The sequence below is a fragment of the Embiotoca jacksoni genome, unplaced genomic scaffold (genome assembly GCF_022577435.1).
Source record: "Embiotoca jacksoni isolate LCO1_2020_lvr unplaced genomic scaffold, fEmbJac1.0.p SCAF_10, whole genome shotgun sequence".
Lineage (NCBI taxonomy): Eukaryota > Metazoa > Chordata > Actinopteri > Embiotocidae > Embiotoca > Embiotoca jacksoni.
This window is the reverse complement of record NW_027185230.1, coordinates 4,120,001-4,261,157: the sequence shown is the minus strand read 5'-3', so window position 1 is coordinate 4,261,157 and position 141,157 is coordinate 4,120,001. Positions and strand designations below refer to the sequence as shown.

The 141,157-nt window shown below is 39.9% G+C and overlaps 5 protein-coding genes across 8 annotated transcripts in view; 4 read left to right on the top strand and 1 right to left on the bottom strand.

The window, feature by feature from the left end:
• pigo (phosphatidylinositol glycan anchor biosynthesis, class O) overlaps positions 1-7,426 on the top strand; it is a 9,915-nt gene extending 2,489 nt beyond the window's left edge. The window contains exons 3-11 of one of the 2 annotated variants that reach the window (XM_069162109.1): positions 71-214; positions 418-541; positions 938-1,097; positions 2,096-2,278; positions 2,433-4,029; positions 4,127-4,330; positions 4,664-4,848; positions 5,068-5,138; positions 5,743-7,426. In XM_069162109.1, the coding sequence (XP_069018210.1) occupies positions 71-214; positions 418-541; positions 938-1,097; positions 2,096-2,278; positions 2,433-4,029; positions 4,127-4,330; positions 4,664-4,848; positions 5,068-5,138; positions 5,743-5,872 (2,798 nt within the window). In that variant the 3' untranslated portion in view covers positions 5,873-7,426. Of the gene's footprint in view, positions 1-70; positions 215-417; positions 542-937; positions 1,098-2,095; positions 2,279-2,432; positions 4,030-4,126; positions 4,331-4,663; positions 4,849-5,043; positions 5,139-5,742 lie in introns of both variants that reach the window. The other variant, XM_069162099.1, reaches the window with a different exon arrangement.
• Positions 7,427-48,721: 41,295 nt separating this feature from the next.
• On the top strand, positions 48,722-80,359 carry phf24 (PHD finger protein 24). 2 transcript variants are annotated; one of them, XM_069162078.1, is made up of 9 exons: positions 48,722-49,226; positions 60,850-61,277; positions 63,912-64,097; positions 70,203-70,281; positions 71,631-71,833; positions 72,609-72,775; positions 75,525-75,557; positions 76,906-76,983; positions 78,358-80,359. In XM_069162078.1, exons 2-9 carry the CDS (start codon positions 60,852-60,854, stop codon positions 78,452-78,454), a joined length of 1,269 nt encoding a protein of 422 aa, XP_069018179.1. In that variant the 5' UTR covers positions 48,722-49,226; positions 60,850-60,851; the 3' UTR covers positions 78,455-80,359. The 2 variants fall into 2 exon arrangements, with proteins under 2 accessions (XP_069018179.1, XP_069018188.1); XM_069162087.1 differs by lacking the exon at positions 75,525-75,557 and having other exon boundaries at positions 48,725-49,226.
• A 6,030-nt stretch (positions 80,360-86,389) lies between these two features.
• Positions 86,390-94,911, top strand: prkab1a (protein kinase, AMP-activated, beta 1 non-catalytic subunit, a). Of its 2 annotated transcripts, none has more exons than XM_069162027.1 (8): positions 86,390-86,485; positions 88,795-88,977; positions 89,084-89,253; positions 89,557-89,650; positions 90,869-90,983; positions 91,190-91,320; positions 91,555-91,623; positions 92,696-94,911. In XM_069162027.1, the coding sequence occupies exons 2-8, from the start codon at positions 88,828-88,830 to the stop codon at positions 92,771-92,773; spliced, it is 807 nt and encodes a 268-aa protein (XP_069018128.1). In that variant the 5' UTR covers positions 86,390-86,485; positions 88,795-88,827; the 3' UTR covers positions 92,774-94,911. The 2 variants fall into 2 exon arrangements, with proteins under 2 accessions (XP_069018128.1, XP_069018133.1); XM_069162032.1 differs by lacking the exon at positions 86,390-86,485 and adding an exon at positions 86,732-86,827.
• Positions 94,912-95,012: 101 nt separating this feature from the next.
• LOC138205795 (phospholipase A2, minor isoenzyme-like) lies at positions 95,013-98,409 on the top strand. Its single transcript, XM_069162045.1, has 4 exons — positions 95,013-97,116; positions 97,209-97,356; positions 97,474-97,607; positions 97,724-98,409. Exons 1-4 carry the CDS (start codon positions 96,924-96,926, stop codon positions 97,849-97,851), a joined length of 603 nt encoding a protein of 200 aa, XP_069018146.1. The 5' UTR covers positions 95,013-96,923; the 3' UTR covers positions 97,852-98,409.
• Positions 98,410-102,172: 3,763 nt separating this feature from the next.
• On the bottom strand, positions 102,173-103,844 carry ppp1r3c2a (protein phosphatase 1 regulatory subunit 3C2, duplicate a). The gene is made up of 3 exons (XM_069159396.1): positions 103,773-103,844; positions 103,539-103,620; positions 102,173-103,413 (listed from the first exon to the last, which is right to left on the bottom strand). The coding sequence occupies exons 2-3, from the start codon at positions 103,550-103,552 to the stop codon at positions 102,399-102,401; spliced, it is 1,029 nt and encodes a 342-aa protein (XP_069015497.1). The 5' UTR covers positions 103,553-103,620; positions 103,773-103,844; the 3' UTR covers positions 102,173-102,398.
• Between the last annotated feature and the right edge of the window lie 37,313 nt (positions 103,845-141,157).

Below are 141,157 nucleotides of genomic sequence, written 5' to 3'. Positions count from 1 at the left end.
ACAATTATACAAAATTAAAGAAATTAGAAAAACGATTTTGCTTTTGTAAAATGTGTGTGTCCTCTCGCAGGTAAACGGGTGGTGTTCATGGGCGATGACACCTGGGAGAGTCTTTTCCCAAAGAAGTTTCACCGCTCACTGCCCTTCCCGTCTTTCAACGTCAAGGATCTGCACACGGTGGATCACGGCATCCTGCAGCACCTCTACACAACTAGTATGCATTTACTTATTATGCGACAGCTTACATTTTAACATGCATTTACATGCCGGCTCCTCGCACGGCGGAGTGTTTTTTTGTTTTAATGAACTCTCGTCGGAGCCCAGTTGTGTGTCAAACACTGTCAGACAGCAGCACACAGTAGTTTAGGAATACTTTGGTCATGCTTCTATTGCGTCTCTCGCTGTTGGTTTTAACAGTGGTGGGGGACGACTGGGATGTCCTGGTGGCTCATTTCCTCGGGGTGGATCACTGCGGTCACAGGTTCGGCCCCGACCACCCGGCCATGGCTGACAAGCTCACGCAGATGGATGGAGTCATCAGGTCAGACAGGAGCGCAGCTGCTACACGCTCGTTTCACATCGTCACCCGTCGGTCAACCTGCAGCAGCTGCAGATATGTCACGTCACTGCTGCTATTGTAACATTTGGACCCAGACAGTGTCGGGAAAAGAAAGGAAATAGAACTCGCACTGGCACAAATTGTATAAAGATAACTCGAAAAGGAAATGAACGGATGCTTAAAATGTTGTCACGGTGTAATGTCACATTTTCCAACAAAAGACGGTGCTGGACAAAACAAGCAGATGAACATTGAAAAGCTGGTGCGAATGTTAAAACGTTGCTTTTACAAAAAAAAAAAAAAAAAAAAAACGTGGGTAAGATCCAGAATCACTGTATTCATTGACTCCCTCTGTCTTTATTTGCGCTTTGCCTGCAGGTCTGTGATCGACCGCCTGCAGAACGACACCCTCCTGGTCGTGATGGGAGATCACGGGATGACCGACACCGGAGATCATGGTGGAGAGAGTCAGAAAGAGACAGATGCTGCCATCTTCCTCTACAGTCCCTCCCCTATCTTTGTGGGACCCCCGTCACAGGTCGGTAGAGCGGCTACCTTTTTTAGGGACAGTTCGGACAAGACGTGATCAATGTCTGTCAGAAGTGTGAACTCCTATTTAACAGTAGGATCATGGTCACAGTATTAACAGTATAAAATGTACTCTGAAATACTGTCATAACCAAACCAAATCAAGTAGAGGTAAAAAAATAAAAATAAAAAAAAAAGTCTAGTTGGAGAAAGTAACATATTTACAATTTAGGGTTTATGTCGAGGTTTTTCAAGTTCCTAAAGGTCTTTATTGAGACTCCATTTGTAAATACGTAGTCAGATAGAAGCTATAGGAATAAGTGAAACTATGATAAATGCATTTCAGTAAGTAGGTAACTATTTTTTTTAAAAATCAATTGAAAGCAGAGTGTGAGATAATCACTGTTTTAAACTTTAAACTTTGACTCTCGGACCTTTTTTTTTTGGTAAGATATCAGAACATACTATTGGACATTAGCATATCACTTCAGTCCACACAAACTAAAAAGGAAGAACAAAATCGAAGATCCTATAACCAGGGGTGTAGCGCTATTAAAGCACCAGAGAACACCCGTGATGTTTCGGAGGTTGTGTGTCCACTGTAGGAACACATTTCTGTTCGTGCAGTTCTCTGAAACCATTAAACTGATGCTGGCACGAAGTCCCTGCCTTTTCTTTCATGGAGAAAAGTGGATCACGCTCCAGAAAAGTCAACTCCACTGCCGAGTTTCATAATTGCAATGTAATCACAGGTATTTAAAACACGGTGGGAAATCAGGAGTTATAAGAGAGCATTAGGGAACACAACGGCCTGAACACGAAAGCTGTATTTTGGCTACTTACCCAGCCCCGCCCCCTCTCAAGAAAACTTACCAGATGAACAAACACTTTTGGTTTATTCATTTGACGTGTCAATTGTTTATTACGAGGAGGAGCTTCTAAAAAAAAGTCAGAGCAGAACTTTAGATCGCAGAAACACGGAGCAGTAATGTAATATTTTGTTTACAGAGCGAACCACAAGTGGTGCCTCAGACTGACCTAGTTCCCACCCTGGCTCTGCTGCTGGGAGTTCCCATCCCGTACAGCAGCGTGGGGCAGGTTCTCCTGCCTTTATTCTCTCCACACGGCCAGACCGAAGGTGCAGTTGGAGGTCTCAGCCAGCTGGAGGCGCTGTGGATCAACGCAAAGCAGGTAGGCGGCTCAGTTAAGAACGGGTTAGCACAGTTTTGTTTTTTTTAAATGTTTCCTCACAGAAAAGATTTCATTCTTCACATATCCTGAAGCATGTTCGGTAAATGGTTCCCCCCCCCCCTCTGTGTATTCAATTTGACCTCGTTCTCTGAAGGTCAACCGTTTCCTGGAGACTTACTCTGGCATGGCCAAAGACATCCCACCAGACAGCCTCTCTCAGCTGAAGGCGGAATTTGCCCGCCTCTCCTCTGAGTACCTGAGCACCGTGAGAGAAGGTCGGTCACCCTCCCCCCGGCTGGCCTCTTCTCTGCAGGCTTACCTCACCTCTGTCAGAGCCACCTGCCGAGCCACCTGGGCCAGATTCAACCCACTTAAGATGGCAGCAGGTTTGGCCATCCTGGGGTTCGCTTGCCTGATGTGTTTCATCCTGTCGGAGCTGTCGGTGGTGCTGATCAGGGAGAACGGCGCAGGACTGAGGGCCCCGGTGGCTGCGGCGCTGACAGCGGGGGTCAGTGTGGCCGCTGCTCAGCTGCTCACGCAGGGCCACGTGGAGGCGGCTTGGTGCCTGGCGGCCGCCGCCTTCAGCTCTGAAGTCCTCTTCTTCTGGAGGGCTCGTCGATTCAACGCCCCCGCTGTGTCCAAAAACGGAACCAAGGCTCCGCAGAGTGCCAGCTGGCTGACCCCACGGCGCCTCCTCATCGCCCCTCTCCTGGTGCCGCTCCTCCGCTGCGCCTCCCTGCTCTCAGACAGCTACGTGATAGCCGAAGGCCGCGTTGTGACCTTCCTGGTGTTCTCTCTGGCCCTCTACATTCCCATCCACCTCAACTGGGATGGGCTGCTTCTGCCCCCGAGCCCCGACCCTCTGAAGTCGGCCGGGCTGCTGCCTTCCCCGGCCTTGTCCCCGTCGACCGTGAGGAAAGAAAGCAGCACCCTCCTCGCCTGCTTAGGACTCCTCGTCGGCAGCCTCTACCTCTCCCTCTCCTTCCACGGCTGTCGAGAAGAGCAGGGCTCCTGCCAGCCGTCTCCATTCCTCTCCCCTCTCTCCCGGCTGCAGGACAGCCAGCTGAAGAACCTGCACTACGTCCTCTCCGTCTTCTCTCTGGCCTTGTGGACGTATCTGCTGAGACGCTGCCTCTGCCACTACGGTAATCTCAACTCCTCCGGTGGGACCGTGTTCACGGCCCGCTGGATCCTGCCGCTGCTGTCCGTGTGCCTGGGGCTCCACTGGGCCGTCAGCGCCACTCCGGAGGACAGCTTCAGGAATCTGGCCGAGCTGATCCGCCTGGCGCAGCTGTCCCTCCCCAGGGCCGCCTTCTGCCTCCTGGGACTGGGGCTGTCCCTGATCTGGCTCGACCCGCTCACCGTGTTTGTCAAGACCAGGGCCGCGGCTTCGGCCAGAAGCTCGTCCCTCCCGCCGCCCCGCTACCGAGCGAGCACCGGCATCAGCCCCCAGGCGGAGCTGCACCACCTCATCCCGCAGATCTACCAGCGCATGCGTCGCTCCTTAGACGAAGGAGAGCTGAGCGGGGGCAGCGAGGCCGACAACAGACCCGCCGTGGAGGCCTACGGACTGGGAACGGTCTACTCTGCCCCCGTCCTGTTGTTCTGCGGCCTGCTGGGACTCGGCCTGCTGCTGCTGCACCCCGAGGGCATGGCTCTGTCTTTCCTCCTGCTGCTGCTGGAAATGGGTGCCCTGCTGCACATTCACGCCTCCTCGACAACCCTCAACGGCCTTCACGGAGCATATTCCGGTACGCCGTTCAGAATCGCACATCCTCCCCGTTTGACTTTTGTGTTTTTGTTTCAATCTGCTCAGCCCCTCCCCTCTCATTGTTTCCCCCCCACCAGGTGGGTTTAACGTGCCCTGGACTCCGGTGGTGCTGTGGTCCCTGGCCGCCACCCAGTTCTTCCACGCCACGGGTCACCTGCCAACCTTCCCCTCCATTCAGTGGGGTGCCGCCTTTGTGGGATTCCCCGACGGACATACGGGCACCATACTGCCTGCCTCACTGGTCACCCTCAACACTTTTGCCTCACACATCCTGTTTGCAGGTAGTTTTTCTCATCATAATCATCCTTTTAAAATTAGGCTGTTGCTTCTGCATAAAGGATTCAGCTGGGACAAAATGCACAGTACAATATAAGCAAAGAAATCAAATATACACCGAAGAATAGAAAAACATATTTAAACCAAGTTAAAAGGAATAAATATGGAGAAAAGCATGATATCCCAAAAGCAGACGGAAGAATTTTTACACAATTTTCAGTTTTCTACAATATGATCAACTGAAATCTAGAAAAAGAAATGGAGAATTGTGCTCGAAATGAATTGAGAACGGATTTCCTGCCGATTCCTAATCGCGTCCCCTCTGTGTCCGTCTCCAGCGGGGTGTCCACTGCTGCTGTTCTGGCCCCTGGTGTGCGAGGTACGCAGCAGCAGAGGAGGCCGGGCCTGCGGGGACGAAGGAGAGGACGCCGTGATGGAGATGAGGCTGCGAGAAAACCCTCAGCAGTTCAGCTCTGCTCTCCTACAACTGGCGACACGCTACCTCTTTATTCACGGAGCACAGGTCGGTCCGCAAATACCTCAGCGGCTCAATTATTGGTATACCGTCGTAATCTGAAAAGTCCAGTTCAGCTCGGGAACTGATGGATTAATTCCTTTCTCGGCGCCGTGTTCGGTTTCTGTTGTATATTTCTTTTCCCCGCTCTAATCCCGTGTTTGTTTGTTTGTGTGTGTGTATATCGGTGTCACGCCGCGGCAGTCAGACTCTCTGCTCCCTTCGCAGGTCTTCGCCTCGGTCTGTGCCGCTGCTATCCTCAGGAGACACCTAATGGTGTGGAAGGTTTTCGCACCCAAGTAAGTGCCTGAATGGATTTTCCAGCTCGCACAGACTCACTGACACTAAAGGCTTTTGAGGATGCGGACACTGTATAACTGGCAACCACTAAATGTCTCTGGGCTGTTCGGTGGGTGCAGCGTTGTTGTTTTTTTTGACACTTAAATAAAAACGATATAATAAAAAAAAATATGTTTATTTTATACTTTTTTTTTTAATGACCATTGTTGTGCTGATAATTCCTAGTTGAGGGAAATATTAGTCCATTTTTGATCTAAATTTGAATTCTGCTAATATAGTATGTAATATAAAGTGTCCTGCTAATATAGTGTCCTGTTCTTTTCTTTTTTTTTTGAAACGGGACACTTGGAAACATTGAATTCTTGTTGTCTTTTATAAATATATAAAAAAACATGATAATCTTGAATAGATCTTGATTAAATAAACAAAATTTGCTCGGTAATTGTTATGTAGTTGTATTACTCGGATGCTATTGGCACCAGGTTTATTGGAGATGACATTGATTATTATTATTTTTATTTTTTTTATTGCAATGAAAAAAAATGACCGCTCGTTTGGGATTGTTTGAACTCTGAGAGCATCTCCTCCGTCTTGTCCTCCCAGGTTGATGTTCGAGGCCTCAGGGTTCCTGGTGAGCAGCGCGTTCCTGCTGATCGGGGTCACGTTAGTGCTCAGAGTAGACGTGGCGGTGGGCCGCTGGTTTAAGAGACTCATTCCAGATCCATGCAGGTAGCGACGGCGCTGCTGCTGCTGCTGCTGCTTTTCCACTGAAGCCCACCAGAGCTCGCTGTGCAGCAAAGAAAACGGACACGGTGGTCACTGTAAAGAACAGACACATCGGTGACAAGGATCCACTCTGTAACTCTCGAGGGCTTAATGTTGTGCATCACTGACAAAGACAGACTTTAGGAAATCAAATCTTGGACCAATCGACCGTCGGGACTTTTTACATACCGTGTTTTTTTGATGAAACCGCCTCACGAAGACGGTGACTTCAAAGGCCGTCAAGGTCCAGAGCTGCACGTGGTCAGAGAGAGAACAGCCGTATTGAATGTTTCTTTCTCCGAAACTCGTGTTTTCTAACTTTCAAATGAAATCGTTCAGGCCAGTCTGATCCACCACTGGTTCATATTGCAGGAGTCAAAAAAAAAAAGCTTCACTCAAAACGTACAGTTTACACACTCTGCTCACCTGCCAGCTGGTTAAAAACCTCAGCATTTGAATAAATTTGGACGTTCATAATTGTGGCTGCCGGCACATTTGTGCGTAACGGTGTACCGCAGTGGCTGAAATGACAGTCTAATGTGATGGAAAGAAATGCCTGTCTGGGGAAACGACATTTAGATTTACACTTGCCACATTAATAAGCGGGTGGAGGTTCAGTGTCTTAACTGCAGAGTTCAAATCTGCGGCTTTGTGTCCACTAAAGCTGATCTGTCACCAAAATTCCGGAGCTGCTTCACCATCAATTTGCAAGCAGAACTTCTCCATTTGGTGAAATCCATCCAAGTGCATTACAGCATGTCTGTCATGTGTCTGCTGGAGGAAGTTTTATTTTTTTGTACGTTTTTTTTGTATGATTGAATGTGTTGAAATAACCAGCACGTCTGGTTACTGCCAATTCATATTACTGTTCATGTTTTTACACCGTTTCGGGTTCTTAATTAATTTGTTGTAGGGTTTTGATTCCTAACTAATGCATGTTTATGATTGAGATTGGTTTTTTTTTAAATTTAAATCACTTTTCTAATCTCAAATCAAACTTTGGTTTTTAATTAGACCTCATAAACATGTTCTTTCCCCCAGAATAGGTGCCTAGCTTTAACAAATGCCTTTTTTTTTTTTCTTTTTTTTTACATTTAATTTCTTTGGTACGATATCATTAAGTTGACTGGATCATTAAATCCTCCAGAAAACTCTGTCAGACAGTTTATTTGTGCTGGAAGTCTGAGTCAGTGTCCGGTATACGATCTGTCACTGCACTGCAGCTGTAGTCAGCAGCTCAAGCTCATTAGCTAATGCATGATATGGAAGGGATGTTGAACTCAGGTTGAATTAGCTACAATGCAGCAGCACTGAACTCCTCATGCTGCTGTAGTGACATCAGCCTGAAGCGATGGTTCGGCTTGATGACAAGGCACATTTCTTTGTTTTAAAAAATAAATTAAAAAAAGTTTAATATATAAAATAACTGGTTAATGAAAATGATTTTGCATTCTGTGAAAACTGTAATTAAAAACAACTTTTCTACTTAATGTCTTGGCCGGAGAGAAAAATCCCTCTAATTATTTATGATGCTGCATCCGTGTTTCACCTTTTAAGATTATTTACTGTTGCAGTGAAAACTATTCATATGGGACTCAAAAGGGGATGTTTAATGTTTTCTTTATTGACCCAAGGCTTTGATGGAGGAGATGGGTGCTGCTATAGGTTTTTATTGCCTGTCAGTTCAGGTGCTTCATTTATTATTCACCAGGGCTCTCTGCATTTCCAGTTCCCATAAGTGTTACAGTTCTTGAAAGTCTCACTTGGATACTTTTTTTTTTTTTTCCTAAAGTTTTCTATCATTCATCAGCTTGCTTTTATAGCTCATATAGGAAATAGATAACAATATAAGAAATAACAAGTCAATTACCTCCATTTTAGTACAGCAAATAATGTATCATTATGCCAGCTACACACGCCATTTCATGTCCTCACTAAAATATCCGAGACAGATTTCAATCATAAAAAAAAAAAGCGATTTTCAAATTGTAAAATTTTCCCGTACTTGAGTATTCCCATTTGATGTTTTTTTTTTTTAAATTCTTCCACTCTACATTTCAGAGGGAACTCTTGTACTTTCTACTCAACTATATTTATTTTCAGCTTTAGTTGCTTTTCAGATAAAGATGGGGCATAATGCATAATAGGACAAGCTTTTAAAACACAACACATTGTTAAAGATTAAACCAGTGGTTCGAAAATCAGTGTGTAGTTAAGGGGTACGTTTTAGATGTCGGAGTTGTTACTTACTCCAAAAGTAGTGATTTGTTCCATCTTCTCACATGGTTTCATTTCATCCATTCAAATATGTATACCCACTTTATCTTGAACAGGATCATGGTGGGGGGGCCGGGGGTGGGGGTGGGGGGGGGGGCCGGAGACTTGTGCCAGCTGACGGAAGCAGGGCGCACTCTGGACACGTTGGCAGTCCATCACAGGAAGACTGAGTACCATTTACACTCCCAACTAATTAACCTACCATGCATTACTGCAGGACTGCGGGAAGAAGCCAGAGAAAACAGATTTGTGGATCAGAACTTTGTTTTTTCTTCTTTTCTCCTCCCCCAGTAATCATCTGACGACCCCTCAGATTTATCTGCTGTCCCTGGATAGAAAACTGGACATAAAGTAGTTCAAACTAGCTCCACCTGCCGCAGCTACAACAGTAACATACTGCATACACACTGATGCTTTAGCAGTAATAATGTAATAATGTCACATATAATCATATATCAGTCAGATAGACCAAAATGGTACTTTTACTTTAATACGCCAACATTTTGCTGCCGATACTTCAGTACTTTTATTTAAGCAGGATTTTTCAAGCAGGACTTGTAATGGAGTATTTCTACATTGCTGTATCAGTACTATTACCCGAGTAAAGAATCTGAATAATACGTTGTCCACCACTGAGCATTGCTATAATGCAACCAGAACACATTTAGAGTGAAACCCTCGAAATTCATGATGCAATGATGTTTGTCACCGACATTTAGTTTTTCACACTCGACTGATTTGAGTGCCCCCTTATTGGATTGTCCTCACAATGTGCAGCTGAAGGGGAATTAGGCAATTTTTTTTTTAAACTGCATGAACGCCCATGGAATTATTGCTGCATCAATCAGACCTCCGGCAAAACGGCAAAACCAAAATGGCATAAAATAAATAAATAAATAAATAAATGTTGGAAATTGAAAAACACATTCTCAAAGACAGAAATCAAAACACCTTTTGAGAGGCAAGAAGTAAGCCACTGGTGTGGATCCACGCCTCTTATAATCTATCGCAGATGGTCATTTTGTGCTTTCAGGCCATGAAAAACTCACTTACTGCACCTGACAGCTTTCAGAGGTAGTTTGTTCTGTCTCTGGTGGGAAACCAGCTGGGGTTCAGTCAGGTCGGCTGCACAGAATATGGGATGGATGGATATATGAGTGGGACACTTTTCAATGAGTCTCGACTGATATAAGTCTTATTCATCATTTCTTATTTAAAAAAAAACAAAAAACTTGGTAACACTTTACCATAAGGGAACATGAATTATCTTAAATTCATGCATTGCTTCATGCATTAATATCTAATCCATCATCAGGAAGTAACATGAGTTCAGTCTTTCATTCATGATCCCATGCATGAACAACACATAAATTAAAGCATTAACTAACGTGAGCAGTACATCATCGATGATTACGATGAATTATTTATTGAATTATTAGTTTGGGCCAACTTTTGTGTCTGTCCATTGACCCGCAGGTTACTATGAATACGAATAAGACGCAAACACAATAACTCAGACATCGTAGTAATTGAAAAACATTTGTTCTCACATTCACTGTTCCAGCACATGCTGCAGTTTTACCCACATTGAATAGTAAAGATCAAATGTGTGCACCCTTCACTTTAGTGCCCACAAACATGATAAACTCAAGAGTAACCAATGCTTAGTTTGGGATGATTTTGCAGAGTTTGGTTCAGTGATCCAAAATTCTTTGCCATTGAACAAATCGATCACTAAACACTTAAAAACTGATTCCGGCTGTGACGTTGATTTATAATGAGTGTAACATCAACTACGTGCAGCGCTGGCTTGTGTGTGTTGCAGTGATGGTCGCTGGCTGCAGAGTTCTATTAAAGCCACAGTATGTCTGAACTCCAGTGTCGTGGTGGGCTGTCCTATCAGATAAAAGCACTGCAGGTTCAAATAGTCCAGCCGGACATGTCGAAAGCACCGTATTTTCTACAAACAATGCAGCACAAGTTGGTCCACTGACCATCTCCTCATGCAGCCACAGCTTCACCCAGCGCGACACAGTTGCTTTCAAAAAGGGGTCATGTACTGGCGCAGCGCTCACAAGCGTGCGAGAGGAAGAACACCTCGGCTGCATGTTGGTGCCGCATGATCTTTATGTTAAGGTGTAAATATACAGTATTTTTTTTTTTAACTGTGGTATCGTTCTGAAGTATTTTGTGGAACAAGTTTATCATCTTCTGACATCCCTCTGTTTACGTTGTTTAAACGTTGAAGAGGATTGAGGGCGTCCAACGGCTTGTCAGCATATTTAGACCTTCCCCACTTAAAGAGGACACCCTCCACACCGAGTGACACTCGATCAGTGTGAAGGTGTAGGGGCCGGATTGGAACTGGACCAGGAAGAGACACACAAGGGACCTCTGGAGGGTAAAGTGAGAGACACAGGGAGAGGTACAGGGGGAAAAAAAACCTAGACTTCAAACGGGCAGAACAAAACCATGACAATGTATTGTTCACATAAACTGTGAATTGAACTATCTAATGCATAAAGTCACAACGCTAAGGGTTCAGAAATACAAATCTAGAGAGAAACTTCAGCCCTTCCCGCCACATAAGAGACATCGATAAAGAGGCTTTTATTACAGTAGTTCTCTTTCGTATTCATTCACTTTTCCTGATTTATGCTGTTTTGTCACTTATATTAAAATTGATGTCAGTTATTCAGCAGAATAGTGTTGTTTTTTTTAATGTCTGTCAGGCGTGATTAGGTATGTAATTGCCATGATAAAGTTCAACTGTATTTATCAATATACCAAAAGCTGTCTAAGGCGTAAAAAAAACAACAACAAAAAAACACTTCAGAGCAACAGCCATTAGAATCCTGCTGGAGCTGCAGCTGCTTGGAGCTTTGGCTCTCTTAATGTTTCGGATGTGAAACACCATTATGACCGGCGAGCACACTGCCAAGCTTTCATCCACCTCTAATTGCTCATCATTATCAACTCTTTGGACAACAATACCCACATTTCAGCTCACATCAACGATTAAAGTCAGAGCAATCTGCACTATGTGGATGGAAAAGTCATCTGGCTGCCCTCTGATGTTTGAGCTCCGAGTCCAGAGAGAAGGGCCGGATCTTTCCACCGGAGATCTGACACGTAAATGTTCTGATGATAGCCTTCATCACTTTCTGCTGCTCCTTCAATGATGATGAAAAGGATACGGAGTCTTTGGACTCACTGAGGTATTGGAGGAACATTTTTAGCCATCAATGCCACTAACTAAGACTCACCATATCTGTGTAGGTTCATTTTAAGTCTATAAACTTTGCTTGTTAAAAATACCAATCACATTAACCCGGGTAAAAGTTAATAACCTGTTTCATAAATAAGGAATATAGTCTCTCGTGTTTTTTTTTCCCCCCCCAACTACAGTCAACACACACAAAATAAGAGATTACACAAGAGACTAATTCAGTTTTCTGGCAAAAAATGTACAACTGCAACCAAGTCAAAAGTCAGCTGTAAGAACATCATAAAAGCCAAAGCCATTGTTTGATATGTTTTGTTCTCTTGTCTGCTTGTGGAAGTAGAAGGTCGACACTCAGAATCGTACTTAAGAAAAATAAATAACATTTCTCCAGTAAAATCAACAGCTTCCAACACATTTCAGTAACAAAGTGTATTTTGTAGAAAAGTATCTCTGTTGTAAAAACTTACAGTTTATAGTCTACTTTTATTGTGTTTATTTGGGTTTATTACATATAAATTAAGAATTGCAGCCACTTGAGAAAGTATCGAGATTCCTTCAGTTTTTGTATACATTATTGTATTTTAATTTCAAATGGATAAAATGTTTTTGTTTTTTTTCATCAATATACACTCAATAACCTACAATGAAAGCATGAAAGCAAGTTTTTAGACATGTTTGGAAATTTACTAAAAATCTAAAACAGAAATGTATTAATTAAAAAAAAAAAAGAAAATCCTTAGTCCAGTGCTTTGTAGAAGCCACTTTGGCAGCAGTTACAGCTGTGAGTCTTCTTGGGTGAGTCCCTACAACCTTTCTACACCTGTATTTTATCCCATTTCTCCTGGCAGATCTTGACATGCTCCTTCAGATTGGTTGGGAAGTGTCTTTGAACTGCCATCTTCAGGTGTCTTGAGAGACGTTCTATGAATTATGTGTATAATATTTAGCTGGGCCTCTTAAAGACAGTCAGAGACTCATCCCCAGTTGTGGCAGAGAGGAGCATTTTCCCTGAAATACTGGTGTGAGGTGAAAACCTCAGATTTTAACACAGCTAAGTGTGCATTTTGCACAGGGTTTAGTAAAAAATAAAAATAAAAAAGGCTTCACTACATGAGACATGAATATGATAAAGTCTACTCAAGACTCATAAATGTCTTGCTCTTCAGATTTGAAAATGCAAAGAGGATAGGATTAAACACTATCTTTGATCAACAGATGTCAGATTACTGTACAAAGTCAGTTTATTCGTATAAACCAGGTTAAGAGGAGGCCATGTGGAGTGATGTTGTCTGGATGGAAACTCATCAACAGAAGGAAATGGGAGTTCGGACACAACATTGGAGCGTGAGTCACCACTGGGAGTAAATAAACTCTGGTGTTTGCCTCGCTGCCATCATCAACACAAGCAACATAAACTCAACCTTATGGAAAAGACTCAATACTGTGAACAGGATAGGATATTTAGTAATTATTAAAAAAAAAAAAAACATGTTGAGGCAGAAAGAGGATGTGTTATTTGTTAAAACTGATTCAGGCAGAGAAAGGTTGCTGACAGTGCAGATTCATGTGGTTGGAGCCAAGGTCAAATGCTGCGTTCAAATGAGGTCGTATTTACTGTGTACACGAGAAGAGTCCATATGAATGCTGTTAAGCTATTATATTGTAATTTTAGTCATTTAGCGTTTCATAAATTAAGACTCTTCACTGAAAGTTAACAGTTCCAGGCAAAGGTACAGAAGGTCAATCCCTTAGCTCAATCAAATCCAGTCCAGGGTTAAAACAATCCAGTTGGTGTTGGGCAAGCTGATTAGTAAAAGGAAGGTCCAAGGGCAAAGTAAAAGATGGTATACAAAAACTCATAAAATACTGGAGAAGAAATGTTTTAAAAAAAAAACCCTGGTCGTACTCTTGGAAGACAAGCTGGGATTCAACGAGCACACAACGCCGACGATCTGACAAAGGAGGTACGGAGCATGCAGACTTTATACACAGGAGGTCAGCGGATAATTGAACACAGCTAGAAACACATCAGGGTGGGGAAGACAATCAGACACAGGTGGGCAGATGAGAGGACAGGAAGTTAAGACAACAAAAGTCAAACAAGAAGGAAAATTGTAAAAATAAAACTGTGAGTGAACATAAATTACTTAAAGAGACAGAAGACCAGACGAAGAGGAAAAGGTAGATTGACAAAATTCAGTGTTGTAACCACGAGTGTGATCGAGAAAAATGAATAAAAAAAAAAAGAAAGAAGCAAATTAACAGTCTGAATGGAGTGATGTGTTTGGTGTTAATAACAAAACCAAAAAAAAAAAAAATGCAAAGCCATGTATGCGGTATGTGCAGGAAGCCCTGCAGAATGTCATTCTCATCATGCTGACAGCAGCAACCAACTTGTGTGTTGTTCGCTTTGGTTCATCACTTTGCATGTTTGGTTCGTGTCACTGTTGGTCTGAATGAGATATTTGTCAGACAGGCCAAATAGATCTGCATATTCAGCGACATATCCAATATATTGAAGATTTACTGACACTTTTTTAATCAAAACGCCTATAAATGATCTCTGTGACGATTGTACACGAACTGGACTAAGCTGCGACTTCGACTGTTGTAAATCTTCAGTGTTATCTGTGCTGCGTCCTCATATCTGACACTTCAACCTGACAGTTCCACAGGAACACGTTACTGCTGAAGTTACTCAGATCATGGAACATGTGGAGACAACAACATGGGTTTCATCTCAATCTATAAAAAGTTGCACCTTGTTTATTTATTTGCAGCATCCTCCTCTAACAGGCTGCTTTAGCCTTGAATGCTTTCTGAACCGTTCTCAGTTCGCATCATATACAAACCTTAAGAGCCTTGCTTCATTTGATAATGCATGTACGTCTCAACACTTTCTGGTGACCTTAAGACACTACTGTTTTGTCCAGGCTCCTCTTGAAAAAAAATATATTTCATTTCATGGAAGCAGCTCGTCAGAAAAAAAGAAAAGCAGGAAGCGACTGGGTCCAGCTGACCTTTGACCCTGCAAGAGTCAGTTTAACTGAAACTATAATTACAGTAATAGTAGCAGAGGTTTTTGTGTCACAGCAGGAGTTTGTTATGTCCTCCCAAAGCTAGAGAGACTCGTCTTGTGAAACTCAGGTCCTATTTTCAGATGGACTTCCACAAAACGAATAGGGAGTGATTTTAGCATAGCATCACAGAAATAGCTCATAGAAATGTTGTTTTTGACTTCCATATCGGCCTCATTTTTCAGACCCGGAAACTACGTCCACTTTTATTTACAGTCTATGGTTGATACAAGTGGGAGCAGTAGTATCTAAAAATAAATTACGTTGTATAATAATTTATAGTTATAGATGAAAATGAGTTATAGTTCATACAAGTAACCAAATTCAAAAACGGTCTCAGTCCTTTAAAATGCTTACCATCAGCGTTTAGTAGCCTGCTAGCAGAAGGAATAAAAGACTTAGAGTAGCAATTTTTTCTACATTATAACATCTGCCTCACAGGGAATTCACTGGACCAGAACATGGTCAGGTTGGCTGACAATACCTTTAGCTTTTTGGGTAAGCGGTTTCTCCCGGTAATTATCTTGGAGCAAAGTTTCACAATGCTGTGTCTACAATTTTAAACATCCTTACCGTGTATTAATCAATGATTAATTCCTTACTTTTTGATTCAGTAAGGTCATGGAAGTTGTCCTCATTTAACAAAGGCAGGAAGGGCATAATCTGACTCAGATGTGGAGAAGAGACAGTAGTGCAGTGTCTTCAGACAAATTCACAAGGTTATTTAAAAATCTACGTCCCAAAAGCTACTGCAAAATAATCTTCATTTCAACACAGTCATAACTGTCTTCTAAGGATCATTAGATGTGAGCATGTGAACACCCGATTGAACAGTCTATATACTGCATTCCTGTAGATAGGGACAGTTAGTGTGTGGATACCTGATAAAACTGTTTGTTTTTTTAATCACAATGTGGCAGTGCTTCCCAATTTCATAATCTAAAAACACCCTTCAACTGCTGCATCAGTTCATTTTTTTCCCTTCCAGTTGCTTTGTGACAGCAAGATGAAATAAGGAAGATAATGAGCAGATCAGGGTGAGATGTTATCAGTGTCCCTGCAGTGCACTTCTGTTTAAGGGGACCTCGACCTTGCTGCCTGCTTCCTCATTCAGTCTTTTTAAATCAAACATATCCTACACATAACACTAAAACACATGTGTATGCAGCTCCCACATAGAGTAAATACCAGGAAGCGAACACTGGACAGATTCCAGTTGAGGGTTAATGGCTTTGACTTCCACAAAATTGTAACCTGACATTCAGAATGAGTGAGTTTTTTGCCTGAAGGGATATATAGCAGTAGGACAGGACCCGGCCAATCAGCTGGATTACAGCAAGCGCACACGTAAATAAGAAATAAATACACAGAGGAGCTATAAGACATGGTGTTTACACATGACTGTGCTTAGGTTGGCTGCTGTCCTGTGGCATCTTTTATAGGTAAGCTTTTATCTCAGTGAGCTGTGTCAAAGCCAAGGAGAGCTTTCTTTACTTAAATAGTATATCATTATATCCACTATGGGAAACAATTTCTCTCTTGAATGCTTGAGAGCTCTGAGCAGACTCTCTCTGAGACACAGATCATTATGTCTCTTTAAAATGCGGCAACTTTGCAATCAATGTTCTTAAAGGCAGTTTACCTTCAACCTTTATGCCCCCCTAAAAAACAGACTTTGGGGGAGTAAATGTGTTGTAGAAACAGTGTGCCTCACTTTGAAAAGACATCATCAATGGTTGAGTTAAGTCATGTTTATCTTTATAGCTCAATATCCCACACTGTGCAGGGATTCAGCGTGCTTTTAGATATGTACCTCTAAGTCCTGGTGAATCCCAAGTATAAGAAAATCACACAATTAATTGAAAGTGTTTATTGGAAATACAGTAAAGGAATATCATTATCAAACAGATCCAAAAGTAGAGTAAATACCGGACTTCAATTTGCCAGATGTGCATAAAGAAGGCTCCAACTTAACATTGCTCCTTGTCTGCTGAATCTGTACAGAGGCATCTGTGCAACAACTTGTTCCCCGCAACAAGGGCTGGATCGGTTATTCTGTGTCAATTTTTCTGTTCATGTAAGCAAGTAAGCAAGTGACAGTCCACTGTGACATCACCCAGTAGTTTGTGAAGCCTCCAGTCTGGCATTTGGTCATCGCCATCATAGTTTTTTGAAGTCAGAATTGACCTTATTTGGACAAGCTGGGAAGAAGTGAGGGGTGGATCTAACTGGCAACTAGAGGACACTACGCCCACCTACCTACACCATAAGCTTGATTGCATTCCAGGTATGTCAATCAAACAAGACACACCCCTAAACATACCTTTGTTTGAGGCCTGATTTTAATTACTTATGGACTTATTTTCAGAAGGACCACGAAACACTGATCAGAAGGAGTGAATTCAAATATTGACATCGTTATGACTTGGACATTTTTTTTATTGACTTTGTACTTTATGAGAGAAGTTGACACTTTTTGAATGTGAGTCTGTTGGACCTAGAGTTGTTTTGGAGCCAGCCTCTAGTGGCCGTCAGTGGTATTGTACTTGAGGGCACTTCCACAACAGCTTCCCTTTTCAGGCCATAAAATGGCGTCCATTTTTATACACAGTCCATGACGAACAGCTTGTTCTCCTGCCCCTAAGTGGCCAATAAACAAAACAAAACAAATAACTTTTAAAGCGTCTTTAAATATGCTCACGTTATGCTCATGCATTGCATGATGATAGGAAGAACCCTAGGTTACAATAGGAAACCAATGCAGGAAGACTAAAGTCAGGATGATAAGGCAGTGTGAAGTTGATGTAACAGATGGCAAACACAGATGGTCAGAAAGACTTTAATACCCTGCCCTTGGATGGCTGTTTGACACCAGAGAGCTGCTTGAAAATTAACAATACGAGACAGATCCTTATTTATTCAAGCATCAAGGTGACACTGCAAATGACCAAAAGCCAAAGTGAGAGTTAATGTCAGCAGTGACATGTTCTCACTTCTCCATGCAATTAATTTCCTGGTTTTTGATAGCTTTTCTCTCTAAATGTGTAGTATATTTCTGTTTTTTTATTATCATGATTACGGTATGATCAGTGTTATCATGCATTGTGTGTAGTCTCCAGTCTTTCTCTATAAATTGACTGTCCCAGGAAAATGACATCATCTCGAACTAGAAGAAACAAAAACAAAAACAGACTTAGAATAGACAAAAGACTCAAAACTGGGTGAGCGGCTATGATTCAGTCCCAGCTTGTAGGCGTCTGAAGTGTGAAAAATAAGGATTGGCCGTGATAAGATAGCGATCTCGTCCAACATTTTTTGTGTGAATATGAAAGAGGATTTCATTGCTGCTTTTAAAAGCTGGTAACGCTTTCTGTGGTTGTCTTATGCGTGTGCCCTACTTTTTAAAGGTCACACAGCTGAGGAGATTCCATAAAGAGCTGCGGAACAGCTGCTAAATCAGCTGGTGAGATGAAATTACTTCAAGAGTGGTGCTGTGAAGAAGGGAGACCAAATAGATAGGATGCTGCTATTTCAATGACTTTGTGATTTTCTCCTGCCTCTTGAGGACAAAAAGGTGACCAGTTGAGGCTTGACTCAGGTCGGGCAACCGCAGCGTAGACTTCTTGCCTAATACACCAGTGTGCTGCACAGACAGAGTTCACTGCGCCAGGACTACTTTGGTAGTGTCAGAGAAGTCATCAAGTACACCTCAAGTAAAAGCACAAAAAATACACACACTTGACTTTACAGTCTTAAAAATGTCCTCCGCAAACAAATGATTACATTTTTTTTTAACGGTTTAAGTAATTGCCACACTATATGACTGGCTAGACGTCCATGAAGGTGTTGAGATCCGTTACTTAAGTAAACGTAGAAAAATACTCAATTTAAAGTAAAAGTCATGCATGAAAAATCTTTATTAAGTTAAAGTAAGCTAGTATTAGCAGCAAAATGTAGTGAAAGCATGAACGTGAAAGTACTGGTTTTGTCCCTCTGATTGATATTTTATTAAATTATCGTATTATTATGACATTATTAGATTATATTACTGCTGAAGCATCAGTAAGCAGGTGCCGGAGGAAGGCCTAGTTTGAACTACTTTATATCCAACAGCAGATAAATCGGAGGTGTTATCAGATGATTACTGGGAGAGAAAATAAGAAGAAAGAAAGTTGTGATCCACAAATCTGTTTTCAGTTTTTGACTTTTTTCTTTCATCTTTGATTTTCGGTGAGATATGAGTCGTGGGGCGGCATGATGGTGCAGTGGTTTAAAGCACTGTCACCTCACAGCAGGAAGGTCTGTGGGTGCCAGGCTTCCTTCCACAGTCCAAAGACATACATGCTAGGTTTACTGATGATTCTAAATTGATCGTAGGTGTGTCTATGACAGGCTCGAACCTCTCTTGACCCCCCCTTATATCCCTTGGATGTTGGATCATTTGCACATTTATTGAAGTTAAACCCTGTGAGAAGTTGAGAGGGGGAAAACAAATAGATTTAGCATCCTCTAAACAAACACAGGCTCTCCTTGGGATATATCAGAGCACTTCTACCTTAAAAAACAGAACCTAGTATTTGATGCAGGCGACCCAGAAAACTCTCAGGATTAGACAAATAGTGTTTTACCTCTCACTCTTTAAACACAAGTATTGAGCTGCTTGCTTGTTTTCTTCAGGGCATCCAGAAGAAGGCCTAAATTTGTAAAGAGTGTTGAGCTACACTCAGAGAAGAGCTGGCTGTGGTTTAAAGGAGATAACTGTCAGTGCTTCTGTGCATTAAGTCAGTCAGTGCTGATCTCTCAATCTGTTATCACAATAATCTCAAGAATCACAATAATACACTTCTGCAAAGTGTTTAGAGCTATTAGAGTTACAAAATCCTTAAACAAATGCATTTAAAAACAAATAATTTGAATCTGAAATATTTGTGGAGATGTATTTTTGCAAAATAGTAAGAAGCATATAACAGTGTTCGGTTTACCATAGTTCAAATTTAAAAGTCTGTGTGTAGTGGTTCAGTGAAACACAAAGTAACACACAATGTGACTCACAGGCAATAAAGGTAAAAGGATGGTTTATGTTGTTAAGAAAAAAAAGCTGATGTCTGCAAAGGCTGAATCAGTCAGAACGGGAAACCGAGTCCAAAAGATTGTAAATAAGAAGACAGCAACCCATGAGGGCAGAGAGGCATAAATATAAGAAGGCATACTAGGAAATGATCATTTGTTTATCCAATGACTTTACTCCTTGTCATTTGAGATTTCTCATTTTTCAGAGGGTTGTTTGGGGGGGAGGGCATGAAAAATAGAAGCACAATTGTCATTTACCCAGCACATGCATCTATACAGCGAGTGAGGAAGAGCAAGAGATTGATTTATGTTTGTTTGCGACACGTTGCCGACACGATGCCACCATGAAGCTCTGATTCGCCGACTTGCGTTATAACGTCAGTGAGATACAGCCAAAACAATAAGACAGGATGAGCTGTTGTCAACATTTTACTTTCAAAAATGGATATTAAAAAAAGCAACCAAAATCAACAAAACAAGCAACAACACAAAAACAATTTAAATATTGAGTACAGGATGACGACCAGGCGCTTCTGGCATTTTTCAGAGAAAACATAGTTTCGAGCACAGGTGTAAATAACAACATTAATTAAAAGAGCTCAGTTCCATCGAAGTGCTTCAGTTTCAGCAGCCCTGGTATTGTGCATGCTGACTCACTGTCACACTGCCACGGTTCACTGGAACACTTGAACAGAACTTATGATCATTAATGTTGTTAGGAACACCTGTGCTTTTCCCGCTGTGACAAGCCAAAATGCTGGCTGTGAAAGAAAGGCCTATGAGAGACGAGATTAGTGAGAGGCTGCAGAGAAACAGTATGACTACCTGTTTACGATGCAGTGCACTATATTTAACCTCTCCCCTTATGTTAAGTCTCGAAAGTCTGAAAATATTTTTTTGCATATAGTTTTTTTTCTTTGGTTAGTGACTCTTCTCTGTCTAGTTCCATTTTCCTCAGTCAAAACATGCCAATGAACTTGAGGAAGAAAGAGGCATGATGTCTCTTCATACCCCCCTGACTTACCATCATGAATATTTTAATGATTTTAATTAGATTGGATTTTAATTATTAATTGGCTGACAACTTAAGTTCTTTCAACAGCAGTCTTTGAAGCGAGTCCAACAGCGAGATCACAGGCACCGATATTGCGTTATATCTCATAATGACACTTGACTCTGCTTGCCCAGGATGATGTCCATGGTTGCTTGAAAGGGATTTGATTAGATTACTGAGATTGACTATGACTGATGACGCCTTTTTCAACATATGAATGTGCTACATTACAGCACTCCTCATCCAGGATACATTGTTAGTACCCTTAGTTTTACCAGAACACTGAGTGGGAAGATCAGACTGAATGTCTGCTTGACTTAAGTAGTGATGAGAAAAGGGAATGATTTTTCTTTAGGCGGATTGTAACTTTTATTTCTTGTGCAGGGAAGCATGGAGTAATCCTGGGGCCTGGTTACACTGAGGCAAGGAGCGACAGAGAGAACAATGATGAAGTAAATCAAATCTGATGTGTCGCCATAAATATTAAACCTTTTTAAGTTGCACTGCTGCCCCTAGAAGCCTTAAATTCCCATCTGATCAGACGAGCTGATTTAGCTGCTTCAAAGTGGGTTTGATGATGACCATCTGCCTAAATTAATCCAAAAAGTTTTCATTAATTTAGATCAATTTCCATAATAACATTGTTCAGTAGGTGTAACGCCGCAGAGGTTTTTGCACTCATGTCCAGGAACAAAATGTCATAATATCCTATGCAATGGATTAATTATCAATTATGCAGTACATTACGAGAGCGCCGTAATCCTTCATGTTTGAGGGAAAGTGATACACACTATTACAGGAGCCAATGCTGCCAGAAGAGACTGGACAACAAGCAACCTGCATTTTCTGCAGTGAGACGATGACCAAACACAACATGCCCTACAGATAAGATTTGTGTGATCATCTTAATGAAAAAAAGACAAAACGTGCTTATGAATCTATTCAAGATCTGTTTGTTGGAATTGGGAGATTCATTTTCATCGATCCTTTCACAACTCTTTTCTTTATAAACTGTGCTCTTCTAGAACTACTAGTGTTCCTGCTGGAGGAATGATGCTATAATAAAAGTTTGAACTTGTGTTTTATGTAATATAACTTTTTTCTTCATAGAAACTGACCAAACTAAGATCCAGCTCCCCACTGACCCCCAGGAGTTTTTTCTTTTCCAATGGCGATGTGTTGTTGCCAGGCAGCGTGTGATGTCACGCTAGTGTCTCATTTTGCCTATTTCTACCACTTAAAGCCCTCAGACTCAAATGCTGCATTCAAATGGAACTCATGAGCTCGTGGTCACAACATGGGAAGTCATATGCACCGCATGCTTGGCATTCAAGTGGTTAGTCATGAAAACACAGTTGCTGGGTAATTACAACACAAAGACTAACAATTTAGCAAGGTAACGCAGGAAATGCAAAGGCACAGAAGGAAAAGATGAGGTCATTGGGGTCAATATTTTCCTCTGACGAAGGCAATTATCTAACTTACAAAGACAAACTCTACATAACTAAAATTACAATATGTTAGCCCAACATCCAACAAAAAAAAAATGTTGAATTTGCTTCATTTGAGTGTCTGTCGCGCTGGCAAGAAGAAAAATCCTAAAGCTTGACAAAGTAAGAAAACGTGCCCTGAAAGGAAGGCAGTTTTCAACCAACACAGCAACGGCGCCTGTGAAATAAATGATCCCCAACTTCATAAACACAAACAAACACACACACACACACGCATGAAAATGAATTGCAAATGAAAGTGATTATACAGCAAAACTCTTGGGTTATTGGTGTGTTACTTCTCCCCCAGCTGCCAGGTAATCTGACAAATTAGTCTCAGCTGTTCGCTTCTCTTCTCTGGAGGGAATATTTTTTCTTCTCCGTGGCTCCTGAGATCCCAGGCTTCCTTAGAGTGTGGGCTTACACACACACAGACACACAAAGCACACTCCAGATGCCTGTCCACTGCCTGGAGCAAATACATCTGCAATCTCTCCAGTTGAACACAGCTCTTTTCTGACCAAATAAAGATAGTTATTAATTTGAATATGGGACCGAAAGAGTATTTAAGACAAGACATTTGATTTTTGAGCATCATGTTCCATAGACTCTTATATAGGTGGTGGTATATTTTCCACTTTGTGTCTGAGTTGTTTCAATCTAACAAAACAATCTTTGATGTTCGGCCAACAAAAAAATCCTCCTCACGTCACGTTTCAGAAGGTGGCACCAATATCTGTGTGTGTGGGTGCAGGCGGTGTGTGTGGATTGTATTACTTTTCTGGACTCTAAATAAAATATCAACACGATAAAGAGTTATGATCACTATAGTTTGGTAAATACAGGCCTGCTGACATTTTCTAATAAGTGACAGTTAGTGTGTGGATACCTGATAAAACTGTTTTGTTTTTTTAATCACAATGTGGCAGTGCTTCCCAATTTCATAATCTAAAAACACCCTTCAACTGCTGCATCAGTTCATTTTTTTCCCTTCCAGTTGCTTTGTGACAGCAAGATGAAATAAGGAAGATAATGAGCAGATCAGGGTGAGATGTTATCAGTGTCCCTGCAGTGCGCTTCTGTTTAAGGGGACCTCAACCTTGCTGCCTGCTTCCTCATTCAGTCTTTTTAAATCAAACATATCCTACACATAACACTAAAACACATGTGTATGCAGCTCCCACATAGAGTAAATACCAGGAAGCGAACACTGGACAGATTCCAGTTGAGGGTTAATGGCTTTGACTTCCACAAAATTGTAACCTGACATTCAGAATGAGTGAGTTTTTTGCCTGAAGGGATATATAGCAGTAGGACAGGACCCGGCCAATCAGCTGGATTAGAGCAAGCGCACACGTAAATAAGAAATAAATACACAGAGGAGCTATAAGACATGATGTGTTTGCTCATGACTGTGCTTAGGTTGGCTGCTGTCCTGTGGCATCTTTTATAGGTAAGCTGCTGACATTTTTTTAATAAGCACTGAACATAAATTGAGGCTAATAGGAAGGCCATCCAATTAAACTTTTGACTCACTGATGGCATCAGATGAAAAGCTACAGAATAATTGCAATTAAATGTATGTATTTACTAAACGTCATGGGAATCCATTCAATAGCAGTTGAGACAGTTCACTGATATCGTCACAATGATATTTACATTTAAGTGACTTTGGCTGTGTTCCAAATGGTGTACTTCCCTTAGTACACTAACATAGAGTACTCTTACATGTTAGGACTCTTACTTGTGTAGTACTTGAATTGTTATAGTTTAGTGTTGTCTCAAATCACACACAGTTGTTTTGCACTGAAATAAGTCACACTTGAATTCATCACCTGGCAATATATCTGCTGGCTTTAATTATTTTACCCAGTAATGAAAGTGTTTTTGTGTCTTCACACACAATAAACACACTGATGGGTTCTGTCCAACAGCAGTTGTGGCGGGTACTGTAAAAATAGACACTTTTTTCAGTGCTGTGCAACAGCTGCAGCTTCCTCAGATGTCTTTATTTGAAAATTCTTTACATCGGTGGTCAATTCCTTTCCACTATGGAGCCAATATGGCGACCGTTGGAACTCACTAAGGCAATAAGAAGAAAAGGATGCATTGCTCGGAAGCCTACTTGTTCCAAATTGCATCATTTTTGATTTTTCCCTTCAAATGTTGCGCTAAGAATCCCGACGGATATGGCCGAGGGGGTCAAATTTCAAGGCGCATTTTTATGACGAAGCAGTACGTCTCAATTGTATAAATACTACATGCAACAGTACATACTTTGTAAAAAAAAAAAAAAAAAAAAAAAGTATGCAATTCGGAATGCAGCTTTAATTTTTGGACCATTTTGAGCGCACCATCCGGCATGTTTCCATACTTGACTGTGAACACACTTATGCACTCAAAACATGAATTGTTAGTACGTAAGTACGACATTTGGAACACAGCAAATGTCTCTGCCTCCAGAGGATCATGCAGTAGCTGCTGAGATGTTTCAGTTTGGATCAAATTTGGACAGAGATCAACATTGCCTTAAAATGTCGGAATCACTTTAGATACAGACACAATGTCATCTGGCATTATTCATATTTATGCATGTTTGATTGCACATTTCTCAGTCAAATAGTGTTGCTCAAACATTCCAGTAATCAGCCGTATTTTCTCACTTACATCATGAAATGTGTTATGTCTCTCCTTTGCATGGCTAATCATCACATGTTTGCATATTTGCAACCTGGAGCAATAATCTCTGGACCTCTCAGCTGCACTGACAGCTGTGAGGCATATGCTACTGTGGCTGCAGCAGATGCCTGGAAACAAAATCAAAAAAATATATAAACATGTCTATTTTGTAGGTGCAATGATACAGCCAACTTTAGCATTTTAGTCAGCTATGGAAATCTTTCATCTTCCAAATACCTTGGGGCAGGAGAAAAGGAGTGGTACAATATGTGCTATTGTTGACTGAGGAGGCATGTCTCCCTAACACAGTATGGTATTTTCGGATTCATCTCCACAAACACAACAGAGAGGTGAAAAGAGAGCAGCACATGACAAAGTAGTCATTGGGGCATTAAGGGGATTGGGTATTGAGTGGAAAAGAACACATTAAGCTAATGGATGAAGCCAATGGACTGCTCTTCAACCCCCACCATCTCCAAACTCCATCTATAAGCCCTGCACACTAATGTATCATCCATCCAAGGCATGCTGGACAATTGCCGTCCTCCCTAAGAGATAATACTGTATGTGATGCTTTCTGTGGGTGCATTTTGAAAGAAAACACTCTCCTGAACAAGTCGAAGGGCTGAGAAAGGTTCAGACCAGCTGTGGACTGAAGCATTATTTAACATAGAACAAAACTATATCTCATGTCAGTATATCCTACCACAATAAAATTATCAGCAGGTGATATGAGAGAAAGTAGGCTACGTCAAAAATATATATTTTTAAAGCATCGGGCTCTTTGGCAAATCAAATTACATCAAAATATCCACAGAAACTTTTCAAATTACTTTTGCAGCATAATCCATTTCCTTTTGATGTGTTAGCTCTAGTTTGTGACTCACATATTAGGCATTACATCAGCATATCCCAGCTAAGCATATAATTTTCTGAAAAATAAATGTGAGTGTGACTCAGAAGGTTATTCAACAAAATGTGTCTGTTCCAAAACCATTTCTAGAATTCTCAAAGATTCAGCTGCACAGTAAAATAAAACAAATTATCTAAATAAAAAAATACTATTTCAAATTTATTGGAATATAATGTTGGATCTTAAACGTGTTTTTTTTTTTATTACATTAATAATAATTTAAAAAAAATGCACGTGTTAAGGAAGAAAACAACATCTGGATAGTTGGAATCCCAACAGTAGTTGTTGCTAAACAATATTCCAGATTTTCCAAATATGTTTGAGAATTTTTTTTTTTTAATGCTTTTCTGAGTAGCTCGAATGTCATGGTAATACATGAGAGGCACAAACTAAGGTGCTGGTGCTCTCCAATGGTCAAATTACCGCTTGTGTTTTAAGTGTGAGGATGTGTTAGTACTGTGGAGGTCGCTTGATACAATCATACTTGTTGGTTTGGGATTCAATGGAAATCAACCTATTGTGTCGGTTCAGTATATGTTATGTGACCCCTTGGACTATATATAAAAGTACATGTAATTTCCCAGTCTGAAAAGTAAAGTTGCCTTAAAGTGCAACACCACAGAGGGCCACTGCTTAGATTAAACTTCTCTCATGAAATACAAAATAGAAGTTAATAGTTTCATTCACTAAATTTATTCCTTCTGATAAGTGTGTTGGTGGTCTCTAGACTGAATGTACCAAACAGAATAAGAAAAATGAGATGAGTCGCTTGAGAAGTTTTGATGTGTTGAGGCTTTCCTTGTGGTACTTTTAGAATTCTGACTGTTGTCAATCCAACCTGACTCCAGCTGTTGTCCTCAGCAACGGGGCATCAGAGACACCTTTTCATGCCTACAGACAGAATCTCTCAAGAGAAACAAAACTTTCCTTTTAGGGGATAGAGGAGCCGCCCTCTCAGTAAAGACAAGGACAAAGGTGACATCATGAGACATCAGATTATTACAAAGCTGAAACGGACCGACGGGATTCTGTAAACCGAGCAGAATTATTGATATGTGGTTAGTTTTGGTGACCCATGGGGAAGGTACAGATAGATCCACCTTGATTCAAGGTGGGCTGACAGCAGGTTGTGTGACAGATCCTCCACTGAGGCAGTATCTCTAAAAAGCTGTTGATTTAACCATGAAATTGGAAGTGTGGGCTCATGGAACAACATGTTCAGCCAGATTGTGATGTGAGTTTTGTGTTGAGCTCATTTCGTGACAGCTTCTTAATTCCAGATCAATTTAGTTTTGTTTGCTTCCTGTGGATAATGTCTTTGGACAGCAGTTGCAGAGAGGATAACATCCACACTGACGCACTGAAACAGGATTTTTAATCGATGACAATGCTCATCAGCTTGTAATGATGATTGGGATACATGTGTCTCACGGTTGGACGTGAATAATTAGCGAAGCCACAGTTGAACAGAATCCCCAGAAAAGGCTGCTTCGTTGCCTGCTGTCACTGAAGTGCACTTTCCTCATCCAGCTGGCATGCTGTTTGCAGGCATGTTTGTTGGCTTTTAGAGTGATGTTCTCCTCTTAAAAAACACTGAATGACTTACACTTCGGAGTCAAAGGTTATGGGTGCAGTGGCTCTTGAGAAATTCTTGATCTAATTACCGGGCAGTAAAACACAGGTCAAGGTTAAGAAGAAAATGGGTACTTTCTCAGTCGCTTATTCCCTCCTAACTCCTTTAAGTGCTCTTCATAAGTCAAGGTATGGTATTGGCAGAGCCGGTCTTAGTTTCACGTGGCCTCGGGGGACTGTAATCAAAATAAAGTACACGCATTCGGGAACGGAGCCAACATAGCCAGGATCGGTCTGTCACATTCCTATTATTACTGCAGCTGTAGGCTGTCGACAGACAATGCAAATGGATGTGGGAGCAAGAAAAACATGGCGGACGATCTTCCGCCTCAGTCACTTATTTCCATATGGAGGGAAGATCAATAGAGTTAGTGAGATTTACCACAGTGAGACAGATCATTGGCACTGAAAGCATGGCGGTGTTTTCTTCTTCCAGTCAGCTTTGCTTCTATTTTGAAAATTACCAAAGCCATTAAAAAAAAAAAAAAAAAAAAATCATCGTGTGATGAATTACTTTGGCTACTGGGTATTGATATTTTAATCAGCAAGTTCCCCCAAGTTTTTATGTATATACAGCGCTGGAAAAAAATGAGACCACTTCAAAATGATCAGTTTCTCTGGTTTTATATTTATTGGTATGTGTTTGAGTAAAATGAAAAGTAAAATTGTTTTATTCTATAAACTACTGACAACATTTCTTCCAAATTTCAAGTACAAATATTGTCATTTAGAGTATTTATTTGCAGAAAATGACAACTGGTCAAAATAACAAAAAACATGCAGTGTTTTAAGATCTCGAGTAATGCAAAGAAAACAAGTTCATATTCATTTGAATCTTCCTAAGTTAAAACATTAGTTTTAACATTAGTTTTAACTTAGGAAGAGTTCAGAAATCAATATTTGGTGGAATAACCTTGATTTACAATCACAGCTTTTGCGCGTCTTGTCATGCTCTCCACAAGTCTTTCACATTGCTGTTGAGTGACATTCAAATGAGTTGGTGGTCATCCCGATGAGTGGAGAGTCGTTTTCATCCTCTGCCGGTCTGTAGCTTTGTTGTCCCTAATGTCTGCTGCTTGACCTTGTTCTTATGAACCGCCGCCTTTGAAATTTTAAGGATGGAAGCAACCTGACGCCCACTGTATCCCTCTGCCAGTAAAACCAGAATTGAACCCTTCTTTTCCTCACTCAAAACCTTTCTTTTTTAACTCTTTTGGCATGGTCAATAGTCACTTCTTTTTTATTCCAATTACTTTTGAGGTACTACTAGCACTGTTTCTGCCATTTCATTGGTCCTATTGCAAAAGGATAGTGATGACCACATCACTGGTTTTTATACTTTTCTTCATTAAATAAGATTTGGTTCAGGTGATCACCTAATCAGTACCTCATTAAGTAGAATCAGGTGTGCCTGTTTTGGAATTCAACTGACACTGGAATGAAATGGCTGCCATACACGTAGAGATGCTGATTTAAGAAAAATGTGGATGACCTTAATTTTTTCCAGAGCTCTATATATATATATGATTTGTATTAAGCTGCAAAACTTCTCCTATTTATGCTTATGCACATAATATATGCTTATATTGTAAATATATGTTACGTAGAATTAATAGGAAAAACATAAGCATACATATTTTTTGTATATATGTTGTTTGAATAAACGTACATACTGTAAGAGTGACGCCAGTGCCAAGTGCCATAAAGTACAACACCACAGAGGGCCGCTAGGGGCTGGCTATAAAAAGCCTCCGACTCCATAGACTCCCATTCAACTTCTCTCTTGAAACAAAGTCAATAACCAAACTAAATGAATGTGAGTGTATGACTGGAAGGCAAAGCTGTGACAGATCACTTAATTAAAACAAATAAAACATTATTACATCAAAAGTAGGCTTTTCAATTGATCCTTTGTCAAGTTTTCATTTGTCACACACACACACACACACACACACCAATAAATGTTCATCATACATTTCCTGAGCTAAGATTCCCTAAAACAAAGGTGTTACTGACTTAATGTGCATTTTGTAGAAGTGTGACTCCATCAGAGATGTCAGTGATAGAAGCACACATGGCAGTAACCTCACCCAGAGCAGGTGGTCATACCACATCAGCTGATGTTTGTTGGTAAGATCCTGTCTCTTGTTTTTACATTTATAGGATTCATCATCGGCTGCTGCTGCTGAACAGCCTATTTAAGTGGGTTTAAAATTTTATTGTTAACATTACGTGTCCCCGACTACCCCCAGAAGTTGTTTACGTGGTCAGAATAGCTTCCAGTGCATCTACACTTTTTGGTTAAATGCTTTTTTTTTTTCTTTTTCCAATCAGGGCATTGGTTAATACCAGATAAATGGAGTCACAAAGTGCACCACAACATTTCTTGGCTAATGGTTTGAGACAGACATATTCATTTGATGTGATCAGCATTGGGAGTTAGGCTATGTGGCTTGTTTTCTGAGGATTTCAAATTTGGAGACTTTGAACATGGAAATGATAACAAAACTCTGGATTTTAGGTCCATAAAAACTCTGAACAGACCTAAAATCCAGAGGTTTGTTATCATATCCATGTTCAAAGTCTCCAAATTACCTTTCAGTATGTTGATCTGACATTGAGATGACAGCAGTTTTAAATGTTAACTTTGGTGAACTCTACATTTTTGGTATTTAAAAAAAATAAAAATAAAAAAAATAATTGATTCATCTAACAAGTATTGATTGTAGTATGTCCAAATTAATGGCTTACAGAAGTTGTGGAAAAGTCCTTGGCTTTTGTGAAAATCCTAGCACGGCGAAGATGTGAGAAAGCGAGTTTGACTCCCTCTGATACAACTGCCTGTATGCTGGTTTGGACTCTCTACAGAAAAAACCTTTTGGCAACAGTGTAGTTTTCCACTGAGGACTTGTGCTCACTTCGGTGCCAGTCAGGCTGGAAGCCAGAAAGTAGGTGAACATTGTCTGAAACTGTCTGCGTCAAAATGTGGCTGTAATAATTCTTATTAGTTCAGTTGATTTGATATTTAGACAGCTTTTAACCCCAAACACACATCCAATTTTGTGACGAGACGAGAGGCAAAATAAGATCAAGCTGCTATGTGTCAAACTACTTTTGACTGGATCATCTCTAATGGAGGTGTAATTGTAATAAATAGACAGTGATAAATGACACTTAAAATTAAATATACTTTTCTGTTTGATATTGACAGCAGATTTGAGAATAATCTTATGGGGAATTTTTTTTAGGCCTAATAGGTAGCCTAAAAACTCTACTTTCTCACTGTAACAGTTTAACAATTATGTGCAAAACATGGATAAATGTGTGTATATATGTTGCATTTTTGGACAAATTCCAAAGTTTTAAAACTTTGCGCCTGAAATCAACCCAAAATCTACCCTCCTGCTGGGATCAGGATTACTTTTCTGATCCGAGGTAAGTTTTGAACAACACGGACTGAAGGTTTGACCCAGATCCAAACCAAATCTACATTCTGTGATTTAATATGATTTCAGACTCCTTTTATTTTTGCTTCCGAACAACAGATCACATCAATTTCAATTTCACGTGCAAAAATCCCACATGACGTGCATGAGAGACATGTATTTTGCCAATTGGAAATATACGGTTTTGGAACATTTTCACGGTGTAATGTGTGAAGCCCAAGCACATTCCCAAGTAAAAACCTTCCCACATATTTTCCCCATATGTTGTAACGTGATAAACATGTCCTACATGTGATCACATGTGGTAAACATGTGAAATTCGTGTTTTTTTTTCTATTTGGGCTCACTTCCCCGGGGCTCCCTCTCCTCTCTCTCCCTGTGTCTGTGATTGCCTGAGTGGAAGAAGTTGTGCGCAAGGTCACAGCGAAGCCACACAGGCTGCACCTCATCACCGTAATCAAGCCTTCAACAAATAAAGCTCTGCCACAACCACTTTATCAGATTGTCTGCATCACTACCTCCAGCCTCTGGTTTTTTGCAAGTTGTTATTTTGCTTCAGCACATTGGCTGCATGCATCCTGACCCCTCGTCTCCTCTTCCCTGCAGTTCTACCTGCTCTGTCTGCGCCCCCGGCTCCCTTCATTGTCCTTGTGTTCTTTACTATGCAGCTCAAGTCTCCAATGACTCACCAACCATCTCCCAAGTCTGCTTTGCTGGTTTTCACCTTTGTATACAGCCAAACCACTCGTTCTGAAGCCACACTTAACTTTTAAGTGTATCAGAAAGATGACTTATTTTTAAAAAAAAATATATATTTTCCATTTATCTGCAGACATGTACCACACATAATCTAAATATAAAATAATAAAAAAGGATTGGTAAAAATACTGAAGCTCTCCAACTTTTGACGCTATTGAAGAGTTTTATTCAAGTTGCTGCCTAATGTGCCTCCACAATCCGTTATACGGACAGATTATGTCGAGCCACTGGGCACAGAAGATAACAGTAAATCATAAAATGGCTTCAATATAATATCAAATGAAACTGTCAAGAAAGAGAATAGAAAAATGAACAGTTCTGTCCAGCTTGCTGAACTCAGATGGCCAAGATATGACAAAATCCAAAAGCCATAGGTGGAAGGAAAATCCAATGTGTGTCTGCTGGCAGTAAAAAGCTCCGATTGCCAAAGACATACGGTACATCATGGTAATTATTCATCAATCAAAGTCATGTGGCAGTTTATGGATCTAAGTGACAAGAATGTATCTGAGGAAAAATGTAAGGAAGCTCTGTCAACTTGTTTGGAAATCAAAACAGGTATTGTAACAGCATGTGACAGAAGATTCCTTTAATGTATTTAAAAAGTAATCACAGGTTACAGTTGTTTTTTTTCTTCAATTTTTTACCAAAGCATAAAAGAACGGTATAAAACAGTATTTTACATTTGATAAAATCGAGTGATCCAGGGCAGAATGCAGAATTACTTACAACCGGGTTCAAACTCAAGTTGTTATGAAAACTTGGCCGATGCCCCTGCCTATAAACCTCTCCCTCCCCTTAATCAAATAAGTGCTCAGATCTTCTGCATATGACTTGATATACAGTCCTATTTATAAATCCACCCTCTTAACCTTTTGACCATCGCGCATCCATTTTGGCAGCGGCCAGAGCGGCTTTGCCCAAGAAACAGGACATCTATAACGGTGCATCTGCGATAAGTGGCAGTCCATTTCCATTCACATTAGGCCTCGGCTAAAGGGAGATGTTTTTTTCTTTCTGCCTCCTCATTGTGCACAACAGCATATCTGTCTTTCATCTAACCCAGCGACTCGATCAATTATGCATACAGGCTAAGCACGCCTTTCTTACTCAAGTACATGAGAGTAGGCTGATACAGTGATGTGGAGCCAAGGTGTTTGTGTATAATGACAAGGTGTCATCCATGTGCTTTTCTGTTTTTTCTCTGTGGCCAGAACAAGAAGTCGTAAAACTGTCGCCATGACACTTCAGACTTTATTCAGTCATTTGACATTTTGGGTGTAAGCTGTAAATGTGTCCCTGAAAATTTTTTTTTTTTGTTTTTTTTTTTGTGTGACCCTGCTTCCTTAAAAGCCGCGATCACTGATGCTGAAAAGTCCGCTATAAAGGGTTTGTAAGCTGAATAAAGATTTTCCATTTGAATCAAGATGTGGAGCTGTTTTCTTATGTTGCAACCATCTGTGAAATCTGCTCAGTGACTGAGGCAAATTATTAGTTAGAGATGATTTTATTTTGAATTTAAACACGTATTTTTCCCTTGTTGGTAATTGATTTCAAAGTATGATTTTGAAGTGTCTGTACGGTAAGAGTTTATAAGAGTAATCAACTTGTATAAATATATTGTGCAAACGTGTAGTGAAAACTTCATCATCACAACCATCTTGATGATGAAGAGGTTTCCATCCAGGGAAGCAAGTCCGGAGTCCTGTGTTGGAGCAGAGTGGTGGGTTTTTAAACCACCAGTTGAGGTCATTATCGCTTACGTGTGTGCTGTCAATAGTGTAGCTGACAACATTCAATCGTCTTGAGACACGGTCAGTGGGATGAAAGAAACAAACATAATATGATTGTTGAAAGTATATTTCTCACGTGAAATACCTACCGTTTCCACTCTTGTAAACCAGCCTTTAAGGAGGTGTTGGAGGTGGTGAGAGATGAGTCCTGCCTCACCGTCGGTGTTCCAGTTCATCTGAGGTGTTGGATCAGGTCAGACTTTTGAGCAGACCAGTCATGTTCTTTCACACCAAACTTGAAAAACCCAGTCTACTATGGAAGCACACCACTGCAAAAACATTATTAGTAGTAGCATCAGGATTTTCTATAATTCGCCAAATCAGTGTTTCTGTCGATTGCAAATTTAACTTTTTTCTAGTAGCTAACCTAGTTTTTCTAGGAACATGAAACAACGACGCCTGATACGTCAAAACTAAATACCTGACAGACTGTAATAAACACGTCAGGACGTCGAATGGAGCTTCAATTAACTGGGCTGTTCAACCAGTGACTTCTCTTGTTTGTTTCACTGTAATAGAGTTGTAGCATGAGATATTTTATTTATTAACATACCCGGTGATTTGGCGAGGCAGCTGTACTGTAATTGTGGAGGATGTGCGGAAGAAAGTAATTAGATCATTGCGATGCTGTGTTTTGCCCGCAGCTGTCTGTTTTTCATCCAGTTTTCTAATTGGGTTTGTCAGATTCCCTCCTTCTTCGTCTGTAAGTCCCATTGCATTTTTTTTATTTGTGTATGATAATTCATGGAGCTTTTGAATGATGACGGTTTAATATGTAGTGGGTACAGCAATAGCTGGTACACGGTGCCTTCAGGGGCTGCATTTGACTTGAATAAATAAAATGGCATTCAACTGCTAGCTGATGATTTAGAGTGATGGAGTACCTTTCTATCTCTGTCTTTTTGTGCTTAAAAATAACAAACCATCACTTCATTTACGACCTCAGATAGAAGTTCGCCCTCTAGCACACTCAAAAAATGCGTTGACTCCCATAGATGGCTAGTCCATCCATTTCTTTTTCTTTTTTTCAACGATTGCTGCCCACATTACATCTTGTTGTGATCCTCCTATCAGGTACATCTGTAACATGGTGTTTCCATTACGGGAAGGGGTCCCATCAAATATTAAATTGTGCTAAAATGCTTTGTTGGGCTGCTGCCATGGAAATATGGACTGTCATTTGTACTCCAAACATCATCCGTGTCTGATTTTCAGGATGATTGTCTGCTCGCGAAAGAGGCAGGGAGGTGGTTCTTATTGCACGGCTAATGGCTTTTCCTTTCATTACTGCCTTCCTCAGAGTGCACAGAAATGACCCTCCATATATTAAAACTCTAAATAAACAACAGAAATAAACCTCTCAGAAACCCTCCCCAGGTTCTGTTCTTCTACTCTCTGAAATTAGGAGGCTGAATTAGACTTCGCCTGTCATCCCCGGTGGTCTCAGATGTTTCTGTCACGTCATGTCTAATTAATTAACCCTGCCAGGTCCTTTCAGAGTCCAGCAGCAAAAGCAGGTTACCTTGGTAGCCGCTGATCCCAGTACAGCTCAGTGTGTGTGTGTGCTGGTGTAAGCAGAACGCTCTCAAAACATGTCTTCTTTACTGACGTATTCACAGTCACTGCAACTTAACTACTTCAGCTAACAGACAGAAATAAACAGCAGGGTCCTTTTTTTCAACGTAGCATCACAATCTATCATTGGTTAAACATTTCTAAGCTGAATATCCTCATGTATTGGTTCACAATGGTTGTAAAATTAGATCTCCTTTGTCATTTATTATGTGAAGTGCGATCAATAAGTTTCTGCGCAAACAGACTGCCGCACAGAAATGTAAATTAAATAGAGGAAGGTAATAACTTTTTCAGTAAGTATGCCAAGTTACTTCGCTTGATCGACATCAACCTCTGAGTCACACAAGGTTTTTGTGACTAGTGGCGCATTAACTTTTGCAATCTCCCCACGGATCTGAAATTGAAGTCAAATGTTTGCGGAACAGAAAGAAGTCACAGGAAGCCAAATCCGTTGCATAGGTGAGAGCGATGATTGTGTTGTTGTGGGAGACAAACTAATGTTTTGTCTTGTTGGAGAACCGGCGCTCCACCGAATGTTTTCCCTCACACCCCTCAGAAAATCAAAGTAGAACTCGGTTTTGATCCCGAGGGACAAATTCATGGAGCACAAACCAGCGACTGTAAAAGGAAACCCAAAGGGAACGTAACCTTGAACACTTACTCATGACAGTTATTTCCCTTGCCCCATACGCATTACTGTTCTGCACTGCTTTTGTGCACAAGAGGAACAGTCTTGGAACTCTTCAATAAACCTTGGTAATGTTAGAAACCCAGAGAGATGAAACCTGGTTTTTTTCAAGGTGTTTGAAAATCTATAATCTAGTTTTCTTAACAAGATACGTGTTCATTTATGAGCATTATATGTTCTAGTCTTTGGACAAAGACAGGCTGTTTTCGCCTTTTTCAAGTCTTTATGCTAAGCTAACTGTTTTCTACCCTCATATCTGGCATATAGATGTAAGAGTGGAGTGATATCACGTTTCTCTACACATCTATCTCTGCAAGAAAGCACATAATAAGCACTTCCCTTTACAGAGCCCTGAACTAAATCCCATTTGGGAGTGACTAGAACACACTTCGAGCTAAACGTCAGTGCCCAACATCAGTGCTTCACTCACCTCACAAGTGATTTTGAGGCAGAGTTGGAGCCCATTCCTTCCACCATGGTTCCAAAATCTTGTTTATACACCACTAGCTTTGAGCTTTAAAGTACCGTAAGCCTCACACAAGCACAGGTATCTTAGTCATTGTAAATAACAGTAAGTAGGAAGTTCAACTATTGGAAAATTGTTTGAGTTACACTCTTAAAGTAAAATATTTACTGTTCTTAAGTATCAAAACGTTATTTTTTTTTTATATTAAATGTGCTCAAGTATTGAAATTGAAGTAAATGCTGTTATTACCAAGCAAGCAAGTTAGAATTTTGAGAGTTTGAGAAAAGTTTATTCTTTTAAAACAACATTGTAACCAGCTGAACTGCGGCTACAAGTGAAAATGAGGATTGATGTTACTTTGTTGTCATGACACAGTCTTGACTCACCAGTCCTGCTTGCAGTTTGTATCATAAGGCTATCAAATTTCCTCTGCTTCTATTTCGTAATAATAAAGTAACAGATCATTCTGGGAAATGTGGTGGAGTATTTCCCAAGAAATACTCAAGTAAGGCATGAAAGGCAATGATACCAAATACCATTACTTTGCTACATTACACCTCTGCTTTAAACCAAAAGAGTAGAGGTCCCCTATTGTATGGCCTTGTCCATATACAGAGATTTTGTTTGCATGTTTACTTTTGGCATGACATGAAACTGAAAGATTTCAAACCAGGCACTGTGCATCTAATCCGGTCTTAATTCTATGAATTCAGCCTCAAATGCCGTCTCTAATTTATTCATTGCTATTTATACACGAGAGTAATTGTTTCTGAAACTTGACATCCTTTGGGAAACTTTTATCTGCTTATGTCCTGATCAGCAGCAGGATGTAACAAAAATAGATAAAGCACGAATTCCTCTATCAAATCACACTACTTAGCATAATGTGCAATATAAAAACAAGACATGAAGGAATATCAGTCCTCAGATACGTTGTTCAGCCATGTGCCTTGGACAGATACATTTTTTACCAAAAAAACACAAAAGCTTGCCTTGCTTCTGAATCTGCTCGGATAATGTGTACTTTCTTCAGCATAGATTGATTATCGCTGCCAGAAAATCAAGTTAATTTCATTCCAAATGTTCAGACAAATCTAATATGGATCCATGAAATTTCCTTTCAATTTATTATTGTCTAAGGAGCTTTTTGATACAATTGGAGGATTTGACCTGGCTCTGTGGATTCTTGCTGTTTTTTATTCACAATTATTTCCTTCAGATACAGTGCATCTGGAAAGTATTCACAGCGCTTCACTTTTTCCACATTTTGTTATGTTACAGCCTTTTTCCAAAATGGATTCAATTCATTTTTTTCCTAAAAATTCTACACACAATACCCCATAATGACAACGTGAAAAATGTTTTTTTGAATTTTTTTACAAATCTATTGAAAATAATAAATCACATGTACATAAGTATTCACAGCCTTTGTCATGACACTCAACATTGAGGTCAGGTGCATCCTGTTTCCACTGATCATCCTTGAGATGTTTCTACAACTTGATTGGAGTCCACCTGTGGTAAATTCAATTGATTGGACATGATTTGGAAAGACACACACCGTCTATATAAGGTCCAACAGTTGACAGTGCATGTCAGAGCACAAACCAAGCCATGAAGTCCAAGGAATTATCTGTAGACCTCCGAGACAGGATTGTATCGAGGCACAGATCTGGGGAAGGGTACAGAAAAATGTTTGCAGTATTGAAGGTCCCAATGAGCACAGTGGCCTCCATCATCTGTAAATGGAAGAAGTTTGGAACCACCAGGACTCTTCCTAGAGTTGGCCACCAGGCCAAACTGGGCGATCGGGGGAGAAGGGCCTTAGTCAGGGAGGTGACCAAGAACCCGATGGTCACTCTGACAGAGCTCCAGCGTTGCTCTGTGAAGAGAGGAGAACCTTCCAGAAGGACAACCATCTCTGCAGCACTCCACCAATCAGGCCTGTATGGTAGAGTGGCCAGACGGAAGCCACTCCTCAGTAAAAGGCACATGACAGCCCGTCTGGAGTTTGACAAAAGGCACCTGAAGGACTGTCAGACCATGAGAAACTAAATTCTCTGGTCTGATGAAACAAAGATTGAACTCTTTGGCCTGAATGCCAAGCGTCATGTTTGGAGGAAACCAGGCACCGCTCATCACCTGACCAATACCATCTCTACAGTGAAGCATGGTGGTGGCAGCATCATGCTGTGGGGATGTTTTTCAGTGGCAGGAACTGGGAGACCAGTCAGGATGGAGGGAAAGATGAATGCAGCAATGTACAGAGACATCCTTGATGAAAACCTGCTCCAGAGAGCTCTGGACCTCAGACTGGGGCAAAGGTTCATCTTCCAACAGGACAACGACCCGAAGCACACAGCCAAGATAACAAAGGAGTGGCTTCGGGACAACTCTGTGAATGTCCTTGAGTGGCCCAGCCAGAGCCCAGACTTGAACCCAATTGAACATCTCTGGAGAGATCTGAAAATGGCTGTGCACTGACGCTCCCCATCCAACTTGATGGAGCTTGAGAGGTCCTGCAAAGAAGAATGGGAGAAACTGCCCAAGAATAGGTTTGCCAAGCTTGTAGCATCATACTCAAAAAGACTTGAGGCTGTAGTTGCTGCCAAAGGTGCTTCAACAAAGTATTGAGCAATGGCTGTGAATACTTATGTACGTGTTATATTTTCGTTCTTTATTTTTAATAGATTTGCAAACATTTGAAACTAACTTTTTTCAATTTGTCATTATGGGGTATTGAGTGTAGAATTTTGAGAGGAAAAAAAATAATGAAATCCATTTTGGAATAAGGCTGTAACATAACAAAATGTGTAAAAAGTGAAGCGCTGTGAATACTTTCCGGATGCACTGTATTTACTTCAAAGGAATGTCAACTTTAAACCCTCAGGTTACGCTCCATTTCTTTTAAGGATCGCAGCTTTGTTATTTGAAGCTGGCAGGCAACTTGCATACTGAAAAACATGTTTTTATATCATCCTTATCTCCTCTCTACCCATTCATTGTACAAGTCTGGCATCTTGTTAAAACTACATCTTGAAATGCTCACATTTTGAAAAAAAAAAAGGAGCTCTCCGTTCGCAGTGGGAGATAAATGAGGTAAATTTTGTTGCTGCGCTCACAGGAGTTACAGGCTGTCCCTATTACTCCAGCCAGGCCATAAATAGGCAGAAACCTGTGACACATTTAATTAAATTCAAAAGCTCGAACTGTCAGACGGTGTGTTTGGCCCTCCCTTCTTTTAGTCCTAATGGATCCTTGTGGTCCATAATGCCTCCGTGCCAAATCCACTGTGTCAGCTCTGGGGATTGATGCTGAATAATGGGGCATTGTCAGATCTGGTAATAAATCTGCATTGCCAGATGAGGACGTCAATTTGTCTGAGGAAAAGAACACATCTACAAATCATTAATCAACCTGGTGGATTGAGGAAATGACCGTGTACGTGCACATTTAAAATTCAATTTAGAAAAAAGATGAGATAGTCTAACACGTGATGGATAATTTTCTAAATCAAGAGGTAAACAATGCTCGGGTCTGTCAGAGCAAATCCTCTGATCTGGTTTGATGAGGAGGAGAAAGGACGGCGTTTCTGCTCAAGCCTTCATTTAATGGGAAAGCTAGAGCAGGATCACTTGGCAGGTGGCATCTGGATGAAATCACACCAATTGTGCTTGGTCACAAGGCAAAGCCACATGTCGCTGAATGAGCTCCACGATGTGACAAAAAGCAGCTGTGCTCCAGAAGTAGCACCGCTCCCAGATTAGTTGGTGTTCTTCATCTCTGCTTTGTCATCCTGCTCTGCAGTGATGGACAGGTAGATAAGAGATTAGCGTTTCGCAGCAGTCTATCGGATTTCAGCGCGAGGATGTAAATCCAATTACCACTTCATTCTATTATATCAGGCAGGGGTGTGTGCGTGAGGGATAAGCTACTTCAAAGAAGAGTAGCCTTAAAGGGGACAAACGTTCAATTTAAAGCAACAATAAGCAGTTATTTTCACATCTAAAAAACAATAACAATACTTAGATAGTTTTCTAAGTGTGTGAGCAGGTTATAGTTTCAGGAAAGCTCTGATCAAATTGTCAACAGATTTGTTTTGATTGAATAACCACACTGATTTACAATTGACTACTCCTCCAACCCTTCTGTTGTTACTGTTGCCATGGGGAACAACTATTGGGCAACTATGTCGTCATTGCTGCACCTTTTAGCCAAGTTTGTGTATCTAGTAAAGATACTGCATGTGATTTGTGTATATCTATAAGGCACATCATCTGACCACCTTCACAAATTTTTGAAGGTCATGTAATATTGTATTACTGTAGGTACTTTGATGCTGGGACATTAGAGCTTGAAGATGGCCAACATTGCCAGAGTTTGTGTTCAGTTGTGCTTTGAGGGTAGATGCTTAAGATCAATTGTAGAGTACTAGTGTACCGTATTTTAGTGACATACAACATTTCAACATAGTAAAACAAGTACTGTAACAATGTGATGCATTCTTATGTAATAAAAAGCTATCGATAATTAACTTTAACACAGGAAGACAGAGCAGCAACATAACTAATAACAGAACTGCTATAAATTAATGAAATTAAAGGGGTCAGATCAGGCTAGTTGTAGTTCAACATCATTACCGCTTTGATGTGTTACAATTTCATTCATTACAGAGTTTCAGGGCTTTTTTTTATCAGCTGAATCAACACATCTGTTGATGCAAAAAGCTATGTGACACTATTGCAAATTTGTGTTATATTTATGAACCTGTCCTGCTGTCACTCCAGTTTGAAATCGGAAAGTCCCAGCTGGAGAGTTTTAATGACGTCCTCAGTGCAGAAATATGGATGCCCAAAAGAAATTAATGTTTGTGCAGCTGTTGCCCACTTCTTGCAACAGTATTAATGTCACCAATTAATGTTAATACCATCAGGCTGGTTAGAAAAACACACACATGCACTACACTGCATTTATGTTTAACTGTAGATATAAGACATGTAGAAAAAGCCTTAGAAAATGCTTATATTGTTGAATAAGGAAAAAAAAAAAAAACATAAACTTGCAATCTGTAAGATCATTATAGCTTTTGGAATATGTATATGTACTGCATATAGTAGGAACATGTTAAATACAGTCAAATTTTTCCACCTTGAGGCATACACTCATTGGCCAATTTATTAGGTACACCTGTTCAACTGCTCTGCATGGCAGCAACTCAATGCATTTAGGCATGTAGACATGGTCAAGACAACCTGCTGAAGTTCAAACCAAGCATCCGAATGGGGAAGAAAGGTGATTGAAGTGGCTTTGAACGTGGCGTGGTTGTTGGTGCCGGACGGGCTGGTCTGAGTATTTCAGAAACTGCTGATCTACTGGGATATTCACTCACAACCATCTCTAGGGTTTACAGAGAATGGTCCGAGAAAGAGAAAATATCCAGTGAGCGGCAGTTCTCTGGGCGAAGATGCCTTGTTGATGCCAAAGGTCAGAGGAGAACGGCCAGACTGGTTCGAGATGATAGAAAGGCAACAGTAACTCAAATAACCACTCATTACAACCAAAGTATGCAGAAAACCATCTCTGAACGCACAACACGTGGAGCCTTGAAGCAGACGGGCTTCAGCAGCAGAAGACCACCGGGTGCCTCCTGTCAGCTAAGAACAGGAAACTGAGGCTACAGTTCGCCCGGGCTCACCAAGATTGGACAATAGAAGATTGGAAAAACGTTGCCTGGTCTGATGAGTCTCGATTTCTGCTACGACATTCAGATGGTCGGGTCAGAATTTGGCATAAACGCCATGAAAGCATGGATCCATCCTGCCTTGTATCGACAGTTTAGGCTGGTGGTGGTGGCGTAATAATAATAATAATAATAATAATAACAATAATAACTTTATTTATATAGCACCTTTTTAAAAACACAGTTTACAAAGTGCTCTACAGAGAAGCAAAGCATAGTCATACATAACGTCAATACCGGTAAACATTTAAGAAAACAGGAGGCAAAAAAGACCATACCATTAAGGCAATGAATACATCAAAACCAAACAAATAACCAAAATGAGCAAATGGAATAGAAAACAAACAAATAATTAAATGAATAGAATAAACAAACAAAAACAGGAACAAAAGAACTGCATAAAAGGATGACATCACTTATAAGCAATTCTATAAAAATGGTGTGGGGGATATTTTCTTGGTACATTTTGGGCCCCTTAGTACCAATTGAGCATCATTTAAACGCCACAGCCTACCTGAGTATTGTTGCTGACCCCATGTCCATCCCTGTATGACCACAGTGGACCATCTTCTGATGGATACTTGCAGCAGGACAACGCGCCATGTCACAAAGCTCAAATCATCTCAAACTGGTTTCTTGAACATGACAATGAGTTCACTGGACTCCAACGGCCTCCACAGTCACCAGATCTCAATCCAATAGAGCACCTTTGGGATGTGGCGGAACGGGAGATTCGCACCATGGATGTGCAGCCGACAAATCTGCAGCAACTGCGTGATACTATTATGTCAATATGGACCAAAGTCTCTGAGGAATGTTTCCAGCACCTTGTTGAATCTATGCCACAAAGAATTAAGGCAGTTCTGAAGACAAAAGGGGGTCCAACCCAGTACTAGCAAGGTGTACCTAATAAAGTGGCCGATGAGTGTATATTCAAAACTCCCACCCTCTCAGATATGTGAGTACCTGCACCAACGCTTGCCACTCATATTGACAAGCTGTCTACCTTGAAATGGCTTATCACGATGGTGGTGAGAGACAGAGAGAGTATTATTATTTAAGTACAAAAAGTTGCCTATTGCTGGTCTAAGATGACAGATTGAAGCTGGCGATGTGTATTTAACATTTCCACTAAAATGTCTCATGACAATATTTCCATGGAAACCAAAATCAAGTAACAGAATAATAAGATTAGCATATTTGGAGACCTGGCAGTTGGAATAGGAGAGTGTCTCTGCTTGAAAATGCTCTGTAATTTATTTGCTAAATTATATAAGAGTTAAGAGTTAGTAGTTAAGCGGAAGAAAATAGCTCCTTGCTGTTAATTTATTATAGGAAACACAGTATGTCGCAAAAGGAAGTTAAATCTATACAGACTTAATTATCTCTATAACATGTTTTGTTGCCCTCAGGGTTAATTGTGTAGTTGTGAAACATTTTATACACACTCTACATTAGAATAGAAAATTGGCTTCATTGGAGTGACTGTAAAATCAATTGCCTGGCAACAGTATTGGTATTAGCCTCAACAGGTTTTACCAGCCTACATACTTTAAAAAGAGGCTTAGAGAGGCGACAGGTGACAATGGATGAAAACATAAACTTCCTGAGCATCATCAGATTATCATAAATAGTGGGCCAAAATTTGCAACACATCCGAAAGCAACAGTTCCCATAGGCACAAGGAAAAAATAAAATGGTAATGTAATTTAAAGTGAGATCAGTAGGATGGTTTTATACAATTTTCCCATCTTCCTTTCCTTTCTTTCCAGACTGTGTTCGGATGCGGGGCTGAGTCATCTCCCACTTAATCTGATAATGCTGGAACATCAAACAAAGCTGACTTTCATCCACAGCCTTCACTCTGGCTGATCCTAAAACCCTCCAGTGATGATCTTTCTGTAAATGTTTAGACAATGTGACCCTTTTCCTAACAATTTCCCAAAAGTAAAATAACTTGACAGATTATTTTTGCATTCCCAACTGTTTGACCACTCTGTCTCTGACTTTCTGTGCTCTGCTTTGAGCTGAATAAAAATAAAAATAAAAGCACAAAGAGATGAAGACGTTTTGAACCACTGAGACATGAATAAATATCATGGTCTGATGGTGTATGATAATCAGAACAAAGGAAAAGAAGACAGGAGAGGACAGGTCCGGGCAACATACTGTGCATGCGTAACATATGATACAAGGTCTGAGGGCGTCATATGAGTCAAACAAGTATCCCACTGAAATGAAGGTTTTCCTTGAGTCTGAAAGACATTAAAGGCAGCTTGCAGAATGCAGCGAGACACCAGCATTGCTTTAGAGGAATACACCTACAGTGCAGGCAGTATACATGCTGTATGTACATAAAAACCCATAGAACAATGAATAATTTATAAGAAAACTAAATGAAACAATGACAGTTTGGAATAAAATATGAGAACAGAAAACCTGAGCATAGAGAAAGAAACCTGAGAATGATAATTGAAACATGAGACGCGTTGAATGGATGGTAAAGCTGAGGGGAAAAAGGCAATTGCATCTTGACTTGACAGCATGAACTGGGGTTGAAGTTACATGTATCTTTATTATAATTTTGTTTTTAATTCACAAGTTAGTATTCTTTCATTCCCATATTAACACTTCATACGCTTAAATAATTATAATAATAAAAAAAGAAAAAGGTCATTGGAGCACAACACACCTCTGTCTGTGGGGATGTGTCAGGTGTTTGGATCCTTCCTGGTGCATCCCCCACGACTTTAGGAGAATCAGGAAATTCTAAACAATTGGTACAGTGTTCCTGGACAGAAAAGATACGCGTGTTATGTTGCTTTGAACACTACAAACTGGTGAAATTGCTGATATGTTAGTTCCATAAGTTGCTGGATTGAAGTCTTTGTTTCGTGAAAAACTAGGCTTATGACATTTCTGCTTGGTCTCACAGGCGTATGTGAAATGACTACGACCTCTGAACACCGTTTTATGTGTCATAACGTGATTTATCAAATTAAGGGAAAACAATGCCAACGGGAAGTCAATTAGGATCCTTTGTCATGCTACCCACATGGATATGAGCCAGAGAAGTGACACAGTTCAGATGATGTCTATATAATGGGACAAATTTGCTAATTAGGAGGTTGGGTGGAGGCTAGAAAGAATAGATGGTAAAAGGGCAAAAAGTGGAGTTGTAGTTGAGAGAAACAACCGTTCGTTTTCTGCTTCCACTTGGAAGTATAAATTTTGCCCATACCACAAAGTGATCATTTAAACCCAAACTATCACATTTCCTTAAACTGAACCAAATGTTTTTTTTGTGCCTAAACCTAACCAGTAAACTGTTTTCAGTCACCAGTGCGTGGAGCTCCAATGCACAGAATGAATGGTTCAGTTAGTGACACTGCTTAGACATACCGAGAGCATCTCTGAGTGGCCTGAATATGAGCTTTTCTACAGCATTGGTTGTAACTTCTGGCAGTGATTGCTTCAACATAGTGAGCACGGTGACTTCACCGAAACAGCATCAATATAAGGTCCTATGTTTGCAATCCACCAAAATACAGTTCTGGACCGCAGATGATTTATAACATGACAGCCACCGCATAAGGTGTCATTTCTCTAATTGTTGCTCTTGCAGAGAAACCCCTTCACCGCACAAAGGAATTGAGAGGACATAAGGAGGAAGGTGCAATTACTGCTAGCTTAAATAGACCAATCAGTTGCCATCAGGTTTATTGTTCTCCTTCATGAGAGAAAGTAATTCAGCACTGAAAAGGCAGTGATTGCAGCGTTCCAAAGAAAACAACAACTCCAAATCCATGGGAATGCCATTAAGAATGCAACTGGACTGTGAACGGACTGTTAATACTGACAGACTGCTCCACCGAGACCATTACCACTATTCTGATGACTATTCTAATTATACACCCTCTGATTGGAAGAAAATGTAAATTGAAAAGAGTTTGATCAAGTAATTAGAACAAAAAAAATCCTATCCTATTTGTTGTAAAGCACAAGGGGGAAAAAAAAAGTGTGATCAGAAGATTCCTGTTCTGGGTTTTGTAACCTCATGGGTTGAAATGCACTTATTGTAAGTCGCTTTGGATAAAAGCGTCAGCTAAATGTAATGTAATGTAATGAAGGCTCAGGTTAACCCGGTGACATACCACGGCTGACCAACCGGAAGAATCCTCTTCCCTCCCACTGAGAAAAGAGGCCAAACACCTCAAAACCCCATGTGTTAGTGTGCACTTACATATTGATTAATAATGTATGGACTTCCATTTGAAGCAGCAGGCTGTAGAACAACACAGTGGGACACAATGCATACAGCTGTTCATGCATTAACCATATACGCTGCTGTGGACTGCCAGTGGAGAACCTGCCTTTCAAATCGCTGTAATGATACTTACTCAGCTTTTACTTTTGTGAACTGTCAATTCACATGTATCTATGTGTGGATTCATTTAGGATTTTGCAGTGCAAGTATTTCCACATTTCTATAGTAATAAACTGTACAGATGGATGTCTCTTTTCTATGAATTATTGTATTGAGATGTATTTCAGATTCCACTACTCTCCCTGTAAAGAAATATGAATTGTTTTGACACAAATGTTCACATGGACTACATTACATTACATTTAATTTAGCTGACGCTTTTATCCAAAGCGACTTACAATAAGTGCATTTCAACCATGAGGGTACAAAACCCAGAACAACAGGAATCAAGAAAATACAATTTCTTAAAGAAAGCCAAACTACAAAGTTCTATCAGTAAGTGCCATTTTAAGTGCTACTAAAGTTCTACTATTCAAGGTAAAGTCAGAAGAGGTGTGTTTTTAGTTTGCGGTGGAAGATGTACAGAGTTTCCGCTGTCCTGATGTCGTTGGGGAGCTCATTCCACCATTTAGGAGCCGGGACAGCAAACAGTCGTGATTTAGTAGAGTGTTTAGCTCGCAGTGAGGGAGCCACAAGCCGATTGACAGATGCAGAGTGGAGTGAACAGGCTGGGATGTAAGGTTGGACCATGTCCATTATCCAAAGCGATTTACAATAAGTGCATTTCAACCATGAGGGTACAAACCCAGAACAACAAGAATCAAGAAAATACAATTTCTTCAGGAAAGCCAAACTACAAAGTTCTATCAGTAAGTGACATTTTAACTTGCGCGGTACGCAAGTACCAATGTTTTGAAATGGATGCGGGCAGCTACTGGTAACCAGTGAAGGGAGGGGAGGAGGAGGAGGAGGAGGAGGAGGAGGAGGAGGAGGAGCGGAGTGGTGTGAGTGAATTTCGGGAGGTTAAATACCAGTCGAGCTGCTGCATTCTGGATGAGCTGCAGAGGTCGGATGGCGCTAACAGGTAGACCTGCCAGGAGGGAGTTACAATAGTCCAGTAGGACTAAAGGATGAACTGAGTAGATGTTGGGGTCAAAGTTCACTCTGACCTCACATCTGCCCCATTCTTGTGAATGCAACATCTGAGAGATGCCTTGAGGGAATTTATTCAAACTTGACGCAAATTCTTACTTGGACTCAAAGAAGACCTGATCAGTGGTCAGAGATGAAGGTCAGTGACCTCACAAAATAAGTCTCTGGCCATAACTCGAGAACTTCACACAAATGTCCCATATGATTGAAGATGTGTGTAAAGCACTGATGTAGCTTCTTTGCAGCAACATCCATATTTTAGGTATTGTCTACTGTCCAAAAAGTTTATTGCCTAAGCATGTGAGAACATAAGATTTTTTTTCAAAGTCGTATATAATGAGTCTGAACAGATATGGATGTAAACTGAAACTTCCCTGGTTGGTGGAGGTATACAACTGAGGCAATAATTGTAGTTTTAATATATAATAGCAGTATTTTAGACATACTGTATATGCAGCGTTGACTGGTTATCAGTTGATAGCTGGAAAATGAATCATCAAAAATTTTGATAAATGGTTAATTGTTCATTTATCAGGCACAAATGACAAATGTAAGGATTGTTTCATGAACAGATTTGGTAATAATGCAAATATTCATTGAAGTAGTTGCAGCCCTGTATAAAATATAATAAATATTTGGTTTGTTTGAACCACTTTTCCACTTTGCTGAATGGTTTATTTAGACAAAAAGTCACAATAAATGTTACATCACAAACAAACCAGTGTTTACTGCATCCCGCATGCTTTTATCATCTGAGTGTAAGCTTGTTCAAATTCAAAGCTGAATATGTTGTGTTGAGAATCAAATAGCCATCATTTGCATAACTATTGCAGAGCCACAGGCCAAAATTTCTCTGGTGATTTTTTTTTTTAATCCCAGAAAAGGAGGTTGATATTCAAAATACTGGACTGGATATTTACTGGTACTTAAAAGGAGGTTGCTTAGAGATAGTTGCAAAATAATAAATAAAAAAAAATAAAAAATAATAAAAAAAAAAAATATATATATATATATATATATATATTACTTCATTTGTGAAAACACTTAAGAACAGCATACATTTTTTCAAGATGAATTCGATGGCCGTCATTACCACATTTTTAAAAGTGGTTTAAAGTCAGCAAATGAAGCATTACATTACTGTATGTTTAATCTGTTGTGCAGCTCTGCATGCATCAGCTGCCTCCATATCACACAAAAGCTAAATTCTGTCTCCAGGCTTACTGTGAAACGTCCCCACCCCCCAGCCCCCGTTTATTGCCAAAACGTGACTCAAATGGGATTTAAACCTTCACGCTGCACATTTCATTCTCAAAAGAAATTGCTGAAATAATTGGCTGCTGAGGAAGCATCTTTTCCAACGTCATTGTTTTGGGAGCTGCAGGGTCCGACCAATCGAGATGCTCGGGGTCCAAGACCGGAGGATCCGACAAGTTATTAACCTGAATGATCACGACTAACTCAAAGGTTCTCTCGGGAGGAAGACGAGGGAGGGGGCGGAGGGGGCGGAGGGAGGGAAGGCGGCGAATATGATGGCCGTAAATCCGTGATTTAACTTCAGTGTCCGTCTGAGAGTCTGCACCAAGGTCTCCTCCTGCCTGAAAAAAAGAGACAGCAGGCTGCGTGTCTCCTCAGATGCTCAGGGAGTAGCTCAGGAAGGAGGGTGTGTGTGTGTGTGTGTGAGACACTGTGTGTGTGTGTGAGGAGGGTTAAAAAAAATAAAATAAAAAAGGAAAGGAAAGCAGATTTCAGCACCGGAGCTGTCCGCGGCTGTCTTAGAGGAGACTCTCTTCCTGCTAAAACGGAGAAGCTGCGTACATTCGCTCTGTGGGACTGTGAAGGCGAAGGGAAAATAAACTCGTGTGCCGTTCATCTCTCTGCGGGGCGACCGACGGTCGAGTAAAAGGCGCACATACTTCATTCGAGCCGAGTCTTGCCATGCTGGACGGCCGGGCTTGAGGCAGGAAAGGATAAAGTCACCCAAACAAGTCGCGGCGATCACCAGCCTTTTTTTTACGGTGAGTCCACGTATGAGGCGGCTTGATTGTCCTACACTGCTCTTTAAAAAAAAAAATGTACATAACAAACTGCTGGTCTAGATTCAGTTTCATGACGCAAAACACGCGGACAGTGATGGGACTCGCATAGGTTGATTTGCTGGGAAGCCTCATTACAGATGTATGGGAAGCATATTTAGGTCAGCATGGGTGTGGATGCGCGCAGCTTTTTTCTATCCAACTACCATCTCTGGTAGCTTCGGCTGCTTTTGGAGCCCTCGCATTTCATTACAAGGCCAGAAATCAGCAGAAACTGGAAAGAGGAAAAGAGGGGAGTTCTCAGACTTACAGTCATTGGGAGGATAACTGTTAAAGCACAAAGCTGCTGCCTTTTTTTATCTGTGACCTTAAATTGTATTAATGAGAGATTCTGCACCTGCCGGGCAAGGCTGAATAATTTAGAATTGATGCTCCTCTTTGCAGCAGACACTCTAGTTGTAGTATGTTCTGTCCACTGTCCCACAGGGGAGTGCAGCACCTCCATCAGTCTTTGTTTACAACCCCATTGGTGTTAGCTCATATAGGTCTGCAAACAAGACAGTTTTGGTGTTAACCTTGGAGTGAGCCCTGGCCCTCAGTCTGTGACAGATCCCTGCGCGCCTGAGCTGCTTCACTGCTCTGTGGTTATTGTCAAACTCTCTCAGAGCATTTGTCTGGCACAGGCTCTCTCAGCCTGGCAGCGCCTGAATGCCAACATGATGTCTTCCAGTCTAACGATGCATTGAGATTTAAATTCCTCCTCCATTCAGGAGCTTTTTTTTTTTTTTGGTCTGTTCACAAGCTGAATTTTAAACCTCTATATGCATTTGCTGAGGATTGAGCTTTTTTTTTTTTTTTTTTTTTTTTTTTTTTTAAGAGTGTTGTTGTGGAAGGATGGGAGAAGAGGCAATGAAATCCCAGAGGGAGAGTTGTTGGTGTTGTTTCACGCACAGCAGTGTATTTCTTCCAGAGGAATCGGATCAGTTCAGACCAGGGGAAAGCAAGGAGAAGCATCCTTTAAGCTTTTTGATTTGATTTTAGTAGCTCTGTGTGTCTGAGAGCACGTACATCTGCGTGTTTTGGATGGTTGTTAATGATTCCACTCACTGGCTATTATAGGGATCTGGGTGAACTCGTTAGTGTAATTAGTTCCAGGTCTTTGCTTCCCTGGTCTGTGGGTGAGATCTTCAGCTAAAGGCGGATTCATTCCCATGAAAAGGCATGCTTTGTGGTGCTCCCATTCAAAAACTCACTACCCCCACCCCTCTCTCTCGCTTCCCCTGAAACAAGGAATGAAAAGGAGGACTGGTTGGGATTCTAATCAGCACATACCAGTGACATCCAACAGCTTTGGAAAGGGAATCATGCAATCAGAGAAACATACACAACTACATAACATGAGACAGGAGCCACATACAGTTTAGTATCCTTGTTATGCTTTTATGACATAAAATGTGCCAATTCATTACAGAATGCCAGACAAATGTGGTATGAGTCTGTTCTGATTTTGAGTTTGAGGCGTCAGAAGACAAGAAAAAAGTAATTTTTATTTTTTTAGTAGGTACATTTTCTGGTTCAAGCTGAAGAAAATATCTAAAATAAAACAACCTGAGTAGGAAAATGGACTCCTCGGTTGAATTGCTAACAAGACGTGTCGGCACAGCAGCTGACAATTGCAAAATTGCTTCTTTTAAGGAGTCAGGGGTTAAAAAGGCAGAGAGAAATTGCCAACACAGATCATTGAACGCAATCTTGTCTCTATTAAAAAATATTTTTGACAGAGAGAACTTGCCAGATGTGATTTGGAGAGAATATCCATCTTTAGTGGAGTGTCCTTGCAAGTATTTTTATTATTTTGAAAACACAGTGAGTGAAGTTATCTTAAGAGGTGAAGTTACCGGAATCAAATTGACCTTTTACTTCAGATTTTCTCAAAGAACATGAACTATCAAACGTACCTGAAATAATATATATATATAAAATGAAACAATAGACCTTTTCATATAACCAATTCTAACTTAAAGAGCAATGTGTTCTCTGTGACAGAGTTGACTAATGTCACTCTGACATTAACATTTCTTAGCAGTGGCGGACTATTTTCCTTCGACTGATAAATGGCTGCTATAAGAGCTCCTGTGGATCTCAATAACGTCCCCTTAGTGACACTTGGACAGCAGAGGACTGAATACTAATACAGACTTTGAGGTGCCCCTGATGGTCTCTGCTTACAGGAGAAAATGGATTCCAATTCCAAATGAAGACACATTTTCTCTTCAGGCATAGTACACTCAGCTATTTCCGCCACAAAATGAGTTATTTTACAAACACAGTGACGGAAAGTGATTCGCTGCTGTGAACTGATAGACATGTCGCGTGTTTTACCCGACTTGGTATGGTAGTGTTAAATTAATGAGTGAAGTGTAGACAGACTAAGAAAAAAAAAATAGAAAAGATTACTTAGAGGAGGAGAAAAAAAGGATTTATAGAGCACTTTGGTGCCACCTTCCTCTGACATTATCAATATTTAATTAAACCAAGATGCTTTTGAGAGCTTCATCATCTGAGAAGCTCGTCATAGTCAATTGTTGACATGAATCAAGAGCGTGAATGAATATTGGATCTAAAATGTCTTACAGACTCCCGTTTAAAAGTACATAAATCTTCAAATGGAAAGATTCGCTTCTCCGTATACTCAAAAACTGACGTTTCAGTTTGGAATATGTATGAACGGTGGATGGGTCACATAAGGCATAAAAAGGAGTGTGTTGCTCATATACTTTTTCCTTTATATTCCATCGCAGTGCTGCTTGACAGAACAACATTTCCTCAGCCATGTAGTTCAGGTTCTGCCCCAAGTAGTGGCCCTGTTTTTTTAGTCCCCTTCCTTTCATCCAGATCTTATTTTATCCAGGGGCGTTTAAATCATTCAAAAGGGGTCCAGGAAGGAGGGCAGAGCAGCAGAGGCAGCTGCTTCTGCAGGGATCGAGTGATCGTCCAGCCTGAGGGAGTTTTTCCCGGTCCTCCTCAGCTTGTATTGCCCATCACATGTAATATAGAGAGCGGATGTGAGTGATTGCTGAGGTTTAGTGGAAACACCCTTTAGTGCAGTTGACACTTGAAAGGAAATTTGAAAAGCAAATTGCTACAACAAAATGAGTTAGGGAAAGAAACGTGAGCAGCCAGGGGATTAAAACAAGCCGAGGGAGTTTAGCTACATGATCTAAACAACTTTGTTTGGAGAGGTAGGCGGCCTCAGCTATAGATACTTTGTTCAAAGACGGCATTGTACATTGCTTCAACCAACAGTGTGCACTTAGCTGACATGTGAGCAATCATCACTGAACATGACGCGACCAACACAGAGCACGGCAGCTGGCTGACCTCGCTCGTGAAGCAAATGAAACGCACCTAACCTTGTGGAGCTGAAAAACTGAAAATACGAGAGAACAAAATAAAACGTCTAAGCAGCGTCCAAAAAGTAACCTCTTTCTTTGTCCAGCTGTGAACGGCACCTGCACCCCTGTCACAACCAAGCGGCAGCCAACAGTGACAGCACCCATTGCTTTGTAAGCGGTCAAAATAAGGCCTCGAGTTCGGATTTTGGCCGCCGCCATCTTGCCAGCTCGGAGCAGTTTGGAACCGGAAGTGGCCTTATTTTGATGAGTGGGAGAGGAGCGAGTGGTGGATCTGACTTGGTCTGATTGAAAACCTGACCACATTACGCCCCGCCCACTGATAGCGAAAACCTGACTGCGCCACAGGCCTGTCAATCAACCGGACACGCCCCCTAAAGCAGCAGCACAAAGAGGGGCTTTAGCTGACAACACTGAAAGTACTTGTTGAAAAAAAATCTATTGACTTTATATTTCCTGAGAGAAGTTGAATGGGATTCTATGCAGCCAGAGGCTTTTTGGAGCTAAGCTCTAGCGGCCCTTGGTGGTATTATAGTTTATGGCACTTCCGCATGGGCTCATGTTTCAGACCCGGAAGCCACGTCTACTTCTATATAAAGTCTGTGGTCACAATGGGCTAGCAAAACAAATGGCGCTGATGGGGAGATGCTGCTCATCAGAACAATGGAAATGAGAACCCAAACAGATGATGATAATTGTGACCAAATTTTATTGTTTGATGAACAAAAAAGGGTTTGCAAAAATGTCATTGTTTCAGTTGAATGTGAAAGTGAACATAATACAATTATGTCACAATTTGAAAATATACCATTATTGATATTTCTGTTCGCTTTGCTGTTTTTAATGGGGTCTAGGGCCCTTGAAACGGGCCGCAAGATGCTTAAGGCTGGCTCTGTTTGAAGGTAAAACCGTAGCTAAGAGCACAGGAAATGTGTGGACAAGGTTAATTCGTGGAAATCATTTTGTCGTCTCAGTTTTTCTTGCACGTTTTAAGAAAGTCAGATTCACCTTGTATTAAAACAGTCCAATTAATGTGGATATAAAGTGTCTTCTTCAAAAACTTGCTGTTGAGTAGCATGCTGTCAAGCATGAAAGACAAATACATCACCTCTCTCTTGTGTGTATAATGCGCACACCGGTGTTGAGCTGCACAAATGTTGCTGTCAGTCATCAGGCGGAAAGAGGGTTGATCAGTTTGACAGGCTTTGCGGTCAAAAAGCTTTCGGATATCTGACTTGCAAGGCAACCAAGTGGCAACGCGATCTAATGCACTAAGGTATCAAAGCCAGCCGCTGACCCATTTGTGTCAAAATCGACTTGTACACAGAGGGGAGAAAAAAAAAGCATAAGTCCCTTATTTAAAATTCATAAGTTAACGTGAAAATGACAAGGACTTCTTTGCGCTAAGATACATTTCCTCATCAGCACTGGCTTCACTTTAAACTCTGTCTGTAGGATGCAAATGCTGAGAGGTACATGCTTCACTCTGACATCATATCATTTGAATGTAAACCAGTGTAGAAACCCGTTATTACATTGTTGAAAACACGCATTGGGTTGTGGATTTTATAATTTAGGCCTATAATGCTGGAAAATGGACACCGTTATTTCATAGTACAGATATTAGACTTTGACTTTCAAAGGATATTAAAATGATATAAGTCATATTTACTGCTGGCATTGATTTTAGGCACTGCATGAAGACCACGAGGCTTATAAAAGCACTTAGCTTATTGTTATTGTTTCTTATTTCCCCTCCTACTGTTTATGAAGCCTATTCACTTGGCTGGCCATTAAAGAACAATTTGTTTTCTGTTGATTATCTCATTTAAAATGGCACGGCCCATTATCTGCACTGCACAATAATTGGGGATCCAGCTGTGGAAGCAGCATTTAACCAATATATCAACCAGGGTGTGGTTATTTTAAGCCTTGCCTTCGAGCATGTAAAATATTTCGAACTGTCTTTTGTCCTACGGTCGTGTGAAAAGAGGCAGCGGTGGATGGGCTGGTCTTTGCAGGCATGTCTGGCATCCAAAGGCTGTCACTGTCTAATGTCTGTGCCTTTGCTGCTCTGAGCCAGAGAGGGAAGGTCACTTCAGTGGATAATTAAGTCCCTATAATAATTACTGTGCCATCCGGTGTTGTGATCGCCAAATCTCCTCTAGATGACATGAGCTGTTTAGAAGCAGGTGTCTGGTAAGGTAGTTTTACATGAGTGTCATTGTCCCGGCCCAGTATCACACCAAAACATGTAATACATCCATCCGACCACTAGAGGATACTGTGTCAGTGTCACGTTTTGCCTCATGAAGGTTGAAGACAGTCAGGTGACGAAGTACAAAGTGTGATGAGGTGGTGGTCAGGGGTGGTTTGACAGAACAAACACAGGACGTAGCGCACGATAGGTAACCTGTGTGACGTACAAAGCACTAGTTATGTAAAATTACTTATTTGAATGTAAACCATGATCCTTTCCTGACCCTAGTCATGTGTTTTTGGTACTTAAACCTAAGGCTGCTTACTTTTGTGTGAAATTGATGACACTAATGGGTGTACTACCACTCTGTCGTGATATCAGGTTGCGTTCTGCCTTTGCTTTGTTGTTGGGTTGGCCTTTATCTGTTGAAGGCCTGTATGGTAAATACCTTCCAATCCCAACCTATACCCCAAGTTGATTTCTTTGTAATTAAGTCTATGTTCTTTTTCTTTTTAATCTTTCCTGTAAGTGGAGATAGAGACAGGGAACGAAGAGGAGAGAGAAGAGAGTATGACATGGTCCGGAGGGTGAATGTTCGACTTGTGTGTTGTCAGTGTGATCCCCAGTCACATGTGACCCCACATCAGAGAACGCATGTATGACCATTGCCTGTGAACAATTGAACCTGCTGTAGTGCTGGTACCTTCATTGAATGTTTCATGTTTTAGTATTTGAGTCAGAAAAAGGTGAAACTGTATGTATTTCACATGAAAAATCTAAGATTTAAGAAAATGACAGAAAAAAATACAGATGTTTTATTTTAATCTTCTTTGATGCCTTAAGATTAATCTTGCTCTCACTTTGGGGTGGGGGACTAACTCCAAGTTCAAGAGCCAAAGGTTTAGATTCATGAATGTCTGATATGGGGCCAGATATATTTTGAAACCATAGATAGTATAAGAGTGGATATAGCTTCTGGGTCTGAATAATAAGGCCGATGCGGAACTGCCATGAAGCGCAATACTCCCATTGGCCACTAGGAGTTGAGGCTCTGGATCCATAGACTCCCATTCAACTTCTCTCATGGAATACAAAGTCGATAAATCTTTTACACAAGTCTTTATGGTGTCATACGCTCAAATCAATATTTATTTTTTGTTTTCTGGTGGTTCATCTCAAAATAATCCCAACATTAATTAAATATTAGGACTCAAAAAGCTGTATGTTGGTGGGCGTGTCTTTGATTGACAGACCTGGGGTGCAGTCAGGCTTCCACTATAGGTGGGTGAGGTGTAGTGTGCTCAGGTTACCAATCAGATTGAGTCACATCCACCCCTCACTCCTCCCCAGTTCATCCAAATATGGTCACTTCTGGCTCCAAAATAGCAAGTTGGCGACGGCCAAACTACCGAACTCCGGGCATCAAGACATCAGTTCACAAACCAATGGGCGTTGTCACTGGTGGTTGCCGCTTGTCTAAAACATACATGGACAACAAATATGCACACAGTACTGGTTTTACAACACTACACATGACTCGTGTTATGTTCAGCTATAAAAGATATATAAATATAATTTGCTCCTGAAATAACACAAACACACAAACTTGCTCTCAAAATTTATGCTAAATACTCTCTTACACAAGTTTTTTTGTGCTCAAAGATTTTATTTTGCAATAATTTCTGTACTTGTTTAATAAACGGGTTACTGTAAATTATGCACTTATTTTAAGCGGATATTTATTATCTCTTTTAATTCCTCATCTTCCTGTTAATCCCAAAACCATTCACAGCTACCCTTACAATAAAATAATGGAACAGAACCTGTCAGACTGAGCTCATCAGTGCTCAAAGACAACCCACTGAGATGATTGTCATCCCTGCGTTTATAATAATAGTCTTTTCCTATTCTACTGGCCTGCATATGTGTATTATAATGATTGTGTATTCTCAGCATGTTTCTGGCATTTTCCAGACAGTAGGACAGAGCTGTTACTAGAAAGATAAGATCTTTTAAATTAGGTGTTTGTCTTTGAGGAAGACAATCAGTGTGTCCCAAATTTTCCGCAGTCAGTCTAAATAAAAATCTTTTTGGGTTTCTAAGCTGCAGTCAACACTGTTCCACCACTGTCTGACATGTTTTTACCCTCTTTATCCTCCTCTGGGCACCTTTTTCATGTCTATTTGGATTTTACTTCACATGCTGGGATTTTGAATTATAAATAGTTTGTTCATTTTTCCAGTGCATACATACATAAAACATTAATCTGTTGGGACTAAGCCAATAAATCCCCCCTCCCAACTGCAGGAACGCTGCGCCTCAGCTGACTTGACCTTTGACCTCCCTTTATGTGAAACGTAATCCAAAACAGATATTCAGTTGATTTAATCAATAAAGTTTCGCTTTGCTGCTGTTGTGTCTGTGTGAAAGAAAACCAAATTCTAACAAAAATTCACGGATGTTTTTTCAAATTTTGGTTCATTTTAACTGCTATGTCATGGTTTATATTTCAAATGTTAAATTCATGAAACCAGAGAGAGTGCAGCCTGTGCTGAAGTTTGCAACACAAATGAGTGTTGTATCGTCTACAGCCGGGGAAGCATGAGTCCTGCAACAGCCTGGGAACATAAGGCCCTGCAGGCTATTAGATATGTAGCCTGGGAGGGAAGAGAGAGGGAACGACTTCCATTTCACTTCACATAAATGCGATAACATTTCGCGCAAGCACTTATGCGCAGCATGGGCGGATGGCATTGCATTTCAGAGCAAAGACACATGTCCCATAAGTACCATATAATCAACTTGAATCCACGGTGCTGCCTTTTTCTTTTTCTTTTTCAACAATGCAATTCACGGTTGCGTCTCACTTAAGTGGAAATAAGGATTAAGTGAATTTAAAGTGAGTTTGGGCATTATGCAATAACTTGAAAATAGGTAGTGTAAAGTTCTTTAGAAATGCAGGAGTTTCAGTTTTTGCACAATCTAGTGCAAAGAAAAAACAATAGAATTGTACCATAGTATTCATAAAAGTCAATTTAACCATTATTAAATCCAGTAGATTTTGTACTGCAGCTATATGCCGTGAATTGACCAACTTTACCAATGCTGCAGTCTGTTTGGCTTTCATAACCAGCAAAATCTCATTGAAAACCTGGAGAGAGAGTGAAGTTAATTTTCTCTGTGGGGATCAATAAAGCAGGATCTTATCTTGAGTCATTTCATTTGACGAGCAGTCTGAGTTGAAGAGAATTCATGTCAGATATCCACAGCTGGCTGAAGCCAGTCAGAAAGTTGTAGTGATTGATGCTGTGTATCTATCCACTGCGACTATACACACTGAATGTTAAGTCTCCCTCCTGGGGTTTAAAATGTGGCCTTCTGACATTGTTATGAAGGTTAATTTACGGCCAAAGAATATGATGTGATGGTTTTTGCAGACTCACAGGTTGAAGAGCAGAAACCAATTGAAGAGCAGGACTTTTAAGTGGAAAATATCACCAGCATGAATCCCCTGAACTTATGAATATGAAATGCTGCCGAAACTATACATGTGTAGAGTTTTATGTGTGTAGATATTAAAATAGATAGTTTCTATGTCCTTTTGATGTCACTTTTTTTGACTAACAACATTTCAAAATCTGGTTCCCCCCAAAAATATAACATAAAATATTTATTTTTATATTATATCGACTAGCATGTTACACATTTTGGTCTTATGCCCCAGCTTTTGAAAAATCCAGTTTAAATATTTACTGCCTCCACATACTGTAAAATGGGAGTGAATATAGTTCCAATGAAAACTTTACACACTGAAGATTGTATGGCTTCCAATAAAATCTTGGGCAATTTAACCTTTTTGTTTCTTTTTCACTACTGTGAGCACACACAAATAAGCAGAAAAAAAGTAGACAAAACCTCAACAAATAAAACCAGAAATATTTTGTACATGCTTAGACATCGCCAGGGTGACTGGGAAAGTGTATGTTTTTGCGTACTTAATATCTTAAATTTGTAGGAAATAGTTGGATTACCAGCCAGTATAGATGAATATTATTTACAGGCTTCTGTCTGCTGTACATTGAACTGTTGGAAATATGTTCGTCTTATTTCAACCTAAATAGAAAGGCTCTTTATCTGTTCATCCAAATGTCAAGATGTTAAGGACACAAGACCTTCCAAACCATTATAAATCTTGACAATCACTGTTAAGCATTTGAATTTTTTTTTACGGTGTTGATTAGCAGTTATTTATTGCCGTTGAAATGAACGTCATCCTTGACATGATGAGCTGTGGAGAGCCACAGGTTTATTAGGGCAACGTATAGATTTCTGCATCGGCGTTCACAGTATCTCTCACTCATGTTGACATGAAGAGGAACATTTGATGATGAAGGCGGTGCATAGACATGCTGGCTCGTGTCCTCTCAAATCTCTGCCACTGTTTCAAGGTCCCAAAGGTCTTGAACAGTGTGTATGTGTATGGAATATACAGTGCATCCGGAAAGTATTCACAATGCTTCACTTTTTCCACATTTTGTTATGTTACAGCCTTATTCCAAAATGGATTAAATTCATTTTTTCCCCTCAAAATTCTACACACAATACCCCATAATGACGAAGTGAAAAAAGTTTGTTTCAAATTTGTGCAAATCTATTCAAAATATATAACAAAAATATAACACGTACACAAATATTCACAGTCTTTGCTCAATACTTTGTTGAAGCACCTTTGGCAGCAATTACAGCATCAAGTCTTTTTGAGTATGATGCTACAAGCTTGGCAAACCTATTTTTTTTTTAACCTTTTACGGATGATGGAGGCCACTGTGCTCATTGGGACCTTCAATGCTGCAGAAATGTGTCTGTACCCTTCCCCAGATCTGTGCCTCGATACAATCCTGTCTCGGAGGTCTACAGACAATTCCTTGTACTTCATGGCTTGGTTTGTGCTCTGACATGCACTGTCAACTGTGGGACCTTATATAGACGGGTGTGTGCCTTTCCAAATCATGTCCAATCAACTGAATTTACCACAGATGGACTCCAATCAAGTTGTAGAAACATCTCAAGGATGATCAGTGGAAACAGGATGCACCTGAGCTAATTTCTGACTGTCATGACAAAGGCTGTGAATACTTATGTACATGTGATTTTTTCATTTTTTATTTTTAATAGATTTGCAAAAATTTCCCAAAAACTTTGTTCACATTATCATTATGGGGTATTGTGTGTAGAATTTTGAGGAAAAAAAAAAAAATGTAATCCATTTTGAAATAAGGCTGTAACAACAAAATGTGGAAAAAGTGAAACGCTGTGAATACTTTCCGGATGCACTGTATTTATTGATATGCTGTAGGGCTGACAGTGTGTCCGCTGGTGTTAAATGTTGGGCTTGTTACAAAGTAACCTCACACTAGATCCCCTTTTACCATCCATCTATTATCTATTCCCACTTTATCCTGAATAGGGTCAAAACTGACTTTGGGCAAAGGCGATTTGATTTATTTACTGTCACTTTATCCAACCAATCCATAGTTGTAATTATAACAGAAGTTATTTTCCTTTTTCTCAGTTAAAGTCAAACAATTCTTTAAAAAGTCGGAGTGCCTCTGAACTCCGCTCGGTCCTCTCCAGCTCGTCCAAATATGGTCACTTCTGGCTCAAAATTCACAAAATGGCGACAGCTGAAATATTGAACTCAAGGCTTCTTAACGTCAGTTCACAAACTAAAGGGCGATGTTACGGTTAATTGCCGCTTGCTCTGAATAACTGTTTTTCTCTGTGCACTTAAACTGAGCTTATTTGGAAAAAGCTGATGTCATTTACCTCCTTCTTCACCAATTGCAATATTTAGATTGAATCTGATGGCAGCAGTGTGATTGTTTGCTCATGTTGTCAATCAAATCGGTCAGTTTTAGGTGAGTGTTATGATCAATTAAAAGATACAAAGCACTTGTGTAACTTCTGTTTCTTTTTCTCCATCTGCCTGTAGCCATGGGAGTGCTCATGTCAAAGAAGCAGCAGGTGGAGAAGGTGCAGAAATGCAACGCTGTCGTCTCTGCCTTCCAGTCGGGTCTGAAAGATCGTGTGGTTGCCGCCAAACAGGCGGAAGGAGAGGTGGAGGAGGCGGATGGGTCTGCCAAGGCTTCCGCCAGTCCTGACGAGAAAAACACAGAGGAGGCGGAGAAAGAGGACACGGACAACAGCGCGGGTCCGTCGACCTCCCAGCAGGCCTCAGCTCCAGCGAGAGACGAGTGTAAAGTCAACCAGGAGGCTTGGTCGAGGTTGCGGGATGGGAAAGGAGTGGAGCCGGAAGATCTTGACAAGAGCCATCAGCTCACACCACCTGCTTTTGTGCGACCCAAAAGGGAAGCCGACGACGACCAGCCTGTAGAGGTGGAGCTGGAAAAGAAGGAGCAGGTATTAAATGATGCACTTAGAGCAATAGCTGTTTACCTGCTGGATGTCATTGGGTATTCATGGCTAGGGTGTTATTCAAATCAAACATACACATAAAAAAACACTTTGATTCCCCAAACTCTGAGATTAAAGAGATGACTGCAAGACATCAAATCATCTCCATGGCAACAGCAGTATATTACCTCTTTTCCTCCCTCATTATGATCAAGCAGTTCAGCTGGCTGTAAAGGGACTCTTCAGATTTATCGAATCACACTTGTTGAAGGTGAGAAAGTATGAGTTTAAATCTGTCCTCGGCAAGTCCTTTTATTTCCACACTAGCTGCAATTTCTGGTTGAAGTGTGTGAGGGCTCTTCACAGTGAGCATCTTGTGGGCGGCCTGCTTTGGCTGGCTGGGAGAGATGACCATAGCCAGGGCGACGCTGACTAACATGGGATGGAGTTCAAGGGAGCACTGACACCATCAGGTTTTCGATTTTGCAAAGAGTAAACACTGCATCGCAACGTATTCTGCTGATGATGCTGCAGTTTAAGAAAAGGTACAGAAATTAAATCTTGCAATAATAATAGATATGTAGCTGGGAATTTTGAAAGACCAGGATAGAAAGGGGAAATTATATATATATGTTTCAAGCTAATTAATACATTGCCTTGCTAGCCAACAATGAGTAAGTGGTTTACAACCTGCCACCGTCTCTTTATTCCCCACACAACTATAAAACCCAATTCAGACCAAAGAGTTGTGACGAGATGAAACGTTGCATGGAAAAATTGCAGCACTGGAAACTGGTCCGTTTCAGCTCGACTCGAGCCAGCTGTTGGTGTCGCCTGTGAATGTTAATGCGCAGTAATTAGTGTGTTTTCTGCCTCTTAAAAAATACACCAATTCCTCTAAACTCCTCCAGTAAAAGATACATTGACAAAACGGTTGATTTCCTGTCTCAATTTCACGGCATACATTTGCATAAACTGCTGAGTTATTCCATTGACGCATCCATGAGCGGCTTCAAATTTGCAAACCTCTCACTTTATGTTCATGTCATTTCTGTTCCAAATAACTTACTATTACTATCTTCATTCATGTTTTACAATGTTTCAAATTTTATCCTCTTACGAAAAAGGCTAAAAAGATGGCAATTAAAACAAAAATAGATAGTGTTGTTACTGTGGAGATGTTACATCTCTCGTTGCTTTGGTGTAAACCAGTAGGTATCAGAATGTTGCAGACTGGTGAATTGTGAGTAGTTGCAAGTTTCAAATCATCTTGTTGTGACTCTTCAATTTGAATTGACCTTTAGATGTTTGTGTGATATGCTGATGACATTCTGTTATACTGTTGTGAGTATTTTATTCCAATGGCATTATTCCAGTCCAATGTCTTCTTCATCCCAAGGTATTGGCTTTGTTTTTGTTTAGTTTTTTTTTTTTTTTAATGAATGTTAATTAATACAACAGTTGGTATTCTGTTGAAGTACATCTCCACTTGTATGCAAGAAATATCAAAATCTAAAGGCGTCTATCTCTAAAGTTCAGTATTTTCATTCTTGACACTGCTGTTTCTGTCACTTTACACATGTACGGCCAAGTGTAAGACTGCGAGTTCCCTTCAGGAGAGACTGTCTGGAAATGTGGGATGCTCTTCCCATACTAATATAATATCGCGTCTCTGCTCTCTCGACTATGACAGTCAGGTTTTCTCCTTCCCTTCAAGTGAGGTCATTTGGGACACCTACAAAAAACTTTGCCTGTCAGCATGGTCAACTCAATTGAGTTGTACAGACATTTTCCTACCATACAGTTAAGACTAAGCACAGCCAAAGGCACTTGGTGCATTCAACACACATACTACACTGCAGCACAATAAAAACTGAAGTCAGTAGGGTCACTTTAGATGTTAGTCTTGATTGTTAGAGAAATAACTGCATTTCGACCCGCCCTGAAGGCACTGTGCACTGTGACACTGAAATACAGATATAAAAAAGTGAGGAAAGAAAGTGACAGTGTCTGTGTGTGCTTAATAGGCTAACAGTATTCTGCAGTCATTTTCCCTCGCATGACAGCTGAGTGGATTCTGGCTGCAAAGTGACTTTACAAAAAGATTTGATAAATACTAACCCTGAGCACCTTTGAGGGCACATATATAAGTGTTATATCAGAGGTAGTGATTTCTTAATCATCTATCTTAAAATACAAGTGAAGTACACAACACAAATTATCATTATAAAATATTATACCAAACCTCCCACTATCACTCCTACCACTGATGCCTCATCTCTCATCCTGACCTGCAACACAGAAGTTTAGTCAACAGGAGATTTTTTTTTAATTTATTTTTTTATTTTTTTATTTTATACACTTTATTAATCCCCGAGGGGAAATTTCTTCACTACAGCAGGGGGGCTCTCAGTGGGGAGCTGCTGCAGCAGGCTGCCACTAGCGCGGCGCCAGGTAACCTGACCTGAGGTGCATGTTTTTGGATGATGGGAGTTTTGGCAGTGCTGGTTTGGGTGTGTTTGTAATCCTCATTAAATTAAGGTGTTTAAACAATCTTGGCGACGAAGAACATTGATATATAATAAAACCATTTATGTAAATGACACACTCTCACTGACACCCTCTGCTTTCGTCCTCCAGCCACCGAGCGACGAGATGTGTGAAGTGTGCGAGGTGTGGACGGCCGACGATCTGTACCCCTGCAGGATCTGCACCCGTATGTTCCACGATGGCTGCCTCAGTGAGCTGGGCTACCTGCGTGCCGAGGCCCTGCAGGAGATGAGAGATACGGCCCACACTGTTACCGGCTGGAGCTGCTATTATTGTGTAAGTCAGCACGGCTGAGTGCCATTGTCTTGAACATGCCGTTTTCTGCAAATACAGTGTACTATTTATTATCATTGGGAGCATTTGTGGTCACTTTTAAGCAATTGCGCTAAAACATTTAGCCCTGCCAAAAGGAATCATTTTCGAATTTATCCATTTTGAAAATTATCCATATTTAAATTTTCAATATTATTCTGTCTGGTATTAGGCTTCTAAATGCTGACAGTCAGGCAATTTAAATGACTGAGAAAGTCTTTGAATTTGGTTACTTGTATGGATTATAACTGTTTTTCATATATAACTAACTTTTTTATGACTTGTTATTAGATAATGATGCTCCTATCCTTGTCAGCCTATGTATGTTGATATGTTGATATGTTGCAACATGCCTGCAAGTTTTAAAGTTTTGTGTGTGGACTGGGTAAATTGTAAATTAATTTTAAATCTGAATCTCAAATTACAAATCCCTTTTAGAATGCTAAATAGTCAGAAATCTACAAACATAAAACAAATTTTCTGCTGAAAATTACTTGTGGCTGATTTGACAAATTGACACATTTCTAAAGTCCTACTAGGGTTCTTTTTTTTTTTTTTTTACAGGAAACTAAACTTGTAATTAAATTTAATCTGATAAAACTCACCATGACACTCAAAAGGGGCATTGCATTTTTTTTGATGAATGCTAATTGGACAGTTATGGTAATAATGAGATGCGGCTGTTTAATCATCAAGGTTTTGAGCTCTAACAGATGGCACCTAACGTTCACTGCTCTGCTCTGTCGAACGGAACATTTCACAGCAAACCCTTGTCAGAATTGGAAAGTCCCAGGTGAAACTAATATTGTCAACGATGGGCTCTATTTCCTTTAAGTGTCAGTGACTGGAAGTTAGGGACACTAATTAGCAACAGCTGGGTAGATTTGCCAGTTGTCATTGAAGCTGGTGAAATCAACTAGTGTTGCCTTCGCCTTTCACTTCACTTCACTTCACTTCACTTCACTACTGTCACTTATAGAGTTTATAATGAACTCTGATGCTGATGCTGTGGCTGATGCAGTGTATAACTCACCATTCACATGCATGGGAGTTGTTTGAATATGGGCCATGTCTTCAAAGTCCTCCTTCATGGGGAGTTACGTGTTAAGCACAGGCTACAGGCACCAACATTATGTATCCCATTATGTGGGCTAACCATGTGTTTCTGCAGTAGGGCGATAAGGACAGGTATCTCTTTCACGTGGCTTTCTAGCAGGCAATTGTCATTAGCAATTATTGTACTGGACAAACGTGCGGCTACATGTTTTTTTTTGTGTTAAACTGCGTGGGGCAACATTTGAGCCGAGTTTATTGTGTTTCTAAAACAATAAAACAAAGGGCAGCTTTTCATCAGGAATTCAAGGCCAGAGCCAAAACCGATGACTCTCTGGAGATCGTCGCCCCTGTGAAATGCAATCTGTTTTAATTCCAGCGTAAACAGCTGAAGAGCGCTTTTTGCTCGAGGACCCTTCAGAGTGGAGTAGGGACTTCACCGTCTTTCGCCGGCCCGGAGAATCAAAAATCACTTGCCAAATTTGTGCAGCGGGGGGGGGTGAAGGTGTTCACACAATGTGAGAGAGGACACGGAAAGGTCTTCTCTCTTTGGCTGGCTGCCTTGGTGTGTTTGAGGAAAGAGGATGGAAGGAGAGAATTCAGTGAGGGGGAGAGAGACATGTTTGATTTAAACTGTGAATTCTGATTGCTAAAGAAACCAACTATTTTGTTAGCACGTGTCAGCCAGCTGTTACAAATCCCCCGTCTTCTTCTGTCGCATCTGACATTTAATTTCACACAGACGGAATGAGTTCCCTTGGAAATGGATTTACAGTCAGCATTCAAAGTAAGCAAGTAAGGCTCAATCCCAGCCAATCAGATGGAGGAAAAAAAAAAAAAATCCATCCACACAGGAGCTGTCTTTATAGCACTGGCCTCATTTTGATGCTTTCAGCCAGCCCCTGAGGGCCCTAAGGGCTGAGATACCATGGTCACACTCAAAGGGGTCTTTCACTGCTGGAAAGGTGGTCTTTTCATAAAACTGGCCAGTCAGCACAGTAGAAAGGTGCATACAATGTTTTAAATGGGCTCTACATGACTAGAGAAAACGGGGATAAAAGAGAGAAACGGCTTTGGTATTACATTTTGCTTGAAAGGAAGGTGATCTACAACAATCAGAATGCACTGGGTTTGTTGCCTCCCAAGGTCACTTCCAGATCGCTCTTATTGGACAGGCTTGCTCCGATGTTTCTATTGTTGCAGCACCGCCACTCTCCGTCCTCCGTATGCTGTAAATCGTCTGCACTGCATTCTTGCTTAGAAATAGTCTCAACTATCTGATGAAAATAGTTTTTCTCCATATGTACTGGAGCCTTCTTCCGTGGTGTTCCATTGGCTTTTTGTGTAAGTGAGTAGACAACAGGCTGTTTTGATATTTGATCTGAACCCCCCTCTCAATCCTCAGTTTTTGTATTTTTTTTGTGGACAGTCGGAAGTACAAACTTAAGTTCGAACAACAGCCTTTGTGTCGTGTCCTCTTGTGGATTTTTCCCGGCAACTGAGCGGAAAGTTCACAAAGGCAACATGGAGGAAAGTTCAACACTGTTCCTTTGAATATACTATGTACATAGGGATGATACAAAGCTTGTTGAAAATCAAGTTTCCCTTCAAGTCCAAATTGAGGAGTTTCTGTTGAAAAGCACATTTGATACACTAAAAAATACACTGAAATGGTCTTCTCTTTGAACTAAAGACAATAAAGTGTGATCACTGAAATAGAGAAGCATCTTCAGGTTTAAAGCTTGGATTTTTTTTCTCATTGGAACAAATTAACCATATATCTGATCTTATATACACAAGGTTATTATGATGAACAATGATCTATTTACACATCCAGAGGACATGGAGCAAAATTGGCAGTCATTTGGAGTCATGTTTGCAACTGCCTGATGAATATCAGTCCAATATTCACTCTCCTTTTTAGTTTTGATTCCAAATCATCAACTCTTGAGAAAAAAAAATCAAGGTGCAAGATGTTTGTTGGAATCTAGCATGCAGGTTTATCTGAACCTTTTCACAAAAAATATTTGCTTCTGCAAATTTGCAAAACTAGACTGACTAAAAGGCAGAGCTAATTGGGTGGAAATTCGTATATTAATAGTGTAATCTAGTAATGAAATACTGCTTTCATTCCACACAGTCCTCATTCATTGCTTACAGAAATATTGTTTCTTCCAACTTTGAACTCAGTAAGAATATTTACTTCTTTAAACTTCTTGCTCTGCTTCAGAGCATACATGTGAGGTATTTAAAGCTATTTGTTTTTTTATCAAGACATCAACAACACTGTCATTTTTCCCAACAAGACACTCTAAAATAACTATTCATTCAAGCTGCAAGCACAATAATAGAATGCATTGTTATTTTTATACCTAGTTCCCCAGTGTCCTTTTGTGTCCATATTTTTCAGAGGCTGTCAGTAGGTGTTGCATAAAGCCTTACATCAATTTCAAGGTTCCTCTGAATATTAAGTTGGATGAAAAAAATCTTATTAGGTAGTTGCAAAAATATCAAAACATCCAGAGCAGATGGGAAGTTTTATTGCTTTGCAGACAGTCTGTGATACTCGGGGTGACGCCTGAAAATATTAGATTACAGAAGTAATGTCTGGCAAAGAGCAAGCAAAGGAAGCAGCTTCCTGATGGCAGCTTGATCATTTCTTTAGTTGTTATTCCTGATTTTCAATTTACTTTTGAAATGACAGGCAGATACAGATAAATCGATACCTAATGCATTCTTGCGGGAAAGTATTGACTTAATTACAAGCCTAATAAGATGCAGCACCCAGGTAGCTTTAATAAATATAATCATGGAACTATACAGACAAAGGTAAACAAAACGAAGGCAGCCTCTCTTGGGCTTGGACAGATCTTCATTAACAGGTGTAGATGTAGGTAAATACAAATCAATACAATTATCAACACCTGCCACTTGGCTTGACAAATTATGAATTGTATTATGGGAGATGGCAGAAATCATCTTAAATTATCACCTGAGATGATCAAACAACAAACATGACGTTTAATTTCAAGCGGGCACTTGAGTACAAGCTGGAAGTGAAGGATAGGAAGTGGCCTACTAGATATGAGATGTACAAAAGACAGATGATAAATGTAGCTCTGTGATATACAATAGATTTGTAGACATCTGTGGCCCTACAGCTCTGTTTCACATCCCATATTTTATTCTGTAGCGACCATCCTTTCTTGAAACGTGTCCACGCTGAGCTTTTGAAGGAGTTTTGTGATTGTAGAAAAGCTGCAGAAAGGAGCCACTAGAGGACAAGTACGAAACAATGAGAAAGGAATCATAGAGGGGATTTCAGTGTGACACCTACAGCCTCTCTATTTCGTGATCTGTGGCCATAGCTCTCACTTAGCTTAGACATTTTATAGTAATAGTTCTTCTCTTCTAAAATTATATGTCACAATTTTAAGAGGGCACTGTGTCCTTGAGTGTTGCAGACAGGATGTGAGTTTCCTATCTTAGTTTAGTATTTCATTTCTCTGTTTTCCCGTGACTTTGGCATGGCCACCGGGCTCAGATGTTAGTCGTGAATGAATGAGAACACAAATGGATGAAAGAAGGATGGGTCATTTGAGTGAGTTTCATCACATTAGTGAGATTCCTGTACCCAGGCAGAACCATCCATGTGTAGTACCCAGACATTCCAAGAGAGGACCGTGTGGTGTTCAAAGCAGTGCAAATAAATACATAAATAATTCCTCATACAGTATACAGTCTTGAGCCATAAATGCTGCAGATGGTAGGGTGATAAGTTGCTGGCAGTTACTGTGATCTTAATGACAGGTTTTTAAAGTCCTGTTGCTCATGTTGGTGGCCATGTTAGACTCCCACTGGCAGATATAATGAGGCCATGTGTCCCTCTTTGGGGCGGGGGTCACTGTTGGAGTCAGGGGGGAAACTAAAGCATTTGATCAAATGCTCTTCTCATCTTATTTATTCTTTTTTTTTCTTCTTCATTATTGCTATTGGTCATAACAGTGTAACCACAGGCTCTGTAGAGAATGATGTGTTTGTTTCTTTTCTTGCCAAACCCAAAGGGAAACTGACACACACACATAAAACATGGTCTCAGTGCTATAACCCATACTTCAGCATATCTAATAACTATTGGCTGATATATCTGCTCTTTATCCACATCCCCTTATAACAAATTGCATTTTGCAGCAATCTGCTGAGCTTGAAGGGTCTATTTTTTTTCCCATCTGTTTTTTTGAAGAGTGGGCGGTCGTGCATTTTCATTAAGATTTCCGAATGCGGCTTTTATGAAGCCCTGACAGATTGTAAGGGTGATTAAGGACTATGTAAACAAACCAGAATTGACTTACCTCAATAATCCCAAAGACATCATTAAAGTTTCATCACATCACTTATGTGATAAATAATGTACAAATATAAATATTAAAATCAGTGTCTCCTGTGATTTTCCTTGGCCGTGGACGTGCTGATATTTACACCATGCTGGGAAGAGATGTAAATATTACACACACATCTTTACATCAGACATGTGTTTCACTTCCCTCTCTAAATCTCTACATTGCATTTGAATTTACTTATATAGAGTATATAATGGGACTCTGTGGTTTGTCTATTGTAAGGAAACAGAGGCTTACATTTGATTAAACTTTATTTATTCCCATTAAATTAGGGTGTGTTTGCACTAATTGTAGACATATGGATTGAATTGTTAAAACAAGTTTGTTTTAGCAAAAATATTTTTTCATTAAGAAAGTTTCGCCCCTAACAACACTTTGCACTTCTTTGTAAACCTTCCTCTTTTCATTTACTCTCTGGGAAACACAAGAGTTGCTGTAATGTATTCACAATCCAATACCTCGTGTGCTTGTGGCTAATTACAAGAAGCCTGTTTGGGACTAGTTTGACCAGTTAATAACCATCAAGCAGGGCCACTTGACTATAAAAGAAATATTGTGAGTATTACTTTACGAGTAGGAGTGTAATCCTCTGCCCTTATCTCACCTTTTCCTGCAGGACAATCTGAATCTGCTCCTGACAGAGGAAGAGATGTACAGCCTCATGGAGACCTACAAGCAGTGCAAGATCATCCCAGGTGTGTCACTGCTAAACGTTAGAAACAACATTTAGTTGCACGTGTTGCAGGCGTTGATGACCCTGTCCACGGCAACACTGTAGTGGTTAGGAATTTGTTGACATATTTTAAGGGACACCGACGTTACTTGGTCTGCCAATTTGGTCCAGAGTCTCCAGACCTAAATATATTAATTCAATAACTTCCCTGAGCCCTGACCTTTCTTTTACTATCACCATGAGGTCAGCAGTAATTTTCCCAATACTTTGGTGTATGACCAAAATATCTATTGATGTTTTCATGAACTTCAGCAAGTGCTAGCATGCTAATATGCTGAACTAAGATTGTTAAAAAGGTAAACATTGTAGTTGCTTGTTATGGTTTAGACTTCATTACCATTTTGTAGTCTGTATTTTAGCCTGGGTTATGGGTTTCCTGTCTTACTTTGTAGTCACTCTCCCCCTATGTCTTGTGCTGTGTTCAGATTCTCCACTTTTCTACTAAATAGTGACCTTTATAATCAACAGGTGACCGATCCGAATGGATCTTCTTCACTACACAATCCACTATAAAACAGACAAATTGACAATCCAAATGCAACATTAGTCGACTTCATTTCCTACCCTTGTGTGATTATTTGCCCTACCTTGATTAGTTTCAGTAGTTCCTCATTGTCCTCCTCTCCCTGGTGTATTTAGTCTGTGTGCTGTTCTTCCCTCTTGGTCACTTTGTTTTAGTTTCTTATTTTTGTGTGTGTATATTAATATCAAGTAAGCTCTGTACCCTGGTTGGTTCTTTGTTGCTTTCGTGTCTTACTTCTGGATTTTGCCTCTTTAGTTCTTTTTTGGATCTGCTGTACATACTCACAGAACAGCTAGCATGGCTGTCGACTTGTGGTCTTGCTTTTATATTTCATATTAAAATTACTTTAGTAAAAAAAAAAAAAAAAAAAAAAAAAAAAAATGAAGTTCTAGTCCAGTCAGTCATAGTATATAGTTATACAGATGGCTAAATGGTCAGTACTGCCTCTTTTGCTTGCCTAGTGGTTGTACATGCCATAAAAGTCAATGACATTTACTGTGCAGAACAACTACCAAGACATAAGATAAATGCTTGAACAACTGCTTGATGTCCACCCCACAGAGAAGTCAACTGCCTCACACTGTTCTTCCTTTGAGTTATTAAATTTTTTGCCCTCAACTCAGTCTACTTTCAAATTAGTTTTACTATCCTGTGGCTTGTCTGGAAGACAATCCATGGGAGGCGGTCTTGCCTTTGTTGAAAATGAGTCACCCTAGGTTAATTATATCTGGAAGACTGCTAGGTGACTAATTGGGTCTGATGTGATGAATTGTTCCTTGCTGTTGTAGAGTCATGCCTTGTGTCAGACGAGCTGCTGCAGTACCGCCACTTCGTATCCAAACAGCAATTCGATAAGGACCTGACTGATGAGCAAGAGGAGGAAGTCTTGGCTCAGTTTGCTGCGCTCGATCCTGAGAAGAAGGGCCACATCGAATGGTTGGACTTTCTCTACTTTGAGTCTCTGGCAGTGTTGAGGAAGTTGCGCACAGAGGTATAGTATTAGGTTGAGAAATGAAGCTGAATGTACTGAAAAAATACTTTTGACTAGCAGCACTCTATGATTTAGTTACAGGATCCAATGGCACCGTAAAATTCAGTTTTAAAACTCAACCATGAACTTTGCTGTTTTTTTACTACTATGAATGAAATCTCTACAGTAGTCCTGATGTGTCATATCTTATAGTCCATGTCACTTTTGAAAGATGTACGTCAAGAAGACTGTGAAGGCAATCTTTTATTCACTTTCTTACATAGTCAACTACAGTATACCCTATATAGATAAAGTACATTACATTTTCCAAAGTGAGGGAGGGTATCTTCAAGCCAAAATAAATACTATCTACTCAGCCTTTGTGGTCAAACAATACATTGTGTTGTGGTTAGTTTAATAACATTTTATAGAATGGCCTAGTCGTAAAAACGACAAACCTTTTAGCTTGCATCCACCAATTTTGTCAGTCATTTTACTGTCACATGATCACCTCAGAACTGTTTAAATATATTTCTTTATGCTGTGAGAGATTCAATTGGCAGTTTGTAAACTGTGTGACTTTAAGGTCGCATGGCGTAAATCAGTGCTTTCAGATTGTCAGACAGAGCTGACGTGATTGATTGAGGCCAAAGAAATACTCCCTAAAAATACCTTTGCCAGGCTGCTGAATTACAACAAATGAAATCATAAAAGGTGAATGGAATTTATGAGTGATTTAAAGCAGTAGGTCCTAGCCACCTCATCTCATACTAGTTATTGGATTTACTTTTCCCAGAACTCAATGGTGCGTCTGTTGACTGCCAAGGAGAGAAACAATGCAAGGTCAGTGTTCCTGGGTCTGGACCAGGATAAAGACAGTGTGATCACAGGAGCAGAGTGCCGTCAGGCTCAGCAGTCCTGGTTTCACAAGTTCAACAAAGACTCACAGTCCTGCAATGTGAGGTGAGTAAACCACACGACACTTCTATGTACAGCGAGCAGGATTTAGGGGGAGTAACGATCTCATTTGAATGCAAACTGAGACAGGCAGAGGCAAAAAAAAAAAAAAAGGTTTGGCTGCTTAGGGAAAAGAGATAGTGAGAAAGAAGCAAGATAACGAGCCATGTTCTTTTCTCATTACATATGCTTCCTCTGGTCGACATAAATTACCATGACAGTGTCCATTTTCATTGCTTTCAAGATGACACACAACTTTACTTGCCCGATATATTAAATTATTAAATCAGACTCTTTAGTCGCTTCAAGTTGAAATGTTCTGCTTACAACTTTGTTGCTGCCACAACTTACTTGCGTATTACAGCTTCACTTGTTAATAAGAGGCAAAGCGTCCGTTAAAATGTTGCAACAGGCAACTAATTTATCATCTTAGAAACATGATAACAGGACAACAGTTAGAGTTCATTAAACATCAGCTGTCAGCTCGCTGTTGTTCACTTTAAAGGTGTAATATGCAAGATTTATGTTTCATTTGGTAATACCACTTCAGGACCTTGAGAGGCAACAGTGAGTCATTGTTGCTCTCAGAGTTGCGGCATGTTGGTTGAATTTAGCGTATTACAGCCCTGCCGTTTCTTGGTCATTGTCGAACATTTAGGCTTGGCTATAGCTTGCTCATCTCCATTTTTAGAAAGATCATTTCGTGGTAAAACAACCACATCAAAACCAAATATCGATACTCTTTGCATTGCCATTATCTGCACTGAAGAGCCGTTTTGAATTGTTCAAACAGTATCAGGATGCCTGGTTTGTTTGCTGCATAACATTTCCTCAGTATGGTAGGTGACAAGCTAATTGTGCTCGGCGCATACAGTTATTCTAACTCATCAACAGCTAACTTAACACATTAATACTGTTAACGTTACACAATTAGCTTTATAAGCTTTATAGCCACCGTTAGCATCAACAGTTGTTTTCTTACCAGTCCAGAAAAACATTGGGAGCTAAGCATCCAGCTTCATTCCTGTACAATGGAAAGCATTGCCAGCATTAAGTCTTGTTTCAATAAGGGGAATAATGGTTCTTCTAATAAGGAAACTCCTAGATAATCATTGGAGATGCTGTCAACAAAGATCTTTGAATGCAGAACAGTAAAGCTTATTTAGGCTTTAAAAATGGAGGAGAAATATCAACGTTAATACAGACATTCTTTTCCCAATGCACCATTTACTGATTACATAATTTGCATATCATTATGCTTTGCTTCCAAGATAATGAAAAGGAAGGAAAGAAGACATTATTCATCATCAAACAAGTAACCAACTCAAATATTGAGATTATTCATTTTGTAAAGATTATACATTGAATAAACATGAAAGAAGAATTTAATTGCAGAAAAATATGAGTTTAACAGGCCAGTGCTTCTTCAGTGTTTGCACTGGTGTGAGCATTTATCATTTAACATGCTGTCCGGCGAGTATAGCAAATCAAAAACCACATCTATGACTAAAAGTTCCCCCAGGTTGTGCAGTGTGTCAACAAATCCATCGTTAGTCGCCTTTTGGACATCTGATAACAGCCTCCACAGTGAGTTGTTGGGCTCTTTGTTTATTTCTCTCACGCTTATGTTGACACCGGAAATATATGACCAGCCAGTGTGCACTGTAACACGACCTGGGCGTAACGATGTGGTTTCCCCAGCCTGCTGCAGAGGAGCTTTCAGCAGCAACAGATAACTGAAGAATCAAAGGCATTGTTTCTCATTGGCACTGTGACCAACGCCGAATGCAATAACTGTTCTAACAAGTGCAACCCAGGAGAATAACCTGACAACACATACAAGCTTTGTGAAGCTTTTTGTTGAAACCGGACCAAAGGAAAGACTAAGTACGAGATACCTTTCACAATATAATGCAATCTTGTGCAACATCACCACAAAGTACAGCGATGAATCAACACCTCTTTGACCAAGTCTTAACCTGAACTTCACAGCCTTCAGAAGAGCACTATTGAACCAGACTGTATTGTATAGATTGTGTTTTTTTATCATGTCCATTCCCTTTACAATCTATACATGAAAGTTAATATGATTTATGATAGAAATAGTATGAGCAACCACAGTTTGTTTTGCACAATACTTGATATGTTTTTTTTTAAAAAAGTTATCACTGCTCCTTTGACAGTTTTACACCCAGAGACAGACCTCATCAGAGTGATGCTGACAGGACAATCAGCTCTGATTGACTGTAATGGGGCTACATTTGTTTGTGAGACATTGTTTGTGTGTGTGTGTGTGTGTGTGTGTGTGTGTGTGTGTGTGTGTGTGTGTGTGTGTGTGTGTGTGTGTGTGTATTCAGAACCATTAATCATGCAAAAGCAGCACTTACACTGTGCAGAAGTACTTCATTCCAGGTGGAAGTTTATTAGTATTAGAAATGTTTTTTATTGAAGTTGCAAAAATAAAAGCATTTTTGTGCATGCTTTGAAAACTCTATCACAATCTCCTAAGTTCGAACAGCAAAAAAAAAAAAAAAAAAATATTGAGGAGAAAAGAACAATATTTCCTTCAGACATGAAAGACTGGAAACATTTAAGTACAAAACCCTTCAGATTTGTAGTGTAATAACTGCTATCCATCACTGTGTCTGTGTGTGCATGTGCTTGTTTACTGCTTAACCCTTTTGTGCTGTCAAATCTCCCATGCTCGACCATTCCATCCCTCTCACCTGTATTCAACATGTGGCATTCCCCACAGACTCATGGGATTCTGCTCTCCTATGAATTGTGGGTGAGTGTGACTCAGCACTGCACGGCTCGTCTCTTTTTTCCCCTCACTTCAACACCTCTCTAGCACTCTGCAATCCTCAAGTATTCTCCGACAACTTCGATTGAATTTGTAATTTAACCTGTAGGCTTAAAACAAAAGAAAAAAGAAATAACTTTCTTATCTCCAAAGTGAGTCTCTCTGTGAACATAAAACAGTTAGAGACACATACATCCCTGAATGGAGTTTAATGAGCTGAATGTGAGCTCTTCATATGATCCGGTCTTGTTATACTGAGGCATGGATGAGATTCAGGCTGGCCTGTAATTATAGGGATCAAAAGAAAGCCTTTTGTTCTCTTTAGGGGAGCTTCTTTTTAAAAGCCTAAATCATCAGAGGGCACTGTAGACGGGATGAGTGTGTGCAGTGTGTGTGTCAGGTCCACACACAACACTAAAACACAGCCTCAATCAGACTCATTAAAAAGCAAATAACTATCAAATGAGTCAGGAAACTCTGCTCCATTTCATTGTTGGATTGAAGACAGCACAAGCCAGAATGTTAAAGTAAAAAGGAGTTTTTCACGGCGCCATCAGGGTTTATCAGAGGAGCTTTTATCTGACTGCAAAACAACATAAAGCCATAACTCATAGATGTGGAAGAAAGTTCTTTGGGTTTCAAGTGAAACGGGAACTGATAGTGTCTTAATGCACAATGTTGTATAACCTATTTGATTTGACATTGTTTTTTTTCTACTTTGGGTACAAAACAAAACAAAAATCTAAACTAAAGTTTCAGTCTAGCTTTTTATTACTCCAACTGAGCGAACTCTTTCTGCTGAGGAAGACCGTGAACCTATTTTGCCACATTTTACTTTGTACAAACCTCAACAGAGAGTGCCAAGAGATGATTGTCACATCAATCAGTCAAACAAAAATTACAAACTGTTATGTCAGTGGGAGATTTACGGTGTTGGTAGACAAAACAAACTATTTAAAAATTGGAATTTCCTCAAATCTCTTACATTTTATGGACTAAATTAGTGACGAATAAATTAGTAAAACATCTGCAGATTAATCAGTCATGACAACAATTGTCAGCTACAGCTCTAATTTCCTTGTTTCAAGGAAATTATAAAACCTGGACTGCCAGATGTGGATCAGAAAACGCCCTTGGGTAAAACTACCCTGGTTACTGTCATGTTCCCATAAATGGAATGATATTAATAATTCATGGTGCATTTTCCCTGTTTTTGATTTACCTTGTTTTTCCTTTACTTTCAGCGCAAGGAAGTGCCTTGTCCTTCACTGTCTGTTGCACCATTTACCTCGTGCTTTTCTGTAATACTTTTATTCTTTGTTCTTTGCAACAGTATAAGTCATGTTGGCCCCATATGTGAGAGCAGTCCAGCCAGTTCAGGCAGCGACAGGAGCAAGACTGATGACAGCAGGTTTGTCCCTCTATTGTTCTATATACTTAGTGAGCGTATGTGAGTGAGGGTGGTAAAAAGTATCACAAACAAAATAATAGCCCTGCAGTATTTGGTGAAGCTTTCCTTTTAACAGTGTCTTACTTCCAACAGGCTTTACAGGCTGGTCATAAATTTTAAAACACCCTGGCTCACGATCTTAGAATAAGTCTAGACTTTTCCCAGTGGACCAGCCTACACATGGCTGTCGTGACCCTGCAGTGGTACCCACTGTGTCTTTTCCTGGGGAGCAACAGTGGGATTAATTTGGAGTGAAACAACCCAACCCAGAGGGCCGCAGCGTGGACTGTGACCTGCCTACTTCAGAATTCGATGCCACAAATGACCTCAAAACTCCCTGTCTAGCTGTCAGCACATGATGAGGGAGAATCCTCTTTGGCACATGATGACTTCTGAGACTTCTCTTTGTACAAAATTACATGATTTTGCAATAATTGCAGTTAATGCACCAGTACTTCAGGCAGCGACTCCAGGGAAGCACCATTACAAAGAGAGCTACACAAGAGAGTCGCACTAAGATGAATACTAATTACCAGAACATACAGGTTTTATAACTACATTTTCAAAGCATCATGGGGCACATTACAGTGGAATAGAGGCCTGAGTTTTACTGTAATGATATTACGGCACTGTATTGTAAAATGGTGTATGCTGTGTAAAATTATACCTGCACACATACTTATTTGATATGGTTATCATAAGAAGATGCTAAAGGATCAAAACCAGCAATGTTTTGCAACATACATACTGTGTTGAATGGCCCATTTCTTTATGGACATACCATAAATATTCAACAATGAGTCACACACATTTCCTTCTATTTAACAAGAAAAAAAAGCTGAGTAATTTCTTAAAACAGCGTTTAGAAAGTACTGCTCAAACAAGAGTAAATAGCACATTTGTTGGGGACTATTTTTAGTGGCGGATTAATACGTATTTAATATGTTACAGTATTTACAGCACGATGGTGAAGTATATAGGATTGAGTGTAATTAAAGTACCTATTTTCATTGTAATTAAAGAGCAGGTTACCTATTGCAACAGTATGGCTTGCAATGTGTGTTTCTTCATAGTTTCTAAGCAACAGTCAAGCTCTATGGTGCACAAACATTTGGTATATTATTTGGTTTTAGCTACAGAGACTGTATTTGTTAGTAGATCCATTTCATTGCTGGTTATTTCATGGGATATGTATTAAATAAGAAAAATATAGCAGCTACAAACTGTTTTAATTGTTTACTTATTTTTTTTAAATTTTATTTTATTGTTATAAGCGTATCATTATCTGTAATCCCAATTTTAGTAATAAATCAAAATCCTTTCTTTGTCCAACAGGCCGGTGACCTGGGCAGACTTTTTAAAGGAGAGTGCCATCTACATTTTGGCTGCACGGCCCAATAGTTCCGCCATGCACATCCGACTGCCTCTATAGTCCAGGATTCTCCACTGCACCCAGGAGAGAGGGAGGGAGAGCGATAAGAGGGCGTACCCTATACTCCACAGATGATCGGGCAAAGATAGACATGCTGACACGACGACACAAGGACGGCAACTGAGCGATCCGCATGAAGCACCAAGAGGCAGAAGATCAATCCATCCATCCATCCTCCTCTGCGTCACCGTCAACACCACACCACTGACAACACACACGCCGACTGACACACCGATGACGCAAATGACAGCAGCTGTTACAGTTTCCAACTCCAAAAAGCCTGACAGCTTCCAACAAGCGTGAGAGATAGCAAGAGAAAGACAACCCCCTACTTACGACTAGACAGTCGCTGACATTTTCTGAAACTTCAGTTCAGTCAGACAGGCACATAGGATTCTCACAAGGATAAATGCTAGACTCTATGGCCCTCCAGCTACATAACACGCCTTTCCATGTGGGTACGTTCATGTGACAGGCTGTTCTTCTTTCAAGTATTCATTCCTTTGGGCCTCATCGTGTCCTAATAATAACTCCATGCTACTGTAATGGGATTGTGTTTTTTCACCATCAAAAATTGTTAATCACGCTACATTGAAGCAAACGCAAATTCATTATTGTTACTGTCTAATTTCTGGCTGGAGATTAACACCACAGCAACCATTACTAGAACATATACCAAACAAGAATGAAAGCTATCTGCATACATTATATTATAAGAGAACTGCTATACATACCCGTATAAATTATTATAACGCATTAAAAAGCTGTATTTATTCCTGTATCCTATGATGTATCCTCTGTTTCCCCCATTTTCATTCAACAATCTGTGTTATTCTGAAATACTAACTGTGAAAAAGGGATGTGAAGTGAACATTAATGAAAGTTAACCCTGTATGTGACATGTATATACTGTGATATAGTACATTTTGTTCCTGTTGTGCTCTCAGAGCTGCACTACGACAAAGTGGAAACATCCGCTCCTCCTCTTCTAATGTAATTATTTGCACTGTGGGAATGAGATGTAGTTGGACTACTATGTGACATAATCACTGCAATGAAATACTGAAAGACGATGTGAGGTCTGGAGCAAATATTTGTCCTATGTTGTTGATTTGCAGTTTAAAAAATTGCTATGGAAAACATGATGGGAATTCTCTAATGTTACAGATCATATTAGAGTTTAATTGCACATGAGCCTGCCCCTAGAATCACTGGAAACATACTGTAACGAGTAGAACTTCATGTAGTGTTTATGCCATGTAATGGAGGTTCGCCAGGTCCTCTGAGTGAACAAAGTATATGATGATATGAAACTGGATGATCTGAGGGATATGTCACAGTGCTGAAATAAATGCATGGCATTTAGACTCCTTCTTGAGAAGCTTGGGTTTGGGTCTTTTGTCCATTCTTTTTAAGCATGAAAAAGGGATACCAGAATCAAATGTAAAATATTTAACAAATAGATGTGGGGATATGGCTTTAATCAATACCAATCATTCAATAAGGATATATGTTGTACAATATGGATACAATTTTAAATTGTCAACATGACTTCCAATTTAATTACTAATTACAGTTTGAATGAAATTATTAAAATGATAATAATTTTATAAAATGATAAGAATAATGTGATCGTATCATCATTATGTAAATCCAGTTAAGATTCTACAGTAACAAGGATGATTTGCATTGAGAGCTGGGCACTTTTCACAACTTTAAACTCTTAAGTTAGTTCTGATGGTATATTTAGACCTTCTTTTACAAGTAATAAAGAAGCGAGAATTTATAGATGCTGAGAATATAATCAAACAGGTAAAAACTATCAAGATACAGCAATAATAAGTGCAATTGTAATTAAGGGTGGTGTCTTTATTTTTTTAGCTTATTAAAAATCCAAAACCTTCACACCAGAGTTCTGATCATATATTCTATATAGAAATGCAAATGTCTGTAATTGTGTAAACCAATGGGTTTAAAAGACAGTGCAGGCAATAGGGTTCCTTTTGCCAAACCTTTTGGTTATTCCTTAATTTGAAAAGGTTTTCACTTGTAAAAAGGAGCACACCAATTGAAAATATGCATGATTTAAACTCAAACCGTGTTGCTTTGGAGCCTCCAAACCATTGGGTTATAATATAACAAATAAAACTTATATTTTAATACTAAGAAACTAGGGTTAGCTCTATCCTGCTACACATGAACAATGTATAATGAAATGTTAATGATGCTAACTTTTTTGCCAGGAACATGTAACTTTAGCTTCAGTCTTTTTGCGTTATATAATGTATGCAGTCATTACTGCGTTCTTTAAAAAAAAAAAAAAAAAAAAAAAAAAAAAAATCAGCTAAAAACGCTTCAGTGGTTTCACTAACTCCCAGAGTGTGATCATAAATTTATATTAGCTACCTACAACTGTTGAAATCTGCTTCTGCATCTGGCACCATTTCAGCCAAAAAACACCACTGTTGTTAATGAGCAATGAGCCTCCTTTTGTTTACCTGTGTCAAATCGAAGAGCCATTGTTGTGCCAAGCCAGAATGGAAAGTTTAACAGGTGTAACAGTCGATTTTCAGTAGCAATAGAGTAGTGTTGGGTTTATGCTCGTTTGAAATTAACTTTGATTTGCTGAATTTGATTGCCTTGTGCACACTATTCCAATTGGCTGGAGCATGATAAGCATGATATAGCTGCTGCAACATCAAGTCTGACGGCACAGATTATACGTCATGGAGTGCAAAGAGGTGCCCATGAAAATAACAGATAAAATCACAAACATACAGCATGGATGTCAAGAAGGTTGTAGCATGGGGACAATCAGAAGTGGCATTCATGGGGCAAATAGGCTCTGGGAGTATCATGGCCACCGGACCTTTCACCTGCCTGTAATTATCAAGAAAATAATTGTATACAGTACCTACCTTTTCGCTACGGGGCTTTTGGGTTGGACAGAAAGTGTGTTTCGCCTTGAAGGCTTGAAAAGCTTTAAAAAGCAAAACCAAAGAAAATAGAAAGACAAATGCATATTAGCAATGGTCAGACTGCAGCTTTAACCCCCTGCTGCTCTGAAGCATTTGTTACTTGTTATCTGTCAGTAAAAGAAAGGATAGAGCGGAGTCCAGCAGGTGCATCAGCCCAGATTTTAAACTAAAGGTCAGACTGTTAGAATAGAGGAAAGAAAGACACATTCAGTACAAATAGAGACGAAGCAAAGTGTGGGAGAGAAATCATTTAGACGAGAATGTTATATCCATTTTTCATAACCGATTCAATGATGATCTTCTTGACCAGGCTAATTGCTACATTAAATGCTGAGTCGAATGTGAAACTTTAGCTCTGAATTAGTTCGAGGTTATCCCACCCAAATGTCCCCACAAATTAGTGTGCTAATGAAAAAGTTTTTTGAAGCCCTGCGATGCAGCCTCTGTGTCATCGAGGATTTTCAGCTTATGATCTTTTTTTTTTCCCAGACAAAGGCTTAGTACACTCTACAGGGTTGAACAAAAAAAATGTGAAAAGAGAAAAGCAGACATGTCATTTTGATAACGGGCCATGTCTCTTTCTTTTTAGGTATTAAAAACAGCAACACACAAAGCAGTAGTAGGCATAAAAATACTTGCTATCAAAGTTGTTAAAGGCATGAGAAATATAAATAAAATGGATTGTGCTTTGTAGTGATCAGCCGTGTGGTTGACTGCCGACCTGCTCAGGTACCACTCTGTCTTTCACCCAGTGTCAGCTGAGATCGGCTCATAGTTGTTCCATTTAATTTCAACTTCTAGTAGACCATAACAAAACTTCACAAGATGAAGGCTAATTGACCAATCGAGCTTTTAAGGGAGCAGTGTGCAACATGGAGACAAAAATAAACTGACATGCATTCCTTATGCAAAGCATTATGTAATGTTTGGAGGACTTTTTTGTACAAATCTAAGGCTGGAAGTTTTTGTGGTTATAGTTTCAAAAGATTAAATCCAACCACGAAGTAATCCAAATATTTATTCTGTTGTCTAAGCTTGAAAAGATGCAGCTTATTCCTCTGTGTCATGGATCATAACCCCATCAGTGGGCCACACCATTGTGCGGTTGAAAGTCAGTCCCTTATACAACATTTTGCTGCGGTAACAACCTGTTCAGGGTGTTAAATGCTGCTGTTTTGTCACTGCCCACTGGTGTCTCAGAGGTACAAACAAGGTGCCCTTTGGCGTCTCATATATTCGTACAATGTGCCTTACGTTTATGCACCAAAAAAAAAAAGTCATTAGATTTAAGAAAAGATCATGGTTAGGGTTATAATATGTAATTTAATGTATGCAACATCCCACAAGTTTGACATGGTACAAAAGCTAAATACGTTACATAAGTAACTTCCTTGCATTACTTTCAGGAAATCTTCAATTACTTTTTCCATGCAACCACACCTGATCCCCTCTCTACATGGACTATGTCACTCGTTCTACTGCGTCACGTTACTTCCTTCTTCAACACAGGTAGTTATAGTGCTGACGTCAAAAGTGCACCTCATGCATACCTTGCTGAACCCAAGGGCTTTAACAAACCAGCAGTATCTGACATCCTGAAGTGAAAATAGACTTGCTGTAAGTTAGAGCCCAACCGATCTATCAGCCTGTCCATTTTATCGGCTGATATTGGCCCATCTCAGATATATTGGTATTGGTGTACATTATATGTTGGCCTATATGCGCCTATATTATTATTATTATTATTATTATTATTTTTTTTTTTTTTTACAGAATACGATGCACTAAAAAATATTGGGGTGTATCACAAATTGTTCTATTTGTGTTTTTTTTTTAATTTTTTTATAGTTTATTTATTGTTAGTAAATACCCAGTGAAGTTTTCTGTTTCAGTGCACTGAAGACAATAAACTGTAATGTATCCTGCCTCAACTATCTTTGTCACAAGTGTCAAAAATGTTTAATAACCCCATTTGAGGGATAATTGCAAAAAATGTATTTATACATACTGCATACAGTACAGTTTTTGCACTCCCTAATATCAATATCTGCATCACCCTCAACATTCCATTATTGGTCAGACTCTACTGTAAATACCAATTAGAGCATTTGCAGTTTATTACTATGTCTCTAAAAATTGTCTCCATAACAATAAATGCACTATTGATTACTGTTTGAGTAACATTTTGTAAAAACTACAATTAATTGCCATTTTACAGAGCTACATTTAAAAATTAACTGGATTTGTAACCTGTGTTCACCTTGAAACAATAGGCATAGGGCCACAGACAGGCTAAGGAAGACTGTTTTTTTTTTTTTCCCTTTTCAATAAATTGTATGACAGAAAAAAATACAACACTTAACTTGTCAACATAGGAAGATTATTCAATGTCATATAGTTCAAATCGCAGTGCTTTAATAAAACATGTTACTACTACAGAAGATAATTTATACTTATTACCAGCTTGCCAACTGTGTAGCATGCACAGATGGCTGTATGACTGCCAGGGAAACAAGTGTGAGTTTTTGAGTCATCTCTCCCATGTGTAATCCAGAGGAGCTCAGTACAAAGGTTATCTGGCATGTTTTCCTACGGAGAGTGAATCGGGGCCAGCTGCTGACGGAGGTGCTGAGGTGTGGTTGGCTGCTGTTGTGTGATGGCTTCACTCAGCAGGGATGAGTAATGGTAAACAAGAGTGGCAGTGCGGTCATGGCCCTGGGGATGTGATGCCACCGAACGGAGCCACAGTAAAATGTCAACATATCGCTCCCACTCCGGGAAAACATCAGTAGATTTGTGAGCCAATACGATAAGACTGTGAGGGTTCTCCCAGATTGAGCTTTATCTTAAGTCTTTCTGGCATCAGAGTGAAATGTCATCAAAGCACACAAACAGGTTGTTAATCTTGGAAAGATAAAACATTATCCAGCGAAGTCACTATGATTACTTTTGTGTAAACAACATACATAAACATGTGTTACTTCATTCATTTTCTTCATCGTATAAGTCGTAGAAGACACATTTTAAGATTGCAAGGCAGAAATTAAGAGCTCTATTGTTGAGATATAAGAAAAGTAGGCTTTGAAAATTACAAAAAGTATACAGCATCAGGGTTTGCATACCACCACCTCAGTCCCTGTTGTACCATCGCCAAAGAAAACAAGAACTCCCACCTCCACCAATGAGGCCAACTTCTTCCTCAGAGCCCACTCAGTCTCTGCAGCTGACACCAACCAATTACAGCAGTCTGGTTTCAGGACAGTCGTCTAACACGGCTCACTGTCTTGTTTTTTGTTAAAGCTTATTTGATGAAACATTGACATAACCTGGGAAAAAATATAGTATGGCATGTGTTTTTCCTGCACTGTCTGCACAAAAACATGCATATAAATTGCTGAATAATAGCAGTTTCCTAGTTTCTCTATTTCTCAAAATTAAAAATAAGAAGTCATCTGAGAAGAAAATGACAATAAAGTGGGTTAGAACAAGGCTGTGAAGGAAAAAAAAAATCATCTCTGTAATTGAACACCGGGTGTGGACTGATATCTTTGTACTGCAATCAAGTGTGACTGTGCACATAATTTGGGGCTGTGACTGCTGCGACGTTCCAGATAACAGGGCGTTGTGAAATGTACTTTTCTCTGTTTTAAAATTGTCCAGTGAACTCAAACCTCCCTTCAGTTCAAATATCTCGTATTATTTTTTATTTTTTATTTAGCTCTTCATTACGTGCCCAAGCCTCCAGCATCCGCTGCCCCCCCCCCCCCCCCCCCCCCCATGTCTGGAGGATGCTGGAGTACTGGTTGTGGGGTGGGCATCGTTAACTTTATTAAATCTGTGTTGAAGTTTGGGGAAAAAGAGAATTGGTGTAGATAGGCAAGGGTGGTGAGGGGACAAAACAAAAGATAAAAAGTATTTATTTTAAAATCGTTTTTCTGCAGCTCTGTGTAACTCTGCTAACAGAATTAATTGCACCTACTCCTTTTCTGCTAAATTCACATATCTGTTTCACCAACAGCCCTGCTAATTGTGACCACAGCAGCTTTATGAGGATTGGCACCGTCTTGGGATCGCATTGTACTTCCTCACATTAGGATTAGTAATTGATTTTCTGCATCCTCTCATCTCTGTAGATCGTTAATATTCAAATAAAATATTATAGATGTGACAGGAAACAAAGTGTGGCCTAGAATTAAGATCCTCTTGAAGGTTGTTACAGCTGGAATTACAGTGATATTTTTTGTTGTTGCGTGAATGGCAGGTTGCACTGTCTCTGCTCATACTGAAAAACAAATGGTACGTGTCAGGGAGAGGACAAAAAGCTGCTGTTTTCTTGTTCAATCAGCAGCCTAAATTTAGCTTAAGGTGCTGTCACCAGTTGAAAGGCAATCAGCATGGCATTACAACAAACGAATCAGACACAATATGCTGCATGTAGGCCCACAGAATACACAGTATTATATCAATACCTGCAGAGATATATGTTTTAGTAGCGTGGCTACTTTCCCGGTTTAAATTTATGTTGTTATGTGTGTCTTAAATACTTGACAAATGAACAGGTCATCTAACTTGGAAACTGTTCGCAAAGCTGCACTTGCATTATTTTAAATATCACCAAAATAATAGGCTATATTACCGTATGACTATAAACTACATTGTGACAAGGCCATAGACCGTCTATATAGGACTATGCAAAGAGAGCTGTAATACCATCTAGTGTTGACTATATCAAATTACACCTCTACCTACATAGAGATATCGAATACAAATAATAGTGATCAAACACTACATGTGGATGGATATATACCCATCGTAACAGAATATACCCACGTTGATAAGATAATAAATGTGTTTTTGAGATAACAGCTGATAAGGGAGATACATATTGCACCTTGTTTTCAAAGAACGACCATATTTCTCAGTAGGATCCTTTGCGCATGCGCACACGAGGGAGGGGAGGGTTTGTTTTAGCATCATCACCAAATGTTTTGTTATCTGGTGAAATGGAGCTGACGGGCTGACGCAGATAACTGCGACGGAGACCGTTTCTCAGGTAAAAAAACAACAGAAAAAGGCTCAAATAAACTGTCCGTCGGTGCGTTCACTCTTTGAGTTGTTGACACTTTGTGCGGCGCTGCTGCGGGAGTCCACGCACCGAGGCCAGCTGCTACACCTCGTTAGCTTCACCGGGACGTCACGTCGCCTCTTTTCTGGGGGTGGGGTGGGGGGGGACCTTCCAGGGTTCATTTAGTCGGGAAGTAAACGACCTGCCGTGTAGTCGACATCGGTGGGAGAAGCTGTGACCCCCACACGAGTTGATACTGGAGGTCTTTCACGCCCGATTTTAAGATGAGCTGGCGTGAACTTTTCACGCAGTAGTGGTCGTTTTACTTGGGTACGAACGCATTACAAATTACATTACGGTAATATAACAGTACGTCATTACAGGTGAAGGTCCTGCACGGGAAATCCTACTCGAGTAACAGTAAGAAAGTGCTTGCAGTAAAATGTAATGCAATTCTAGAGAGTAAAAGTAGCGGTTCGGTCCCTGTGACGTCATATATGACGTGTGTCACTTTTATGTCCAGTTTTATATTCAGGGTCAGCAGATACATCCGATGATTATTGGCAGAGGGAAAAAAAAAAAAAAAAAAAACAAGTTTTGATGCACAAATCTGTTTTCAGTTTTCCTTTAATCTTTGATTTGACTGAGATATTCGGACATTTATTGAAAGGGAACCATCAGAAGTTTAGAAGGAATTATCCCTATTCGGTGGAGCTGTTAACAACTCAGACGTTAGAAATTCAACCCTGACTACACTATATAATGACTACATTATAAGACATGGAGGCGGCAAATGGTTTGGAAACCACTGGTTTGATGTTTTAACAATTTGCCATATTTTGAAATCTTATTATATTATCCCTCGTGTCAAAATGTCATCTGGAAAGTAACTAAAGCTGTCGAATAAAGAAAAGGTAGTGAAGTAGAACTATAATTCATATAAATATAGTGGAGTAGAAGTCTTAACATCAAATGGAAATACCGAAGTAAACTATACATACCTCAACATTGTACTTAGATACAGTACATGAGTACCTTTTCACCACTAACTACATCAAAAATCATAATCAACCATTTTTTTTCTTACGTTTGATGATGATTGATTTTTATGATCAGACACTGATAGGAGTTGGGTGATTATTTTCACATTTCATTCAAAAACCGACAGTGTTTGAGCTATTTAACATCAGCCCTCACAGAAACCCTGTTTGATCACATACACTCTTTTCCTGTCACCCTTACGGGTCACATTAAACTGAGTTAATACAATATATTAGTGACAGTTAAACCAAGAAAATAATACGATAGAGGAAAAAAAGTCTACAGTGTCACCTTTGGCCGTTTGGCTTAGTTGTATTTCATTTTATAGCAGTGAGAAATGTATTTGGCATTGAGAATCATATAATATGTAATCCATCACTGCGAATGCTATACCTGCTGTTCTTTTGTCAAAGTCATACTACCACTGCTTACTTATACAGATGGCAGTGCAGATTAAAGTTGACCATGCTTCACTAATGCTATACAGAAATAAGTAGAGGAAAATGTACCCAAAAAAAAGACCTAATACGTGTTTACAGTGTGAAGGATTTTCTATCTGAAGAAGGTCTTTGCATAAATATTTTTATACTATAGTAAAATGAATGTCAGCCGAAGAATGGCAGAAGCTATTTCAATACGTTTTGTTGTTTATAAATGGTCAGCAATAATGTAGGAAATACACTGTGCTCTGTGGAAAAGGGCGTAATCACACAAAGACACTGGTCCTTTTACAGAAATAAGGTATCGTGTTGAAAGAAATGTTATGTTTGGACAGTACTGAACATAACGTAACGGCACAGTTCAACTCTTGACAGTGCATGAGCCCGGGGAGGACGCCCTTGAAAAATATACTCACCCCTGCTACTCAGTCCTCAGATGCAGGAATTGTTCTGTGATCACACTTTACGTAAACAAATCCATACTGTGCAAAGAACTCATAGCTTCAGCTGTCATACGATGTTGTGGGAAATGTAAAAGTCTCGTCAAGTCGTTCCACATGATTCTAACTTACTGCTGCTTGTAATTCTCCACCTGCATGTTTTGGTTTGTCATATTCTGCTGCTGAAGCCACTTGGGAGTTTTAGTACCTTGAAATGTCCGGTTTAAGAGATGCAGTTCTTTAAAAGCAGGTTTTGTTACCAGTTCTCCTGTCGCAGCTATTACTGATTAATTACGTTGTTTAAATCACCGGCTCTTATGCAGTCTTTTCTCCGTTTCTGGTCGGCTTTACTGAACCGGTTCAACTCCACTCGCAGTGACCTTGTAACGGCCCACAAGAAGACAGAGCCATGGGGAATACAAGCAGTGAGAGGGCAGCGATGGGCCAGGGGGAGAAGGCTCTGCGGAGGGACAGCCGGGGTACCAAAGAGGGAGAGAGGCCAAAAATCCTGATGGATAGCCCCGAGGATGCGGATATTTTTCACGGGGAAGACTTGAAGGTAAGTCATCAAGGCACATATCTTTGACAAACCCCAAGTCTTTGGGCGAATGTAGACTTGACATAAATGAACAGATGTCTTATTGTACGTCTGGTGGGTATTTCAGGCTCCTCTAGGGAAGGAGGAGTTCCTTGCATGGCAGCAAGACCTAGAAGCAGAAGACAAAGGGCCGATGCTGGATCGACCGACAGTCTTTCACTGGACTGGGGACGGGAAGGAGGTCTACCTCTCGGGATCCTTCAACAACTGGGCCAACAAGATTCCCCTGATTAGAAGGTGAGAGAGCACGGTCTGAACTCGGTGAGATAATGTCTTATTCAGGTGTAACTTGAACGTTTGGCTGTTAACACCTGTGACAGGTCCTTATTATTGTAGAGTATTTTTTAATGAAACAGCTTTTTGGTATTCAAATTTCACTGTTCCTCTTAAGTATCTGGTGTAAGATTGGTTTTCTCGATCATTTTTTAACACATCGTCTAAAAGCAGCCGACTAATGAGCGAGGAGATGCACATTATTGATGAGGTTGGAGAAGTTCTGCACTAACTGTGTCAAACGCTCTCCCCTGTCATCCGCCAAAGTCAGAACACCTTTGTGGCGATTGTCGATCTACCTGAAGGGGAGCATCAGTACAAGTTTTATGTGGATGGCCAGTGGACCCATGACCCAGCCGAGGTCAGCCATCACTCTCTCACTTATATGCGACCTTTTGTCCAACAAACCTTTTGATGGCACCGACTGCTTGCTTTGATAGCATTTACTATTGAAAACTCCCTTTTCACTCTGTACCAAATTTCCATACCGAGGCCGTGTTCACACTGATACATTTTTGCTCAGAAATACAAACCTTTTGCTCCCATTAGCTCAAAGAGTTAAATCTGATCAGCGAGCCACAGCATTTGCCATGCAGAGGCTCTAATCGAGTTATCAGCCCGTTTCAGCTTGTTGTACTTGATTGGAACGACTTACTTTCCTCTGTTCAAACTCATTTTTTGGCCACATCACTGCCTTGAGTTGCAGTAAGTGGAGGCTTCTCTGCGTGCAGCAGGTTAGTCGGTGTCTGCAGGTAGCGTTTCAGGTGTTCAGGGAACATCGGTAAATTGTAGCGTCTTAACGATGGCATGTTAAGGAATATCGGAGGATATTCTGTAAATTGTAGCATCTACCTATAGTCTGCATGTGAGGTGTTTAGGAAAACATCTGTGCATTTTCATTACGGAGTAACACAGGTTACACACTCCCCTTTCGAAGTGCATGTTACTTTAAAAATTGTTCGGTAATGTGTGATTTTGATCTTCTTTTTCTCAGAATGCGCATTATAAAAGTGGTACAGAAACACCTATTGTTACGGAGCTGGTAATAAAGTCAAGGTATCGTACTGGTACCGGTATTGGCATTTTTTTGAACAATACACAACCCCACTCACCGTCCACCCAGAGCACACGGCACGCGGAGGCCGTCTCAGACTGTATGTCTTGTACTGGGGAATTTCCACGACAGTCTCCTGTAATAGTTACCACCGGTGTCTGCAAATGAAAAGGCACCACAGTTCTGCTGTAACTCTGCAGCCTGGAAGGACGACGCCATATTTTCTCTTGTTGCAGGCACTAATCTGAGGGACGGACCTCTTACAGCATCTTGTGTTAATAAACAGCCTGTTTCTCTGCTAAAGTACAGCAACAGACTTGTAAAATAGTACATTACATATACTGTTAACTTGACAACTTGAGCAGTGCGGACATCAACAGAGAAATACTTTGAATTATTGTAAAATGCTTTGGGGATTATGCTTTGTAAATATATATATATATTTTTTTTGATCTCATTAATATAATATTGTGTCTTCCCGGTGCATTCGCTGGAGCTTTACTTGTGAATTTGATTTTCCAACAGCCTGTTGTAACCAGCCAGCTCGGCACCGTCAACAATATCATCCAGGTGAAGAAAACTGACTTTGAGGTGTTTGACGCTCTGATGGTGGATTCGCAGAAATGTTCCGACATGTCAGGTGAGTGCCGAAATACCACCGTTTTTTTTATTTCTGCTTCGTTAAGACTGACTGATGCAGGAATGAAAAAAAGGTTGCAAAAATAATGTAAATCTTGATTTTTTTTTATTATTATTTTTTTTAATTATTATTTTTATTGTTTTTATTTCCTATTTAACACTCGTTGAAATTTTAATTTTCAAACTATTCCACCCTCCCTCCATCAGACCTGTCCAGCTCTCCTCCCGGGCCGTATCATCAGGATGCATATATTCCTAAACAGGAGAAGTTTAAGTCTCCACCCATACTTCCACCTCACCTCCTGCAGGTCATCCTCAACAAAGACACTGGAATATCTGTAAGTAGCTGCGACGCAATCGGATTAGATCTGCTGTTGCCTCATTTTGTTTCCGCTGTGAACTCTCACGAAACTTCTTCATTTAAAGTACATCGACATGTATAAAGTGAGTAATTTATCTACATTTCTATAATAAACAAATAGATATACAGAAATAGAAAACGTGGAAATGGAAAAACCTGGTTCAACATCCTTTTGTTTCGTCTCTGTTTTTCTTGATCTTTTTCCATCCAGTGTGACCCTGCACTGCTCCCAGAACCCAACCACGTCATGCTCAACCACCTCTATGCTCTTTCCATTAAGGTCAGGTCACAGGTCGACTGAATGACACCAAATACGTTGGGTTTTTTTTTCTTTGTGTGTGTGTGTGTGTGTGTGTGTGTGTGTGTGTGTGTGTGTGTGTGTGTGTGTGAGAGATATTTTTCGGCGCCACGTGCCTGCTGACATGTTGGAAAACCGTGCGTGGGTTGACAGATGAGAAATGTCCAGGCTTTTGATGGCATTTTTAATACAAAGTGTGAGCGCTGCCGTTGGCCAACTTACCCGTAGCTTGCGCAGCAGATTGTACAAATGGAATGCCAACAAGCTACTAATAGGACAGAAGGACCACCTGAAGGTCAGATAATTTCCCTTCTTTCAACATTGTGACAGGAAAAACAAACTGAACGCACATGTGGAGATATACAAGACGAGATTAAATGGGGGGGGGGGGGGGGGAAGAATTGCAGAATTCACACGTGTGCCCTGCCGGTGGATTATCATTTAATGATTCACCATTTTCCATTTCACTTGGCAGCTGCTCGGGTAGTTCGTTATTTGCTTTTTGCTTCTTTTTTTTTCCCATTTGGTTTCACCTGGAGTGATAATTTTTGGTTTTAGTGTTGTCATTCTCTTCAAAGAGACATCAAAGAGTTCAACAGGGAACAGATACAATGCCGCCATGTTTATATGGAAACTTTGACGTTAGCTATGAATATTGATTTTCATAGATGCATTGACGGCTTGAAAACAGTCTGTATGTCCCCGCTGAAACCGTATTAGATGTCTAATGCTGCTTTCAAAGCCTATTAATGTTTTTATATCTGACTAACGCTGCTAAATAAAATGAATAATGGGTGACTTCATAGCGACTAGAAAATAAGCCTAACAGACTCACTTTGTTATCAGAACAATAGAAATACAAGTGCACATGTTTCATGTCTTCAAACAATTGTTCACTAAATGCACTGGTCTACAGTCTGGTAACACAGCACGTGGTAAGACTGATAACGCTGTTCACATAAGGACAACATGAGTCTTAACTGGAAACCTGCATTTCATTGTTTAGAAGTTCTGAGTTCATTTCTATTTTCCATGTTGTCTTTTTCTGTCACAGGATGGCGTGATGGTGCTCAGTGCTACACATCGCTATAAGAAGAAGTATGTGACCACCTTACTATACAAGCCCATTTGATCCCAGACCGTCTGTTCAATTCCAGCCCGGTGTGTTCACTGTACACTGAGTGTACAAAATATGAACTCCACGCGTTTTGGTTTTGTTTTTGTTTCCCTAAAGTAGAGAGTTCAGGTGAAGCCAGGCTCATATCTCTCACAGGTTTTAAAATCCATCCTAACTAAAAGCAGCAGCCCTGAATCAACGTGGAGGACTTAAACAGATTTTAAAAAAAAAGGAATTAAGATTGTTCAATTTGAATTTAATGTCCAGCAAAATTCAGAACTGAAAGCAATACATGATCAAACGTGACTGAATGATAAAGTTAGACAAATCAAGTCAAAGGATGCCTGAATATATCTGCCTCAAGAGGCCATTTAAATGATGACATAACATAATATACAATCCTGGGAAGTTCGAGTTTCTTTTGTTCTTTCCCCAAACCTTTTAAAGGTCACCAGTCACCTGCACTGAAACCTTAAAGTAAAGTAGAGCCCGACCAATACTGGATTTTTGGGGCCGATACCAATATTAGGGAATAAAGAAATACCCATATTGATATATCAGCTGATCTTTTATTATACATATATATGTATATATGTGTATATATATATACTGCAGTACAGTGTATATAAACACACATTTTGTTCAGTGATCCCTGAAATGTGGTCATCAAACCCTTTTAACACTATTATACAGTTTATTTTCCATTACTGACATTAGTGCACTGAAACGGTAAACTTCACTGGGATTTTAATCATTATAAAGAATCATCTAAAAAAAAAAAAAAAAAAAAAACACAAGCAGAAGAATTTCTAATTTACCCCGAGCATCTTTCTTGCATTATGTTCTGTACAAAAAAAAAAAATCCATATCGGTCAACATGCACGGCGATACTGATATATCTATGATAAGCCAATATCGTCTGACTTTATCGGCTGGCTGGTATCTCAGTCAGGCGCTAACTCTGAGATTATATCTTGTACACTCTTTGTATATGCAGTTATTATACCCATATATTTAGGGTTATAAATGTCAGAGTCACCCCAATCCTACATTATAATAAGCCTTTATTTGTTCACTGCCTGCCCTCTTTCGTTTCCAACAACAGTATCTGTGCTGAGTAGAATACAAAGGCAATAATGACGGTGTAGGACGCTGAAGTGTTTGCAATGAAAACACACATAAATGTAAGGAAAAGTAATGCTGAGAAAACCAGACTGAAAGACCTCAAATCAATCAGGTTGTCATTCCCAGGGTCGAGATTATTATTACAATTAAGAATGTGAATGAAGGTCAAAGAAATGCACTGCAGTAGCTCGCCACTGTTTTCTTATATGTTTATGTTGATGATATTTGTTTAGTGACAATCACACAGCACTTAGTAGATACCTTCTATGAAGTATTCAGTAATATAATTGTTTTCTACATTGATTTGATGATGTGGTTTGTTTTGCTGTCTCATATGGTCTTTACAAAGTTAGTTGTGGTGTTGTGGCCAGAGCAACACGTGTCTTTAACGTAGGATATGTACACTCGCAGCACGACAACGTATCAGGAGAATAATGCTTATCTACTTAAAGCAGGTTTAGATGTACCATTGCACAAGTAACATATTTTCTTTTTCAATTATTAGGATTATTTACGAGTCTATCTCGACTGGTTTTGTTAATATGGCGTCATTTGTTGGTGCTCCAGAAAGTTGCCAATCTTCAGTTTCAGTCAAGTGATATTTGAGATTAGTTCATTGGTTGATTTAAACGGGAAACATTTGAACAGGATCATGTGATAGACTGAGTCACTCCCTGAGAACTTGTGTTACAGTGAGTTGGTTCTGTTTGTGGTCTGTGTAGATTTCATGAAGTCTGAAGGACTATATTTAAATATATGACTTGAACCAAGAACAATGTACAATTGCCATAATTAAATAAGACCACAAAGTGAATTATTTGTATTCTTACAGGATGCTGTAGGCCAGTAGAGGCTGAGTTCTCATTTGTGTTAAGTATGAACTATCATTGCCATGATTTACTGATGTTGAGATGCTCGACATTCGGATGAGTTGAAGTATCATTTAAAATGTTGTGGACCCTTTGAACCACTTTTTTTTTCTTTCCATTATGAGACAAATTTCTATTAAAGATGAAGTTACAAATTCACCTGCAGTTTGTATTTTTTTTTTTATCACCCTGTCGCCATGTTGGTCTTTAGAAATGAACGTTTGCGATGAGTTGACTGAGATCTGAGGTCCTACTGCAACAGTCATGAGATAAAACAAAAAAAAAGGGTGTACACCCTGAAAGCAGTTAAGTGTGTATTTGCCATTTTTGTCCCCCAGCCAGACCATGTTTTTTCTTTTCTTTTTTTTAAATTAGGCGGAAGAGATGTCTGCGCAGTTAGATCCATGTAGTATATCGCTTCCTTTTTCAAGCTGTTGGTCGGTCAGACCTCCATCCGAAACATACTTGGCGCAACAATGGACAGGCAGGGAAAAGCAAGTATCCTCATCCTCATCACCAGGGCCTCATCATTGGCCTTGGTAGTAGATACTCCACCTCTTGGGAATTGTAGTTTCATAGATGGAAGTCATATTTGTTAGAAACTACAAAAAAAAAAATATGAATAAAAAAAAAGTATTAGGCCTATACTGCACGGATCTAACTTTCTGGACATCTCCTCCATCTAGTAAGTACTCATAATTGGTTTCAGCACCTTAGCTAGCCAAGTGGAGCAGTTACGCATTATCCACCTTTTTTTTTTTTTTTAAATATTTTTTTAAACTTCAGAAATGTATGTTATTGGTAGCATTTAAGCGGATAATTCCTTCAAGTAATACACCTGCACTGGCAAAACTTTTCAAAGTACCTTAAATTGGTAATCTCAAGATATCATTATGATATATACGCATGAAAACACGTCCTTTACATCTCTTAGTGGAAGGTTTTTAACATGTTATTAATTTTCGCTAATGTCTAAAAATAACCTTAACTCGTACCAGCCATAATAAAAACAGAGTAAATATCACTGTCAATAAAACATGCTGTAGAAAGTCTGTAACTCCCCACAGATTCTCGCACTTTCCTCCCAGCCTCTTGGGTGTCTGCATATCATCAAAACATTGATTTTAAAGTCTGGGATCCAGCATGTCATGTTGCAGCATATATTTATATTTGTCATATTTCTCCCTATTTCGGTCTCTCTTTTTTTTTTTTTTTCCGAGGGGGGTGAGGGGGGACCTGAGGTTATTACAGTGCATCTGGAAAGTATTCACAGCGCTTCACTTTTTCCACATTTTGTTATGTTACAGCCTTATTCCAAAATCCTCGTTTCAAGATTTTCTTCGAAATCAGAAAAGCTTTTCCTTTCAGGACCTTTGTGCACAGGGTCACTGCCTTGCACTATTTCCTATTAAAGAGCCTAACGAGCGACAGACCAAAAGCAGTTCAAAGAATGACAATGATATATATATATATATGCTAGAGAGGACTTTAAAACATTTGTGAACATGCTGAAGAACTTTATCACAACTTCCTTACTACATTTTCTGACCCTCTACCAAATTGAATTCAAATATGTGTACAGGTTTGGTAGATAAAACAAGAAACCGAAAGCCTTTACTTACTGGATTTGTCCCATAGAGATCATTATTACTATTAGCAGCAACAGGAAGATTTAAAAGTTTAAATAAAAAAGTGCAAAGATCAAAAACACATTAGGAATGATGAGATGAAACAGTTTCAGCAATTATCATAAAGGCACATAGATTTGAGAAACATGAACCTAAAAGCTTTCTTTCCTGGTTCAGTTCTGACTTTGGGAAGAAAAAACAAACAAACAGAGATTGTTACATCCATAGTTTAATAAAAATAAAAAATAAAAAAAAAGACAAGAAAGAAAATTTGACACGTAGGAATTTATACCCAGCACAGGTTTGTAAATAAAAAACATACCAGTGACTGAGGCTGGCCAATTCACTGTGGGGTATACAACACAATGATGACGAAGACATCCACAGCAATGAACCCCAGAGCCCTTTGATTGAGGTGGATGACATATTTCAGACTTATCAGTCCTATTGACATGTCCTCAACCTCAAGGCTGAGCGACTCAGATATGCTTAACAAGAAACAAGGTTCAGATTGGGTGTGAGAACGGTTACCTGCTTTTACATATGCTGGTTTGTGTTGGAACCTCACTCCCTCCATGTGACCCTATGCAGTATGAACAGCTGACAAGGAAGGTCCCACACCTGATATATATATATAGAGGCCTGATTTCAGAATGCCAGCTACTCACTGACTCTCTGACTTTCACGATGAAGACTCTCCAGACTGTGTTTGTCTTGTCTCTCAGCCTCTGTGTTTGTGAGTACAACCTGACAAAAAGCTGTAGTTATGAATAGATGTATGTCGTTGTACAATATAAAGTATGATTGCATCTTGTTATTGTGCTTCAGCCCGGTCCATGGACTACAAGGCACTCAACCAGTTCAGGAAGATGATCCTGTGCGTGTTGCCCGACAGCTGGCCTGTTTTGGACTTCGCTGACTACGGTTGCTTCTGTGGGAAGGGAGGCTACGGCGAGCCCGTGGACGAGCTGGACAGGTCAAGATTCAGACACTCTGCTTCATATTTGCGCGACTTAAAAAAAAAAAAAAAAAAAAAAAAAAAAGAAGCATTTTCAGTCTATTTCAAAATGTGTTTTGACTTTTTGACCTGTAGGTGCTGCGAAGTGCATGACAGGTGTTACGATGATGCTATGCAGCACCCTGAGTGCTGGTTCATCCTGGACAACCCTTACACCGAGTTGTATGACTACAGCTGTGACGAGGCAAATAAGAAGGTCACCTGTGGCAGTGAGTACACTTAAAAACTGATTGACTGTCCACATTTGATTTGAACGTTATAGTAGCAATTGCTTGCTTTCTGGTAATGACAGTGAAGTTAGTGATCTCTGCTGTTTCTCCTCCAGACGACAACAATGAATGTGAGATGTTCATCTGTGAGTGCGACAGGAAGGCCGCAGAATGTTTTGCCAAAGCAACTTATAACCCGGAGCACGAGCACCTGCCCAGCGACCAATGTCAGCAAAGACAATAAACCTCATCAAACGAAGGACTCGTGCTTCAACATGTCAGATCCACCTTTTAGTTTTAAAAGATGACACGTTGTCGCGTCGATTTATTTACTCATTTAATGAGGACCAGTTATTCAAGAGTGTCATCAAGTCCAGTAGAGGGCATAATGCTGCACCTTCTACTTCTAGCTGATAGGAAGAAGTTGATCAAATAATAATAATAATAATAATAATAATAATAATAATAATAATAGTGCAGACTGTCTCAACACTATCCCATCTGTATATTTTATGTAACAATCCCATGTTCTAATACTTAAACTTGTCTAAATAATAAAATGCATTTGCTCAGACAAAAGATGAGAATTGCTTAGATTTTTGTTTAACTTCCTTTTAATTTTTTTTTGTGGTTATGAATGAGGATTTTCACAGTATTTTACAATTGTATTTACAGTAAATCACAGACAAATGGTAACCTATACTGAATGCCTGCTGGATAACTATCATGTAATTATGAATTTAACCCTATGGGACTGATGAAGGATATTAATACAATAAACAAAAAAATGTTTTTAAGTGCATTGAGGTCTAAAAATCATTTCTTGTGCTCACGTTCCCCAAATAAAGTTTGTAATTTTGACCAAAGTGACTTTTTTTTTTTTCACGTTTGCTGAAACTGTCTCTGTTTTGATAGCAGTCTGTGAGACAGATGATCTGTCAAAAAAAAACAAAACAAAAAAAACCCAGCCTTCTCTGGCTCCTCCTACTGTTCCTAAAGCCTTTTGCAGGAATCCAGGTGTGCCACACCAGCGATTATCTCGTCTTTGAGGTGTCATGTGTCTGGGAGTTCCAGTGCTCTTTCCATCCTCACACTGAATGTTTTGAATGATGTTTTATATATGGAGCTCATGTGAATATCTGACCATATTTTAACCCTTGTATGGTGTTCGGGACCCGTTTTCATTTTTTTTTTTAATCAAAAGAAAAATGATACGATTAATTATTTTTTTCAAACTCAGACTCATTGGCCTTGGCTCATTTTCTGTGAAGAACATATATCGGAACACATTTTCAATGACCACACACACCGTAACACCACCTTTACACATTTATATTACATACAGGATGTTTGGGTCCACCGGACCCAGGGCTAATAAAAGTGTGGAAATTGTAGGTCCTATCCGTCCTCCTCCTGTCTGGGCCTGCTGTTAGTGTGTGTGTGTGTGTGTGTGTGTGTGTGTGTGTGTGTGTGTGTGTGTGTGTGTGTGTGTGTGTGTGTGTGTGTGTGAGAGAGAGTGTGAGCTTTGTGTTTCTGCTCCTGCACAACAACATCGTTGAAAAATTCGGGACACAATAAATATAGCTTTGCCAGTGTGGTTCCTTATCACAACTGATCAAGATGGCCAAAGGATTCTCTGCAATTGATTTTGGAAGAGAGAGAAGCTTTTGACGATGATGTGGAGGAAGAGGTTTCAGAAATGTGAGGATCACATTTCTGAAAATGAGACCGCAGACCAGCTCGACGGCAGAGAGACAAGCGAGCTGCCATCAGGACAGTGTGGGACAAGTGGGTGCACCGCCTCCCCCCTGTTTTGCAACCACCATTTAGGGGCCGCTGCCCCTTTTAGGCAGTATACACCATCTAAACCTACAAAATATGGTTTAAAGATCCAGGCTGCCTGTGATGCCACTTCCTCATATGCTTGGATATGCAGTCATATGCAGTTTTTTTCCCCACTCATATCTTGATTATAATTGTGATTTTCTTTTTTTATTACATTTTAATAAAAAAAAAAAAAAAAAAAAAAACGAGCAGCACTTTAATTCATAAATGTGATCTAACAAAGGTAAAGGGCAAATAATGGGTCAATAACGGCATATGAAAAAAAAAGAAAAAAAAAAAGGACATTTTAGCCTAATGTCTTGCTGTCAGTGCGCCACCTCTGTTAGCTCCCCACAGCTCACTCTTTGTGAGCACAGCTATAGCTCCAGCCCACTGGATCAGTCTTCAGGCTATTGTTCAGACAACACAAGCATCAGCACTGTAAGCACCAGCAGCTGGTAGGTGGCTGCTGGCCGCCATTCAGTTTTGCCTGCTGCTTGCTAAAAGATAAAATGAGAAAAAAAAAAAAAAGACAAATCCAAGCAACGAAAACAGACGCTGACCAGTGAAAAGCCCCTTTTCCAACCTAATACCCTGTGCTGTGAATGTGTACATATTTTAGTCATTATGTGTCATTTGCAATTGTCTTTGTTGCTGAAAGCGGTTGCGCTGTCGATGGGTGTGCCTCACGATTTGCCTTGGAAAATAAGACCGCAATCACTGTGCACGTTACAAGCTACAAGGAGTTTTTAAAACTAAATTAAAAAAATAGGTCGTTTATCAGCAGTTTGCAAAATGATCCATAAGGTCGTTTTTTTTTTTTTTGTACCCCTCGTGGCAGAACATTATCATTTTATCTGTTTTCTTGCTATTTTCAAGCCAAAAATGACCATATTTAGAAGAGCTGGGGAGGAGGGAGCAGAAGATCAAACTTGATCTGGTTGGGAACCTGAGAGAACTACGTCCCACCCACCTATGTTGGAAACCTGACTACACCCCAGGCCTGTCAATCAAACAGACGCGGCCCAAAAATCACGCTTTCTGGTGTCCAATATCTTATCTAATGTTTGGATTATTTTCAGATGGACGGCCAGAAAACCACCGAGAACAGGCTTCACTTTAGCAAAAGACACCATTATGACTCATGGGCAAAATTTTGACTTTGTATTTCATGGGAAAAGTTTAATTGGAGTGTGTGTGCGGAGGCAGAGACTCTGTGTGCGGTTTGTGTGGTATTGTGTAGCTGTTCTAACACTCGACACCAGCCCGGTACCGTTGGCTCCAATAAATAAAAGAGTGTTCCCGGATACACGGCGTGAAAACCTGTTTGCACCTGTGACATGTAGCAATCCAGCTGATATCACTCAGCTGTGACTGTTCCCAGAGGTGGCAGCCGGAGAGGGATGGAAAGTGATGCGCGGAGCAACGAGTCAAAGAAAGGTGACTAAGAAGAAACAGAACAAGAGAAGCACAAAGGGATTCTCTCACTGCAGCTATCTAACGATCACACCACCCCACCCTTGCATGTAAACACAAGCCCACGCGGTATCCACAGTACATGCTGGCCCTGCTGCTGCCATGGTTACTTGCTGTTTGCCATACCAGAAAGGTAAGAAGTACTAATTCCCAACGTGTTATTCAACTTTTTGCCAGCGAGTGAGGGAGTGTCTGGAACACACCATCCCCGTAGCCCAGGACATCTTTAGGTCTCTTGTCTTCTTGTCTGGTATGCACGACGTACCAGATGAAAACCAACACCGGAAATCTGAGCCCGAGCCAAGAGCAATAATGTCTGTTCACGTACAGCACGACTACTGGGGGGGAAACTGAGTTAGTGTGTTCAAAATGCTTTTGAAATAATTACCTTGTGTACTGATGCACGTGTTTTCCTTCACACTAATGTAGATGTCACGTTTTCACTTTGCCCACCTTTGGGCATCTTAATCAGGGCTTGTGGCATGATAATGCTGCAATACACAAATATCCATTATCGCACAGGTTACCTTAAAATGCTTCTGCTTCCATGTTTTAAATGTATTCTGTCCTCAGAGTAGGTGTCAGACCACACTTCGGCAGATAGCGAACATACTGTTGTATGGAGAGTCAGACGAAGAAGTAAAGTTGAATGAACGTTTACTGTTTGTTTTCCTCTTCCCATGTACAACAATCTTTTTTTTTTTTGTAAAACTGAAATAAGGACAAAAATAAATCACTCAAATCAGTATGTATGTCAAAATAAAATTGCATATCTTTTCTGTTGTACCACACAGAATAAAACACTGTGCTAAATTACCTTCCTTTTCAACAAACAAGGCATGGCTTGATAATTAACATTTTTGCCGAGTCGTCACAATGCTTTACCCTAATTTAGATGCTAAAAAATACTTGCTCCATAAAAACGTCCCTCTTTATGTTAAAGTTCTATGTAAGCCTTCAATAAGCAGTGCAATTCAGCACACATGAAGGCACTCAACGTAAGAAAGGCAGAGGATTAGCTGCCCACACGTGATCCCTCACCTGCTGGAATCATTGCGCTGGCCACATCATGTGACCCTATTGGCCAATGAATGAAAAGAAGACTTCTACTGCTAAATCTAACTGCAATAACACATGCAACCACCAGGGGGATAAATTAAAATAATCTAAACATCAACCCGATATACAGAACAAAATGATGAGGATTTAAATTCTGCAAAAGAAAGAGGAAAGAAACAAGCTTCTTTTTTTTTTTTTTTAACGGATTTAATACCAACGTAAAGGCCGGGTGTATTATTCACATTTTAGCAGAGTAGTTGAGCTCAGGAGGGTCAGCTAGGGTCAAACTGTTTGAACAGTAGGTTTGATACCATTAAACATTGAGGATTTCAGACAGTTCATGCAGCCCTAAAAGAATAAATATTTATTAATAGAGATATTTACATTGTTATTTATAGGTCTGTTGAGAATGTGTGGGCTCATTGCACTAGTCTACCGTGTTGCGTACATACTTGTCCAATCTACTCTGACTCTGTTTGATAGACTCCTCTGGGGATACTGTAGATCAGCATGGTTCTGGACACTGGCAGACATCTGCGCGGGCCACGATGGTGGCCGCTGCTTTGAGAGCGTGGGCTGACAGCGGTTAATGTTCCCTTGGTTCGCATTTGATCCATCCTGTTCAATGCACACTCTGTAATTCTGCCCCCTGTTGTCGTCCCAGTGTGGCCCACAGCCAGGCCTCGGCCTGAATGACAGACAGAACTCAATTCGCTCCTTTGGGTCCGTATTCTGCGGTAAGCTCAAGTCAAAGGTGAACACATCTATGTCAGAACCGCCGCAGCGTTGCTGCTGCAAGAACGTGCAGGGAATGTCACGATGGCTCCGCCAAGAGTCAAAGGTCAACCGTATGTGCACGGCCCTTTCAGCGCCGACGCGAGAAGCACACACTCTGCCACTCAATGAATACTCTGACAGGTGGCAGCTTTCCAGCTGGACATGCGTCTCTCGCAGACGTGCAAGAAAGGCTTTAAAGTCGAGCGTTGGCTGAGGGAAACCCAGCCACAACTTGTGGCGCTGCACTTTGTTTGGGGTTGACGGTTCCAGTTTGGTTGGAGAGCTTCTCCTCACCAGGGTAGACGTCGGGGAGGACGGCCCGGGCATGAACAGATGCACAGCAGTGAGTGCCAACCCTTTGGCGTCTGCAAACACCACGCGTTTCTTGCTCCCGCCGCCGCCGCCCCTGCGGAAACAGCTCCGCAGCTCTGAAGGCGCATGAGAGGAGGGCAGCAGAGACCGTGTGGATAAGGAGGTAGACGAGGGAAGATGTGGATACCGGAGGCTGTTCCTCGGTGGCGTGTCAGCTGGCTGAGAACGCTGCTGTGGGGGTTTGAGAGGAGAAATGGACAGCAGCTGATAAAGAGGCTGGCGCTGGCTCAGGCTCAGACACACAGCCAGGTCAACCGGTGTCACAGCGGGCTGGGAGTGACCGAAGGCGTGGAGAACTCTGAAAAGAACGACATGATGGGATTAAAATGAGATCTGCTGTTACAGAGACAATGAGATCTGACGCCTGATTGGTCATGTTAATGTGATTACCACATGGACGAATAAATGAAAACAGTCGCTTACCTTGTACAATTCATCTTCAGACTGTAGATGTCACTTTGTAAGTCTGCTGTCTTTGCTGAAGGGCTGCACTGAGCTGAGTGATCTAGCAACAGGAATTAGAGATTTTAAACAAATAAGACTTTCTAATGGATTAAACAACAGTCAATACATAAATTGTACACAAGACAAACAGTTCTGCAGAGCGGTGACATAAAGCGCGAGGCGGTGGCATGCGTCGCTGTTAAACGTACTTACAGGTTTCACAGCACCATGTTTCATTAACTCGATGAGAGAGGAGTAGAAGAAGGAAGGACCGTGGCTGCGGTCTGTCTCTGCTCTCTGGAACTTATGTGTGGAGTGGAGAATGAGGCTGCACCTCCAGCGACACCACATTCACATGTGGGTGTAGTTTAGCCAATGAAATGAAGGTGTTTTGTTTATGTCCTGCCCCTAACAGAACTGTTGTGTGAAGAGTAGTTTCAAACCTTTCCTTAGATGGAACTCCTCTGGACTGATTCTAATGTTGTAAGTGTGTTTAATGGTGAAGTCAAAATATAGTTTGATTGCAACCTTACCACGAGAAAAGTAAGCTTTTAAACTCAGTCTTCTTTATCCAGTTATAATTTTAAATCATACAGGAGGGCAATGACAACATAAAAAATAAATGACACAACATTGAGCTTAGATCTAGGTGGAGAATGGCATTATTACTATAAATAGTTCCAAAAAGTATGGTGACATACAAAGATGGTAAATATTTTGTAAATATAGACACATTTAAAGCCAGTGTCACATTTGTTGATCCACAGCACATAACGTTTCACAAAAGTGATTCTCAAACTGAAATACCATTTTCCTCTGTCTATATTGTTCTACTGGCCGGCGTCCACGTCACTTGACTTGAAATTAAATACTTTTAGCAGACTAAAGGCTTTAAAATAAAATAAATAGAAGTTAAAAGGCTGCCTGACAACACCACCTAGTTTGAGGAGTCTAGGTCTCCATTTAAAACACAGACTCCTTTAAAAATGGGGTGTAGCAGGGATCACTGAGGTATAACAATTAAGGAATGGTAAAAAATGTTTGTTTAAAATCTAAAACTAATCTAAAAAAAAAAATATATATAAAACAACTAAATAATAATTAAAATAGGTTAAAAGACTAAAACTCCAGTATAATTTCAATAAAACAAGTTAAAAAGAGTTAAAAGTCCAGTTAAAAAAAAGAACTACAAAAATATTTTTTTTAAAAAGTTCAACACTAGCTAAAAGCAGGCATGCCACCAGGAGGGGAAGTTTGGGTGTTCTTGTTACTTCTGGCTCTTCTGGCTCTTCTGGCTCAGCCACCTGTCATCTCCTGAGCTCCTCCAACCACCAGGGACACCGCCCTGGTGTTGGTGTTAATTGCTGAATATTTTATTAATTAATTAATTAATTTACTAGATTATAATCCTGCTTTTCCTGATACTTTTATTTTTTTAAATGAAATTCACCAATATGCTTTCTTTCCAAGTATTTGATAATTGAGATTATCAATACACTTTCCTGTCTTTATGTTAATATAAAGCTACATCATAAGCTTAGTCTACCATACTTAAAAGGCTGAAACAGCTGGCCAGCTAGCCATGAATAGTTTTAAAGAAAATGTGATCAGTTTTTTTTTTACTGACAAATAAAGTGGAAATTAATAGCTAAAAATAGGTTTGGGCTAGAACTTAAAAACTGCACATGGTCAGTAGGTGACTGAAATACATATAAAAAAAATAATTCAGGCCTTGTTAGAAATGAGTTAATTACTATTACGTAAACAAGTAAATTCACAAAAGTGAAGGATTTCGGTTGACACCCAGCTCTTAGCTCCAGGCTGTAAGTAAACATTATATAACATCTATTGCATAAAATAGTATTTATAATTTTGGGACCTCTTTGTATTATCTTTTCATGACCACATCACAGTATATTGATGATTTGTGCAAATCACCAATATATAGACCACTGCCAACTTCATTAAAAAAAAAACACACAAAAACGCATATCTGTATTTATTTGCAATGTAAATCAGTCTCTTGCGGCTATAAGTTTTAGGTCCAGTGTGTTTCACTTATGGAAAGAGACAGGCCTAAAAGTTATAGGTGGTGCCATGTCATCACTTGGGGATGCGGAAAAGTGCAGACTTTCACAGGTGAGGTGAGGTCACCCAATAAAGAAGTTTAAGGCATTACACATACTTGTGTCTGGGATTTTATTTTTTTGGTATTGTTTAGTCCCATTCACTTGCCTGTGGTTGAGGAAGAGAATAACATTACCATTCGTAATTAAGTTAAAATAGTATGGTCATATATTGAATAAAGACACATTTCAACCCAGTCTCAGATCAAAATTCATAAAAGCAAAAAGTCTTACTTTCACAATAGTGGTGCAAATATTGTGAGATGCCATTTTTCTTGGTCTACTCTTCTCTACTAGCCTATGTCCATGTCAATTAAAAACCCTAGGGTGTTCAAGTTAACTGGTGTCTCAGACAAAATTGCCTTTTGTTTTGGCAACAAGATTATGTTGTTAACTTCCAGAAAGGATAATGGTTTGGGTTACAATAATTATGAAACTTATGGAAGTCACTTTACTTATGTAAATTAAGTTCTGCACGCAACCTAAGTTCAATGCGATACCTATATTTATTTGCGTGCATACTTAGAGAAATCCACTCCGACTTTTGCTTTTGCACTGACTCAAACACCAGTGTCTTTGGTTAAAATTTTTATGTTTGATCCATCCAGCTATCCCCAACCTCATCCCGAGGAGGACTTTGTTGCTCCTTATTCTGCGTCATGTGACTTTCTTCTTCAACAACCCCATCTCAAATTGAATTTTAGGATAATTCTGCTTTACCTGATACTTTTATCAAACGCTATATCCTTTTTTTTTTCTAAGTATTTGATGATTGACATGATCGATACCAATTTACTGTCTGTTTTCTAAACGTGAAGCTTCTGCAGAAGCTGCTTGGCTTAATCTAGCCCATTTAGCAAAGGCTAAAACAGCTGGCCTGGCTCTGTTAATGTGACATGAGCTGTTCTGAAACTCACTAATGTTTTATTCTCATTTGATACGTCTGATATAATGTCTGCAAAGGGCTTGTGATTGTATTATGTTGTATACTCCTCCACTGTTAACCATGGCTAGTTTTAAATAATTGTCTAGGTCCTGTTTTCTACAGACAAAGAGTAAAGAACAAAATCTAAATTGGGTACAGCCTAAAACCGGTCTGGGTTTACAAAACATGCCTTTGTTCTAAAATTACATAATGTCATTAGGTAACTGATTTGGGCACTGGAACAAACTAATTGATTACTATCAAAACAAATTAAATTATGTGAAGGATTGTCGTTGACACTAAGCTCTTAGCTCCAGTCGGTAGGCTAACGTTGCATAATGTCAATTGCATAACACAGTTTTTGTCATTTTCAAACCGCATTGTATAATCTTCCTTTCGTGACCACATTTCATAGTATATTGACGATTGTAGTCTATACATTGGTTATTTGCACCAGCCAACTTTATACAAATAACAAAAACAGCAAAAACACAAACATTTGTATTTATTTGCAAGGCAAAAATATCTCTTGGGACTTGGGTTGAGGTGCAGCATGTGTGACACTTGTAGTCTCAGACAGTCACAGAGATGGAGCTAAGACCCATGATGGCTGCTGTGTCATCACTTGGGAATTCAGAAAGGCTGGCGTCTCCCTCATGCAGACTTTCATGGGTGAGGTGAGGTCACCCAATAAAGCAGTTTGTGAGGCGTTACACATACCTTCCTCTACAGTCACACGGCTGAGATCTTCTTTTTTAGTATCGTTTAGTCCCATTCACTTGCTTACTTTAGAAGGTGAGGATTAAATTCTTTGGGTAGTTTCACAGTTTAAAGTCCAACCAAGGTCCAAACCCAGGTTCATGTCTTTGTTACCTTGCTTGTCCAGTTGGTTTTGGTTTCATGTTTAAATTTTGCTAGAACACTATAAGAACTTTGTATGACATGCCTATGTCCCTTTTCTTGACATTGATTGGTTGGCAGGTGGATTTTCGTCGGACTTTGAAGTGTTGTCAGTTTAGCTGGTAGCCTTTTCTGTTTGAATGGAGACAAACGAAAGACAGATTCATTTCTTTGCCACTATATTATTATTTATTATTATTATCATGGTGTTGAGTTTTGGCATTTTTGTGCATTTCAGGTGAGTTTTGATTTCCTCATCGTTCCAAATTATGATTAAATACCCTCCTTATCTGTCCATGTGCTACCATGTCTCATTTGTACCTCTGTACCAGTTCTTTTTCTGTTGTTTATTGAGAGATGATATGCTGCCTAAAATTCCTGTAATTGTTCCAAATGTCCAACCCATCCAGAAAGTGTTTTCACACTGGAAATGAACCAAATCGTAGTTCATTATGATCACCTCTTTCGGTTGGACCAAACTTTGATCCTTGGGTTCGGAACGTGGTCCAAGGAACCTTTCACACCTGCTGTTATGGCCTGGACCAAACAAGAAAAGTGTGAAAGTGCCCTTAATTAGAATATATTCTCTAAAAAAAGGTCTTACTTGTATTAATAAAAAGGTATTTATCCACACATGACTGATTATAGTTGTCTGAGGGATTAACCAACCATTGCCTCTGTGGATTACCACACAACCAAATATTAAAATAATCCATGTCAGTTTATTGAATGGTTTGTGGTCATGAATTAAAAAGTAACACAGGACAACAAGTGTGTTACAGTGTCACTATGGTTTATAGAAGCCTGGATTAACACCCAGTTTAGAGCAACAACTAAACTTGGGCCAAACTACTTTTGCAGCTTTTCACAAGGCCATTTTATAAATGTACGCCTATTTTTTTTTTTTTTTTTTTTTTTTTTTTTTTTTTTTTTTTTATCTAAGAGTGCTTTATTTTTGCAATTTCACATTTCAAAATGATGCCCACTCAGATCAGTTTATGCGATGCCAATGATCAAAAACACATATTTATACTTTAAAGCAATACATGTTTTCAGTGGAAACATTGTGTTGCCATTGAACAGTTTCTATTTCTGCTCAAATTAGTAGAAGTTTAGTTCAGTCTTTGGCAAGTTCTCAGTTCTTTTCTTCACCCAGGGCCCTTTGCCCCCTGAGTATAAGAGGAATGAAAGCGAAGAACCCCTGTGTGAGAGAACATCTTAAAAACATTTATGAAATGCATCCATTTTGAATTCAGTGAATGTAAAATGAATCAATTGTTGGAAGCTTAAGAGTCTCGCTGTGAACTTGATCTCCTATTTCTGTTTAAATAATATATACTCGCACTGTAGCCTCATATCATATTCATCCATAATGCCTCCAGTCATATTACTTATGCAGCATAAAAGAAATACTGATACTGGAGTGTCAGTTGGACACACTTTGTTTTTCCACTCCAGTGAGGGACAATCTGTCTCAACATTTAAAAAAAATATATAATTTTTCAGGATAAATTACTATAATGTATAACGGTGGCCATTTATTCAGTATTAGTAATAGACTATTTAAAAGTGGACATAGCTTCCAGGTCTGAAAAGAGGCTAATGTGTAAATGTAGCTTTTTTGAAAATCAAGGGTCTCAACAAACTGAGTCACCTCATTAGAGCAACTGAAGTGAAATTGTCAGGCACTGTCTATAAACTGTTTAGGTCCCATGTTGTGCCATGAGGCACAAGCCATCACATGTCACTCAGGAGTTCTATTTACTATAATGAAATTACAGTAAATAGAATCCCCCCCCCCACACACACACCCATCAGGTGCTGTTGCCTTTGTGCTGACACAATGGGTTTTATCAGGTGAGGAGCCTCCTGACGTGTGACTGCTTACCCCTGACTCGCTCATGACTGACACTTGGTACTGTGAATGACTTAAAATCAATACTCCTACTGACTAGACATTACAATTAATAGTTGACGATACAAATATATGTGACTATTAAACAAAATCTCCAAAAAGGCTCTGGCTCCATAGACTCCTATTCAACTTCTCTCGTGAAATACAAAGTCACAATGGTGCCATTCACTTATTCTTATTTGTTTTTTTGATGGTTTTAATCAAAAAATAATCCCATCATAAATTAGATATTAGACCTCAAAAAGCGGTATTTTTTGGGGGGGCGTCTGCTTGATTGACAGGCCTGAGGTGTAGACATGTTTCTGCTATTGGTGGACAGGGTGTAGTGTAGGGTCAGATTCACAGCTTATTCCTCCCCAGCTTGTCCAAATATGGTCACTTCTGGCTCCAAAATAGCAAGATAGCGACTGACAAAATATCTCACTCGAAGCTTCAGAATGGCAGTTCGCAAACCAATGATTCACTGTTGGTTGCCGCTTGGTATTAGCTCATCAATAGAGTTGTCTACAGATGCTCACTCTTTTACCCTCCTGTCTGGTTTACCCTTCAAACAATTATATGATATTACATTATAAAATACACATGAATCTAGTAGAACACATGCTAAAATAAATGTTGTCATTGATAACTTCTCCAAGCCGTTCACCCCGCCTTATCACTGCCAAAAATCATGACACATACCAACTGACTGATGTCTGCTGCTTGCAGATGTTCAGTGAGCGCACATTGAATCATACGTCAAGTTTTCCTGGCATCTGTCTGACTGTGCATTCCCGGCTTGTCTGTCTGGAGCTCCCCTTTTGCCATGTCTCAAATAAAAGTCAAACAGGAAATTTGTATCAGTGTTTTTTTTTTTTTTTGACAATCGGGATCAACTTTACCTTCCTAATTTCACTCCAGAACACTCCCCCCTCCTAATAAATATACTTACTGTCACTAATTGCCACTAATGTCTCTATAATGCACTACGGATACATGTTGGCTGAGCTGTTTGTTCTAATACAACAGGGAGCTGTGTGAGGTTAGCTGTTTGTACTTGTAACAGAAAAAATTCGGCTACACTTTGCACGCTTTGAAAAGTTGTTAAAAAAAATTATAGTATGCTTGTGAAGGTGACAGTGATTTGAGTGGGGCTATTCAGCTGAGCCTGTGCAGGTTTACTTATGAAAGATAAAAACAGAACAGAATAAACAAATTGGCATGGCTTTTAAGACTGGAAACTTCTAAACTTGTGTACTGTTATCAATAAATTCATTACAAGCTCATATTTAACTATGTACATTATGCAGAAAATAAAATGACAACATTTAGTGGCGTGTGTGCAGAGTATTCGGACTTTCACTTATGAGCTCATTGCAGTGTAATCACCCACAACCATGCATTTATGGCTGTCGTCTTGCTTCTCTGGGTTAGGCTGCTTTTGATGATCTAATGCTTGCAGATAACAGAGTAAACTCACTTTTTTTTCAAGTCTTGACACGACTGTGAAAAGTTGCTCTTGCAATACTATAATTATCTGGCTAAGTTGTTGAAACATCAACATTTATATGGGTGTTACCTTGACAGCTTCACAAAGCAAACATTCCTACAAACTGAAAGAACGTTTTCATTGATTTAATGACCAAATATTATGCTCGGAAACTACCCAACAATCATTGCACAGTTCCGTGTAGAGTCAATATTACTGATAGTCCCTTTAGTTTACAGTCATGTGTAAAAGAAACATGTTCATCCCATGGAAATTTGTATTAGTTGAAGCACAAGTTGAACTAAGAAGGAATGAACCATTAAGAAGAAATGGAGGTTATGGAATGGCTTAGTAAAAAAAACAACTAAAAAAAACAGATATGTAAGAAAATTCTAATATTTTGCAATTTAAGGCATTTTGCATGAAACCGTGGTAAAAAGTGTCAGTAAGATGGTTTCAGAGTGTAAGACATAAGGAAAACGCAGACAATAATTTGTCACAAAGTGGCAAAATGACAAGCAAGGATTTTATTATACACAACCTTTAAAAAAAGAAATTCTGTAAATGTTCTTTTTGCTGGTGTCTTCCATTCACTCTCACTGGTCCTGTGTTCCAAATCCCGTACATGCAAACTAATAAGTGCATAAGTGTGTTCATGCTGTAGTATGGAAACAAATAGTGCTCTATAAGTATTGTACTTATACCAGTCTACAATTTCAAATACAGTATGAAATAATGGACACTTTTCACCCTTAATGTTCACCACCATGGCGTAGCAGAGGAAAGGGAGGGACCATTTTTGTAACTGCAGTGGCTGGGGAAGCTGCAGCTTTTGCAGAACACAGTATTATGCAAATACAAGTTGTACACATCCACACATTTCACTAAGCACTCCCATACTATTGTCGGCTTGAAGCAATTAGTATGTTTATTGTGTGCATGAAGCTTAGAGCATGTTCATATTTAGGAAAATCATTGGCACGCTATTTCCGTAAGTGCAAAACCACAGTGTACGATATGACACAACACTACCCTGTCGAAATTCATGGAATATACAAGTATGTGCACTTACATAAGTATAATACATGTCAGTATACAAACTGAGGTACGTAATTTTAGATGCAGCTAATGGTTACCTCCAAGACAGTGGGAAGTGTGTCACACAGTAACTTCTGCTAAATGGGGAGACCAACGCCAAAAGTGTATTTATTTTTTCCACAGGATAATATATATTGATATATTTGAACAATACATAATTGATAAATGTTATTTTCTTGATGTTGTTGTTCAACTCTTACACATTGATCTGTAGGCCCTGTTTCAAAGAGGATCAAATGTTTGCTTGTTCATACTGTATGTCCAAAAAGCCATCAATTTCCATTGGATTTGCTTACTTTTTGACAGTATGTTTATACAGCTGGATTCTCAACATGAAGACATTTTTTCAAGTTATACAGTCAGAAATGACTTTTAGGAGACAGGTGAGAACATTTCTACGAAGTTCATTGTGTGTATAAATTATTTAATTATTATAGCATTCATTTATGCAGAACGTTCACATTTTAAGTTATTATCGATACATGTGTATATTGTGAAGGCTGGTTAATGCTGAGACAGCCCAGTCCACCAGCTCTTCCTTCCTGTTTAGCTCCCTGTGTTTTCTCTTGTAGGTGATGTCTCCACCCACTTGCAGTGTTGATGTGGTCTGCTTGGCCCTGTCCCTCTGCCTTGCTGACATTGTTTCCGGTGTGGTTGTGGGACTCTGCCTGCCCTTGACTGGTGATCAACTGCACCTGAGAGGAGGAGCATAAAGCCAGGCTTCCTCATTGTTTGCGCTCGTCCATGGCAACCTTTGAGTTTGGTCGATTAATGTCTTCCATTTTTGCACAGTTTGTGGGATTTTTTTTGGCATTAAAATATGAGCTCAATCCTGTTTACTGTGTGGATCTCCCATCCCTTGTTATGGCCTAAACGAGCCGATCATAACAAATGGAGGCTCGTCCAATTTTGCGTCCGGCTTTCTTTTGGTGAAAGTCGACTTAGTAACTTAGTAGTTAAAAGTGTGGTTTTGTAGTCAAACCCTCGGTGGTAATGTTGAAACAAAAGTGGTTTGGGAGGCCCATGGTAACTGGTGGTTTTGTGTTGAGTTGATGTTTGTTTTCTTGGTAAAGTAGTGGATTGTGCTGGGGCAGTTAGCCTTGTCCAATGCAAGCAGTTTGTAGGTGCATAGGTACCCACCACCAGTACACATACGAAGACTAGGGAGGAGTTGGTTAGATTTGACTTAGGCAGTTTAGCAGGAAGGCTCCTTTCTTAGTTAACCCTCTCTGTGGTCGTGCACTATGAATTGCATGGTTTTATTTGATCTCAGGTTGTGCTTAAAGAACAGAGTTTCTGCTCTTAGTCCTGCAGATACCATGGATTATGCCAAGGTGAAAACGGCGGTGTTAAAAAGCATACGAGTTGGTCCCTGAAGCACATCGGCAACGGTTTAAGAATTGGAGGAGGGGTGACAGGCAGACTCGTGTTGACTTTGCACGTGATATTTTGGTGCATTTTGGACGTTGGTGTTTTGCCTCTCAGGTCAACAATTATGAGGATTTGTGTGATCTTATTGTATTGGAACAATTTAAAAACTCAGTTCCAAGACATATTGCAGTGTACATCAATGAGAGCAAGGTCAAGACGGCATCGACAGCAGCTGTTTTGACAGATGAGTACGTCTTGACCCATTTTGGTGGGTCAGAGTGGCGCTGGTCTGATGGACAGGACGAATATAATAGTAGGTTTAATCGTGGCAAATTTCCTGGGGCTCAGCAGTTTTGCAGGCCACTGTTAGAAATGTTCCAGGCAAAGACTGAGAGTTTGATCCAGGTAAAATCTGTCATTCCTGTAAAAACAAAGGCCATTGGAAGGAGGAGTGTCCAATTTTTAGGGCCACACAGAGGATACCCAAGTCTACAGTTTATGTAAAATTTGTTGGTCTGATTGCCCGAGGGCCACTAGTACATGGTCAAATGTCTCATGTGATGTCACGCCGCAAGGTTAAAGAAGTTTATGCGCCTTTCATGACAAAGGGGTTTGTATCTCTGCGGGATGCAGAGAGGAGGCTGGTAAAGATCTTGGGATACAGGTACAGTACAGAGTTTCATTTTGAAAGGATTATTGCCTTTTTAATCGCATACTGACACTGGTGAGAGGACTCCAGTAGTTGGTATTCGTTTGGTTCCTATCTCGGTGCTGTTCCACTGCTTCAACTTGTTCTTTGGCTTAGTTGAGGGTGAAGTGGTCGTGGGACGGTGTGATTCATTGCCAGTGGAAAGGGATGGACATGATCCTGGGTCATGGCTTGGCTGGAGCAAGAGTATGGAAGGATGTTCCACCACCTTTGGCAATGACAACATCACCTCAGTGTGCTTTAAAACAGTTTGAGTGTGAGAAGCACCCAAATCTTTTCCCTGTTTGTGCAGGACCCTGATCAATGCAGAGGACATGCTCAGGAAAGAGTGAGGAGTCCACACAAGCTGGTTCTTCGCTGTTGTCTTTCCAGTGTTTAGTCTTGGACGAGGTTTAGGATAAGGCTGTGCTCTGTCCATGGCTTTTGCCATCCGTCAGTAGAGAGGAACTGATTGCATCGCAGGCTGTAGATCCCACACTGACACCTTTGTTCAGGTTGGTTAGTGCTGAGACAGCCCAGTCCACCAGCTCTTCCTTCCTTTCTTGCTCCCTGTGTTTTCTCTTGTAGGTGATGTCTCCACCCACTTGCAGTGTTGATGTAGTGTGCTTGGCCCTGTCCCTCTGCCTTGCTGACATTGTTTCCGGTGTGGTTGTGGGGCTCTGCCTGCCCTTGATTGGTGATCAGCTGCACCTGAGAGGAGGAGCATAAAGCCAGGCTTCCTCATTGTTTGCTAAATACTGTCGCACATAATTTTATCAGACATTCTGCTTAAAACACTTTTGAAGTTTTCATTTTAAATCTGAAATGCCTCCAACACTTAAGACTCAAGTCCATTCCTGGGAAATAAATAGATATAGCTGTAATAATAGCATCTTCAAAGCCAAAACTTTATTTCTTTAGGGGAAAAAAACCCCCAAAAAACATCTTCAAAGCCAAAACTATATTTCTGCTGGCAGAACGATTAGGATTTTGCTTTTAAGAGGAATGATGAGAGAGCCTGATGTAAGCTTGCAGGAGTAGAGCACCAAATTGAACACTGTAACCCCATTATCACCCTTGGCTGACTGAAGATAGCACCCTGCAGGACCTCTATCATCATTTGTGCTGACTTCCTGTATGGCCAGAAGGGCTAAGGGAGGAGCACCCTCCTGCGGGAAGAGAAGGGAGGACGCCTCTTCACAGTGAGGAGCAGATTCAATGTAGTGTTTATGTAACATGGCTCAAGGAAGGTGTAATTCATTCCTTTAGATGTTGGAAGGCCAAAAGTAAAATGCAATCTATTAGAATTCTGCTTTTAAGCAGAGATGTCTGACAAAAACATGCTATACTTGCCTGAAAATATTATTTATTTTTCTGTTTTTCTTTTTTTGTCATCAGCAGTGTTTGATTGTCATTTCAATATATATTTGTATTTTTTTTAAATAGGAAAATTAGTAGGGCAGAATAAGTAAGAACTGATTGCAAATAAACTGGGTTGTGAACCTGTTTTAAAGAAAAAGTAAAGCATATTTGGAGTCACCTTTTTGATCATGAGTAATGACTGGGATACGTTGTAATATTGCAAAGGAAAATCATAAAGTAATTTGCAAGTACACTTAATTTAAGATCATTTTATGCATTGCATGTCATTTTTCAGACTCAAGACTATTTCAATCAATAGGCAAAACTAAAATGTAAGTCCTGATGCTGGGAGCGCATGTGGGTGTGACCATCTTTTTCTGTTATTTGGTAAACACAAATACAAGCGCACCTTTCTCACAGTGTGGTGCAGTTATAAAACAGTAGGAATCATTTGAAGGTGTGTCACAGCTGACTTCAATAATGGACGATCAATGACCAAGATACTTTCCCCTTGAGGGGAATGTAGCAGCCTAAACGGTCTTAACTGTGAGCATTGATGGCTTTTTGGGGCGTTGAGGTCGTCTATATCAGGGGATGCATTGGAAATGTGGATAATTTAAGTCAAAACTTTGTTTACCATTTCATCACTAATTAAATGTCAAAATGAAAAAAAGAACGCTCTTCCAATACAGTGAAATCAGTTGCTGGAACAATGTTGAGGAGTGAGCATAAGTGAATTACGCACAATTAAAGCTCCCGATGCAGTTCATTTATCATCAACAGTGATGAAAAGCAATGTGCTTGAAAAGTCACTGATGTTGTGGTGTTAATAAATAAACTGCATCGGGTGCTATGAGTGTGAGTAATTTACCTTCCCTTATTTACTATTCATAAAATGGCCAAAATAAATTACCTTAACCTTTTGTGCATAAATAATGCTTTGTTACACTCTGTGGCCTTGCACAGATGGCTAGACTATTAAACCAGATGAGTAGATGAAAATACTTTTGAATTCTTACCCCTTTATCAGTAATTTAATTGCAAACCATTTATAATTAACACAAGTTGTCTTTTATAATTTTTATATAGCTGAGACTGGCAACTGCGTCATGGCGCATGCAAACTGACTGATTCACATCCACTTTAATAAACAAAAGTCTGTTTATTTTTTTAATATAATTAACTGAATTTGAAGATTACATTTAAAAGTCTTGTTTTATTTTTTCATACAAGTGTGATGACATACGTAGGACACCTACAAAACCTATCTGTGGGATTTTGGAGGGCTCTGGTCATTTGCGCTTTTGCCTACTAAAGCCATGAAATTAGCCCTCGGTCAACTGTGTTGCACTTAGACCTAGTTTGAGTGGGCGGAAACGCAAGCATGATTTCACTTCAGAAATGACACAAAAACTGTACATTGTGAGCGTATGTTTACTAACACACCTCTTGTGCTGTTGCACCCATTTTGTTGGGTTCATGTTGAGCCGGTATGGATATAGGACCCTATATTTGAACCACTTCAGCAAAGGTTTACCCTTGATTGGTTTAACGTTTATGCTAAATATTTAAAATAAAACACCATTTTAAAGTGGTAAGAACAGACCTTTATAGTCTTGCACTAAAAGAAAAAAGATACATTGCTGCATATTTAAGTAAAGACACTGCTACTCAACCAAATTACTTTTAAATATCTCTACCTTGAACAAATTCAGCAATCATGTGTGTATTCAGTTACTAGCCCTTTACGGTTTTCTTTTCTTATCCACGTATCTTTTCTCTGAATGGCACAGCTTTTGCCTACAAAAGTGTCCGGCCTCTTATGTCTTTGATTCATTTTCACTGTCCCAAAAAGCGCTGCGGTCCTATTCATTAGCTTGCATTAGCACACCAATTGTTGGTGTATTATATATATATATTTTTTTTTTTCATGGAGAAGTATAGGTAATAGATGGTGTGTATATTACACATTTATATACATTTAAATGTTATATATATATATATATATATATATAACATTTAAATGTTTTGCCCCTTAAACTAAAGTTGTTGGATCTAAAAGGAACTTTTACAATTAGGCATGGTTTGTAGGATATTGTGTGTGCATTGCTTATTCATTAATAAGGCTGTTACGGTTTAAAAATGTTTAAACTTATTTCTAAAATATACTAATGTGTGAGTTTCACCTGTATTTAACCTCCTTTTTTTTTTTACATCCCTCAATGCAGTCCAAGCAATAGTCCGCCAACATGCGAAAACAGTTATCAATTTATGACAGTTGTTACCATTGTATTTATTATGTAACTCTTGTTATTAGGTTACTATTCCTTTGGGCATGGATCTCAACTTCTGACGCAAATCAGAAGATTAGCGTCTGAACTCCTGCCACTAATCTTTTCTCTTTTCTTTATGTCTTCTGACTCATGAGGGTTTTTTCACGTCATTAATGCATGTTCAATGCAATGTGTGACATGTCAATTATTTCTTTCATACCTTTAAAGTGACATGAAACGAAATCAGTGTCTTCCTGGAGGTTAAGGAATCTAAGATCCTATCATAGGATTCTGTGTCAAGAAAAAGAGTAAAACAGAACAGTGATCATTAAAACATGACAGAAGGGTTCTGGCTGTTCCATTAAACAGACTGAAAAATCCATGCAGTAAATGTCAGGATATGATTTTAAGCTAAAAAAAAAAAAAAAAGAGACTGGGGTATCAAGATTAGATACAGGTGAGATGTGCACTGCTGTCTTACCACAAAAGCTTAATGCCTTGTTCTTTACTATTAGTGAAATCTACATAGGGGAAATTACATATATTTGGAAGCCGGTTGTATTGGGGTGGTTTATGAAGAGATCAGTGATAGCTGCCACCTTTACTCTTGTAGGGTGCAGTCCAATGCTTAGAAAGGCATAGAATTGAGTTAAAGTCCAGCTGTGGATGTCCCTCCCAGCTTTTGCCGTTTGTCCTCAGAATGGGTCGAGGCAGCAGCTGGGACACTCGAGACCTTTTTCTGCTGTTGAAGAAGTCTCAGTAGGACCTAACAGCAGGACAGCAGGGGAATCAAGCTGCTTGTCTTCCTTAATCTGGTAGTTTACTATTTATCTTTTTATCACCTTCATGTGGTGTGCTGTGCCTTGGCCCATCTGCTACAATGGCCTACGTACTTAAAACGGTCTGATCCACCTATGAGGGGCATATAGTGTTGTGTATACAACATATTATATAAATGATAGTAAGTTGAAATGGGACAGTTTGTGAAAAATGTTGAGGGGTTTTGCAGCCTGATGGCATCAATCACATGATTGCAACCTGTCCATATTGATCAAAAATTAATTTGCATAAGCCCAACATCTGAAATGAGGAAAAAAAAAAAGAAAGACTGCTGCTTTTTTAAGCCACCTTTTCACATCATCTTTTATTGTATGTGACCTTCCACAGGACACCATTGTTTGCACGGAAAAGAGCAAACATCCTCGTGTTGAAATATTGTAAAAATGCATTTTGAATGAGACTAAAAGCATTGTATCAGTCATGAGGTAGTCGTGCCAAATTGAATATTTTTGGCACAAGTCAGAGAGCTGTCAATGCTGGAGGAACCATAGCAATTGAAATATTATGTGCATATAAAAATAAAAGGCAGTGGGGCACAAAGGCAAGATGACAGATGGATTGTCTGACAGTTCTCCATAAAATGCTGTAGTGTTTCCTTTTAAAATGAATTAAAACGATGAAAGGGAAACTGATGAAAGCTCTGCACCAACCCCATAAAGACACAATAACTGGAGTTAAATGTATCAAAACTGTAATGTCAACATATGAAATTAATAGAAAAAAAAGACACGTACAATATTCATGGACACACATTAAAAGCTAATGTAACCGAGAAATAAACGTTCACATGGTAATGCGTTTCTATGGAGTGGAACATGCGGTGGGCTGTTTTGTAGGTTTGTGGAATAAACTCATGGCTCATATATATTAATGCACAGTGCATAATTAGAACTGCATGAAATCCATTTCCCAGGAGGTAATCATCTGTTGGTATATTAATGTATAATGTAGTATGTGTACAGTATAAATAATAATGTACCCGCACCTTAACCAGTACTGAAAAAAGCAACATCTCAAGAATGCAGTTTTTTTTTGTTTATTAAGTCCCATTGACTTTTATTTATTCATTGGTGATATAAACAAAAGTAAAACTGTTTTCAGGATTTTCCATGTAACCAATAAAGGAGACATGGTTTTTGAGACATCTCCCATTACAAAGACATCATCTCAACTGCCTTTTTTTAGTACACCTCTCATTATTTACACGACTGCTAAAGGATGCCATTCTCTAAAACAGAACCGTGGATCACAATAAGCTGTACAAAAGACCCTATGGGTTCATTTTTTGAGAAAGACACAGAAAAATAAGATTCTAGCTACGAACAACTAGGACCAGATTTGCTGGGACCAGTCTGTACTTGTGCTTTCAGACATATCACTCAGTTCCTGTAGATTCTCTGGTCACCTTGCTGCAAAAGTGTCACCTTTTGCAAGTTCTGGAGATTTGAAAAAACTTTGAGACAATGGTACATCTTCCTACTGGGTATCCATTAACATAAAAAAAAGGGTCTATGTTGTCCTCTCATTTTCTAGTAGAAACAAGTAATATTACCTGCCATGTAACACCTGCATACATCTTTGATACAAACCTGAACAGAACCATGGATTTAATTTACTGCTACCACATCCTTCCCTCGCAATGAACGAGCACATTACAACACTCAGATTTGTCACACTAGGCAGCATATGTCCCAGATAAATGTAACTATTTTTGTGCTCGCTCACTGTACCTCAATCACCTTGTTCTTATCTGATAGCATTAAAAAGGCAGTCTGATCTTCTGCTGCTGCTCATCTGATTCGAGGCTTGATGAGGTTTTGAAAGGTTAATGTAAGCAGTACTTCCTGGGACAACCACACATTCAGGGAAACTCAGACATTGTCTTGCCCATTCTAACGGTGGTAGAGTTGTTCATTTTCAGAGAACCTCTGCATTTTCAGAGGTCAGTGATATTCCAAAACCAGATGTGTCCTAATTTACAGGCTGCAGGACCATTTTGGTGAACATCTGCGAGTAGCAAAACATGTTCTGGTCGGTGCGCTTTACCAACTGCGGAGGAAACGGAGCGGTCAGGTGAATCCGGGGGAGAAGTAGCTCACCTTTACGGCTTTCACCTGCGGAATTTAAATGAATCATGATGGAAGATAGTTGAAGGACAAGGGAGGCCAGATCACTTCTAACACAGATATAGCAGATTGTATAAAGTAGAGCTTCCGAATATGTGTCCCTATTATTAACTGGTAAAAGAACAGTTTATGTAGGCAAGTACATTAAGTCAAAATTTGCCATTTTATCAAGTGTGTGGCACATTTCAGTGCCAGTAATCACATGTTTCTGATCTCATATTTTAGATTAATAGCCTGATAAACAGAGAACAACATTTTGCCTTCGATCCATGTTTTACTTTTGGATTATATGCCTCGTCTGGAGCGCTGCTCAGTTGCAGTCTCTTCCAGCTCCACTGGATGGCAGTGGAGTATCAATCATAAGTATTCCGGAAAGCTTCCTTTTTTATTCTGCATTATTGAGTGCCCACACAAAACCTAAGCACAATAAAAAACCCGTACTGTAGCCTCTTTATTATGAATACCACAGCCGCACTGGCCCGCAGCCCACAGGTGTGTTTGTGGCTTTGGCTCCAGCTCAATCAGCCTAATAGAGCTTCATGAAATTCTTTCCACAAACGCAAGCACTTCTGTAACCTTGCACCGAATATCAGCAAATGATGTATGTTGTTGAGAACTTTAACAAGTGGAGTAGGTCCTCTGCCAGGCACTCGCTGCACAGTCGTCTGACATACAGACTCTGAACAAACACTGTTACATTGTCAGAAATTCTCCAGATTAAGAACAAACTATAGTTTTTGTTTATGACCTATACACATTAGATGTTCCTCAACTGATCGTGCTATGTTAAAACTATTAAAATAAAAATAGTATTACATTATGCAGATCTATATACACACACACACACACACACACACACACACACACACACACACACACACACACACACACCAACTAACATATATACGAGAAGAGTGTGGTAGTATGAGACATGGCCCCTGGTGCGAAAGTATAAGACACAGTCTCAAGTGCATTTTACTCCACTGCTGCTACACAATGCAAAAGCGCAGCAATGATAGGGCATATACTGTATTTATTGCATGAAAGGAAGTCCCCATGTGGTACCGCCAATTGCAGGTAAATAATACATTCTTGTCCAGTAGAGCGCCAAGTCGTATGCAGACTCTCAAGTTCTATTGCTCATTTCTAACCATTTTGTGATTCCATGATACACCAGACCGACCTTGCAGAGGGCCAATTGGGATAACTTATTTCCTCTAATGCATGTCATGATCCCATAGGCAGTGCGTGGCAGAGTCTTGTAGCGATCCAGTGGATTTCTGCATTATTAAAAGGCCTTACATCACCAGAGCCTGTATTAAGTCAAAGCAGTTTAGCTGCAGTGTTTTTAATCACTCCTGTGTGCATTTATCTGCATACTCAAATAATTTTTATACCATTATAAAGAAAATTATTTGATTTTGAATTGGTCATCTGAGCATCAAAAGACTGAAACAAAGGAAATGCCACTCTCCAGGTTCGTAACCCAGTGTGATATAAACTGTTGGCTTGTTCATAATCAGGTGTTTCTCGCAAAATTAATGACCTAATTCAGAGTTTTGTGACTCTTCTGCGAGAAAATATATTTCAGCATCTTGAAAATTACAATTTCTGCAATCATCTCAAGACTGTAAATCTAGCAACACAACCTCGGGAAGGATGCTGCAGAGAGATGGAAGCAGCTGGGCACAAGTATGTTTGGACCAGTAATGCAATCTGTTGAGCTAATACATCTGATGTTACTGTTCTCCGTGTCAGTGTGAATAAGTCTTCCTTTGTCTTGATAAGATACAGTCGGATTCGAGCTGCTTTCAGCTGAAGGACATGGTGAGTGAATTAGCAACGCGGGCAGAACTGTATTAAAAGTTCGTCCTTATTTCCTCATTCCCTGTGATGCCATTTGATCTCGCCCTTTTATTCTTTGTACCTTCATTCATCGCACCTATCACAAAACTTTTTTAGATCTGAAAAAAAAAAAAAAAAAAAAAAAAAAAATTACTGTGCAGCCCAAAGGTTCTTAAATGCATTCAAATCATCCAAGGTTCACCTTTCAGAGGTGATTTCCAGTCATTTCTAGGGAGTCGTTCTTTGAATGAATGCAGACCAATTTGGGGTAGAGTACCGAATACTTTTATGGCACCGACTGAATTGCTTTGGTGCTATTTATTATAGAAAGAGGCCTCGCCTTTAAGTACCAAATTTGAATTCCAAGGCTACCTCCACACCAACGCTTTCTTCCTTTTAAAATGCATAACTTTTGCTGCTTTTTTTAAATAAAAAAAATTTGCCACACTTGTCTGTGTTTCATACATTTGTAGAAACTGGAAGCATGCCTGAGTGCAGCCAGCCAGCCCACGAGCTAGCTGGCCTTAAATGATATCTTGTGGGGCATTTAGGGAATATTAAATGATCTTGTCTAGCAGTATAGCTTCTATGTGAAGTGTTTAGGGAGCACTAGTATCGGTACTATTGGTAGCTACAGAAAGCAACCTGTGTTACATTGTCCCCCTCTAAACTGCATGACAATGTGGTGGCGGGGAGTGGTTCAGGGAACGGTGCCGGGAGAAGGATAATTGGCACAGCGGAACTAAATCAGGATGATTTCCTCTCCTATATAAGTGAGCAGGACCTGGAGAGGGAAGAGAAGACAGGGACTGGACGGACGCTCGGCGGCGGGGCAGGAGAGCGCCGGAGCACAGAGCAGTGGAATGTACCTCTGGGAAAATAAAGCAACTTAAAAACGAACTTTGTGACTCAGCCGGTCGTCTGTGTCCACGAGGAACCCCCGCGGTAGCACAGGCCTGCTACAGACAACTAAAGATTTATAACGTAATGTGTACTTTTCTTTTTCTTAAAAGGGATTTTATGAAATTGGTATCAAAAAAGTATCGTTCAGGAATCTGCATTGACATCAGGTCACCAAAACTTTTCTTTAATGATACACAGCCGTAAAAAAAACGGAATTGCATTCTCACCTGCTCTTTGGAAATTCAACACAATGGTGATTATGCTAATAAAGAAATACTGTATACAATACTTCCAACGGAGATATAGTGTATTTAAATTATTCATAGACATTATATACAGTCTAGACATGTCATTTTTAAATTGAAGCCAAAACATAATTATAGTGAAAGTATCATTCAGAAACGGAATAATGGTAATGTGGTAATAATGGTAGGACAGTTTTCATTTTTAATATGAAACCCTGAAATGGGCTTTCACATTTGGAAAGTCTTCAGAGAGAGGTAACACATTGTTCCACATTCATCAAACTCTGAATACTTGTGTTAAAGTAGGAGGTGACTTCTTTAAAAAAAAACTTCTTTGCTCTATGAAAATATTTTTCTGAAAATGTTATTAAATGATGAACTGCACACAATGTTTTGGGACCTGAGAGTGCAGGGAGTTTTTTTTCTGTAACACTGTTATTTTCTAAGACACCTTTGTTGTGCCCGCCTTCATATCCGCTCGATGCAAACAAATTAACTGTGAACATCTGCACTTACTGCCATCAAAGGATGAGTCATATCGAACCCACCTCTGTGTCAGGCTTTGGACAACACTCATATGCAATAATAAGGAAGTGAAATTGGCAATTGGAAATTACAATGTAAATACTTAAAATAATCTCAATTGAAAAGAAGCAATGGTGGTAAACTTTTTAACCATGTTGCCAAAACTATAACACACAAATAACTTAAATGAAAAGATATAGAATAATAACCTATAACCATGATTTTTGTGTCAGTATATACTGCACTACAAGCAGGAAATGTATGTCTTTGTGACAATGAGCAAAGACATCACCAGAAACAAATGGCGGTTTTCCTTCACATGGTACAGCTCAACAGGTTCGGTATCTGGTCGTTTTCTGGACTTCATCCTCCACTACATTCACAGTGGGACCATCACATCATCTTTGATGCGACACACACGCTGGATATGTTTATCAGCAATTAACCAGAGGAGCATCTAAACCGCCTCAACTGACCACAGCATATTTTTGTGGGTTTGTGCAGGATGTCTTTTGATGATGATGACGCAGTGATGCAATGACGCTGTAATGATTCTTGTGAGAATTCTTTCAGACTCATCAGTATTCTGAAGTGTTTCCATATTGCGTTTTTGTGTCGACTGAGCTCGCTTGGAACATCAGCAATGATACCAATGAAAGTACCAGGTACTACCGATTTGCGTTTCCCATTGGGCCAAAGCTTTGGATACAGTTGAGTCGAGCTGTACCGTGTTATGGAAAATCACTAAATTCTGACAGCATTTGAAGGAATAGTTTGAGATTCTGAGAAACGCACACGCTCATTCTTGCTGACAGATATGTGTGTGATAACTATCAAGGTTCAAGGTTCATTTAATTGTCATTCCAACCATATCCGTATTTATACACATGCAATGGAATGAGATAACGTTTCTTCAGGACCGGGGTGAAAAGTAATAAATATAAGACATAAAAAAAAGAACAACTGCCCAGTATGTTCTATTGTAAAGGTCTCAGTAAAGCAGCATCAATAGAGTCCAACACGGTGCAGAGTGTTAAATGTGCAAATTGTAGAGTGTTACATATTTAACAGTAGTATTGCAAATAAATGCATTTTCCCCAAACACCAAACTACTCCTTCAATGTACCACAGCTATCAATCTGTATGTAAAGTCTTGTATGGGTTTCATGAGAACAAAAACTCAATTTAAGAAAGAAGAAATCTGAAGACTCCCATTTTTAATTTGAAAAGCTTGTTGATGCCCAACCAATTACCAATAGAATATATTTAACAACGTATAAAGAATTTCACAAGGTTTAATCCTGAATTTCAGTTAGAAATGGGGTTACTATCAAAGACTGAAGAAAAAAATTGTCCAGTCACAACTTGCTGAATATTTTACTGCTCATCACTGATTACTTTATTATCAACAGTGCAATACAATGCACAAGCTGCATGCGCTTCTTTTAACATTGGGATTCATCAGGGGTTTATTCCAGCTAAAGGATTCATTATAAATAAATTAAGCATAGGTTTGGAACATATATTTAATCATCAGTTACTCTATGCAGCAAATTGACCTGATATAAAATAAATTGGTAAGCCTTCAATACAGGGACTTTTCCTGGATCATAGAATCAAGTCTAAAAATCTTATCTCACTTTCAATTTTTCCGTGGCATATTGGCGTTATTAATTCTATGCCTCCTTCTCTTCTCCATCTGAATTTCATTGTGTCTTCCTAATCAGCCAGAAGCAGAAATGATCTGCTAACATTTCATTTCTCCATGAATATTTGATTGTCAAAAATTGTCCGAAGGGAATGAACTGGGCCTAAGGTTTGGTTTTGATTTGCGATTAAACTATCAAGAAATCAATTTCATCTGCTTTGAATAATTCAGGGTTTAATGGAATGAGAAATGGCAAAAGGGGCATGGGTTATGAGATGGTATGAAGGGTGTGCATGTGTACGTGTGTGTGTGTGTGTGTGTGTGTGTGTGTGTGTGTGTGTGTGTGTGTGTGTGTGTGTGTGGGGGATGGTGGGTGACGTGGGGAGATTGTGCAGCTCAAAATGAAACTAGGGCCCTGCAATGTGGTGCAGAGCGACTGGGGAGTATACTGTCATTTCACCTGTACTGCTGGTGTGGCATGTCAATAAGGTGCCTGTCAGTAAATCGTTGATGTCAGTTAGTCCAGTGGGAGTATTTGAGATTTCTCACTTGTACAGATGTGTGTCCAACACTGCTGATTTGTTGCCTTTTCTTCTAGGAATTGGAATAGATCATATGCTCAATGCAGAGGGAACATTTCCTCTTACAGTTATGCTGTAATTGGTCTCAGAAAAGCTTTCATGTTCTGCTGTCCAGTCACTGATAAAAAAAAAAAAAATTGCACTCCCCTTGATGATAACTGGTGTCATCAGACCCAAGATTCTAATAAGGGAAACACAAATAAAATAAATTGAGTTACTTGAAGGACTGAAAGAGACTCTTCTCAGAGCAAACTCCCAAATGAGCACCTAATGGCAAAGGTTCAGAAAGATTGATGTCATCTTGTTGCTCAGAACCGTCCAGCGGTGACGTGCACAAATGTGTTATCGTCTGCTCTTGTCAGTTCAAAAAGAATGGTGGCTCTGGTTTTCCTTGACGAGACACAAATAAATGGAGGTGCCCTGACTGCAGGCAGCCCAAACTGACAGTCGCTGAATTTAAGAGGTGGCTGTGTTGTGAAAAGGCTCAGACACCTCGTACCAAACTGGAGCCAACAGCCTGAGCTCAGATTGGAACTTGTCAAAATGTTCTGTGTTTTATTTGAAAAAGTAACTCTGGCGAGCCAACTTTAGCTACTGTTTGTCACTCATCCTTGCATTCAACTGATCTTCTGCTCATTTTTATTTTAGGTTCTCACCTCCCGAACTTCGTTTCAGAAGACCGGCTGAATTATTGTGATGTTGGAGGAGGGAGGATGCTTTGAAGGAAAGATTCCCAAAGCATGCTATTTTAGGGCTAATCACTTGCTAGATAGCTAGCTAGCATGTCAACAGAAGGTGACATCTACAGACTACAGAAATATTCCAGAAACATCATCATTAGTGGGACTCACAACAATCCATAAGAGTCTGCAAGCCATCGACTTGACAAGGTTGATGACAGAAAGCAGCTCAACACTTTTATGATGTGGGGAGGTGACGGTCTCGCTGCAGCTTACAGCTGATTTGATGATGTCAAACTGTCATTACAAGCCACTGAAGGTTCATTAAAGTCAGTCAAAGTCAACTTTAATGTCAATCCACCATATGTACAAGACATACAGAGAGATTGAAATATTGTCTCTCACAGTCCCGCAGTGAGTCAAATAAAAAGATAAAACAAGACAATTATAAATATGTAACGTTATAAACAATAAAACAAACAACAATCACAGTGATGCTTGACTGCGGTATATATATATATATGTACAATGTAATGCAAATACGGGTCCGTAGTGCAAAAGTTCAGACTTTATGGGGATAGGGGGAGAGAGGGGAGTTCAGCATCCTGACAGCATCATGGGCGAAGCTGTTCCTCAGTCTGGAGGAGCGTGCACGACGACAGTAGTGAAGAACGATGGCAGTGCAAAGGCTCACCAGCAGTGTTGTGCAAATTACTGATAATTGGCAGGTAGTTACTAGTTGAAATAATTCGTTTCTTGGTAAAGTTAACTTTTGTGTTACTTTTAAATGTCCCATTCAATTCGCTTAATATTGCACAAATTGGTTTTAGTTGATAAATGCCTGTCTGCCTGCCTGGATATCTTTCCGTCCCCAGGCGAGCAAGCAGCCGACCTCCCCCGGTGGAGGCTGCGACCGGCGGGGACTGGCGGTCGCCCTTGCAAGGAGGGTGTCGGTCAAACCCCCTCTTAGCCGGACCTCGATCTTAACGACCCTGTCCCCCCTCCACTTCCATGTAAACGATGCATCCTGCCGGCAGTTCTTCGAGGGCTGACAGACTTAATGTCGGAGTTTGTACGGACGCTGCTACTCTCAACCCGATCCTCAGTGGTAGTGGCAGCTTCGCCCTGGTTGCCCTCTGTGTGCCACTGGGTCCCAAACTGGCAGAAAAGTGGGGGAATATGGCTGCATTTGTCTATTACTATGTTAAGAGAAGTCTTATAACAAAAAAAAAGTAATTAGCTTCTGCCAAAACACAGTTCAATTACAATATAGCCTATAGAGTAATGCTCTACTACTAGCTCACTAATGACAAGGAACTATACCTCCAAAAAGGTACAAAGGCAGTGTAGAAATGAAAACATAGCCTGTAGAGCATACATGTATTTTACAATATGTGTTTATCCCTGGGCTGAGAATATATTTACTTGCATCTCCTGTAGTAAACAAAACTGATACTGTACATCAAGTTAGTATAGTGCTGTGAGGCTGTAGATACAGTGTTACGGCTCAAGCTGTAACAATAAAATGCTGCTGTTTAGCCTTTGGAGTTTGGCACTACGGTGCTAACGTTTGCTAATTAATACTAAATGCAATAATACATCTGAGGCTGATGGGAATGTCATTCATTTAATTGGAAATGAAAACGATGGACACAATCAAATATCAACATACTGGTAATGCTAAAGAAAAAGTCAAGGGAACACCAAAGATCCATTGTCTGGCTCAATGAATGTCTGTACCAAATTCATCAAGTAGTTTACAAAAAAAAACCTAAAATGTAAATTTCGTGAGAGCATTAGAATAAAAGGAAGATCACCAAAGTCATACTTTATTCTCTTCGAACCATAAATGTCTGTCATTATCCACCTGACCCACATCACCACGCTAATAGTGTGATTAACAAATATATAATCCTAAAGAAGAATTATGAACAACATTGGCATTCTGTGTGTTCTTAAAATCTTCTTTCCCATCGAACTCCCTTTCATTGGCTCCATCTTTTTCTGATGTGTCCTTGAGCAACACACAGAATCCTTATCTGCTGACAGCTTTGCTGCTCTGTTAAAAGCTGACCTCTGACCTCTGGGTAAAGAGAGGCTAAGAGAAAAAGCTTTTTTTTTTTTTCATTCAATAAAGTATCAGAGAAAGATCATAACCCAGGTATTAACCTACATATTGCTTTTCTCTGGCTACACTGTAAAGTTGTAAACTTTTCAAAATGACTTTTGAGGGTCTACACTGTTTTGTGTGGATGAATGTACATTTTTTAAGTATCTGTCTATATGTTAAATTGGTAGAGGAAGAGCTTCACATAGCGAATAGTTCTGCTTTCTCAGGTCATAGAAGGACAACATGTAGTGGCTACCACCAACGACAGCATGCTCACCACAGTTTGGTTTCTGTGGAAATTTCCGCCCTTTCCCGTGTGGGAATGAAGTCATGCTGAATTGCCTAAAAGTTAAATTGTCAATCATAATAGCACCTTAAACAGTTGAAGGGGAAAGAAAAGAAAAAAATAAGGACCTAAACTAAGCCTATTAAATAATTACTTGGTGTACTGTTCTTTCACTTTCCCTGCCCTCGACATTCTATTTACAACATTGTTTTGCCGTTTGACAGGTACATTACTGTGAAATGTATATATTTCATAAATATATATATATATATATTTCTGTCTCCAAATTCCTACCTTGCATGCTTTAAATTTGCTCTGCCTCCTCACCTGTCGTGACTAGGCCACTGAATGCATTTAAGTAGTCATTTTTGGCATTACATGTGGGTGGATAACTAGCAGAGTGGCTTATTTAAGTCCACACTTTTGTAATATTTCATAACTCGACTTCTGACCTCTTGTCAACAGTTTCTTCGCTCTTGATTGCCGAGACCACAATGATTAAAATTGAGGAGAGAGTGCAAGCTTTTATGGATGCTGAGTATGAATACAAAATTTGTGATGCAGCTCAAGAACAGTTTGGGAAATAGGACTGACAAGGAGTGTTGACACATCATCAAACTGAGACTGATTGCTTGAATAATTGGTTTGTACCTAATTACATTAGAGTGCCCTCTCGGGTGTGTGTATGATTATGTGTGTGTAGCTTTCTGTGTTCCTTCTCTGCCTGTGTACTGGGATAGGGAATGTGGCCACGGGGAGCTTTGCTCCAAGGAAGCCGGCAGATTTACTTTCTATTGGGGGCTTCAATCAAATTCACGACGCAATTTTCCAGAACTGCAATTAAATTTGAAAAGTTTACAATCATGTTAGGGAGCTGTAGAGAAGGAGGGAAGGGCTGGAGAGGCGACCCAGTGTTTTTGTTCTGAGCCTGTGATAAGAAGGCAGCCTAAGTGAGTTAAATGAGAAATAGCGTCGGCACAGCTGTTGTTCCATTAAAGGCCCCCCAAGGAGGCTTTAGATGCGGTCTGAGAGGATCCGATCCGGGCAGTGTGCCAGTAGGCCTCACTGCGTCTGTTACTGATTATTAGTTTTGCGACAGAATTTCACATTTGCCGTGTGACCATGACCCGTTCACCTACAAATTTGTGAGCATCTTGCGGTCATTGATATGAATCACATTCATGGGTGGTGTCTTATCTTGATTTCTGTATTAATGCATTCATTCATTTGGTTGACCTTCGTGGTCTTCTAAGCATTTCCTGTTTAGTAACACCTGAATTCTAAGCAATAAAAGTAACGGAATTTTGTGGAATTAGAGAAAGAGTGAGATTTCTATCAGGTGTTTGCTGCATCAGATTATCGGTGTATCTTGTTTCTTTGCCTGTATGGAACTGTTGATCCTATATAAGTGCAAGCTCTCACAGGAAAATGGAGGGCTTTGCACTGCTGAGATGAGAGCTGCACTGCAAAATGTGACCTAAATGTGAATGTTTAGTTTTATGTCAATTTCCCTCGTAGTTCTACTACAGCAATGCTGAAAGTCACTATAATCAATATTATTATGAGAACACTGAATACAAAAATACTGTGCAATGTGTTTAGGTTCCCTCTGATAGTTTTAAATTGAGCATTATTACCCAACTCCTTTCCCCTCAGCCCTGCACAGTACATAGGGCATTTCCCCTAATTATTTTAGTTTCATACAATGTTATTTGCACACATTTGACCATCTGACTGTGGTCTCTATATTATTAGTTGTGTTTAAGGTTGATTAATAAAGCATGGAATACATGTAAATTATTTGCTAAAAGTAATTGCCAAACTGATTGGCCCCTCTGGCAAATACCATGTTTAAATGTGTCTTTTCTTGACTTTATGCTCAGAGGAAATGGAAAGTGAATTGCGATTGCATACAAACAACTTACATACATATTTAGCAAGAAGCCCCTGAACTCAAATATTTGTTACCGTTAGTTCGTAAACAGCAAAATCAGAAAGGGGTAGCAGACTTTCATTCAATAAATGCATTAAATAAAGGCTTATGGTGTTTTCTTACAGTTGTTTGCCTAAATGGCCAACTGTGTATATCTGTGCCAAACAGAAAGTTAACTTCTACTTTAGTTGTGTTCATGCACACACTTCTCCCCAGGGTTCAACTGCACAGAGAAAGCCTTAAAGCCAGCACTTAGTCAGACTGCTAAAGATATCTGTGTCAGGAGCACATTTATTTTTCCACATACACATTCATATCTTTAGCCCCCGTGACCATAAAACTATTCCAGCATGTAACAGGAATCTCTCCTTAAAGAGTAATTTCTTTGTGGGCTACTTATCTTGATTTCATCTCATGTATGAAAAAACACTGAGTCTAGTATAGAACATATCCTAATTGTAAAAATCATATCTGACTTTGCTGCCTGAACTCAACTCCCCGCTTATCCTTAAGCTCATATCTTAAAGTGATAAAAAAAAATAAAATCCTATATTTCCCCTATTCCTGGTTCACTTTCATCATTTCAATTTCCCTTATTAAATCCAAAAGCCTTGCCCTGTTTTGTGCGGAAAAAAATAAACAGCCCAAAACTGAGTGCATCTGTTCCTGTCTTGGCAGAAACAATGCCAAAGCTGGAAAACAAATCATGATTCCAGACAACACCATCACATCTTGGGCGATGCTACGGTGTTGTCTGAAGCTGTATCCTTTCAGACTTGCGCAGACTTGTTTTCAGCCTCAATAAGTCTGTGTTTAGGGTCACTTTTTGTCATGCATACTAAGGTTGTCTTTTTACATTGGCCTTTCTTGCACTAAAGGAAAAATCCATTTAGACATATCTAGCAGAAGTAAGTCAAACCAGTCCCAAGGGTACTTTCCACCGTCATTCATCCCTGTTTTTATTTGATTTTCTCCTTCTCTCTGCAGCAACATAACTTTAACCACCTCAAGATTGTCATGTTCTCGCAATAATATATTCCTATAATAAGAGTTTGTTCTCTTTATTCAGCACAGTCACACTTGCTTTTCGCATGTAGTGCTACATGTAGCATCCTGCTGTTCCATAAAGCCCAACAAACAAGCGAGATGCGCTTATCGGTGACGAGACCTGTAATTTATGGCCATGTGTAAGATTGGGAGAATAAAGACAGAATGTATGCTTGGAAATATTTGACACGAGGAGTTATTTGCCATCGCTACAGTAAAAATGAAATTACTCAGTCTAACCATAATGCCTCCCAGAGCGAGGAGTGTAGAGCACACACTGCTGGGGATTAGCGTCTGTAATGGGGTTTTGAGGATAGTCAGGATTTCAGATCTGGAGCGATATGGTGCCAGGGGTAAACACCAGGCGAGGGACTAAAGGATTTAGCCAGTAAAGGCTTCCCTCTCCACGTGGACCTGGTATCACTGTGTTCTAAAGTACACCCATTTCCCACGGTCATTTACTCAAGCATCTCCAGCGGGGATTTGGTTATCCTCTCTGAAAGGGCACCGTAGTCTTATAACGCTCCCACTGCACGAGCTGGGGTGAGAGGGAGGGTGATAGATAATGATTTATTTGGAGGGAAAGATGAATAGAATGTCACAAACAGAGCAAGACAATAACAAAAAAAAGATAAAGACAGAGATTGAGTCCTCACGTGGCTCGTGTGGATGCGTTTAAAAGCAGTGTGCACAGCACATTTAACAGCACCTACTATTCTGAGGGAGCTTTGCTTTGCTTGGGCATTTACATTTTGTACTCCTTTACATTTGACTCAGTTACTCGTTACTTTGCAGATATTTTTCACCCACCGAAGACAAGTTTTTAACAAGTAGCTACACATTATTCTATAAGCTTTGATTTTACAATGAAATGGGTTAATTAAATAATTTACACCAGTATCTTAAGATTAGGCCCTGTAAGGAGGATGATTAGTTAAACACAAATACTGCTTTGTGAAAACAGATAGAATTCATTTATTTTAAAAGAAAAAAAAAAATGCCCCATTTGCACATCTCACTTTGATTGGCAAACACACCTAAATGTAGACCCTTTATAATTAAACAACCTACTTTATTAGACCTTTTCATTCAGAGCTCTTATTAAGATATTAATGAAAAAAAAAAAAAATCAACTGTCCACCCTTAACTTTCTGCTATTACCCAGGTCGTGATACAGTCTGAGGTTAATATGTTTCCTGTTAATTCCCTCTTTGGGTGCAAGTTTCATTCATATCCTTGTACCTCAGTTCAGCTGAGTCAATATGTTTTTTTTCTGGTCAACTACGTAGTTTCAGTTCCGTGAGTAGCCCCCTGTATTTCTGTTTAAGCCTATCTGTAATCCAAGTGGAGATAAGCGTCCAAATCCATGGGGCAGCTCTTCTCCTCCTCCACAGGCAGCAGCGGCAGTCCTCTCTTGACCATACAAAAACACCAGGCTGCCTAATGTACAGTTTCAATTTCAATTCATTCAGCAGATAGCTTTCAGGTTACCCTCTTAGCCCTTTATCACTCATTACCAATTTAAATGTTACAAACTCTGCACACAAAATGCGTCAGTGACCAAGAAAACAAGACAATACAAATATTTCTAATGAAAGAAAATTTCAATCAAAGTTCTTAGTCATTTCAACAGCTTTGGGTTTCTATTACATAATGCATGTCTCTGATTGCCTCTTTTTTTTCACTTTGATGATGTGTTTATGTTCAGTTTAAGATAAATCAATAACTGGTGAATAATCACCAAAGCTAATAAAATCCTGATCTTCCGTAACCTCATGAACAACGAAATACGGTACTTCTGTCTCGAATAACTTTTCAAAAGTTAAACTTCTCAGTAAACCAATTATAGCTCTGCCTCTGACTTCACCTAAATACAGATTCTTTCTGCATGTGCTTATCTCCTCCTACTCGCTACATTGACAACTGCTGTATTAACCCAAGTATTGAATTGGACAATTTTCTAATCAGTTTATGGGGGTTACGAATGCATTATTTTTTGACGAAACAACCGAAGAGGGATTTTGTCTGTCTCCAACTATAACTTCAAAATGCTGCTCACACATTAATGAATGGACAAAATTTGCTGTTATATAATATTGTCAGTGTAAAAATAATTTAGTACTTTGAAACATGCTTTTCTGTATGAAGAGTAGGCTACTTTTACGTTTGATATTTACATGTCTTCGTTGTTGATAATGTTACATGGTCTGTAAGTTATGCTGACAGTGATCCTATAAAAAGCATTCAAATTTTTTTCACTGACTTTTTATGCATGAAATATGTTGTGCTCAGGCCTTTTTGTTTTTATGTGGGCCTGTTCACCTCGACTACACACGACTGACACCGTTTATTTATAAGCCTGGAGCACCAACCTTTCCAAAAAGGATCTGAGTGTTTCTTCCACCGATGTTATATACGGCACAGTTCAACTCTTTCCAATGCTGATCACTTTAGTTTCCACAGCAGGGGGCACACTCCTACCCCTCGGCCTCGAGGTGCTGTTGCTGTGTTTTATCTTCTGATTGGCTCCAGATGACTAATACCACAGCTCCCTCTTACAGCACTACAGCGATACAGCGGCTCACCAAGCAGACATGTTTGGAGACAGATGGAGTCAGAGAGCGTGTCGGGACTGTCTGAGATGAGCTTCACATCTGCCGCTCGCAAGGAATCGGGCCACAGACGGTGGGGGATTACACGGTGGAAAAGAGGGAGTCAGTAAGAATCTGAGTTCAACTTTAACCTCTCTGACCCAGAGGTGGAAGCGAGTCGGGCGGCAGGGCAGAAAAGCCTGAGAGACAGGTCGGGTTGTGAAATAAATGAATGCAACCATGCAAGAAAGGTGGCATGATAATTGTGCAGGCTGGCCCAAATGCTGCAGTTATTGCTCACGAGACTATATTTAGTTAACCAAATTAATAAAACACTCAACAATTGTAAATGACACGTTCTTCCAAACGGTTCTTCTGTATTTCAATTTAATTGACACGACTGCACTTGATTAATTGGGTAGCGTGCGTTTTTGAAAATTAGCCATGCAAACACAATTGCGCATATTGTGTGTTCACAAGGGATGCTAAGAACAGAAAAAAAAAAAAAAACATTTATAAATATACTACACTTTAATGTACCAGGGAAATGTCACACACACAGGTGCATGGCACTGAGAGATGAGTTCAGTATTCAGTTTTAAATCAGACAAAATATTGGTTATTGCACCCAGTACACGTTGTAATTCAGGTTAGGGATCACTATTCAGAGAATACCCACATATTAAAGAATATTGAAATTCATTACTGTAATTCCTGAAGTTTTTAGAGACTAAAGTATGTTTAAACAGCAAACAGGAAAACTTGAATGTGGGAGAAGTCTTGATTAAGAGGTTAAAGGAGAAAAAACAAGTACAAGTACTTTCAAAATTATGCCGAGTGTTAAGATCCTGAACTGTTTTTCTAAATTTTGGAGACAAATATCATATTCACTTCCTTTTGTTGTGAAAATTATAGAAAAAAACAACAACACAAAAATATAATAACAACAACAACAACAACAACAACAATAATAATAATAATAATAAATATATGGATATTTGTCTGATTTGATTTGATCACGAGTGGTCGGATTTGTGTATTTTTTGAGAGATGTGTGCCGGCAGTGTTGTCAATATTGGCAAAGATTTTAATTTATACAATTGTATGTTAAGTCACTATTTGCAGTAAGACAATGGTGACTGAGCCTGTGGCCCCGGATGAAAGCCCCTGTACATGTAATATTACGAGTTAAAACAAGGTGGCCGTCTGTGGCAACATTACCATGAAAAATCTGAAGCGGTGCTCAGTTAGTGATGCGATTTCCATCACCCAGCAGAGGTTGTTCTGGTAAGCGGAGCTAATACAATAGGCTCGTTCTTCAGTTTGCTTTTTTAACTGCCAATAACAAAACAGGGGACTCTGTTTGGATCTCTGGAAGGTGAAATCCAAAAGCTGCAATAACTGCTTATCCGTAATAGGTATCGACTAAGAGCAAAAAAAACAATCTTTGAGATTGTTACTTTATCACCTGTTGTCCAATAAGTTCTTAACCTTTTGAAGGTGAATTTATTTTGCTTGTAATATAGTTTGTCTATTAAAACCCTAATAGCAAATATAATTTTACCCCTGTTAAATAGTGTGGGTGACTACCTAGATCATTTAAAAAAAAAAAAAACACCTGATTAGTGTTCATTAGATATTCTGTTCACAGTTCAAAATTTTCTCTTCAATCATTCAAATGAAAAAGTCAAGAAAACATGACATTTGTTCTAGCTTCATAGGCATCACAAAATTCTAGGGTAGCTCATTTTTTTTCTCCGCTAAGCTACTGCTCACAGCTTCAGTTTTCTTTGCTGTGATTATAGTCTGGAAACCCTGTTCACATTAATGTTTGCACAGCCAGACTGAACATGAACCAATCAGTAACCGGAGGGTGGCTAAGTGTGAGATCATTGACGTCAAGCGTTGTTGTGTTTTTTTCTAGTTGTAATTGCATCGGTGGTAGAGTCTACACCCAGTAGGGTGCAACAACTGGAAACAATTCCCCATACAGAATATATAGACCCATATATTCACACAGTGACAGCATAAAGTTAAAGAAGAAGAAGAAGAAGAAAAAAAAAAAAAAAAAAAGATCCTGTGGCGTATATTTCTTTAAGCCTCAGCTCCGTTAAGCTTTTAAACAGATCTTGGTCTCACGGGAGTTCTCTCTCACGCCTAATACACATCAAGCAGAGTGAAGGTCACTTCTGTATATCACACCAGTGGCAGACATGAGAATAATAGGAAATAAGCAGAAGTGGCAGCTGGGGCACTGGATCGGGAGCTCTGAGGTGTTTGTGGCTCATATATCTTAACCCTTGGACAAACACCCTCATTACTGGATTTGAAATAGCTCACTGGTTCATTGACAGAAGCATTAATAAGTAGTTTGTAGGTCAAGTGTTTGATGCACTTCATCTGAGAACGGATCTTTGATTTACTGAGTCCCGGGCTTTTACGCTCCGAGCAGCTCATGTGGATTGGCACACAGCCAGAAGAGCAAGCTCGGGACAATGAGCTACACCGTGACCCCTCACCCCAGAGCTCCCTGACCACAGTTCCCTAATTGGCTGCTTTTCTCCCTCAGACTGCTTTACCCATTCCAATTATACCCGGTGTTTGCATGCTGTTGAGCGCGCTGCAGACAGGTCAGGCAAAAAGAAGAAATGAGACATTGGAGCAAAGACATTGAGAGATGAGCGCAGGGACAGAGAAGGACGAAGGACAAAGTGCCTTTCGTTAAGTAAGTTTCGTTTTCAGGAGCTGGTAATTTACCCATTTGTGACCGAAGTAGCGTGAAACACAAACATATGATCCAGCGACCTACTATCGGCAGACTGGGAGTAGATATACTGAGTGGGCGGAATGGCAAAGTTCAGGTGAGCAGATTGGGAAATTGGGAGCAGGTGAGGTGGGCATGACAGACAGGAGACTGGGCATTGAGAGAGAGAGCGACTGGAAGTCTGGTGGGTGGAGGGAGTGATACATGGAAGAAACTGAATAACTGACAGGTAGAGAGATGGAAGACCTACTTCACGTTCAAAACCTTATCAGCTTGTGAATTATGATGGACATTGAATGTCACAAATTTATATAGCTCCAACTTGAATGGACCATAGTCTCAGCTCAGGCAGAGCGCTGAAGTCAGACCTGCATTAGCTGATTGGCACCAGCTTGGATACCAGCTGACTGTAGTAATGTCCAATCATGCACAGCGCAGCCATTGTAACCCGACACTTTTCACTGTTAATCCGCTAACACGCTCATGCCAAGGTTTTTTCAGCTCCTTCCACCGCCCGAACCGCCTCTTTATGCACTAAGCGTGTATTTTAGTATGTTTGTGCTGGTATTAATTAAGGAGGGATTTCATTCTGTCAGCACAATCCCTGTTGCTGCAAATGTTTGAGAACTCCCTCAAGGAGCAGAGCCTATTGTTAGCCAATCCAAAGCATCTATTACACTTGTCATTTTAAGTCTCATATCTGGACAAAATCCAGATGCTATTTATTGCAGACATATTAAACATATGCATTTGCCAGAGTGAAAGCTATTGTTTCCCAGGCTACACAGAAATCATCCTACATGTTTACTGTTTAGTAAAGCTATCAACAATTAGAAAAACAGCGAGCTGAATTATAATTATTCATAAAGTATTGCAAACCAAATGAGGCAGGGTTATTTTTCTGTAACCTTTAGCTCATGAGTTTATATTATACATTCATAACTGTCCCTAAAACTTTGTAAAAGTGTGCTGTAAAATGTGATAAAACTTGTTAATTATTGTGCTATGTTTCTTTAACTTGCTAAATCAAGTTAGGTGTTACACCACTTTGTTTACAGCCACTTGAAAAAAACATTCAAATAATTAATATCATTTTGATAGAAAGATTCTTGTAGTAAGGCTTTCTCCCTCCAACATATACATTATTAATGCAGACTGAGACAACTCCATCCACTCTGCTTGTGGCTCCTCATGTGTTTCAGGTGTGCCCAGGAGATGAGCCACACTTGAATCAACTCCTCCTGATTGCTATAAAACAGGGTAGTTCACTTTTTGTTTCCACCACCTGGCAGGGGATTTTGTCTCGTTGTATTTTGGGGCCCGATTTCTTTTCACCTTACACTTTCCCAAAAGCATGCAATCAGTACAACACAGATTCTGATTTACATGGTTACCTTAAATTTGGGGTGTGGAGTATTTCTGGACCTGAAGTTGGTTCATAAGAAAATCCATTCAAACACCAGATTTCAAAACATATGCATTGCAGTTGCATTGTCACACCATTGATCCTCAAACTCCACCATTTCTGTTCAGAATATCTAACTTCTAAAATTAATAAAACAATATATTTCACCCAGAGTAAAATTGGGTGTATTGTGATATTGATATTGTGACAGGAGTGGGGTGCAGTCAGGTTTCCGCTATAGATGAAGCATAGACTGTATACAAAAATAAAATTGGGTGTAGCTTCTTTGTCTGAAAAGTGAGGCCAATGTGGGAGTTCCATAACATGCAATACCACGGAGGATCACTAGGCGTTGGCTCCAAAAAGCCTCTGGATCCAAAGACTTCCTTCATGGAATACATCCAAAAATTCACTGTTCATTCACATTCGCTAAAGTCACTCCTTATTAAAAAAAACAAAAAATAAGTCCATCAAAACACAGTGTGTTTGGGGGCGTGTCTTTGTGATTGACAGGTCTGTGGTGCTACCAGGTATCTGCTAAAGGTGGGCAAGTGTAGTGTCCTCAGGTTTTCATTCAGATTGAAAGAGATCTACTGTTTGTTTTTCCCCAGCTTGTCCAAATATGGTCGCTTCTCACTCCAAAATATCAAGACGGCCAACATGCCAAACTCGAGGCTTCAAAACGGCAGTTCACAAACCAATGGGTGACGTCAAGGTTGGTTCCTGCTTGGGCTGAGCACTTGCATTTGTTTTTTTGGTATCACATGAAGTATCTGTCATTAGTCAAAGACTCATGAAGTGGCAAAGTGTATTATGCAGTGTTTTCTCTGATATCGAAGGAGCAAATAATTTGCTAACATTACTCTTAATGCAGTAGAGATAAAATAAGGATTTGGAAAGCAGTGAATTGGAGTATTTTTTTTACTTTGGTAAAAGATCTCATACCTCTCACAGGACTCGGGGAGGAGACCCATGAGGGAATGAAATGCAACGGAGAAGAAACAACGGTGCTCTGAATCCATTCAGAGCAGGGCAACATCTGTCCTCCTCACAGAAAAAAAAAAGGGCTTAGAGTGAAATGAAGGACAAAGGTGGCTGGGAGAGGAAATGGAGAGCACCGCGGAAAGAAAGGTGGAGCGAGGAGGGGGGGTGCAAATAAGAAATCTAAACGGGGAAAGGGGAAGATGGAGGTAGAAATGAATAAGTGCGGGCAGTCAGTAAGTTGTCTGATCAGGAGGACGGCCTCCTATCACACACATGCTGTCAGTGCAGGAAGGAGACGGGCCTGATGGATTTGTATGATAGATGTGTGGACGCATGGTGCCGCGGCCCCAGCTGCTGGGCTTAATGAAATGTGTCCCACTACAAGATAGAGCGCTCTGATTTAAACACATCCTGCCTTGCTATTCCTCTTCTGCCTAATGCAGCCAGAAGGAGCCGACGCCACCGTCGGGCCCCTCTGTCTGTTTGTCTTCCTATTTGAAAGTCAGCTTTTTCATTTGGAACCAATCCGCTGTCTCTCGTCTCACCCCGAAATGAATCACGCTTCTCTTCTGTGCACCTGTAGATCGCTGACAAGTCAAACTTGATCCAAAATGTGCTCTGTTGTTTTTGTTTTTTTTGTTAAGCCTGAGTCTCATCTGCTCCGGTGCACCTTCAGCGTGTGTCAGGTTTAACACTGTGTATTCTCAATCAATGTTTTAATGAACTGATCACAGAAGATAAAATACTAGACAGTGGGATTATTATTATTTTTTTTTTTAGGTGTATTGAGAGGTTTTTTTTTCACCAGCTCTCATTCCTTCTCCCCTGTGGCATCCATGGTTTCCCTGTTGCCTCCTCCCTTCCCCCTGCTCACGTCCCCTTCCGTCACTTCGCCCTCACTCCTCTTTCCTCCCTTTCTCTCTGTATATCTTATCCCTCGGGGCTCCTGTTTTTCTGCA

Bases quoted from the DNA above. Each gene is read 5' to 3' on its own strand.
- LOC138205795 (XM_069162045.1), top strand. From the start codon at position 96,924: ATGCTGGTTTGTGTTGGAACCTCACTCCCTCCATGTGACCCTATGCAG. The intron at 97,357-97,473 runs GTCAAGATTCAG...TTTGACCTGTAG, and splicing joins CCCGTGGACGAGCTGGACAG to GTGCTGCGAAGTGCATGACA. The intron at 97,608-97,723 runs GTGAGTACACTT...TTTCTCCTCCAG, and splicing joins TAAGAAGGTCACCTGTGGCA to ACGACAACAATGAATGTGAG.
- phf24 (XM_069162078.1), top strand. From the start codon at position 60,852: ATGGGAGTGCTCATGTCAAAGAAGCAGCAGGTGGAGAAGGTGCAGAAA. The intron at 64,098-70,202 runs GTAAGTCAGCAC...CTTTTCCTGCAG, and splicing joins GCTGGAGCTGCTATTATTGT to GACAATCTGAATCTGCTCCT. The intron at 76,984-78,357 runs GTTTGTCCCTCT...TTTGTCCAACAG, and splicing joins AGCAAGACTGATGACAGCAG to GCCGGTGACCTGGGCAGACT.
- prkab1a (XM_069162027.1), top strand. From the start codon at position 88,828: ATGGGGAATACAAGCAGTGAGAGGGCAGCGATGGGCCAGGGGGAGAAG. The intron at 88,978-89,083 runs GTAAGTCATCAA...TGGGTATTTCAG, and splicing joins TTCACGGGGAAGACTTGAAG to GCTCCTCTAGGGAAGGAGGA. The intron at 90,984-91,189 runs GTGAGTGCCGAA...TCCCTCCATCAG, and splicing joins GAAATGTTCCGACATGTCAG to ACCTGTCCAGCTCTCCTCCC.